The sequence below is a fragment of the Culex quinquefasciatus genome, chromosome 1 (assembly GCF_015732765.1).
Source record: "Culex quinquefasciatus strain JHB chromosome 1, VPISU_Cqui_1.0_pri_paternal, whole genome shotgun sequence".
NCBI classification, from domain to species: domain Eukaryota; kingdom Metazoa; phylum Arthropoda; class Insecta; order Diptera; family Culicidae; genus Culex; species Culex quinquefasciatus.
The window spans coordinates 62,553,823-62,698,001 of NC_051861.1; the positions used below are offsets into that span (position 1 = coordinate 62,553,823).

The window sequence follows — 144,179 nt, forward strand, 5'->3', positions numbered from 1 at the left end:
GGACGCGATTTCTTTATTAAATACAAATGTTCAATTAACTATGAAAATTGGTTATTGACATTTAATTTTCAAGAGAACACCGTTGAGGTACCAATTGAGGATAATTTAAATAACTCAATAGTAGTACCGCCCAGGTGCGAAATAATTAGAAGAATTCCACAACTTAGTGTCGATGAGGATTCTGTTGTGTTTTCTGAGGAAATCCAACGAGGATTATTCTGCGGAAACACAATAATACCCCTAACACAAGTTGTGTGAAATTAATAAATACAACGAATTCACCAATTTTACTGAAGAAATTTAAACCGAAAATTGAACCATTAAGGAATTTTGAATTATTGATCCTAAACAACCAAAACAGAGTTGAAGACATAATTGAAAAAATAAATTTTGATGAAATTCCAAACTATACACACGACCCTTTAAAACAATTAATCACAAAATTTTCAGATATTTTCTGCTTACCCGACGAAAAACTAACCACAAATAATTTCTATGAACAAAAAATTAACCTCACTGACCCTAGTCCAGTATATATCCCTAATTATAAAACTATACATTCACAAAAACCCGTAATTGAGGAACAAGTTAAAAAAATGATAAATGACAAAATTATTGAACCATCTGTATCGAATTATAATTCACCAATTTTATTGGTGCCCAAAAATCAAGTGATGGTTCTAAGAAATGGAGATTAGTCGTTGATTTCCGTCAGTTAAATAAAAAATATTGGCAGATAAATTTCCATTGCCGAGAATAGATACGATTTTAGACCAGCTAGGAAGAGCTAAATATTTTAGCACCCTAGACTTGACATCTGGATTTCACCAGATTCCTTTAGAGGAGGAATGTAGAAAATTTACTGCATTCTCCACGGATACTGGGCACTTCCAATTTTTAAGATTACCGTTTGGTTTGAACATTAGCCCAAATAGTTTTCAAAGGATGATGACCATTGCAATGGCAGGTCTCACTCCTGAAGTAGTTTTTGAAAGATTGCGACATTACAATTTGAAGCTTAATCCTTCAAAATGTAATTTTTTTTAAATCTGAAGTAACTTATCTGGGGCACAAAGTCACAGATAAAGGAATACTCCCAGATGATTCTAAATATGAATCACTGGTTAAATATCCAGTGCCGCAGAATGCTGACGAAGTTCGAAGATTCGTCGCATTTTGTAACTACTATAGAAAATTCGTTGAAAATTTTTCAACAATTGCTCACCCTTTAAACCAGTTATGTAAAAGAATTGCAAATTTGACTGGTCTGTTCAGTGTCAACTCGCCTTCGACACACTGAAACACAAACTACTTTCACCAAAAATTTTACAATACCCTGATTTTGCCAAAACTTTTATTCTCACAACGGATGCTTCTAACGTCGGTTGTGGAGCAATTTTATCCCAAATCACTAGTGAAGGCGATCGACCGATAGCCTACGCTAGCAGAACTTTTACACCTGGTGAGAAAAATAAGTCTGTTATTCTCAAAGAACTAACAGCAATCCACTGGGCAATTAACTACTTCAAACCATATCTTTACGGAAATAGGTTTGTAATCAGAACTGATCACAGACCACTTGTACATTTATACGGAATGAAAGACCCAACATCCAAATTGACACAAATGCGTTTGGATTTAGGAGAATTCAATTTCGATGTAATATATATAGCTGGTAAGGAAAACGTGGGTACGGACGCGCTCTCACGAATAGTTATAACAAGTGAACAACTACAAAATATGCAAATGCTCGTAGTAAACACGAGATCAATGCAGAAAACAAAAAGCATGCAAAGCACGCAGGTTGATACTAGTATCACCTATCAAGCGGCTTATACAGTTGAAAACAGAAACAAGAAAATTATGCGCTTTACGTGTTGCCAATAACACTTTACAGATCTATAAAAACAAAAAAATAATAATGAAAATCCCATTTCAGCCAGAAAATGAAAGTCCAACTTTAGAGATGACTCTTTCAAGGCTTGAAAAAGAATTAAAGAAAATGAGAATCGATCGAATATCTCTTTCAACGGAAGATGAAATTTTCAAAAAAGTAACAACTTCTACATTTAAAATTGTAGCTAATAAAACTTTGCAAAGTCTACAAATTTTAGTATACAAACCACCAATGTATGTAGATAACAAAAATAAAATTCAAGAAATCTTACGAAATTTCCACAATACACCGACAGGAGGACACGTAGGACAAACTAGAATGTACCTAAAGATCCGAGACCTGTACCGGTGGAAAGCAATGAAACGTTCTATTACACTTTTCGTTCAGGCCTGCGAACTGTGTAAAAGAAATAAAATTGTACAACATACAAAACAAAGAAGCTAATACTATAGCAAGAGCTATAGTAGATAACTTCATTTTAATTTATGGAAAATTTTTGGAAATCAGAACTGACCAAGGTACGGAATATAATAACGAAGTTCTTAGTCAGATTTGCAAACAATTGAAAATAAAACAAACTTTTGCAACTGCCTATCACCCACAAACCATTGGTGCTCTTGAAAGAAATCATAGGTGTTTAAACGAATACCTACGATGTTTCGTTAACGAGCATCAATCGGATTGGGATGATTGGTTGAAATATTATCAATTTAATTACAACACAACTCCACATACTATTCATGGGTACACACCTTATGAATTAGTGTTCGGTGTTAAAGCAAACTTACCACATAGCAATAATCAAAGAAATCTAGATCCAGTCTACAATTTAGAAGCATACCACAATGAGTTGAAATTTAGATTACAAAAGAGCCAAAATTTAACAAAGTCAATATTAGAACAGCAAAAACAAGAAAAAACTCAAATTTGTAACAAAATAATTAATCCTATCCACATACAAATAGGCGATCTGGTTTATCTAAAAAAGGAAAATAGGAGAAAACTAGATTCATTTTACCAAGGTCCATTTAGAATCACACAAATCAGAGATCCGAATTGCGAATTAGAAGAACCTATAAAAAAAGAAAACAATAGTGCACAAAAATAGAATAATCAAATAAACCACCGAGCCTAGCATCAACAATGCAGGTAAATTTTTCCCAGCAATAGACTGCGGAAGTGAAAATTCGGATACAAAACAACATACACATACACATACACAATGTAACAAAACACAATGTAGCAAAGCAAACACACAACAACAAAAATTCATAATTATATCAAATAAATTGTAAATGGCTACTGGAGAATGGCAAAGAATAATTTTACTTCATAAAACTATTCTTTTAAAGGGGGAAGGTTTAATAGTCTGAACACCACTGCATTCCCAACATACCCATTCACACTTATTTTCCATTTGTATTACCATGCCCGGACCTCGCACAACAAGACCAGGTTTTGTCTTTCAAAACACAAACCCTGCCTGGCTGTAGAGCCCACACACAGTTAGAACCACTTGGCGCAAGCATAATTACTGATGCTTGCGTATAGCCTTTTCGAACCATATTTCGGTTCATCGACAATTGGCCGGGACGCTGACTCCTGCTGAGCCAGCGCAAGGGTTCAACCCAGTACAAGCCAACTCCAGAAGTCTATACTGTAGCACGTAAGTGTCACCACTCAAATTACATGTGATGCAACAAATTTGACTAGTATAAATACCCGAGTTCAAATAAACAAACAGGAGTCTTTTCGGCTGGAACATCAAGGCGACTTGTCTACTTTATTTCGAGCTCCGAGCTGGTTACTGCTCCTCGCAGTCTACCACACCTTGGATAGCTCTTAATTCAAAGAAAGTCCCTGCAGGTTTCCCCGCGGTTCTTACGCCTCGTAGTACCGAACGTTTGAGATATAATAAAATAATTATATTGTTTCAAATATTAACTACTTATCAGTACAATAAAACGAATGTATAATTTTATAAATATGTACAATTTTATCAGAAATTTCTTTCAACCATCCAGACGAGAGCATTTAACATAAAAACTCTCTATGAACACTCTGCTATACTAGTTTTCACTTCAGACGATCTCTACCAAACATGCTTCAAATTACCTGTGCCTACGACGCGGTCGCTTAGTGTTTTTCGCAAGCAGTATTTATTATAATAATAGTTTTTTTTTTATTTCGGTATCCATTTGAGATAGAGCTTTGGTTTCTTCGAGAGAGTTGTTCATTTTGGTAGTTGAGCAACTTTGTCGAAAACAAAAAAATAAGAAGAGTTTTTTCTTGTTTTGCACAACTAAAATCAAACAAACTGTAATGACGTCTGAGAGAATAATACATACCATACCAATCAGCTTAGAACACCATACGCGGTGCCCGTGCTGTATCAAGAAGGCTGTTCCATGTTGCTCGGTTCTGGGCTGCAGCTCGCCAATCTCCTAGGTTGCAGATCTTTTTAAGGTCCGCCTCAATCTGATTCCCCCATCGTGCACGCTGTGCTCCTGCTCTTAGACCTAAGCCGCCATCCGGTCGCGCGCGGTCAAAAAGCATCCTGAGAGGATGGTCTTCGTCCGTCCTCGCGACATGGCCGGCCCACCTGAGCCTCCCGATTCTCGCCAGTGTGACGATGGTCGGTTCTCCCAGCAGCGCGTGCAGTTCGTGGTTCATGCGCCTTCGCCACTCGTTCTGAGCTGTACGTACTCCACCGTAGATCGTTCGCAGCACCTTCCGTTCGAAAACTCCAAGGGCTCATTCGTCCTCTTGCCGCAGCGTCCAGGTCTCATGGCCATAGAGGGCAACCGGTCTAATCAGTGTCTTGTACAGGGTCAGTTCGTGGCGCGTTGCACTCGATCAGATGTCAAGGTTTTCCGTAATCCAAAGTAGGCGCGATTCGCGGAGTGGATACGAGTCCGGATCTCTAAGCTGGTGTCGTTGTCGGCCGTTACCAGCGATCCCAAGTACACGAATTCGCTCACCTCCTCCAGCACATCGCCATCCACAGCTAAAGGGGTGAGTCTTGGGGGGTCAACGTCCTTTGAGCCCCTCCCTTTCATGCACTTTGTTTTCGTCGTATTCATGGCCAATCCAATTCTTCTTGCTTGCGTCTTTAAGGCGGTGTAAACCCTTTTCACCGTCTCTAGGTCTCTCGCTATAATGTCAATGTCGTCCGCATAAGCAAGAAGTTGGACTGTCCTGTTGCAAATCGTGCCTCTCGTGTCTATACCCGCTCTTCGCACAACTTCCTCAAGTCCGATGTTAAACAACGCATTGGATAAGCCGTCACCTTGTCGTAACCCTTGGTGCGATTGGAAGGGGTCCGCTAGCTCCCCTGCCACTCGCACGTGACACATCACACGATCCAAGGTAGCCTTGATCAGCCGAGTCAGTTTGTCCGGAAATCCGTACTCGTGCATGATCTGCCATAGCTGTTCGCGGTCGACTGTATCGTACGCTGCCTTGAAATCGATGAAGATGTGATTTGTGGGCACGTTGTACTCACGGCATTTCTCGAGGATCTGTTGGAGCGAAAAAATTTTGTCCGTGGTGGCCCGAGCGCCAGTAAACCCCGCTTGATAGGGGCCCACGAACCTCCGTGCGTACGGTGTCAGCAGACGGCAGAGGATCTGGGAGAGGATTTTATAGGCCGCGTTGATAAGCGTGATGCCGCGGTAGTTGCCGCAGTCCAGCTTATCGCCCTTTTTGTAGATGGGACACACGACACCATCCATCCATTCTTCTGGTAGTTTCTCCTCCCTCCAGATCTTAGAAATCACCAAGTGGATCGCCCTCGCCAAATGCTCTCCTCCATATTTAAAGAGCTCACCGGGTAACCGATCTTTACCGGCGGCCCTGTTGTTCTTCAGCTGCCTGATCTCCTTCTTCACCGTCTCCAGATCAGGTGCCGGTAGTGGGCGGTCCAAGTTGGGCTTCAAAGCCGTCTCCATGCGCTACATCGCCGGTGAGGTGCTCGTTGAAGAACTGCTGCTACCTGTTCAACACCTCGCCTGTGTCCATAAGAAGGTTTCCCTCGGCGTCCCGACAAGTGTTGGCTTGCGGCGCATAGCCTTTGCGGGACCGGTTAACCTTCTCGTAGAACTTTCGCGTCTCGTTCTGCCGGAACAGCTGCTCCATTTCGGCGCGATCGCGATCTTCCAGCTGGTGCTTCTTGAGCTTGAAGACCGTTCTCTGCTGTTTCAGCGCTTGTTTGTATCTGGCCACGTTCTCATCAGTTGCAGCTCTCAGCTTCACCGCATAAGCTGCTTTCTTCTCGTCAAGTAGCCGCTGGCACTCCTCGTCGAACCAGCGCTGCTTTCCAACTCGGACCGTACTACCTAGCGCGGCTTCAGCGGCACTGCCGATGGCCGAGCAAATTCTGCTCCATCCATCGTTGAGCGAGGCAGCGCCGAGTTCCTCCTCCGTTGGCAGGCTCGCTTCCAGCTGCTGCACGTAGTGCTGAGCCGCAGCCGTGTCCTGCAGCCGCTCGGTGTTGAACGGCGGTGGGAGCCGGCTCCGTCGTCGGTGGTACGTCGTCGACAGTTTTGAGTGTATGCTTGCACCCACCAGGTAGTAGTCCGAGTGGATGTCCGCACCGCGGTACGTGCGGATGTTCCGTATGTCCGAGAAGAATCGGCCGTCGATGAGGACGTGGTCGATTTGTGTTTTTGTTCGTTGGTTAGGCGATGTCCAGGTGACTTTGTGGATGTCTTTCCGGGGGAAGAATGTGCTCCGTACCACCATACCGCGGGAGGCTGCGAAGTTGATGCACCGCTGGCCGTTGTCGTTGGTGACGGTGTGCAGGCTGTTCGGCTCGATCACCGGCTTGTACATCTCCCCCCTTCCTATGCGGGCGTTCATATCTCTTCATATCTGACGATCTTGACGAACCTCTGCGGGCAGCTGTCGAACTTCTGCTTCAGCTTCGCGTAGAACGCTTCCTTCTCGGCATCGGATGATTCTTCGTGTGGGCAATGTACGTTGAAGATGTGGTAGTTAAAGAAACGGCCTTTAATCCTCAACCTACACATCCGGTCGTCGATCGGCTCCCAATCTATCACACGACTCCGCATCTTGCTAGTTTTCGACTCCGCCGCTCTGGTACATGGTGAGCTCCAAAGCATCATCCTCCCACATCTTCGCTCCTTCCAGCACATCTCCTGCAGTGCTACAACATCGAAGTTGCGGGGTTCGAGCTCGTTCAACAGAGCGTACTCATACCCATCGAAACGTAGCGATCTGCAGTTCCATGTTCCGAGTTTCCAATCGGTGTCCTTTTCGTGCTTAGGTCTATGCCGTTTGTTCCGGATCCTTATTCCTTCTTGATTGTTCGTTATGATGTGATTTTCGGTATGCAGCCGGATTGGGGCTGCGATACCTAGTCTCGGGGTGGGGCTGCCACCTTGAAGCTACCGAGACTCAGCTCCGGTTTTCTCTCGACACCGTAACGGGGGCCATTCTCACGAGGCCTAACGGTATAGCTACACCCTCCAAAGAGGATGGAGCCCCCTTCCCTGTCAGCATACTACCATAGTTCCCACCGGGGTTGGTTACCCGATCAATGGTTACTAGTATCCCGACTAGCGCCGCGGGGAGGCCAGGATATCGGAGTTACTGGACAAGAGGCTATTGGACCACTTGGTGGGTCTATTTTATTCCTGCGGTACTCGAAGTACCTATGGTACGCCATGTCCAGTCATTCGCCAACCAAATGAGAGAATAATATAGAACCTTTGGTACCAGCAACTTTCTAGAACATGTCAACTTTCTAAAACTTATCGTTTTTGAGATATATGCAATTAACGGTACACATCAACCATAACTTTTGCACCCAGATTTCTGTTACAGACATTTTAGTATCTTCAAAAATACGGAAACTATGGATATACTTTTTTATTCATTCCCTAAATTACTGTCTTCATAGTTATTTACAACAAAGTTTGAATATTTTTGCAATCAGATTCTTGCAGGATTGGGTTCGTAAGTTTGACAATTTTGGAATAAGAAGACAACAACTTCCTTGGTTGCTGTGCACCCTTAAATATTATTTTTCCCCATACAGAGCTGGCTCTGTTCGCTGCATACAGAGCTAAACTCTGTTCTACCATACAGAGCAGGTAACGAGTTTTTATTGAGCCTGTAGAGCTCGATGCGTCTCTGGAAACGGTTGAAATTCACGACGCGGGTCACCAATGTGGGGGACGTGGTGTCGGAGACCGATTAAAGACGCGATTTGGTGTTTAATTAAGTTCTTTTATTATACAACGATTCCGCACGTTGCAAATGTCGCGAATGTCTTACTCTCTCTTGCCGTCTCCTTTTCTCTCTTCTTGACATTTGTTGTAGGGTGGAGTCATAGGGTGGTTCTGGGTAGAGCTGGGACCTCGGATATCCGGATAATTTACATTCTTTCTATAAAAAATCAGATATCATCTTTTTAATCAAACCAAATGAAAAGAGATGAAGGGAAATCTTATAAGAACTCAAAATTATTTGGATAAAAATATTTTAGGAACCCAATACAGGTTTAAGGCTAGTACGCTGATCGGAAGAAAAGGGGTCAAGAAACAGCTTTACGAACAAAGGAGAGGGAGCGATTTCTTGGGGCTTTTCTTCACCCTCTCTGACTTGCTTGCTCTGCCGCTGCTGCCTATTTGATTTTTTTCTTGACCGGTTCCTTCCGAAGTGCGTATACCGCTTTAAGAATAAAAATGTAACGGATCGGATGGTTTTTCGGATAATAGTATTCGACCATAAATCATAAGGATCGAAGCAATCTGTGCCCGTGGTCGGACGCGTTTTTGATTGCTGTCACTTTTTAATCTTTTTAATTGTCTTCGAAATTGAAAAGTTTCGCAAAATCCGGAGATCTCCTATTTCCGTTTCAAGACATTTGTAGTTAAAGTGGTGGAAGTGACAAGCAGAATGTTTTGTGAATTATTTACGTCTTCCATGACTCGGAAGAGTTGCTCTACCGGAAGGGATGTCAGTAGCAACAAGAAAGATAGGAGCTTGTTAACCTCACGAAGTGGCCACCATCTTAAGCGTTCCTGTAGTTCCAAGTCTTTCAAGAATTGTCGAAGCAGATGTGGGTGGCGTTCATCATCCAGCCACTTTAAAGTTGTGGGTCGCTTGCAGTCAATCGTGCGGTACCAGGACTGCTGCCGGAGGTTCTGCTGATCAAGGCAGGAATTCAAGATTTGTGAAGTTTCAAGTGTCATGTTGCGAGGCGATCGGAATTGAGCTGTTTCCAAGATTCTTCGTATTTGGTGAGAGCTTTCCATTTTTTTTTTTTTCAATTGACACTTTCATTCACTCTAACATCCACACACTTCAGTAAAGACAAACCACGCCAATACGCGGTAGGGTGTTCCTTTGGTCGTTCGCTGTGAGTTGTGGATTGCCTGCTTCTCTAATGAAGGTTCGACTAGGGGGGCATGCTTATTAATTTCTCGTCGCTCCATACCCTCAGTGACGTGATGGAAGCAAGGGCGTCTATACAAAATGTCCCTACACCCGCTACAAATTTCCGGTGCTTGGGGAGGGAAAAGGGGTTTCTTTTTATTCGTTGCGCCGGTATTTGTAGCACTAAAATTCGTGCAAAAAAACTTATGCACGTGGGTGTACAGATTACGGAGTAAAAGATGATCGAATTGTTCACCTAGCGCTCACATGTGTTTCGGGACCAAGTTGCCTGCGGGTATGGGGATCATACATACATACAATAGTATTCGACCATAAATCATGTGATACTAAATTATTTTTTTTTGAATACCTGTAAAATTATTTTGTTTCGTCTTAATGTCACCCCACAGCCGTGAAACAAAGCTGGCATGTATGCGTTAGCCCTTTTTTCATAGAATTATCAAAGCTGCAAGTTATCCGGATATCCGATGTCCCGGCTCTAGTCCTGGGAGCAACCCCCATACAGGTAATGTGCTTTGATGGTTATTTTCAGTTATTAATTTTAAAATAAAAAAAAGTCTCGTCAAAATGCTTTATTTACTTCAATGACAAATATTGTTATGATCTTATTTCTAAAGTAGTAACGCGATTTTAAAATAATATATTAAGAAAGAAGAATCAAAGTTTGTTTTAAAAGAAAACATTACGATTATAATTATTCAGAACGCTTTTACCCATGTGTTGTATCATCTTCCACGAAATCTCTGGCTATCTCACGAGTAACACAATCGACATGGCTTACTTTATTACGGAAGCGTACACCATAGAATTTGTGCGCATTTTCGAGTAGTTCTGGTCTGAACGTGGTTGTGATAAATTGTGCCTTATCGCTCAATTCGTGAATCATGTCTGCAACTGCTTTTCTATGTTGTGCATCTAATGCTTGATCAATCTCATCAAACAAATAAAATGGTGCTGGGTCACATTTTTGAATAGCGAATATAAGAGCCAATGCAACCAAAGATTTTTGCCCTCCGGAAAGCTGATTCATTTCTCGCATCTCTGCATCGACACCGGTGAACGATACGCGGATTCCAATACCAGTGAATTCATCTGAAGTTTCTACTTCTTTTTCCATGTCGTTGCCTTCGACGTCCTTATGCGTCCGTAAAATCAAATGACCCGCACCATGAGGAACCAGCTTTTTGAAGACTTCAGTAAAATTAGCAGCGACTTGTCGAAAAGTGAATTGAATTGCTTCAACCTTACGCATCTCCAAGTTTTGCATAAGCTCGCGAATTTTTTCTCCTCCAATATCGAGTTCTTCTTTTCGCTTATACAGTTTTTCTTTTTGCTCGGAGAAGCTGAGAAACTGATCCAAGGCTTTTTTGTTAACGTGATTATATTTTTTCAGGTGATGGTTGGCCTTTTCGAGCTCTTTGAATAACTGAAAAACATAAAATATACATTAGGGTGGTCCAAATCCGGGCTTTTTTGGGGCTACCCCCTGAATTCAAAGATTGACCCATCACTATGCTAAATTCAAAATTTGAGCTCATTCTAACCACGGTAACCCTCCCTCCCTCGCTTAAAGTTTGTATGGGAAAAATCGTCGAAATGTAGGGATAAAGGCAACTGTTTTACTTTTTTACCTGTGGAAGGCGCCATAGTTATCCGATTCTTACCATTCCTCAAATGTAGAACCTTCTTTAAATTTAGAACAACTTTCCCGAAGACACCATATTTTTAAGATTTTTTTCCCGCGAAGTTATTAGCGCCCAAAACTGACCATTTTTGCGCAGCCAGCTGTAAGGGGCTACCTAAAAACGATGTTTAATTCCAATTCGTACACGGTTCAAACTCTCTCACGAGCTTGCTCGCCTGCCTGCCTGCCTGCCTGCCTGTTTACCTACGAGCGCGCTGTTTCTCTGCTTGGACTTTTGTCGTCGTCGTCGTTTTTGTTTGCTATCCGCTGCGCTGCGTTCCTGTGTGTGTGTGGTCCGCTGCGCTGCGTTCCTGGCATGATTATTATAATTTTCAAGATATATTTCGATATTTATTTTGAGATATATAATTATATGTAATAACAATAGATATCATATTATCAGAGCGTGTGTAAGATAATACAAATTTCGATAAATTAGTTCCTCCATGAATTGTCATCTGTTATTGTTGAGACAGGCGGGAAGGTGCTACTTCGTAAGCAGGGCGAAATAAAATTTTTTATTTCCCACATGCAACAAAACTGTAATTTATTAAATGAATGAAAAACAATCAGAACGTTCACAATTTAAGGCTAGTATGCAGATCGGAAGGAAAGGGGTCAAGAAACAGCTTTACGAACAGCAGAACAAAGGAGAGGGAGCGATTTCTTGGGGCTTTTCTTCACCCTCTCTGACTTGCTTGCTCTGCCGCTGATTTTTTTCTTGACCGGTTCCTTCCGAAGTGCGTATACCGCTTTAACAATAAAAACTCACAATTATGGTGTCTTTCGCAGCTGACCTGTCCAGCTGCGCCCGTGCTCCCGCTTGCTCAGATTGTTTTGATTCTTCTAATCGTTTGCCAAGCGACAGCACGGGCACCAGTCAAACAAAACAAACACTAGCACTGACGTAGAACGAGGGGATTGCTTCGGCCGTATTTGGGACGTGCTCCGTCGCAACAGTTATTATTGAGTAATTTTTTAAATAGGGATATTGTAATTTCGCAATTTTCAGTGTAAGAACGGGCCTTGACTGATCTTATGCACCAGGTTCCCGACGAACACGCACTGCCCTTACACCTACATCTCACCCTTGCTCTGAGTCAGTACGAGCAGCACGTTAGAACACGCTTTGAGTGTTCGTGCCAGGCATGCACACCTTCTTTTCCGGTTACGCATTTTAACTCGGCCGGGGGTGGTACATTACGTAGGGTTTTATGTAAGTATAAGCGCCTAACCATTTATAGTGTGCCTATCAACTTTTATTAAAGCAAATACTGTTTTATTTTTTAGTTTGAATTCAAAAACTAATTGTTATTTACTGTGTACTGTTTTCTCCTGAAATCTTCCCTAATGTTGAATCGTGTTAATCTGTTACTATTTCTTCTGTCGCGGTGTTTTGTTACAATGTTTTGGACCTAAGCATGTTATTCAAATGTTTACCAAAAGTACAATAATTTTATGTGTGTGATCATTCAATATATTAAGTAAGGACTCGAACCATACTTGTTTGAAGAAAAGGGCGTAGATTTAAACAATAGACAATAAAAGAAAGCAAACTACATAAAGTTCGATACTGAAAGAACAATTGTAGTTTGAAGAAAAGAAGAGTAGAGGATTACATTTTAATAAATAAATAAGAAAATGGGTAAAGGAAAGATCAATGATAAACAGAAGTTAAAATCGTTCGCATATTAAGGGAAACTGTTTTTGTTAGGGAAAACACGTTTCAGAAATTATTGGGAAATAAGAGCAGAAGAGTAGAAAGATGAGTGAAGCAAAATTAAAGTACAGTACTTGTTCGGTAACTGAGCTTGTTTGACTGGACTACTTGGGCTGTAGCCCACTTAAAAAGCAGACAAACGTAAAATAACCAAACAAACCAGAATGATGAGGGGCCAGTGGATGCAAAAGCAAGTTCTGCAAATAAGAAATCATATTTAAGTTTTAATGAAATGTTAAGTCAAAATTAAAGGTGAGCTCTGAAAGAAATTTAAGCAACCATCATTTTACATTTGTAGAGAAAATGTTATGCATTGGTCCCTAGGGGGGTGACACTTCGGTTCTGCCTGAGCTGAAACCTCGAGCTCGGAGCCAGCACCGAGCTGGAACCGTGTCTGAAACTTTGATTAAAAAGTAGCCGATTTTGGAAATCAATTAAGCGTGCATCGCACAACAGCTGTCACTGTCAGCCAAAACAAAATCAAAACAATCCCAACAATCCCAACCCGTTTTTTTTTTCTGCGATGCCGCGTTTTTATTTTTCGGACAACCCGGATGCCAAGCGGTCCCCGTCGGATTCCAGCTGCTGACCACGATCTGCCCTAAGCACTCACTAGAGCAGTGCTCAATCAACATCAGCAACTGGTGTTTCCTGTGCTGCAAGGGCGGAAGTTTCATCTGCTCAGAAACCTGCCTGACGACGTTCCACCTCGAGTGCCGCCGGTTTAACCCGCCGGAGAGTCGTTACATCTGCGAAGAGTTCGATTCCGGCAGAATGCCGCTGTACGACGAGATCGTCTGGGCCAAATATTCCGTGTTCATGTTCTGGCCCGTGATTGCGATTCCTCCGCCAGCGGTTTTGGATGTGGACGAGTAAACGAACATTTACTTGCGCTCGGCATGCACGACTTTGGCTGGATCAACTGGAGGCGAATCTACCTCTATCACGAAGGCGACTTGGACAGCGTGACGACCTGAAGCGGTCGAGCATCATGGAGCGGTACAACGAGGCACGGCAGATTTTCGAACGGCTGCAGGCAGAAAAAGCTCACGCCCAGGAATCTGCCCCGGACGATTTGAGCTGCCGTGAGTGAACATCGTCGGACACGGACCCGTGCGGGCTGGAATCGAATTGCATCAACCGAGCGCTGCTCGAGGAGTGCAATCCAAAGACTTATCCAGCTGGCGAAAGTTGCAAGATCCAGTGCTTCGAACGAAAGCAGTACCCGGTACTGGCGGCCAAACGGATCTGATCGCGCAGGAGGACATCCGCCCTGGTACGTCGGAGAGGTGATCAACAACGAAGAGTTGGCGCGGCGGATAAAGCAAAAGCAGGACCAAAAGGTCGAAAATTACTACTTCCTGACGATGAACACGGAGTTGACAACCGACTCGGGGCCCAAAGGCAACGTGGCCCGGTTCATATACCACTCGTGCGAGCCCAACTGCGAGACGCTGCTGTGGAAGGTCGGCGGAAGCCAATACGTGGGGCTGTTTGCCCTCAAGGACCTCAAGGCGGTAAGTTCTCAAAATCCCGGTAAAAACACTTCCTACAACTAACTCTTATTACTCTTTTTCACGCCAGAGCCTTCAACAACAACTTTGAGACATTCGGCGACCAGAAGATCTGCTAGTGTGGTGCGGGCAAGTGTTCCGAGCTGATCGTCAGCCAAGGGACGGAGAACTGGAGTGAGTAGGCCACAACGGTCTTGCGCGCGACTCCTCCGCCACCCACGCCTGCGGCAAAGTACCTTGCGGATCCATCCCGCCCAACCTCAAAGACCCTCCCAGCTGCGGTTTCAGATCAGGAGAAAGATATTATGAGAAATTGCATTAACGGATCCAGAATTAATTCACACCTTAGAAGCAAGAGTTTTGATTATCGGTTCAAAGCACAGGAATCACTCACTCATCGGCGAGCGAATCTTTGCCGACTGGAGCGCGCAACACGACTTGCTCAATCGCTCCACCCAGCGACACAAACACTTCGTGAATTTCTTTCATTTCTTTTAACACATAATCTTCCAAATTTCCCATTTGCTCGAGCTTGGGAGTTCAAGTGAGCTGTACGTTTTGGTTTTTTAATTGCGAATATTTTTTGTTGTATAATTCATGTTCCATGTTCTTTTACAATAATAAAATATGATAAGGGGGTGAGTGGGGTGGTTGGTCTAAGATGACACGATTTCGCAATGGTGCTGACTCGGAGATGTCAACAAAACGTTCCGCCTGCCCGTTGCTTTGGGGGTGGAACGGTGCTGTTTTGAGGTGCATGATCCCGTTGGACTCGCAGAACTGCTCGAAGATGTCGCTGGTTAGCTGCGGGTCGTTATCGGTCACCATCACTTCCGGGTTTCCGAATCGAGCAAAAATTTGGCAGAGGATCGAAATGGTGGCAGCTGTGGTGGTGTGCTTGGTCGGAATGGTCTTCGGCCACTTGGAGAAAGAATCGACCACAAGCAGGAAGAAGGTGTCGTTGATGGGACCAGAAATGTACCCTCTGCCACGAATTTTCGGGGGTTGGCCACGACTGGAGCTTCGTTTTGGTGTCAGTTTTCGCCAACGGAGCGCATTCCTGGCAGGCGCGTACAAGTGCGGAGATTTGGTCATCGATGTTGGGCCAGTGAACGAGAGTGCGTGCTAATGACCTCATCTGATCGATGCCGCGGATCTTCTTCGGGATTACAATCCGGTCCCTGTACATCAGCACTATCTGGGCCAAGAACAGCGAGTCACGACGCGCGAAGAACTGCTGGACATCCGGTGTTCCGGAGAGTGATTTCGCGTCGCTGGGCCAACCTTTGTCCACAAACTACACGACTTTTTGTAGTGCCCGGTCCAGGCTGGTCTCGGCAGCTATCTGCATTTCTCGAGCATAACCGTAAACCCGCTCCAGGGCACGGTACAGATTCTCCTTGTGCTCCTCGGTGGTGCGACCACCGACCAGGATGTCGTCGAGAAACGGAGCTGTATCACGGAACTCCACCCAGCATGGTACCCATGATCTGCTGAAACGCGCCGGGGGGCGCTCTTGACACCGGGAGAGACCCGGTTGTAGCGGTAGAGTCCCAGGTCCTAGGACATCTGGCTTGAGAACGAGGCGCACGTTTTGGGGCACAGGCCCAGGCTATCGTTGAACACTTCGAGGAACTTGGCCTTCAGCTCGACCACTTGCTGATTCGGTGTTTGAGTTCCGACCAGCTTGCAGAACGACGAAAAGGGTACGTCCCAGAGCCCGAACTCGTCCATCAAGTCGGAGCCTAGAACGTTGAGGGAAAGGTCAGCGCTACAAACATAGCAATTGCTCTCCTTGTGCGTTCCGCCGATGGTGTAGGTTGCTCTGAACATCGCCTCGATGCCCAGTTTGTCCCCGGAAGCTGTCTGCACATTGCAGTCCGGTGGAGACGTTGGAGGTGACCCGACATTGACCCAGTTCTGTCTGGAGATGATGGTGATGCCTGAGCCCGAGTCCAGCTGCAGGTCCAATGGAACTCCGTAGATCGCCGTCTCCGCTCCCTTCCCGGCGTCGACCCAGTCACACCGGCGGCTTCCTCCCGTGAGCGGATGCTGGCATTCTGGCGGGGATCGAAGACTGCAAAAAGAACCAATTTAGAAGAACATCTACAACTTAACTATTGAAACAAACTTACGAGCATCTGTTGCGAAGCATTCCGAACATTCCGGGCATCCCTCTATTAAACCCGTTCCAGTGTCACCGGAATAAACAAACTCAAACCTGGGAACCTTCCTGTTGCCGCATGGTAGAAACACACGCGTCGTACATCTGTTTTTCGACGCATTTTCCGCACTTTTCTCCCGATTTCCTCACCCCCCCCCCCCATTTCCTCGTCCACCAGCACCGGAAATAGCTCGGCCGGGACATGCGCCACCAAAAGATATCTGAGCGTCCGGTCGTGGCAGCGATTGGCACCGGTCCCAAGTAAAAAACTGGGCAATCCTTCGGTTTGGTAAAAAAAACAAAAAAACCTAAACATTTTATGCACCGAGTGTGACAGATCTAGACGTCAAACCTTACACACGCTCAAAAAAAGTTATTCCAATTTTGCCTCAAAATCAAAGAGGTCTCGAAGTTCTGGCACCGCGCCAGCACCGCGCCGAAAACATTAAGTGGCACACTCTTGATCGGTCCCCTCGTCATTTTTCGTTCAGCCCAGTTTCGCGAGCAACATTCGGTAACTGTGCTACATTCTCAGCCAAGTTACCGAACAAGTACTGTTGTTGGAAATGTGCAGAAGAAATACCCCGTGCTGCGATGTTCTAGGTACATCCACAACAGTTCGTTCAAATGACTTCCCTTTCCCACATTGCCGCTTTGTTATTGTTGTCCATGCACTGCAAAGAAAGGGATGTTTTTTTTTTTTTTGGGAGGGTGGTCCAGCCAGCCGCGTTGAAACCTCTAAACTGGGCCCTCGTCCTGTCACGTCCGTCAGTAGTCTTGTCGTACATTACAACTAGAATCAGATCTGCCAATGAATTAGTACACTTCGACCAAATAAACACTGACGCTGTATGGATCTGACTCTAGAATAAATGCACAGTTGTGTGTTATTCATGCGTCCAACTTATTCAATTATTCATTTAAATCCAAATATTCATTTGCTAACTACTTTGTAGTTATGCGGAGTGCCAGCGAGTGACGGACGAGAAGAACGAGGCCAGGAAACGTATGCTGGTTAAGGGTACGCGCCGAAACTGTGAGCTGCGAAGAGCTGAGAAACGAACCCACCGCCGAAAAGAACGGAAGTACGCGAGAGAGTACTTGCCGAAGCTCAAGCACAGTACAACGCGAACGATAAGCGGAGGTTTTATGCAACTGTCAACGGTGTAAGAAAGAAAGCGACGCCTTCCCCTTTCAACAGCTGTTGAACGGTGAGATGCGAGAGGGAGTCGTCGAGGACAGGATGAACGTTGAGGATGATGGAATAGCTGTGGACCCGCCTACGTTGGAGGACGTGGAAAAAGCCGTAAAGGAGCTCAAGAACGCGAAATCCGCGGGAAAGGACAGACTTCCGGCCGAACTTTTCAAGCACGGGAGCGCGCGGATGATCGAGATTCTGCACCAAATCGTCCAGCGAATTTGGTGCGAAGAACAGCTTCCGACCGACTGGTTAGACGGGCTCATCACCCCAATCTACAAGAAAGGGCAAAGACTCGATTGTGCCAACTATCGAGGCATCACAATCCTCAATTCAGCGTACAAAGTACTATCCCGAATCCTGTGGAGCAAGCTGAGACCGTTGACCGAGACCTTTATCGGCGAATACCAGTGCGGTTTTCGAGCGGGTCGGTCAACGATGGACCAGATGTTCACTCTGCGACAAATCCTCGACAAGTTCCGGGAGTACAACCTGCAAACACACCATTTGTTCATCGACTTCAAAGCGGCGTACGATTCAGTCAGAAGAAATGAACTTTGGAAAATTATGCTAGAACACGAAGCTAATAAGATTGATTCGTGCAACGCTCGACGGAGCAAAATCAAGCGTGCGAATAGCTAACGAGACATCTGAAGCTTTCGTTACGTTGGATGGATTGAAGCAGGGCGATGCTCTCTCGAACTTACTGTTCATCATAGCGTTGGAAGGTGCTGCTCGAAGGGCAGGCGTGCATAGAAACGGATCACTCATCACTAAATCGCACATACTGCTTGGATACGCTGACGACATCGACATCATTGGTATCGACCGTCGTTCAGTGGAGGAGGCGTTCGTCCCTTTCAAGCGGGAAGCTGCGAAGATCGGACTGACCATCAACACTGCTAAGACCAAGTATCTGTTTGCTGGCAGAGCGCGTGGCAGTGCAGGTGAAGGTGTTTCGGAGATGGAGAAACATAACGCGCGTGAAAGAAGACGGACAAGCTCCGAGACCAGCATGGCCGACGGGAACCCGGCGAACGGGCAAAATGGAGAGCAACAACCGGGGGCGCAACCAGCTCCACAAGCCAACCCAGTTTTCGTGCAGATGATGGGCATGTTCCAGAACATGATGTTGCAGATGCAGCAGCAATCGGCAGCTATGCTACGCCAACAGCAGGACTTTATGCGAACGATTGAAACTAGCAGACAAGTACCAGTTCAGCCTGAGAAAATCATCGATCTGCTAGCGAGTAACATCAAGGAGTTTCGGTACGACGCTGAGAGCTGTCTGACGTTTGCTGCATGGTACTCCCGTTACGAAGACCTGTTCGAACAGGATGCCGCCCGTCTGGAAGACGATGCCAAGGTTCGATTGCTGTTGAGGAAGTTGGGGATGGCCGAACACGAACGTTACTCCAGCTTCATCCTTCCGGCGAAGCCCAAGGCAATGACGTTTGAAGATATCGTGAACACGCTGAAGGGTTTGTTTGGTGCGCAGAACGTCAAGCAACCCACTGAAGATCATGTGACGTATGCTTGCCGTGTAAACAAGCTCTGCGTCGAGTTTGAACTTGCCAAGCTGACAGAAGACCAGTTCAAATGTCTCGTGTACTTTTGCGGTCTAAAATCTGAGAACGATGCTGAAATCCGTACACGATTGCTGTCAAAGATTGAGGAGCAGGACGTCACTCTGCAGCAGTTGTCGGACGAGTGTCAGCGCCTCCTCAACTTGAAGCACGACAACGCCATGATAGAGTCGCAGCCGTCGTTGGTAAACAAAGTTCAGCAGCAGTGGGAGGACCGCGGCCGTGGAATCGGCAAGGCTCAGCAGCAGTGGGCGAACCGCGGACGTGGACACGACAAGCAGCAGCAGCAATTGGATCGTGGGCGCGACAAGAAACAGGACCGATCTTCTTCTCCATCACCTGTTCGAAGCACGAAGGGTCGAAACAGGTGGGCTTGTTGGCTGTGTGGTGGATTGCACAAGGCACGAAACTGTGAGTATCAAGATTACCGATGTGCTGATTGCAACAAGATCGGTCACTGTGAAGGGTATTGTCGCAGTTCAGAGTCGTTTTATCACGGGAGGGAGAAGAAGACAGAAGCAGTTTCTAGTAACGTGGTAACAACAAGCCGAGCGTGGCAAAAAGGTCGGAAATTTGTGTCGGTTGGATTGGATGGTACGCCGGTTCAACTGCAGCTCGATACCGCATCCGACATCACTGTCATCAACAAGCAACTCTGGAAGAAGATCGGACGGCCAAAACTGTCAGCGCCATCTGTAAGAGTAACTACGGCGACTGGATCGTCGTTGACGCTGGTGGGTGAGTTTTTCTGTGACGTCACGATTGCTGGCTCGACCCAGTACGAGGTGATACGTGTCACGGAGAAACCGGTGCAGCTGCTCGGATTGGACTTGCTAGACAGTTTCGATCTCGGTTCGGTTTCGGCAGACAGTTTTTGCTGCAACGCACTGTGGTCAACGGAACGGGAAGCGAAATGGAAAGTGGAAGAAACGGATTCTGTTCCTCGTGGTGAACAACAGCGAACTCGTAAGAAACACCTGGACTTCGTCTGTGATGATCTCGTTTATGCCCTTGTACGTTCGAGACGATCGTCAAAATGGATGTCTGGATTTGTGTTGGAGAACTACAAAGATGGAACTTATAATGTGTGGCTGAGAGACGGACGATTGCTACGCTGCCACACGAACCAAATGAGGGGTAGCCCGGTGGCCAAGCAGGTGCCGCCGTTATCCAGTGGCAGGTGTTAGTTTCTTCATTCGTCGTGCAGGTCTCCTCGCTGCTCTTCCTGGTCCGGAGAGCCCGAGTCGAGTCCCGATGCAACCTCTCAAATTACGGGGGGGAGATGTTGTGGACAGCACCACTGAGGGAGTGTCCACAGAAAGCCGGGTCTATTCGTGCGCTCCATACGTCGCTAGGCTCTCACATCTCAGCATAGCTGTCATCGTGAGATGCAGGAGGTGCGCATAATTGATATGTCAGCTGTCTTTGTTCATTTGTAGTAATTGTCAGAAGTGTTTCTCCCGCGATGTGATACGCACACGCGGCCTTTTTAACTCGTGCAATAAATGTTACTTTAGTTGTACCAGGCGTATTTTATTCGATATTCCGATTGTCCTAAGTCCGAGGACCGGTGTCACCTCGCCCTACGTCCGGATACAAAAGTACACTTGTGCCGTGCGACAACGATGTGACGCATATGACACACAGCAGTAAATAATAGATATTTGGGTTAAAATCAATTTATTACGCTTAACAAAATTTTGTTGGAAGGGAGGAGGAGGGGGAGTGAAAGAGAGAGGGGAGGGGTTGTGTCCTTAAAGCAGGGTTGCGAATGAGCGAGCGCTCACGGAAAGCGTGCTCGCTCCAGCTGGAGCGTAAGTTTTTATCAGGTAGCTCATGCTCGCTCACGCTCACCGGAGCGTTTTGCGCTCACGTGAGCTGGTGAGCCAAAGTAGGTAGTTGTTTTTCCCTGTTGAAGCATCTGCCTGTTTGAAACCAAGTTTCTAGAACTATCTCAGCACAGGCAGCAAAAACAAGCAAGAAATTGACCACTACAAACAAAAGTATGCAATGAAATGGATTTAGTCGGCGAACCGAAATATACGTTCTATTTTAAATTCAGAATTAGCCAAGGGGCAGAATGATTCACTTTTGAGTGACTCATTCTTAATGTAACAATTCATTGACGTGAAGAGATCCACTGATATGTACAAAAAATTGAATTAATTGACAAATTTTGTTTATTTTAAGTTTTTAGAATCAGGAGTTTTGACTCGAGGCGGTTTTAGAAACACTAAAAAAAAGCAAAAAAAAAAATGTTTTATTGGACCTTTAAAAAACCCAACAGTAAGCTTTATAAATGTTTTAATCATCCCTCATATTCCAAACATTTTAGAGAATGTCCAAATTAAAAAAAAAAAACATTTATTGAATCTATTTTCTAGAATGAGAAAGAGAAACATTAGCTTTATAAGAATTATCAGCCGTTTAAAAGCACTGAACGATAGAATGGTAGTCAACAAACTGTTTAGGTACATAAAACAGTTTATTTTTATATTTTAATCAACCAAGCACATAACATTGAATCGAACATACCCCAGCATAAATCTTCTTGAATTATTTCATTGTTTTGTAAGTTTTTCTAAGGTTTTCAGTCCTTTTTGTTTACGCGCTCATACCATTCCCCAGCAATTGTCTCTGCTTACCTTAACTATTATTGAGGTAAGGCCGATTTATTCGAAAAATTTTATATTTTCAACTCTGACTGTATGTCTTCAATATGATTTGACCCTTGCGAATCCAATTTATTATTTAAAACATAGTTAATGCAAATACGTTATTCCAGTTCCATCCATTCCATTCCAAATATATATAAAAAAATGTTCCTAGGTGATGTTTCCACTGACATGCTGCGCTTCAAGCAAAACATATAACTAGGATTGAAAAACAAAAACTTTCTCAAAAACGAAAAACGATTCGATTCGCGATACTTCCAAAGTGAGCGCTCCGTGAGCGAAAAATGAGCTCGAGCGCGAGCGTGGGGCAAACGCGAGCTGAAAAAATCAGAGCAAACGTGAGCGCGGGCAAACGTGAGCTAGCTCGCGCAGCGCTCCTCACGAATGAGCGAAAAATGAGCGCTCACGAGCGCGTGAGCGCGTGAGTATCGCAACACTGCCTTAAAGTGGGGATGTATTAGCTTATCCATAATTTAATAATATAAACTTGCAATACAACAATACGCAATTCTGTTGTACTTGCAAATGTATGAAAAGACTATTTATTATAAACAATCAACTATTGAAAAACATGAAAAGTCATAATAATCGACGTATACCATTTCAATACCATACAATTACCCAAATTTGTATGAAAAAACGTTTAAAAAGCAAAAAAATAATTTGGCCGCCTGTTTGTATGGGGATGGCCCATAGTGGCTTGTAGGCAGGCAGGTAGGCGAGCAAGCTCGTGAGAGAGTTTGAACCAGAGAGAGCACGTGCGTGTACGAATTGAAATTAAACATCGTTGTTAGGTAGCCCCTTACAGCTGGCCGCGCAAAAATGGTCAGTTTTGGGCGCTAATAACTTCGCGGGAAAAAATCCTATAAATATGGTGTCTTCGGGAAAGTTGTTCTAAATTTAATGAAGGTTCTAAATTTGAGAAATGGTAAAAATCGGATAACTATGGCGCCTTCCACAGGTAAAAAAGTTAAATAGTTGCTTTTCTCCATAAATTTTGACGATTTTTCCCATACAAACTTAAAGCGATTGGAGGAGGGGTTCCCGTGGTCAGAATGAGCTCAAATTTGGAATTTAGCCTAGTGATGGGTCAATCTTTGATTTCAGGGGTAGCCCAAAAAGCCCGGATTTGGACCACCCTAATATACATGTTGATATAAAATGTAATCTGAAAATTTATTAAAAAGATTATCTAATTAAAATCCTAAAATGGCTGCTTTAAATACCAATCAAAGCGGTTTTTAATGTTTTTCTATAAGCATCATTACCTGTTTCAACGACATTCTTTGATAAGCAGGATCCACCTGGGAAGCGCCCCGAGACTTGCAATTTTGTCCGTACATTCTTCAATCTTTTGATGCAGCAAATTTTCCTTCGCTGCCCACTTTTCCATGCGCTTTGAGTCTTCCTCCATTTTCTCTTGCGATTCCTTCTCCTTCATCATCCAGGTTTCAAGCTCTTTTTGGAAATTTTTTTGTTGCTTTACGGCACCCACCACCCTAAACAATTATTGAACAATAAATAGTTTAATATGCTTCATATTTCAATATATATATACTGTGAGTCAAATATTTGTCCGTACCCCCCCCGTACGGAAAATGTTTGTGATATAAAAGTACATAAAATACGATCAAAGTACCATGTTTTATACATCAATCGACGCAGCAGAATGTCCTCTTTAACCCTTTTGAGCCTGACCTAAATATCAAAATTATCAAAACTAGCCTATAATTTTCGTATGGTCATAACATTTTCCCATCATTGACTAAAGAAATATTTTTTTGAAAATTCAGGCCTGAATGGGTTAAGGCACTGTCATTGGATTAGCAAAAAACATTTTCTTAAAAAATACAAAAATAGTTTACTCAAAAAAGTCAAAAAGAGGTCAAATAATTGTCCGTACCCCTAATAAAAGTACAAAATCTGATCGATTTGAGTGAATTCATTTATGAAATGTTGTTTCTGTGTCAAATACTATTACCCCTAGCCAGTTTGTGACAACTTTGAACTTCTGATAACTTTGTTAAGTTTGTTTAGATTAAAAATTTGGTTGAAATTTAGTTTTTTCATGTAAAACTTATCAAATCATTAGTTTATAAGCAACTATTTTTATAAAATTGCTATTTTATGTTGTAAGAGTCTCTATTGAATAAGTTTCAACAATATTTGTTCCAAATATACATTGTTTTCATCTTTTTATCAACATTTTTCGACCAAAAATACTGTTTCGGAACAATACCGTTAAACAATCCGGATTGTCCCGGAACCGGTTTAGCCCCTCGTTGGGAAATTTTGTGGTGGTCAGATAGAGGACAAAAAACCCACCTCTTGCATTTTGAAGCATCCAATTTAGTCCACTACAGCCCGATTACGAGTCCCTAGAATGAAATTTGAAATTTTCAAATTCCCCAAGCAAAACATTCTGACCCAGGCGGGTACAGAAATTCTCAGCACGGGCGACATCGCCGGCTCACCTGAGCCTCCCGATCTTCGCCTGGGTGGCGATGGTCGGTTATTCAAGAAACGCGTGCAGTTCGTGGTTCATGCGTCTTCGCCACACTCCGTCAGACACCTGCACTCCACCGTAGATCGTTCGTAGCACCTTCCGTTCGAAAACTTCAAGAGCACGTTCGTCCTCCTGCCCATCGTCCAGGTCTCGTGGCCATAGAGGACTACCGGTCTAATCAGTGTTTTGTACATCGTCAGCTTAGTGCGCGTTGCACTCGATCCGATAGTCCAGCACGATTCCCAGCATACGAGTCCGGATCTTTGCTGGCTGTCGGCGGTTACCAGCGATACGAACTCCTCCTCCAACTCATCACCATCCACAGTTAGAGGGGTGAGACTTGGGGGAGCGACGTCCTTCGAGCCCCTTCCTCTCATGTACTTTGTCTTCGTCGTATTAATGCCAAGCCCTGCATGCCTTGTTTGTACCTTCAGTCGGGTGTAGATATCTTTCACCGTCTCCAAGTTTCTTGCCACAATGTCGATGTCATCGGCAAAAGCAAGCAACTGGTAGGACTTGTTCATAATCGTGCCACTCGTGTCAATGCCCGCTCTTCGAATGATGCCCTCAAGGACAATGTTGAACAGCGCACAGGATAAGCCATCACCTTACCGCAGCCCTCAGCGTGATCCAAAGGGTTCCGCTAAATCCCCCGAAACACGCACGTGACACACCACATCATCCAAGGTAGCCTTGATCAGCCGAGTCAGTTTTTCCGGAAATCCGCTCTCGTGCATGATCTGCCATAGCTGCTCGCGGTCGACTGTATCATAGGCCGCCTTGAAGTCGATGACGATGTGATGTGTGGGCACGTTGTACTCACGACATTTCTCGAGGATCTGTCGGAGACAAAATATTTGGTCCGTGGCGGCGCACGCGCCTGTGAAGCCCGCTTGGTAGGGCTCCACGAACCTCCTTGCATGGGGTGACAGCTGGCGGCAGAGGATCTGGGAGAGGATTTTGTAGGCCGCGTTGATAAGCGTAATGCCGCGGTAGTTGCCGCAGTCCAGCTTATCACCCTTTTTGTAGATGGGGCACACGACATCATCCATCCATTCCTCCGGTAGCTTCTCCTCCTCCCAGATCTTGGAGATCACGCAGTGAAGCGCCCTCGCCAGTTTCTCTCCTCCATATTTGAAGAGCTCACCGGGTAACCGATCCTTGTCGGCAGCTCTGTTGTTCTTCAGTTTCCTGATCTCCCTCTTCACCGTCTCTAGATCAGGCACTGGGAACTGTTCATCAGCTGCGGGCGCTCCAAGGTTGACTCCTACGCCGTCTCCGTCCGCTTCATCGCCGTTGAGGTGCTCGTTGAAGTACTGCTTCCACCTGTCCAACACCTCGCTCTTGCTTACGATCAGGTTTCCCTCGTTTTCCCTGCACACGTCGGCTCGCGGCACGAAGCCTTTGCGGGACCGGTTCACCTTCTCGTACAACTCCCGCGTTTCGTTAGCTCGGAATAGCTGCTCCATTTCCGCGCAATCTTGGTCTTCTTGCTGGCGCTTCTTAAGCTTGAAGACCGCGACCTGCCGATTCCGAGCCTGCCGGTATCGTTCCACGTTCCCTCTCGTCGCTTCCTGTCATAAGCTGCTTTCTTCTCAGCGGTAATCCGTTGGCACTCGTCGTCGTACCAATCATTCCGACTGACTCGGATGGCACTACCCAGTGTGGCCCAGTGTGGCAGTGTGGCAAGTGTTTAAAAACAGGAAAATGTATGTTTTCTAAGTCTCACCCAAACAACCCACCAATTTCTAATGTCGATATCTCAGCAACTAATGGTCCGATTCACAATGTTAAACATGAAACATTCGTGAAATTTTCCGATTTTTTCGAAAAATATTTTCAAATATTTAAACCAAGACTAACATTTTAAAAGGTCGTAATATTGAATGTTTGACCCTTTTGAGATGTTAGTCTTGATTTATTTTTTTAAATATTGTTTTCAAAAAGATCGGAAAATTTCACGAATGTTTCATGTTTTAACATTGTAAATTGGACCATCACCAAAAAACTTTTTACTGTGTATCTTTTTTTTTTAGTGTAGTCCTTATCCATACCTACAACATTGCCGAAGACACCAAATCGATCAAAAAATTCCTCAAAAGATACAGATTTTTAAATTTTCATGCATCATTTTTATATGGACAGCTGCCAGATGAAGTGAGATCGGCAAAAGGTAAACATTGGCAGTGAAAGAAGATGCAGTTCGGTCGTCTCGTCGCTGCACTAGTTCGGTCGGTTCGTGGAGGAGAAAAAGTGCCAGTTTGTCGCGAAACTTCAACCGTGCAGTTCGATACCGCCGTGTGGGAACATTTCGGTCCGTGTGTGGTGTTTGGCTGAAGAAATCCACGAGAAACAGTGTTTTAAGGTGCGATCCGCACCATCCGTGGATTGTGAAGCGACCAGGTTGAAGAACGGTGCATTTGGTGCATCGCGCAGTCGATGCACCAGGGGAAGTCCGTAGCAGAGTTTGAAGAGGACCGTCAGAAGCTATAGTGGTTGGGCAAACGTACAGAAGGAAGCTGGTCATGAAGAAGTCCGTGTGTTGTCATCCATCCCGGGAATTCCCGGGATTTTTCCAAAACCGGGAATTTCCGAATCCCGGGATTTTTTTTATAATTTGTTCTGGGAATTATCGAAAAAAAAACAAATTTTGGTCTGGAAATTCTGATTTGGTTGTGGAAATATATGAACAGTTGAATACCTCAGAATCGATAATAATATATATCGAAAATCGTCCCGCCTGTGTGGATCAATCGCGCACTGGACTGACAATTCAGAGGTTGGCGGTTCGAATTCCGCGGAGGGCGCTCTAAAATTATTTGTGTTAATATGGGTATTCGGCGCCGTCGCTCCGTGCCATACTTTCATACACTTAGGAGCCCAGGGCGGCCAAGCCCTTGTAGATAAAAAGGAAGACACTAGTGGTTGGTACTAGCAATGGTGACCGACAGCTATAAAGTCAACTTCGTTTTTTTTCGATAATAATTTTATAGCATTATAATTTGTATTCGGCATATATCAGCATTAATTTAGTTTATTAGGGCAAAGTGTTTTAATTTTAGTTTACCGATCTGCAAAATGGCGCTTTAAATATTTCATATTTGATTTTGAATTGAATTTATATTTTTAATAGATTGATATATCTACTTATATTTATGATTTAAAAGTTGAAAAAATCAAATAATGTTTTGAATTACTTTGGTTAAAACAGGAACAGAACAAAACAATTTCACAGAACACCGATTTTTAAATTTATTGTTCTAAAATCTCCTTACCTATTTAGACTGTTTTTTCCTAGTTGGCGGTAGCAACTTAAAAATAATTTGTAAAATATTTTTTTAGCAAATGTTTTTTTTTGTGAAACTTAAACATTTTAGCACTTGTATCAATAAGTAAAATTTTAAAATTAATTTTAAATTTTAACGGTGAATTTATTTAACACATGGATGTTTGCAAAATATTCATTCGAAAGGCGTTTATTCGGGATTGCAAAATATGTTGTAAGCAACTTGTTATAAAACTTGATTTTTCCAGCACTTGTCGTATTTCTAGATAACTTTTTCAAAACAACAAATGAGCCAAGAGTTTCCTATGTACATAGGACCTTTTGAAAAAGTAATCGAGATTTATCCGATGTATGTACGACTCGTGCTGAAAAAAATTTTTTTTTTTGCCACTTGTTGCATACATTTTTATTATGTAAAACATGAAATTCAAAACATATCTTAAATTTTACATAGGTTGGTGTCATTTAATTTGTTGTCGCCTCTTGTTTTTTAAAGATATTTTCAAAGAAATTTTTCAAGCTTTTCTGGTCATGTCAAATAAAAAAAAGAAATATATGCGTAAAAGTTTATTTAATTTGAATCACATTGTAGTTCATTTAAAATCCAAAGCACAACAAAGAACAAAAAAACTTATTTTAATTTCATATAGGCTTTTAAAAAACTGTCGTCCTTGTATAGATTGAAGTTTTGTTTTATTTTGTTTGGAGGGAAAAGCCCGTTTGAGTGGATCGCCTACCGATGGGTCCTTCTTAAATAGGCACAAAACCTCTTTTTTATTGTCAACAGATTTTCAGTCCAAATGACAAAAAGACTTTTTTCATAATTACTTAAACTAACTTATTGGGCTAACGAAAATTACATACAATATAAATAAATAAATAAGCTACATGTGTAAACCTAAACTAGAGGGTTAAGGGGTGGGGGATTTTCTTCTCGGAGAAACGTCAAGAATTTAAGTTTTTGAACAGGACGAGTAGCACCGATTGAAGACTCTGCACATGCTGGAGAATGGTTCATTGAATGCGTAATTGGTGCGAGCAAAGGGTAGGGTCAGAAAAGCAAACGAGCGAAGTGTTCGCCGGCGAATGTTGATGTTGAGTTGTCCGACCAAGTAAGGACAATCAATGTTGGATCTCAACAGATCAGAAACAAACACGGTTTTCGCTAAATCTCTCCTGACAGACAAAAAATCATTATGAAGATAATCACATCGACTGGCAATGATACAATGAATATCTCGGAAGTACTTAGTCATTCTGAAGATCATACCGAGCAGTTTGGATGCCTTAGGGCATCTCCACCGCAGAGATCTAATTGCGTGGCAAACCTATCGGTTGGATCCCCAGTTTTAGCTTTGCTCCGTAGCTAATACAGGTTTCCGCACCGCTGGGAGCTAATTTGGCTACTGAATCATGCCCACCGCGGGGATCTAATTTATTCATTTTCCAATTTTAGCCGTTTTGTTGATCAAAATCAATGAAACTATGTTCTAGTATGATAGAACATGCTTCCAATTGCATTATATGTCCTAATTGTTTGCTTACATCAATAAAATATCATTTTCAAATTTTTAAAAGAGTTCATCCGATTTGCTCCCGACATGTTTGCACCTCAACTTTCGCACCGCGGGTAGCAAAGCTAAAGCTAAATTAGCCTTCGAGTTCATTCAGCGAAGAAATAATTCATCGGGGATCCGTCGAGTAGCCAAGATAGGTGCTCGAGAAGTCCCCGAGCTGCCGGTGGCTAAGTTTTTCAGCGATTTTTAGAATTATTTGTCTTTGTTTGGTTGAAGTTGCATTTTTTTTTTGATTATCAAATTTGAATGAATATTGAAGAAATCAGTAATTTGGTTCAAAACGACTTTATTAAATTGAAAAATTGTTTTATTTATCATCATTTAGTATTTTTCTAATCTAATCTAATCAGACCCTAGCGCAGCCAATCTTTCGAAGGGATCCTGGAGAGTGCCTTAGGTTGGATGACGCCTAGCACTCTTCTTGTCATTTATTAACATTTGTAGTGCGCCATTGCATTAGACTGCATTGAAACATCATAAGCGTTAAAGCGGCCAGGCCTACTGCGTAAAGCCTTATCGCAGAGATGACTCGTAATTGGGTTGAGTTTGAGCACTGAGTGTTCGAACAACAACACAATTCTGAATCGACAGGAGGAAGAAGCGTAGGAACACACCACCATACGCTCCGTGATTTGGTTGTATTCGTTGGGAGCACGATGCAAAGAAGGTTTGGTACTCCGGGACCCTCTGGGATGGGACATTGTATTTCCACGAATGCCCTGGACACTATTTGCCGTGGTTATAGCGCCACAACTCGCTATAAACAGAAGTTGTCTTTATAGCTGTCGGCCACTATTTCTAGTACCATCCAGCAACCTCTGGATTGTGAGTCCAGTGCGCTGTCCAATTGATCCACACGGATCGAAATGAAGTAAACCAGAGTGAAAATAAACTTGACAGTTATCATACAAATATCTATTATCTGACTGAAAAACTCAAAAGTAAAAAATCGGAAATTTGGAAATTCTAAATAAATAGTATGGTGAATTGAATAATTATTTGAATGTTAAAGTATTTATTTTATTCAGAAATTACAAGTCGAATATATAAATTTACGAAAAACCCGAAATTCTAACATTCAAAAACACTATTTTTATCAAAAATTGAATTCAAAATCAGAAATTTGAAAATTTAAGAATTTGTGAATTTGTGAATGTGCGAATTAGTGAATTAGTGAATTAGTGAATTAGTGAATTAGTGAATTTAAGAATTTAAGAATTTAAGAATTTAAGAATTTAAGAATTTAAGAATTTAAGAATTTAAGAATTTAAGAATTTAAGAATTTAAGAATTCAAGAATTTAAGAATTTAAGAATTTAAGAATTTAAGAATTTAAGAATTAAGAATTTAAGAATTTAAGAATTTAAGAATTTAAGAATTTAAGAATTTAAGAATTTAAGAATTTAAGAATTTAAGAATTTAAGAATTTAAGAATTTAAGAATTTAAGAATTTAAGAATTTAAGAATTTAAGAATTTAAGAATTTAAGAATTTAAGAATTTAAGAATTTAAGAATTTAAGAATTTAAGAATTTAAGAATTTAAGAATTTAAGAATTTAAGAATTTAAGAATTTAAGAATTTAAGAATTTAAGAATTTAAGAATTTAAGAATTTAAGAATTTAAGAATTTAAGAATTTAAGAATTTAAGAATTTAAGAATTTAAGAATTTAAGAATTTAAGAATTTAAGAATTTAAGAATTTAAGAATTTAAAATTTAAGAATTTAAGAATTTAAGAATTTAAGAATTTAAGAATTTAAGAATTTAAGAATTTAAGAATTTAAGAATTTAAGAATTTAAGAATTTAAGAATTTAAATTTAAGAATTTAAGAATTTAAGAATTTAAGAAGAATTTAAGAATTTAAGAATTTAAGAATTTAAGAATTTAAGAATTTAAGAATTTAAATTTAAGAATTTAAGAATTTAAGAATTTAAGAATTTAAGAATTTAAGAATTTAAGAATTTTAAGAATTTAAGAATTTAAGAATTTAAGAATTTAAGAATTTAAGAATTTAAGAATTTAAGAATTTAAGAATTTAAGAATTTAAGAATTTAAGAATTTAAGAATTTAAGAATTTAAGAATTTAAGAATTTAAGAATTTAAGAATTTAAGAATTTAAGAATTTAAGAATTTAAGAATTTAAGAATTTAAGAATTTAAGAATTTAAGAATTTAAGAATTTAAGAATTTAAGAATTTAAGAATTTAAGAATTTAAGAATTTAAGAATTTAAGAATTTAAGAATTAAGAATTTAAGAATTTAAGAATTTAAGAATTTAAGAATTTAAGAATTTAAGAATTTAAGAATTTAAGAATTTAAGAATTTAAGAATTTAAATTTAAGAATTTAAGAATTTAAGAATTTAAGAATTTAAGAATTTAAGAATTTAAAATTTAAGAATTTAAGAATTTAAGAATTTAAGAATTTAAGAATTTAAGAATTTAAGAATTTAAGAATTAAGAATTTAAGAATTTAAGAATTTAAGAATTTAAGAATTTAAGAATTTAAGAATTTAAGAATTTAAGAATTTAAGAATTTAAGAATTTAAGAATTTAAGAATTAAGAATTTAAGAATTAAGAATTTAAGAATTTAAGAATTTAAGAATTTAAGAATTTAAGAATTTAAGAATTTAAGAATTTAAGAATTTAAGAATTTAAGAATTTAAGAATTTAAGAATTTAAGAATTTAAGAATTTAAGAATTTAAGAATTTAAGAATTTAAGAATTTAAGAATTTAAAATTTAAGAATTAAAATTTAAGAATTTAAGAATTTAAGAATTTAAGAATTTAAGAATTTAAGAATTTAAGAATTTAAATTTAAGAATTTAAGAATTTAAGAATTTAAGAATTTAAGAATTTAAGAATTTAAGAATTTAAGAATTTAAGAATTTAAGAATTTAAGAATTTAAGAATTTAAGAATTTAAGAATTTAAGAATTTAAGAATTTAAGAATTTAAGAATTTAAGAATTTAAGAATTTAAGAATTTAAGAATTTAAGAATTTAAGAATTAAGAATTTAAGAATTTTAAGAATTAAAATTTAAGAATTTAAGAATTTAAGAATTTAAGAATTTAAGAATTTAAGAATTTAAGAATTTAAGAATTTAAGAATTTAAAATTTAAGAATTTAAGAATTTAAGAATTTAAGAATTTAAGAATTTAAGAATTTAAGAATTTAAGAATTTAAGAATTTAAGAATTTAAGAATTTAAGAATTTAAGAATTTAAGAATTTAAGAATTTAAGAATTAAAATTTAAGAATTTAAGAATTTAAGAATTTAAGAATTTAAGAATTTAAGAATTTAAGAATTTAAGAATTTAAGAATTTAAGAATTTAAGAATTTAAGAATTTAAGAATTTAAAATTTAAGAATTTAAGAATTTAAGAATTTAAGAATTTAAGAATTTAAGAATTTAAGAATTTAAGAATTTAAGAATTTAAATTTAAGAATTTAAGAATTTAAGAATTTAAGAATTTAAGAATTAAGAATTTAAGAATTTAAGAATTTAAGAATTTAAGAATTTAAGAATTTAAAATTTAAGAATTTAAGAATTTAAGAATTTAAGAATTTAAGAATTTAAGAATTTAAGAATTTAAGAAAATTTAAGAATTAAGAATTTAAGAATTTAAGAATTTAAGAATTTAAGAATTAAGAATTTAAGAATTTAAGAATTTAAGAATTTAAGAATTTAAGAATTTAAGAATTTAAGAATTTAAGAATTTAAGAATTTAAGAATTTAAGAATTAAGAATTTAAGAATTTAAGAATTAAGAATTTAAGAATTTTTAAGAATTTAAGAATTTAAGAATTTAGAATTTAAGAATTTAAGAATTTAAGAATTAAGAATTTAAGAATTTAAGAATTTAAGAATTTAAGAATTTAAGAATTTAAGAATTTAAGAATTTAAGAATTTAAGAATTTAAGAATTTAAGAATTTAAGAATTTAAGAATTTAAGAATTTAAGAATTTAAGAATTTAAGAATTTAAGAATTTAAGAATTTAAGAATTTAAGAATTAAGAATTAAGAATTAAAGAATTAAGAATTTAAGAATTTAAGAATTTAAGAATTTAAGAATTAGAATTTAAGAATTTAAGAATTTAAGAATTTAAGAATTTAAGAATTTAAGAATTTAAGAATTGAATTTAAGAATTTAAGAATTTAAGAATTTAAGAATTTAAGAATTTAAGAATTTAAGAATTTAAGAATTTAAGAATTTAAGAATTTAAGAATTTAAGAATTTAAGAATTTAAGAATTAAGAATTTAAGAATTTAAGAATTTAAAATTTAAGAATTTAAGAATTTAAGAATTTAAATTTAAGAATTTAAGAATTTAAGAATTTAAATTTAAAATTTAAGAATTTAAAATTTAAGAATTTAAATTTAAGAATTTAAGAATTTAAGAATTTAAGAATTTAAGAATTTAAATTTAAGAATTTAAATTTAAGAATTTAAGAATTTAAGAATTTAAGAATTTAAGAATTTAAGAATTTAAGAATTTAAATTTAAGAATTTAAATTTAAGAATTTAAGAATTTAAGAATTTAAAATTTAAATTTAAATTTAAGAATTTAAGAATTTAAGAATTTAAATTTAAATTTAGAATTTAAATTTAAGAATTTAAGAATTTAAATTTAAGAATTTAAATTTAAATTTAAATTTAAGAATTTAAATTTAAGAATTTAAGAATTTAAGAATTTAAATTTAGAATTTAAGAATTTAAATTAAATTTAAATTTAAATTTAAAATTTAAGAATTTAAGAATTTAAAATTTAAATTTAAGAATTTAAAATTTAAATTTAAGAATTTAAGAATTTAAATTTAAATTTAAGAATTTAAAATTTAAGAATTTAAATTTAAATTTAAGAATTTAAGAATTTAAATTTAAATTTTAAATTTAAAATTTAAAATTTAAATTTAAATTTAAGAATTTAAGAATTTAAGAATTTAAGAATTTAAGAATTTAAGAATTTAAATTTAAGAATTTAAAATTTAAATTTAAGAATTTAAGAATTTAAAATTTAAATTTAAGAATTTAAGAATTTAAGAATTTAAATTTAAAATTTAAGAATTTAAGAATTTAATTAAATTTAAAATTTAAGAATTTAAAATTTAAGAATTTAAGAATTTAAAATTTAAATTTAGAATTTAAAATTTAAGAATTTAAATTTAAGAATTTAAGAATTTAAGAATTTAAGAATTTAAATTTAAATTTAAGAATTTAAGAATTTAAGAATTTAAATTTAAATTTAAATTTAAGAATTTAAGAATTTAAGAATTTAAATTTAAGAATTTAAGAATTTAAATTTAAGAATTTAAGAATTTAAATTTAAGAATTTAAGAATTTAAGAATTTAAGAATTTAAATTTAAGAATTTAAGAATTTAAATTTAAAATTTAAATTTAAGAATTTAAATTTAAATTTAAGAATTTAAAATTTAAGAATTTAAGAATTTAAATTTAAATTTAAAATTTAAGAATTTAAAATTTAAAATTTAAATTTAAAATTTAAATTTAAATTTAAGAATTTAAGAATTTAAATTTAAATTTAAGAATTTAAGAATTTAAATTTAAGAATTTAAGAATTTAAATTTAAATTTAAATTTAAATTAAAATTTAAAGAATTTAAGAATTTAAATTTAAATTTAAGAATTTAAAATTTAAGAATTTAAATTTAAGAATTTAAGAATTTAAGAATTTAAGAATTAAGAATTTAAGAATTTAGAATTTAAAATTTAAGAATTTAAATTTAAATTTAAATTTAGAATTTAAGAATTTAAAGAATTTAAAATTTAATTTAAATTTAATTTAAATTTAAGAATTTAAATTTAAGAATTTAAGAATTTAAGAATTTAAGAATTTAAGAATATAAGAATTTAAGAATTTAAGAATTTAAGATTTTAAGAATTTAAGAATTTAAGAATTTAAGAATTTGAGAATTTGAGAATTTAAGAATTCAAGAAATTTAGATCAAAATAGCTAGGATTGCTTGTTTTCAAATCCGTATTGGCTTATTTAAAATGTTATGCTTGAATTTTGCTTTTTACTCATTACAAATGACTTGTGTCTTGCATGTCCGGCAGTAGATCGACAATGCGTTGATCAAAATAAAACAAACACAGCCTTAATCTGATCTAATAAACTTAACTGCATCACCCCAGATTACCAAAAGTCATTTTTCATGCGTAAACTTGCAGCACGGGAGGGCAAATATCTTCAAACTCGAATAATTGAAATCGAAAAATCAATCATCACTACTAATGTAAACATTTACTAACGTGAGCAGGATAAACTCTTTGTTTACAAACTCACATTGGCCCAATTACATTGTTTTGCTTGAAAAAACCATCCGTCAGACGATTTGGATCCCGGAGCTAACCTTAGTTTTGTTTAGATTCGGATGAACACGGATGAACTCGAACCTAAATTAGCTCTCGGACAAGTACCGCGGTGGGCTTGACGCGGGTGCCAAATTAGCTTTGCAACGCAATTTGGTCCCTGCGGTGGAGATGCCCTTAGAAGTCATGTAAGCCACATGATCCTTAAATGAAAGTTTTGCGTCAAGCATGACACCCAAATCTTTGACACAACGATCACGTTTTAACGAGTTTTCAAATAGTGTGTAGTCGAAGCAGACCGGCGACCTCTTCCGTGAAAACGTGATAACTGAACATTTAGTGGGGTTTAACACCATTTGGTTCAGCTGACACCAATCGGAGAAAACATTGATTTGCTGTTGAAGGAAGCGACAGTCTGAGGGTTTCTTGATGAAAATCAACAGTTAGAAATCGTCAGCATAAGAAAGTTTCGAGCACCGAAGTTGATACTTGACATCGTTGATATAGAGCAGGAATATAAATGGACCTAAGTGGCTACCCTGAGGTACCGAATGTCACAAGGAATGGTGATGAAAGGCAATCCGCGATTTTTACCTGTATCGATCTTCCGGTTAGGTAGGAGTAAACCCAGTCAAGAAAAGTCCCGTGTAAGCCAATACGACGAAGTTTTGCGATTGCGATTCGATGATCGATCTTGTCGAAAGCTGCAGAGAGGTCGGTGTAGACCGCATCGACCTGGTACCCACTTTGGATTGCTCGTTGTATTGTGGAAACATAAGACACAAGGTTTGTTTTAGTTGACCGTTTGGGGAGAAATCCGTGCTGAAGTGTAGATTATCAGCAATTTATATGATTGAGCTAATTCTATGATTTTATGCTTGAAAACATAACAAAAATAATGAAAACTTAGATTTTATTACTTTTTTCAAAATTTCCCGGGATCCCGAGAATTCCCGAATTTGAAAGTTTCAAGCTCTCTATGATTTGTTTACATTTTTTAGAGCTTAAACTCGACACTGATGTCCTTGCTTAAAAAAAATATTTAAAATACTGGTAATAAAATGACAAATTTCCATAAAGAGCATTTAGAGCTAAAAACCAAGCTTCCCTGCACCGTGCGGTACACGCGGTTCATTTGTACCTCGGGTTTGCTTTGCGCCTGCTTTGTTCGGTTTACACCCGTACCCGACTCACACGAACCGAGGGTATTTTGGTTCATCGTACCAGCGCACCACGACACTCTCGGTTCGCCGCGTCGGTTTTGTGTCTGGCACTCACCCATGGCATGAACCCGGTACATGAGCCAAGGTGCTTCACTCGTTACGAGCCGAGGTACGTGCCGTGATACGCGCTGGCGGTACAAAACGGGTTCAATACCACGACACGTACCACGGCACGCTGGGTTCATGCCATGGGTGAGGGCCAGACACAAAACCGATGGGGCGAGCCGAGAGTGTCGTGGTGCGCTGGTACGATGTACCAAGATACCAATACAAAAATGGGTTCAGGCACGTACCGAAGCTAGAAAACCAAACCCGCGGTGTGCGTTGGCACTGGCGCATGGGAAGCTTGCTAAAAACTATCCACTAATTCCCTTTGCTTGAAAAAAAAAATAGAATACAGGTAATAAAATGGCAAATTTCCATAGAGAGCATTTAGAGCTAAAAACTATTCACTGACTTCCTTTGCTTGAAAAATAAAAAAATATATTTAGAGTACAGGTAATAAAATGGCAAATCTAAAATTTAGAGCATAAACTCTTCACTGATTTCCTTGCTTAAAAAATATTTAAAATACAGGTAGGGGAACTATACCCTTTCTCAGCCTATTTCTATTATCGGCCTATCAGCACTTTGATCATGAATTACAGCTTTCATAAAGTGTTTTTGACTGTTTCAAAGTTATAAATAGCTCAAACAAAAGTGAGCAAGCAACTCTCAATTGTTGATACATCTGAAAATGTTGATTTCATAGCGAAAACGGCAAAAGTGATGAGAATTGGTCGAACGGCTTAGAGTGATTAAAATGGGCATATTTCCCCTAATAAAATGGCAAATTTCCACAGAGAGCATTTAGAGCTAAAAACTCTCGACTGATTTCCTTGCTTGAGAAAAAAAAGTTTTTGCTTTTTAATTTCAATTTCTTATTTTATTTTAAAAAAAATGTAAACTAGTCATAGAGAGCATTTAGAGCTTGAAAAATAAGGAAAAATATAGATTTTTTTCTGTTGAAATAAATAAAATGGCAAAGTTACCAGAAAAAAATCTTTATCAGGTTTAAAAAATGTTACCTGATTTTCATTTTACAAAATTAAAATAATTGTTAGAAGCTTTAGTTTATTTTAACTTGTATATTTGAAATTGTTTTTAACTTAATTTGTTGTGCGAAACTTGTAATTTTGTTGAACATTTGTTTTGTCAAATAAAAGTAAATCTTTCCTTGTTCCTGAGGGAAAACCCGTGAAGAGTATCGGGGCCGGCATTTACAAAGTGGATTCAGTGACAGTTCATTAATCAACTTAAGGCTTGAGGTCAGGCCAGCGGGACGATTTTTTCGCTTTTTTTGTTTACCTTAGTGTCACTCTCCGAGCGAGCGGCGAATGCGACGAAAACTCTCTCGTTGCTGTGCCGTGCTGCCAGCATGTGTGTTTTGCACTATAGTCAAGACACGAATTCAAAAAAGGTTCTTATTTTTGGTATCAAGAAGCAAATTATACTAATTTGGGATCGCTGAACTCAAAAATACTCCAAAGTACACAGGAATGCGTAATCCAAGATGGCGTCCAATATGGCGGTAGTAGAATATTGGAAATTTTCATACAGAAATTTAGCAAGCAATCAGCATCTCAAATTTGACTAATTTGGGGTCGCTAAACTAGAATATGACCTCAAAAATACTCCAAAGTACACAGGGAATGTGTAATCCAAGATGGCGTCCAATATGGCGGTAGTAGAATATTGGAAATTTTCATATAGTTGCCCAAAAAACACGCCGTGTATATTGGTATATTTATATTTATATATTTTTATGTTTTTATATTTATATATTTTTAATATTTTAATGTTTTAATATTTTAATATTTTAATATTTTAATATTTTAATGTTTTAATATTTTAATATTTTAATATTTTAATATTTTAATATTTTAATATTTTAATATTTTAATATTTTAATATTTTAATATTATAATATTTTAAAATTTAAATATTTTAATATTTTAATATTTTAATATTTTAATATTTTAATATTTTAATATTTTAATGTTTTAATGTTTTAATATTTTAATATTTTAATATTTTAATATTTTAATGTTTTAATATTTTAATATTTTAATATTTTAATATTTTAATATTTTAATATTTTAATATTTTAATATTTTAATATTCTAATATTTTAATATATTAATACATTTTTATATTTTTATATTTTTATATTTTTATATTTTTATATTTTTATATTTTTATATTTTTATATTTTTATATTTTTATATTTTTATATTTTTATATTTTTATATTTTTATATTTTTATATTTTTATATTTTTATATTTTTATATTTTTATATTTTTATATTTTATATTTTATATTTTTATATTTTATATTTTATATTTTTATATTTTTATATTTTTATATTTTTATATTTTTATATTTTTATATTTTTATATTTTATATTTTTATATTTTATATTTTTATATTTTATATTTTTATATTTTTATATTTTATTTTATATTTTATATTTTTATATTTTTATATTTTATATTTTTATATTTTTATATTTTATATTTTTATATTTTATATTTTTATATTTTATATTTTTATATTTTTATATTTTATATTTTTATATTTTTATATTTTATATTTTATATTTTATATTTTTATATTTTTATATTTTATATTTTTATATTTTTATATTTTTATATTTTATATTTTATATTTTTATATTTTTATATTTTTATATTTTTATATTTTTATATTTTTATATTTTATATTTTTATATTTTTATATTTTATATTTTTATATTTTATATTTTATATTTTATATTTTATATTTTTATATTTTTATATTTTTATATTTTTATATTTTTATATTTTTATATTTTATATTTTTATATTTTTATATTTTTATATTTTATATTTTTATATTTTTATATTTTTATATTTTTATATTTTATATTTTTATATTTTTATATTTTTATATTTTATATTTTTATATTTTATATTTTTATATTTTTATATTTTTATATTTTATATTTTTATATTTTTATATTTTTATATTTTTATATTTTTATATTTTTATATTTTTATATTTTTATATTTTATATTTTTATATTTTATATTTTTATATTTTTATATTTTATATTTTTATATTTTATATTTTTATATTTTATATATTTTATATTTTTATATTTTATATTTTTATATTTTTATATTTTTATATTTTTATATTTTTATATTTTATATTTTTATATTTTTATATTTTTATATTTTATATTTTTATATTTTATATTTTTATATTTTTATATTTTATATTTTTATATTTTATATTTTATATTTTTATATTTTTATATTTTTATATTTTTATATTTTTATATTTTTATATTTTATATTTTTATATTTTTATATTTTTATATTTTTATATTTTTATATTTTTATATTTTATATTTTTATATTTTATATTTTTATATTTTATATTTTTATATTTTATATTTTTATATTTTTATATTTTTATATTTTTATATTTTTATATTTTATATTTTTATATTTTTATATTTTTATATTTTTATATTTTTATATTTTATATTTTTATATTTTTATATTTTATATTTTTATATTTTATATTTTTATATTTTTATATTTTTATATTTTTATATTTTATATTTTTATATTTTATATTTTATATTTTTATATTTTTATATTTTTATATTTTTATATTTTATATTTTTATATTTTTATATTTTTATATTTTTATATTTTTATATTTTATATTTTTATATTTTTATATTTTTATATTTTTATATTTTTATATTTTTATATTTTATATTTTTATATTTTTATATTTTTATATTTTATATTTTTATATTTTTATATTTTTATATTTTTATATTTTTATATTTTTATATTTTTATATTTTTATATTTTATATTTTTATATTTTTATATTTTTATATTTTTATATTTTTATATTTTTATATTTTATATTTTTATATTTTTATATTTTTATATTTTTATATTTTTATATTTTTATATTTTTATATTTTTATATTTTTATATTTTTATATTTTTATATTTTATATTTTTATATTTTATATTTTTATATTTTTATATTTTTATATTTTTATATTTTTATATTTTATATTTTTATATTTTTATATTTTATATTTTTATATTTTTATATTTTTATATTTTTATATTTTATATTTTTATATTTTTATATTTTTATATTTTTATATTTTTATATTTTATATTTTTATATTTTTATATTTTTATATTTTTATATTTTTATATTTTATATTTTTATATTTTTATATTTTTATATTTTTATATTTTTATATTTTTATATTTTTATATTTTTATATTTTTATTTTTATATTTTATATTTTTATATTTTTATATTTTATATTTTTATATTTTTATATTTTATATTTTTATATTTTTATATTTTTATATTTTTATATTTTTATATTTTTATATTTTTATATTTTATATTTTTATATTTTATATTTTTATATTTTTATATTTTTATATTTTTATATTTTTATATTTTTATATTTTTATATTTTATATTTTTATATTTTTATATTTTATATTTTTATATTTTTATATTTTATATTTTTTATATTTTATATTTTATATTTTTATATTTTTATATTTTTATATTTTATATTTTTATATTTTTATATTTTTATATTTTTATATTTTATATTTTTATATTTTTATATTTTTATATTTTTATATTTTTATATTTTTATATTTTATATTTTATATTTTTATATTTTTATATTTTTATATTTTTATATTTTTATATTTTTATATTTTTATATTTTTATATTTTATATTTTTATATTTTATATTTTTATATTTTTATATTTTATATTTTATATTTTATATTTTTATATTTTTATATTTTATATTTTTATATTTTATATTTTTATATTTTTATATTTTTATATTTTTATATTTTTATATTTTTATATTTTTATATTTTTATATTTTTATATTTTTATATTTTTATATTTTTATATTTTATATTTTTATATTTTTATATTTTTATATTTTATATTTTTATAGTTTTATAGTTTTATATTTTTATATTTTTATATTTTTATATTTTATATTTTATATTTTTATATTTTTATATTTTTATATTTTTATATTTTTATATTTTTATATTTTTATATTTTTATATTTTATATTTTTATATTTTTATATTTTTATATTTTTATATTTTTATATTTTTATATTTTTATATTTTTATATTTTTATATTTTTATATTTTTATATTTTTATATTTTTATATTTTTATATTTTTATATTTTTATATTTTTATATTTTTATATTTTATATTTTTATATTTTTATATTTTTATATTTTATATTTTTATATTTTTATATTTTTATATTTTTATATTTTTATATTTTTATAGTTTTATATTTTTATATTTTTATATTTTTATATTTTATATTTTTATATTTTTATATTTTTATATTTTTATATTTTTATATTTTATATTTTTATATTTTATATTTTTATATTTTTATATTTTTATATTTTTATATTTTTATATTTTTATATTTTTATATTTTATATTTTTATATTTTTATATTTTTATAATTTTATATTTTATATTTTTATATTTTTATATTTTATATTTTTATATTTTTATATTTTTATATTTTTATATTTTTATATTTTTATATTTTTATATTTTTATATTTTATATTTTTATATTTTTATATTTTTATATTTTTATATTTTTATATTTTTATATTTTTATATTTTTATATTTTTATATTTTTATATTTTTATATTTTTATATTTTTATATTTTTATATTTTTATATTTTTATATTTTTAATTTTTTTATATTTTTGTTGCGGACGATAAGGCCGTCCCACTGCAAGCGCCGCGTACGACTGCACGAGCGCCGCGACGATCGGGGAAAGAACTGCGCGCTGACAGGTCGGACGTACGTCCGTGACAGGTTCGGCAAAGCTAGGCCGTGAGCAGGCAAAAATTGAACAGATTTGTGACGGAGTAGAAGGGAATTTGAGTTGTTCGTTTTAATTACTAAATTTAGGCTTGAAGTCGGTTGAATTTTCATTTCGAGTCGTGAGTATGATGCGATGGCCTGATTCTAAAAGAAATCCTAAATGTATTCCTTCAGCAGGTGAAAAAGTCAGGTGAAGAGCATTGACCAAGAAGTAGCTGTCGATTTTGAGGTTATCTAACGTGAGTTAGCACATGCAAATTATTAAACATACTAGCTAGTTAAAACCTAATACTAAATTGGAACATGCAAACTAAACTTAAAAACTATTATCACAGGCTTCGCGTGCTGGTACATGCAGGGTGTCGAATCAGTTGCTAAAACTTGAGAAGCAGACCAATGTAAGTGAATTATTATAAAACTTTTCGCATTTGATTAATAAAAATTATGCAGCTTTTAGCGTGCTATTACACCAACATCTCACCGGTGTCGTGCTCAAAAGAGCTGCACATTCTCTCGCAACATAATCTAAAAGATTGACGTCGATATGGCCCATGTACCGACCGCAGAGTGGGGATTTCACTGCCAGGCCTGCTTCTGGCCGGACACCACGGACATGGTGAGCTGTGCCCACTGCCTAACCTGGTGGCACACTTGCTGCGCTGGCGTCGACGAGACAGTTCCTGTCGAGGAGCGGTCGTTCACCTGTCCTCGCTGCCAAAACCCTTCGTTTACCGTTCCCAAAGGGAAGAAGCCGTCCTCTAAGGCCAGCTCTGGAACCTCATCCACCTCCGACGCACGGGCGCGGAGGGCTCGCCTACGTCTGGAGAAACTCGAGGCCCAAAAGCTCCTCATGGAAAAGCATCTGGAGCAGGCACGTCGAGAGCAGCAGATTCGGCATGAGCAGGAGAAGTTGCAGCAGGAGGCGGAAATCGATCGCGCCAAGCTGGAGATCGAACAAACCATCCTGGAGGAAACCTTCCGGCACGGGAGGAAGAGCTGGACGATGAGGTCGCGGATGATCGTAGCGTCGGGTCGGAGCAAAGCAGCAAAAGCAAAGTGGAACAGTGGCAAAAGCAGCAACAGTTTGCTGCTCGAACGTCAACGCTGACCGAGCAAGGAGCGAACAATAACACTGCTGGTCAATACGACGAATCAGCCGGACAAGACGTCCTGGGACGGGCTCTCCAAGGCATTTCGCTGGATCAGTCAACTCTCGAAGTGGGATTGGGTGGAATGATCGACAGAACGTCGAGCACTTTGGGAACCATTTACGAGGTAGACCCGTATGATAACCCCGGGTACACCAACTGGCAACAAGCTGGCTCAAGCCACGGTGGCGCTTTGGCAGGTTCTGCTCACCTGACTAACTCAACGCCCTTTCCGTTTTCCAATTCCCTGTTGTACCAAAAGACCCTGACGGTCCGTCAAAGTCAATCTGGAATGGTCTACGGGAGTGTCAGCAGCTACCAAGTAAACAACGCGAGCGGTTTAAAGGCAAATGGGAACAATGGAACGACGACAGGATCGCCAGGAGTGAACCCGACGCCCAGGCCGGAATCGCTGCCTCCGTATCCACCGCCGCCTGTTCCTCCGGCACCAAGGCCGCAGCCGCCAGGACCAACGCCACGCCCACCTGGGCCGTTCCCGCGTCCGCAAGGCCCATTCCCGCGTCCGCAAGGCCCGTTCCCGCGTCTGCAAGGTCCGTTTCCGCCGGGTTTCCAACCACGACCGCCGTTCCCGTTTCCACGTCTGCCAGTGCCAAGAATTCGCCCTCCTGGGCCAACACCAGCACCCGAACCAGCACCGGTGCCGCCAAACCCACAGAGGGATCCGGAGCCAGTGCCGCCAAATCCGCAGAGGAATCCGGAGCCCGCGCCGCCAGACAACGCGCCGCCAGACAACGCGCCAGAATACCAACCTGAACAGGAGCAACCACCAATTCCGCCAGTATTGGGGCCAACGCCGCAACAGCTGGCCGCAAGGCATGTGATGCCGAGAGGGTTGCCCAAGTTTAGCGGTAATCCCGAGGATTGGCCACTTTTCGTCAGCTGCTACAACAACTCGACCCAGACGTGCGGCTACTCCGATGCAGAGAACTTAGCGCGGCTGCAGGACTGTCTAGAAGGACACGCGCGGGAGATGGTGGTAGGTCGCCTTCGACTTCCGGCATCCGTTCCACATGTCCTCGCCACACTCGAGACTCTGTACGGCCGCCCGGAACTATTGATCCAGACGCTGTTGCAGAAACTTCGGTCGACTCCTGGACCGAAACCGAACCGACTAGAAACTCTTATCGCGTTCGGAATGGTGGTGCAGAGCTTGAGCGATCACTTGGAGGATACGGGACAGGATGCTCATCTGAACAATCCCACGCTGCTGTTCGAGATGGTGGAAAAGTTGCCGGACAACATGAAGCTGGACTGGTCACTTTACAAAACCGCTTTGCGGTCGTAAACGTGCTCACTTTCGCTCAATACATGAACACCCTGGTCCGGGCCGCGACGGATGTCACGCCGTACAATGTACCGAAACCTTCGGAACACCGTGATAGGCAGGAGAAAGGCGGTAAGGAGAAACACTTCTGCGGAGCACATGCCGCGGAAAAGTGTTCCTCGCCGAAAACTCCAGCGAAGAAAGTCGAGGTCAAGCAAAACAACTCCGGGGGCCCAGCCTGCCTAGTCTGCAAAGACCCGAAGCATCGGGTTAAGGATTGTCCGGAGTTCGCCAAGAAGAGTGTCGACGATCGCTGGAAAGTCATCGAACAGCACGAACTCTGTCGCTGCTGTCTCGGTGCTCACGGCCGGCGGCCCTGCAAGCTGAGCAAGCGATGTGAGGATAATGGATGCCAGCTGAAACACCACCCTCTTCTGCACTCAAAGCCGGAAAGAAAGGATGCCAAGCAGAACAAGGAAGAAGAACTGGCTTCCGGGTCCAAGGTGGCCACCAATCACCATTTCTCGGGAAAGACCACACTGTTCCGAGTCCTGCCGGTGACGCTGCACGCCAACAATCGCTCAGTTCAAGTGTACGCCTTCTTGGACGACGGGTCTGAGAGTACGCTGATTGAAGAGGAAGTAGTGAGGCAGCTGGGAGTCGAAGGCGAACATCTTCCGCTGTGTCTACAATGGACGGCGAATATGAAGAGGACGGAAGCAGAGTCACAGCGGGTCACTTTGCAGATTTCTGGTGGAAGAGGTGGTGCGAAGCACACGATTTCCGATGTGCGAACGGTCAGCAAGCTGGATCTACCGAGGCAGAGCTTACGGTATTCGACGCTGGTAGACGCCCACCCGTACCTGAAAGGACTTCCGGTGGACGACTACGACCGGGCTACGCCGTGCATTTTGATCGGCAACGACAACGTGCACGTCACGGCGACTTTACGAATCCGAGAAGGGAAACCGGGTGAGCCGGTCGCTGCGAAGACTCGTTTGGGCTGGACGATCTACGGAACGAATCCGGACCGACCAGAAAAGCTTGTCCGCACCTTCAACATCTGCGAATGCCACAGTGAAGACCCCCTACACGATCTCGTGGCACGTTTCTTTTCCATCGAGAGCCTGGGAATCACTGCAGTGCCGTGTCCGGAGTCAGAGGAAGTGCAGCGCGCGAACCGAATCCTGCAAGAGACCACAACACGAGTTGGACAGCGTTTCGAGACGGGTCTCCTCTGGAAGTTCGACCACTTCGAGTTTCCTGACAGCTACGGGATGGCCGTACGGAGACTGCAGTGCCTCGAGCGGCGCATTCGAAGCGACCCGGTGATCGGCGAGAGCGTGCTGCGTCAAATGAACGAGTACCAAGAAAAGGGGTACATCCACAAGGCCACGGAAGACGAGCTTAAGGAAGCTGACCCGCGGCGCGTGTGGTATCTCCCTCTCGGAGTCGCGCTCAACCCAAAGAAGCCATCGAAGGTGCGTATCTTTTGCGACGCCGCTGCCAAGGTTGACGGGATATCGTTAAACACCATGCTCCTGAAGGGTCCGGATCTTCTTTGGCCTTTTTGGCTTCCGGGAGCGGCAGATCGCCCTGTGTGCCGATATCAAGGAGATGTTCCACCAGGTGCAGATCCGGAAGGAAGATCGCCACGCGCAGCGACTGCTTTGGCGCGAGAACCCCTCGCTGGAACCGGACATCTTTGAAGTGTCCGATACGACTAATTAAACACGCGTTTAGTACTAGGTTAAAACTTTATTAAATCTAGGTATAAGTTTACAATGGACGTCTTGACTCGACGACGGACGACGACAGAAGAGAGCGACTCTTCTCTTGGGTTGTACAACCGAGCTCGTTGCTATAATCTAGCACTACAATTACGACTACCTACTTGACATCACACTTCTGCAGGTTGGTACTATTTTATAGTACCGAGGGATACTACAACTCTCCCACACATAACCGTTGACGACTACCGATTCTTGAAACTTTTGACTGACTGTCGACGACAACATGGCGAATCACATTTTCAATTGAGGTTATGTTTTTTTGATTGCGTTAGCTAATTTTTTTCCTGACTGGGGACTACAATTTTACCAAGACTTTACTCTGCAGACTTGACTGACGACTGACAACTGAAAATTCAACAAAATTGACTCGACTTTGACTTTAGTTTGAGCTTCCTGACTCGGTAGCTTCGGCACACGCGTTGAGACGAAGAACCTCGACATTTTCCGACAACTCGGCTACGCGTTGATCCTCGCTGGCATCTTGGCTGGACTGATCAGACTTACCGTCAAACTCACAATGTGTCGAAATGTGACCTTTTTTCCCACACGTGTAGCAGGTCCAGACACGCGCAGGACACGTGGATGGATCATGGCGCCGACCACAACAAAAGCATGGCCCAAATGGACGCTTTAGATGTGACTTTTGTTCATACTGACCTTGACCTCTCCCTCCGACAATGCATCGTTGCGCACTTACCTTCTGCATGGCCGCAAACCTAACCTCAGACTGATACATCACTTTGGTGCAATTTTTTGGTTATGTTTCACTACCACGTTTTAATCACTAGACTCAATTTTTCACAACTGTTTACGCACTACGAATTCACTTCTGATTTACTTACTTCAATGGTTTTACCCTCGTCGCCAGGTTGAAGTGTCCGATACGACTAATTAAACACGCGTTTAGTACTAGGTTAAAACTTTATTAAATCTAGGTATAAGTTTACAATGGACGTCTTGACTCGACGACGGACGACGACAGAAGAGAGCGACTCTTCTCTTGGGTTGTACAACCGAGCTCGTTGCTATAATCTAGCACTACAATTACGACTACCTACTTGACATCACACTTCTGCAGGTTGGTACTATTTTATAGTACCGAGGGATACTACAATCTTCTTGATGGATGTAGCCACATTTGGTTCGACGTGCTCGCCCTGTTCCGCACAGTTCGTCAAGAACCTAAACGCCGCAGAGCACGCCGAGCAGTTCCCAGCCGCCGCCGAAGCCATCCTGCGTAAACACTATGTGGACGACTATCTCGACAGCGCGGACAACGAGGAGGAAGCGGTGAAATTAGCTCTGGAGGTCAAACACGTCCACCGGGTTCCACCTGCGGAACTGGTTGTCCAACTCCGAAGCGGTTCTCGCACGGGTCGGGGATAACGATTCGGCCTCGGAGAAGAATCTTCAGCTGGACAAGGGAAGCACAACGGAGCGCGTGCTCGGCCTGTATTGGAAGCAACATCAGGATGTGTTTACGTTCTCCTCCGCTCTGGACATGCACGGTGGGCACCCGACGAAGCGACAATCGTTGAGTACGGTTATGAGCACGTTCGATCCGCTGGGATTCTTGGCTCACTTCACCGTGCGCGGTAAGATCTTGATCCAAGCCCTGTGGAGAGCGAAAACGCAATGGGACCAACGGATTCCAGACAAGATGTGCGTGCGTTGGACGCAGTGGACCGACCAGTTTAAGTTTCTGGAACAGATCCGAATTCCGCGCTGCTACTTTCCACGGCGCTCGGTCAAGGACATCAAGACGCTGCAGTTGCACATTTTCGTGGACGCAAGCGAGGATGCCTTCTCCTGCGTGGCGTACTTCCGAGCGGAGTTCGAGGACGGTATCGAGGTGGCGCTGGTCGGTGGGAAATCCAAAGTGGCACCCCTCAAGGCCCTCTCCATACCCAGATTGGAGTTGATGGCCGCGGTGATTGGCGTACGGCTGATGAACACGATTATCTTCGGACACTCCCTACGGATCGACAAGACCATCTTCTGGTGCGACTCCAAGACTGTGCTCGCATGGATCAACTCGGATCATCGCAACTATCGCCAGTTCGTGGCATGCCGGGTCGGTGAAATCATGTCCAAGACTATGCCGCATCAGTGGCGCTGGATTCCCTCGAAGGAGAATGTGGCGGACGACGCCACGAAATGGGGGAAAAGCTTCTGTCTTTCTCCCGACAGTAGATGGTTCAAAGGCCCATGGTTTCTCTACCACCCAGAAGACCAATGGCCGGTGGACATCACGCCAAGCCTGCAAGAACCGACCGAGGAGCTGCGAGCCTGCCTAGTGCACCGGGAAGCCGTTGCCACGCACAACGTCGAATGGGATCGCTTCTCGCAGTGGGTTCGTCTCTTGCGCACGCTCGCTCGTGTGCATCGGTTTGCTGAGAACCTACGACGCAAGCTGAAGAAGGAGCAGCTACTGAGCGGACCATTGCGACAGGAAGAATTAGCGGCAGCGGAGAACACGATCTGGCGTTGGGTGCAAAGCGATGCGTTTCCAGACGAGGTCGCAACACTCGCCGCAGCACGTGCTGATCCGGAAAAGCGGTTCAATCTAGAATCTACGAGCAAAATTCGAAAGTTATCGCCATTTATGGATGACGCCGGCGTGGTGCGCATGGAGAGCAGAATTGTTGCAGCCGATTTTGTGCCGTTCGACACTCGGTACCCCATCATCATGCCAAAGGACCACACGGCGACGAAGTTGCTGATCGACTGGTACCACCGGAAGTATCTGCACGGAAACTGCGAAACGGTGGTAAACGAGCTGAGACAACGATTTCACGTGCCAAATTTGCGGACGGCTGCCCGCAAAGCGAAGAACGACTGCCTGCTATGCCAGTTGAAAGCGAAGGTTCCGGTTGTCCCGCGGATGGCTCCACTACCTGCTGCCAGGCTGAAGGCGTTCGAGCGCCCTTTTTCGTACGTGGGAGTCGATTACTTCGGACCTGTTGCTGTGCGGGTGAACCGCACCACCGCTAAGAGATGGGTGGCGCTGTTTACATGTCTGACTACGCGGGCCGTGCACCTGGAGATAAGGCCGTCCCACTGCAAGCGCCGCGTACGACTGCACGAGCGCCGCGACGATCGGGGAAAGAACCGCGCGCTGTGGAATGGAATATATTTTTATATTTTTATATTTTTATATTTTTATATTTTTATATTTTTATATTTTTATATTTTTATATTTTTATATTTTAATATTTTTATATTTTAATATTTTAATATTTTAATATTTTTATATTTTTATATTTTTATATTTTTATATTTTTATATTTTTATATTTTTATATTTTTATATTTTTATATTTTTATATTTTTATATTTTTATATTTTTATAGTTTTATATTTTTATATTTTTATATTTTTATATTTTTATATTTTTATATTTTATATTTTTATATTTTTATATTTTTATATTTTTATATTTTTATATTTTTATATTTTTATATTTTTATATTTTTATATTTTTATATTTTTATATTTTTATATTTTTATATTTTTATATTTTTATATTTTTATATTTTTATATTTTTATATTTTTATAGTTTTATATTTTTATATTTTTATATTTTTATATTTTTATATTTTTATATTTTTATATTTTTATATTTTTATATTTTTATATTTTTATATTTTTATATTTTTATATTTTTATATTTTTATATTTTTATATTTTTATATTTTTATATTTTTTATATTTTTATATTTTTATATTTTTATATTTTTATATTTTTATATTTTTATATTTTTATATTTTTATATTTTTATATTTTTATATTTTTATATTTTTATATTTTTATATTTTTATATTTTTATATTTTTATATTGTTATATTTTTATATTTTTATATTTTTATATTTTTATATTTTTATATTTTTATATTTTTATATTTTTATATTTTTATATTTTAATATTTTAATATTTTAATATTTTAATATTTTAATATTTTAATATTTTAATATTTTAATATTTTAATATTTTAATATTTTAATATTTTAATATTTTAATATTTTAATATTTTAATATTTTAATATTTTAATATTTTAATATTTTAATATTTTTATATTTTTATATTTCTATATTTTTATGTTTTCATATTTTCATATTTTTATATTTTTGTATTTTTTTTTTGTATTTTTGTATTTTTGTATTTCTGTATTTTTGTATTTTTGTATTTTTGTATTTTTGTATTTTTGTATTTTTGTATTTTTGTATTTTTGTATATTCACCTTGAGGCTATCCAACGGTCAAAAACCACCGACCCCTGCCATGTTTCGATGGTAGATCCATGGGCCGTAACTCCCGGGACTCTACAGAAGACCCAGAACATCACCACGTATCGGTTGACAAGTCCCTGAACCTCCCTGAAGATATACGGATATGATCTGAGGTCAAAAACTACCCACCTCTGCCTTGTTACGACGGTAGATCCATTGGCCGTAACTCCCGGTACTCTACAGAAGACCCAGAACATCACCTCGTATCGGTAGACTAGTCCGTGAACCTCCCTGAAGATATCCGGATATGATCTGAGGTCAAAAACCACCGAGCTCTGCCTTGTTACGACGGTAGATCCATGGGCCGTAACTCTCGGGACTCTACAGAAGACCCAGAACATCACCACGTATCGGTTGACAAGTCCCTGAACCTCCCTGAGGCTATCCGGATATGACGTGAGGTCAGGAACCAACCACCTCTACCTTGTTACGACGGTAGACCCATGGGCCGTAACTCCCGGGACTCTACACAAGACCCAGAACATCACCACGTATCGGTAGACAAGTCCGTGAACCTCCCTGAAAATATACGGATATGATCTGAGGTCAAAAACTACCCACCTCTGCCTTGTTACGACGGTATATCCATTGTAACAAGGCAGTAACTCCCGGTACTCTACAGAAGACCCAGAACATCACCTCGTATCGGTAGACAAGTCCGTGAACCTCCCTGAAGATATCCGGATATGATCTGGGGTCAGGAACCACCGACCTCTGCCTTGTTATGACGGTAGATCCATGGGCCGTAACTCCCGGGACTCTACAGAAGACCCAGAACATCACTACGTATCGGTAGACATGTCCCTGAACCTCCCTGAAGATATCCGAATATGATCTGAGGTCAAAAACCACCGACCTCCGCCTTGTTACGACGGTAGATCCATGGGCCGTAACTCTCGGGACTCTACAGAAGACCCAGAACATCACCACGTATCGGTTGACAAGTCCCTGAACCTCCCTGAAGATATCCGGATATGATCTGGGGTCAAAAACCACCGACCTCTGCCTTGTTATGACGGTAGATCCATGGGCCGTAACTCCCGGGACTCTACAGAAGACCCAGAACATCACTACGTATCGGTAGACATGTCCCTGAACCTCCCTGAAGATATCCGGTTATGATCTGAGGACAACAACCACCGACCTCTGCCTTGTTACGACGGTAGATCCATGAGCCGTAACTCTCGGGACTCTACAGAAGACCCAGAACATCACCACGTATCGGTTGACAAGTCCCTGAACCTCCCTGAGGCTATCCGGATATGACGTGAGGTCAGGAACCAACCACCTCTACCTTGTTACGACGGTAGACCCATGGGCCGTAAGTTCCGGATGTTCTTGGAGAACTTCAAACATCTCTACAGGAACAATAGAGTAACTTTGGATGACCTAAAACATCACTACATACCAAATTCCCCGAGACACCCTGAAGCTACGCAAGCATGACCTCTAAGTCGAAAATCGTCTACCTCATACTAGTAGATGTCCGAAGATTTGATGATAATTTCTTTTTCGACAAGCAACATACCATGATCACAAAACCCTTAGTCGACATACAAGAAATCGACATAACTGACCACCGACATGCTATTTTGTCGACTTTCCCCAAAAAATAGTTTCACCAAATATTATGTTCGAAATCAAAAATATTGTACCATAAACTTTTACGAAGAAATACAAAAATTATTCTGGCATCACTGTAACCGGACCCAACAGCAGAAAAGCGGGAGAGAGCGTGAGAATGCAAAAAAACACGTGGAAATATTTGCTTTCAATTTTTTTTTTCGGAAATAGCCAAATATGCAAATATTTGTTGTCCCGCCCGTGTGGATCAATCGGACCGCGCACTGGACTCACAATCCAGAAGTCGCAGGTTCGAATCCCGCGGCGGGCTCTCTAAAATTCTTTGTGTAAATATGGGTATTCGGCGCCGTCGCTCCGTGCCATACTTTCATACACTTAGGAGCCCAGGGCGGCGAAGTCCTTGTAGATAAAAGGAAGACACTAGTGGTTGGTACTAGCAATGGTGGCCGACAGCTATAAAGTCAACTTCGTTTTTCGCAAATATTTGTTAGGCAAACTATGACTTTCTATACACCAAATTGTAGGGAATTGTCTCGACTACAATCTAATAAAATAACATGCCTAAGTTTTTGTTTTATAAGTTCAAAATATTCATGCGAATTCACCATAATACCAAAATTTGCCACTAAATAGCCAATATTTTACGTAAAACTCAATGAATCTTGTTCAAATTTTACCCAGAGATACTTTGGGATGTTGTCAACATATGTTAAAGACGGTTTTTTGAAAAACATCTTAGAATTCGAGAAATAAATATTCTCCCAAAAAAATGGATTTGCTGCCCGATAGCCTTAATGTTAACATGTTAAGGTTAATGTTAACATTCCATAGGTTGTCTTCCTAATGTGTCTTTGATAAGGTCCAGTTTGTGACCTGGGATGGGATAAACAAAGAGAAAAAAACCTATTGTCAAACTAAACCACTTTCAACATGGCCGCTTCTGTCAACCTAAACCAGTCCTTTCTTATGAGGAGAAAATAAAAAGTATTGTAATTTGAGTTGAAAAAAAAATTAAAAAAAAATTTAAATCAATTTCACAAATAATTGTAAATTGCATTATAGGTTGATTAAAATATTTTCAATTGAAAGGCATTTATTTATGTCGTACACCGAATGTTGACTTATCAGCATTTTCATTTAAAAAACAATACATTTCATGAACTGACTATTCTTTTGCCCATTTAAAACTATTGTTATTTTTTTTGCGCATTACTTAGAAATGTCATCTAGATTGAAAAATATTAAACCTGTGCTTCCCATGAAATTAAAATGTGGCGTGAAGAAACAACATCGTAGAACTGGATTTAAAAAGCAAACAAAAAAAATGGCCACAGTTTAGCCTATTTGATTTTTTCGCACTTTTTTATTTCAACACATTGCCACAATTTGAAAAACAAACTTTTTTGCTCTTTGAAGTGAATGAATTGGTACAAATTTGAATTTTTTTCCAGCCATTTCTTTCGATTCTGACACCTTAGGGCGTGCGACCTATGGAATGTTAACTTTCTTTAAAGTTGAGTAAAAATTGCCGTTGAATTCGACGTGCTCCTCTTCGGGGAACTGGGAAAGATTTATTTACTTTCTTTGCGTAACAGGACAACGACAGGAGCAGATCTAAGAAAAATCTCCTCCCATTTAATGACTTGCAGCCTTTTTAGGATTTTTTTTAGATTGAAGTAAGAAAACGCATTTAAATCGTATTGCATTTATCACATCCAAATAAAAATTAAAAATCATTCATATAAAAAAACACATTGAAAATTGAAGAAGTGAACATTTTTTGACTCATCTTTGATTTGCCAACCATTTCAAGTAATTTGTATCTGGCAGCTCCTTATGAACGGATCCACCGTAAAACTATGGAAAATAAACTCAGGATTCTCCACCAACGTCCAGCCGCAAATTTTAACAGCCAAATTCAAAAAAAATCTGCGAGGAAAAACTAAACAACATTTCAACCAAAGAAAAAGTCATTCGCATGCTTGAGCACTGAGTTGAAAAACATCATCAAGAAAATTTTAATTGTCAAGCTATCTGAATCACAGATTGCTTGATATTTGTTATCGAACACAAATTTTATTGCAAAAAACAGAAGAAGAATACGAACGTAAACACTCAAAAAGAAGACTCTATCCAGCCGTCCCGTCCCAGTTTGTAACGATACACTACCTTCCCTTTACTAAGCAATCGAAACTAGAAGGGAAAAGATCACCAGTTGTGATGGTCCGAGCCGGGATTTGAACCCCGATCTACCGCTTACTAGGCGGAAGCGATACCACTGGGCTACGTGGCTCGGTGTTTTGTCAAGACAAACATAAAAATAGCTGTAAAATAATTATATTGTTTCTAATAATTATTACTTACCGGTACAATAATTTTATTTGAAATTTCTACCAACCATCCAGACGAGAGCATTTAACATAAAAACTCTTTATGAACAATCTGCTATACTAGTTTTCACTTCAGACGATCTCTACCAAACATGCTTCATATTACCTGTGCCTACGACGCGGTCGCTTTGTGTTTGTCGCAAGCAGTACCTATTTATTATAAAAATAGTTTTTTAATATTATTAATATTCTTTGACCTCTATCTTAACCTATACCCTAACTGGCTCAATCGGCCTTGCCATCACGGAGCCGTGCGTCTATTTAATGATCCGAGATCTATTGTTCTTCGTATTCATGGATGTTGATGATCTCCTGGGGGTCTTGTTGGAAGAGTCTTCCTTCCTTCCTTCACGCGTTGCGGTGTGATTGGTTGGTCATCTTCCCGTCCATTCCCCACTCACCCACCGCTAGTTGTTGTAGTGGGGGGAGCGGCATGTGTGTGCGTGTGTGGTAATTAATTACCGTGTGTGTAAGTTGCCACCGAAAAATCGGTGGCGAGGTGACTGGGCGGGATTCGATCCCTGATCGTCTGCTTGAAAGGCAGATCGCTTAACCATGCGGCTAAGTACCAGGACATTTTTTTTTTATTTCGGTATAGCTTTGGTTTCTTCGAGAGAGTTGTTCATTTTTGGCAGTTGAGCAACTTTGTCGAAAACAAAATTATTCTATACATTGTATCTTAGAAAATAAATAGTTTTTTCTTGTTTTGCACAACTAAAATCAATCAAATTGAAATGACGTCTGACAGAATAATATAGAGCCTTTTGGTACCAGCAAATTTCTAGAACATGTGAACTTTCTAAAACTTATCGTTTTTGAGATATATGCAATTCAATATTATTTTCCCCATACAGAGCTGGCTCTGTTCGCTGCATACAGAGCTTAGCCATAGACTAATAAAAGACTACTCAGTGGGCTCTGAACCATGACTCAACCTTTTTATGACCCCTCGGCACGGCCGGTTCACTGTCAAACATGAAAGATCGAAATGTCAACAACTGACAGCTCTGACTTTGACATGACATTTCGCGCAATGTTATTGTTTATGTTTTTGTTTTGATTTAGACGGAACTAGGATCCGGATGAGGACGATGGGCCATGTTCCGGATGAGGAAGGGATCTCGAGCGAAATCCCGAGAGTGGTCGGTTCTAGACAAGAAGCGGCTCTCGATCGAGATCATTGTGGGATGTTATTCGTCTTCTTCCCAAAAACGATCCACGTGATCACCGTCGGGTTTGCCAAGCAAAACCAGCGCGGGCCACCTCCGGTTAATACCGCTGTCCGGCTTCAGCTGAAGAAAACCGTCCTCCTCCAATCCGGAATTGTCACACTGAAAGGCAAGAATGTGCACCTACTTCAAAAACCTCAAATCAGCCAAGTTCTTTGCCCTGAACCGTCAACTTGGCATTCCGAACCCCAGCGATAACGTCGTCAAACAAAAATTTGTCCCCGAACCAGTTTCACCGACAATCCGTACGACCGCCCAGTGCACCTCCTTCTCCGTCACCTATATAGGCGAACTGTACGCGGAGGTCAGCACAGTTTGTTCCACTTAGAAGGGAGCCCCCAAAAAGGAAGCCCACTTCGTCCCGGAACTGAGACCCACCGAAGTCGCTAAGTTCAAGAATCCTCATGGGTCATGGGGAAAAATTCCTTCTTTTACTTTGGTAAATACAAAGAAAACAAAAACGACGATAATTTTTATCATGCACTTGAAAGTTTATTTTCAATGGTTGGTTACAACGGTTACAACTTTTTCAACATGATCGAAATTCACTTTTATTTGTTCACATAGTTCTTGACAAATTCCTCGCCCTTCCGGATGTTTTTCTTCAGCTCCGATATGTCCTTCTTCAGCAGCTCCTGTCCGTAGGCGTTCACCTTGGGCAGACCAAGGTTCTTCTCGAGAACGTTCTTGCCCAGCAGCAGCAGCGTGGAGAAGTAAGTGACGAGCGGACAAACGCGCACTCAATCACGTTCTTTTTGCCGTTCATGGCATGGGCCATAGCAAGGGCAAAACGGGCTTCAGCGTAGGCCGTCGTGAGAGTGTCCGCACCGGCACCGGTCTTGGTCTTGAAGACCTCCTGAATGCGTACCGCCAGGGTGGCAATCTTGTCCTGGGGAAGCTCACTGGGATAATGGTCTGGCCGGAGTGGCCTCCGATGACCGGAATGTTGACCGGAAATGTTGACCCGCCGAAGTCGACATCCTCACCGATGAACGTGTTGGGACGGACAATGTACAGCATGGAAATGCCAAACGCGCACTTCGGTTCCAAAAATCCGGCCTTTGGTAGAGTGTCGCAGGCAATCGTTACCATCGAGTTGTCTAGATTCGAGATGATCAAATCATCCGGCGGCAAGGTCGCGGACGATCGAGGTGTTCATATTGAACAGATTTCGCTTACGAGGAATGATGACAAACAGCAATCATCTGGAAAAGAGAACACCAATGATAAACTGATAAAATAAGCATTTATTTTAAAAGCTAAACATTACCTTAAAAACCAAACACCAGTCAATTTCGCTCGTTGCGCCAAACAAAAATCCCTGCACAGCTGATTGACTTATTTGCAGCCTGCCTTGATCGCTAAGCAAAACAAAAACAAACAAGATGCGCGCGTAAATCAGCACAAAACGAAATCGAAAAAACCAGCGCTGCCAGGTCGTTCTGTCATACGAGGGGCGAACCGATGTGTGGTTCAACGTGGTACTCGCGGTTCACAGCTTATGAGTCATACTTTTTGAAAAAAATTGTTCGGAGTGTTTAGTCTTTAATTAGTCTATGGCTTAGCTCTGTTCTACCATACAGAGCAGGTAAAGAGTTTTTATTGAGCCTATAGAGCTCGATGCGTCTCTGGTTATTGGGCGCAGCGAGCGTCATCAGAGATTTGGTTCGGTGTTGAGCATCGGACACAACCAACATCGAGTACGCCGCAGGCCAGTGGGCCTCCCGTACGGCTGACAGACGACGTCGGCCTCCTTGTACCTGTCGTAAGCTTCCTGTTTAGAATCTCCTCCGGGGAAGGAGATGGATTCGTGATCCAGTAGACTTGTCCACCATGGACAAAATTCCGTTTGGATCACCTTCGAGGTGGTAATGCTGTCGTTTTGGTTCCTCGTTCAGTGGAATGTCCTGTCTGTTTTGGTCCACCATCCGGTGGAATCCCGTTTGACCCACTGTTCGACGAAATTTCCGTTTGGTCCACATCTGTGTAAATCCTGTTTGGTCCACATCTGTGTAAATCCTGTTTGGTCCACCAGCCGATGGAAATCCTGCCATTCCTGCATTGTTGCAGGACGGTTTTTTCCTGGGCGTTTACAGGAGAAACTGCTTAGCGGTTGCTCAACTGGAGCAACAACCATCACGGTCATGTGGAGATGTTCTGATGAGCCTCTGTCCACCCGGACAAGGTTACCGGCCTCGTTCTTTAGCATCAGAACATCCGTCGAACGCAAATTGGAATTCACGAACCCCCACCAAGTAGTCGTATTGGAAACCAGAAGAGGCCGCGCCAACGAAGCGAGCTGGGCGACGGCGTACCCAACATCGAGCCGCGCCAACGCATGTCGGGCGGCATCCAGTCAGTGAGCGAACGGTTCGCTCTTACCAACACTAACGGCAATCGTGGTCACAGCAGAAAAGCACCAGGGGTGGCGCGTTTGTGATCGGACGGGCCAGAACTGCCCCCCACCACCGCACAAAGTTAAGTACTCTTGAATTAACAATTTTGAACAGTAACATAGCGGTCTCCCTTGAAACAGGTGGCTGTCGACGCTCGATATGGCCATCTGTTGGTCACCAAAACCAAGAAGACATCGCCAACGGTCGCAGTCCCAGTCTGCGGAGTCCTGACTTTCTATGAAGAAGAAAGAGAAGAATCTAGTCGAAGAACACAAAAAGAACCGCGGATTATGACAACCGGTTTCCGGTCGTGGATGTCCAGGGTTGTTTCTAGGGGTCCAACAGTATGTTAATGCACAAATTGACGATTTTGTGGCCATTTGTTGGGTTTTTTTCCTTAAAAATATTTATTTGGCTTCTTGTTTACACATTTTTGGGCCAGGTTTAATCTTCGAATCTTTTTTTTCGTTTCCTGAAACTTTCCTGCAGAATGCTGGACAGTGCTTGATTTTTTTGTCATTTGAAGTAGATTTTCTTGATCGTTGGTCAGGTTGTCGATGCTGATGTGTCGTGTGGCTGTGTTTTCAATTCTCTCCAAAAAAGAAAGATCGGGAATGATGTCGTTGGTAAACTGCAGTTTTGCGGGCTCTGATGTCTTCACGGTGTTATCTTCATCTTCTTCGTCTGATATGGTGTTGTTGTTGTGTTTAGTAACGTTGCATTTTTGTCCCGCGTGTATTTTTTGCGAACAATAGCGACACGTTTTTATTTGGTCTTTATGAACAATGTACGCCGACATACCCTCAATCTGGACGAATGAGGGTATCGGCTGTTTAATTTTCATTCGCGCGACTCTAACCCCGTTTGGGATACCGGGGAAGAAGTCGTGCCATACCTCGTTGTGGATTGAAGTTATTTCCCCGTATTGCTTAAGGTGTTCTTCGATGATGTTATTTGGCATTCGAGGTGGCAGATCGTGGACTTTGACCTCGATGGCGCCATCCTCCACGTAGATGGGAATCAGTAACCGCTTCTTCGCATGCACGATGAAGTGCTTGGAATTGTGGTCCCTGGCGATAGCAAATGCTTGATCCGGCGTTGTTGTCTCGATGATGACCTGGTTCCTCGACACGTTCACCTGCAGGTTACGTACCGACGACAGGTCCAGCTTAATCTGCTGCTGCAGGAAGTTTTGGATTGTCCCCAATTCAGGTACCACTGGCATGACATTGAGCATGAGCATGAGCATGAGCATGAGCATGGTTGACTGCCAATGAGCTGCTACTCCGTTATTGACGGATCAGCTGAAGTTACACAATGAACCAACAGATGATTAGTGGGAGCTAATCATCCTCACTGTATAACCCCTGAAGATCTCTGCTTCAAGTCAATACCGGCGCCCCCCCAAGGAGATGCAGTTCAACAAAGGTAGGAATGTTAGTCCGATAGTTGAAGTTGCAGACTCATCAGACACAGAGTTTGTCGTTCTATACCTGTTGACACCGCATGAGACCGTTGAATCCACAGCATCTCCTTCAAGCATCACGGGAAGTGGGGGAATTGTGTTAGTAGGGGAAGGAAAGGGAAGGTCAGGATTCATCTTGGTAGATGATATGACCAGAAAGTGAAATATAATCGTTGCCTTCCGAGATACGACGCTATAAGAAGGACTTTTCACATCTTACCGCCGGCGTGCCATCCGAGCAACGATGCTATGGGAAGGACTTTCAAAATTAAATGTTATTGTATTTATCGATTTATTCGGCGACGTGCAATTTTAAATAGATCAGGGAAACATAATCGTTGCCTTCCGAGCTACGACGCTATGAGAAGGACTTATCAATTCCTCAATCGCGATTTTTCACTTCTACCGCCGTCGTGCCATCCGAGCAACGATGCTATGGGAAGGGCTTCCAAAACTAAATGAAAGTGAATATACACACGACGACGTGAATCCCTTTTTCAATGAAATCCAGAAATCTCCACCACTTTCTCGCGGATTCTCGCGCGCGACGTCACACACCGATCCCCCCGACGAACACCACACGACTAATGGCCCAAATTCCAAGGCCTTGACGCGAACTTCTTTTCAATGATTCCAGAATCTTCCACCACTTTCTCGCGGATTCTCACGCGCGACGTCACACACCGATCCCCCCGACGAACACCACACGACTGATGGCCCAACTTCCAAGACCTCGACGCGAACTTCTTTTCAATGATTCCAGAATCTTCCACCACTTTTTCGCGCGCGACGTCACACACCGATCCCCCCGACGAACACCACACGACTGATGGCCCAACTTCCAAGGCCTCGACGCGAACTTCTTTTCAATGATTCCAGAATCTTCCACCACTTTCTCGCGGATTCTCGCGCACGACGCCACACACCGATCCCCCCGACGAACACCACACGACTCTCAGGTACCACTGGCATGACATTGAAGTAAAAAACCAGGGAATTCTGGCGAAATGTTTTCATTTCGATTGTAGTTAAGGCGTGCACTTGAAAACGAACGACCTTGGGCCGAAACCGTCTCACAAAAGAATGCGAATAAGACACGAGCGCAAAATGCGACCGCTCTGGCTGAGTGTAGAATAGTGACTGCATTTGTTGGGTTATTAGCCGTGCTGTGATACTGGATTTAGTTATCAACTTTTTATCAGGTTAAAGCGGTATACGCACATCGGAAGGAAACGGTGAATGAAAATTCTAATGGCCAGCAGCGGTAGCGAAAGCAAGCTAGCCTTAAATATAAGCTCTAAAAAATAATGAATTCGCTATATCATTACATTAATGAAATAAACCTGAAATTGATAAAATACAAACATCGTTCTCAATAAAACCAGGCATCAGACACCAGACAAAATATACAAACGTCCTTTCAAAAAGACTTTTTCAATTAATTCGCAATTCGCAATTTTCAGTGTAAGAACGGGCCTTGACCGATCTTATGCACTAGGTTCCCGACGAACACGCACTGCCCTTACACCTACATCTCACCCTTGCTCTGAGTCAGTACGAGCAGCACGCTAGAACACGCTTTGAGTGTTCGTGCCAGGCATGCACACCTTCTTTTCCGGTTACGCATTTTAACTCGGCCGGGGGTGGTACATTACGTAGGGTTTGATGTAAGTATAAGCGCCTAACCATTCATAGTGTGCCTATCAATTTTCATTAAAGCAAGTACTGTTCTATTTTTTAGTTTGAATTCAAAAACTAATTGTTATTTACTGTGTACTGTTTTCTCCTGAAATCTTCCTAATGTTGAATCGTGTTAATCTGTTGCTATTTCTTCTGTCGCGGTGTTTTGTTACAATGTTTTTGACCTAAGCATGTTATTCAAAAGTTTAACAAAAGTACAATAGTAATATTTGTGTTAATATATTGAGTAAGGACTCAAACCTCACTTGCTTAAGAAAAAGGTGAAGTTTCAAAACAATGGACAGTGAAGGAAATATACTTTGTAAAGAATCAATAGTTAAAGAAAGAAAGATAGTAATTTATGAAGTAGATAAAGAAATTAACAATAGTTAATAAATAGAGGTAACAAACAAGCTTAGATTGTATTGAGAGCAATTTACAGGGAAGATGAGAAATTATTCAAATAGATAAATAAAGAAAAGGCACATGATGAACAAAATTGACATCGCTGTCAAATTAAGGGAAAGCAGACAGTTTGTTACAGCAGCATCAATTGGTAAAATAGAGTGGAAAAGGTTTGAGAAATAAGAGAATCAAATAAGTAAATCAAATGGAGGATAGTAAACAGAAGCCGTTTTAGAAAATCAGTGAAACAAAATAAACAGAAGATAGCTGTTAGCTGAAATGGAAAGAAGAGAAACCCCGTTCTGCGATGCTCAGGTACATCCACAGCAGTTGACTCAACATACTGCGAATCAAAACAATACCGTCTACAATCACAAATTACTTCCTTTCCCACATTGACGCGCCCCTTTCTTTTAGCCGCCTCTACTCTGACCCTCGCTGGTCAAAGGTTTACGAGTCGTTTCCACAGGCCACCAGCTAGGTCATCATGAAAACCAAGCCAACGTGGAGGTAAGAAAATAGGACACTTGCAAGGAACCAGAGCTATACTGTCTTGATCAAGAATGATCTAACAGGACTACGGACGTAGTCAGTGACGCTCCTTCCAGGATGTTCCTCGCCTGAACGTCAACTGAAGAGGTATTATCAGTATCATTCGCCCTTGGCCTGCAAAAAAGACTTTTTCAATTAAGTAATAAAACATATCAAATTTATAACATCTAATAATAAAATGCTTTATTCAACCCAACTTGCAAATTTTATGTGTAGCCATACAAATTTGCAGTTACTTTCCAACAAGAAAGAGAAGAGAGATCTTGCAGAAAAGTACGGGAACGGTTTTGTTGCAACTTTAGCCTCTCTTATTGCAGAAGTTCTGCCTGAGAGATAAAATTACTTTTGTTGCAGAAAAGTACGAGAACGCTCTGCTGCCGACTCTGTGCAGAATTGCGGAATTCTGCAGTACGTGAATAGACCTATTGCAAACAACAAACAACAACTTACTTCTTATCCATTTCATCCAAATCACCGAGAACTTTCTTGATTCTTTTTTCGGTAGACGTGAGTTCGTTGCGGCAATTATTTAGCTGTCGCTTCCGATCTTCAACAGATATTTCCTGTAACGCCTGCACTAATTCATCTTTACGGCGGAAAAGGTTGTTCGTGAGTAAGTTTTCTAATTTATTCTTGGTCACCTCCAAGCTCATACGAGATGTAAATGCCTCCTTGTTTTCCTGATTTAATCTTCGGATTTCATCATTCAACTGGTCAACCTCGTGCTGATCTTGAACAGAGAGCTGTGACATGAGCTCCTGATGAAGTTCATTTTCTAGTCCATCCTTTGTGCTATTCATAGCCTCAAGATTGGCTTTACATTGGGCCAACGAGCGTTCTTTCGGGTTTCGGAATCGTTCAATCCTCGTTAGTTCGTCTTTCATCAAACGAATATCGGCCTGAATTTTCTCAAACGCATCCTTTGACTTTCCCTGTTTAGTTTCCGTTTTTTGCATTTCAGAAACAACACCGTTGATGTTAACTTCGATTTGTTTTAACTCCGCCTTGAAACCAGTCAATTCTTTTTCCAACTCTTCAATCAGCTGTAAATACTCCGACCGTTTCTTCTGCATTTCCAACCTCGAACGCGATGTGTTGAAATATCCTTAAAGTAAATACAAAACCATCAGTTGTCAGTTGGAAAATTTGGTTCATCATTCCAATACCTCCAGTCAGACTTCCCTTTGATGAGACCTGGTCGCCTTCCAATGTAACACAATCCAATCCTGTGCTCTTCGCAAGCTCAGTGGCTCGCTCGAGATTCCGGCAGATTAGAGTTTTGCCAAATATGTATCGCAAGGCTTTGTCGTACTGTTCTTCATACTTCAACTTTGAAATCATTGGAATTGAATCAGGATCCTCCGGATAGTCATGAATGCGAACTTGCAGGCGATTCAAGGGCATAAAAGTCACCTCGCCAGGAAGTTTTTGTTTGTTCATCTCCTTCAGAATTTGCGTTCCAACTCTGTCCGATTCAACAATGTGATGAAACAGCCTGTTTCCGGCCGTCACTTCAACAGCGGTGTAGATCGATTTGTCGCAGTTAAAGTTCTCAATTACCGGGCCATAGTACGAGCGAGCTATTTCGGCAAACTGTCCGCCACGCTGTAGGAAGCTCTCGAGAACTTTTCTCACAGAATCACGACCATTAAGGATGGGTTTGCCTGCCATCGATCTTAAAGCCTGATCAGCTTTAGCAAGTTCCTCCTTATTACTGGACAAGCTTTGAGTTACTTGAGTTTCCCTTTTCCAAACTTCATTACGAATAGTTTGGAAGTGATCTTTCTTTTTCTTCAGCTCATAGTAGTTTTTGTTGTGCTCATCAATCTGCACCCGCAACTGCTCGAACGTTTCCGTATGCTCCTCTATTTTTCTTTCCAACTCCTTTTGCTTTGAGGCATCACGTTTTAAATCTTCCTGCAGCTTACTTTGATGCGTAATTTTGTCCTTAATTTGCTTGTTTAGCGATTTTAGCTCTCCTTGAATCCATTTATCTCGTTCCTCTTTCGATGAAAATTGTGAGCCACGTCCTTGCTTAGCATACAGTTCCTTTCGCTTTTGTTCCTTCAGGTTCAATTCTCTTGAACATTCTTCCTCCTTTCTACGCATAGCTTCGTAACGTGGTCGCACAGTTTCGAGCTCTTTTTCCTTCTCCGATATTGTTATCTTCAAACGCTCCAACTCTTGTTCAGCTCGTTCTTTCGACTTATTATCGCCTTGCACTTCATCGGAGAGATCGGAAATCGTCAGATCCAGTTTTGTCTTTTCCCTCAACAGCTGTTGATGCTCTGTTGTCAACACACTTTTCTCATCCTTTGCCGTATTAACATCTTTTCTAGCGTCCTTGAGGGACTTTTGAATGTTTTTGATTTTCTCTTGGGCTTTCTGAATCTCTTGTGCAAATTGCTTTTGCTTGTCACCGGAGTTTTTGCGCTGGGACTCCAGGTCATCGAGAAGCTTCTTGTTTTCCTTCAACTCGGTTTCATGAATAATATACTCCAACGTTCGACGAGCTTTGTCCCATTTTTGGTACTCCTTCAATTCCTCTTTCTCCTCTTCGAGCGTTTTCAAGCGGTCCTCAATGGTCTTCAGAAATTCGGTGATTTTCTCTACTTTCCCGTCAGTTTCCTTCAGAATGTTCATCGACTCTTCTTTTCGCTCGTCATATACTCTTGTTCCAGCTACTTCACGCAACAATTTCAACCGATGCGAATCAGGCGCCGTAGCCATTTGGTTTATTTTTCCTTGTTTTACAATGTAGTACGGATTCGAATTGGAAAATCCCGCCGACTCTAGAAGGTTGACAACCTCAGAACGGGGCACAACTTTTTTGTTGAGAAAGTATTGATCTTTTTTGGCACCGATAACGCGACGCAAAAAGATTTCTTCTTTATCGATCTGAAATTTGAAAAAATAAAAGTTATAAAAAAATACCACGAAATGCATTGCTTCGACATACCGGAACACGATTATCTGAATTATCAAAAATGATCTCCACGTATGCAGACATTGCCCGAGCCCCCGTGCCTTCGTGTAAAAGGGCCTGCCTTTGCTCCGGCCGAAGATGGGTAAACTCATCGCTGAGGACAAACTGGATAGCTGTAAATTGAAAATAACAACTAAATAAACACAAGCTCTTTTAGCGTTTCTTACTAAAGGGTTATGCTATGCAGATTGGAAGAAACGCAAAACATCATATAAAAACCCGATTTAATATCACCAGAGGTGAAATAGAGCCTTTCTTACAAAATGATGAAACTCCGACAATACATACCACCCAGTGTGAATTTGACCTAAAGCTTCGAATCGTTTAAGGCTAAACCTCGCATGCCATTTTTTTTAAATTTCAGAGGTCCATTATGAGTCGCAAGATAATAATATTTAATTAAGAAAAACATATTGGATTGACATTCCTTCTAGTTTCCTTCTACAACACTTTGGTGAGGATGTTGTATCCAATCAGCGTTAGCCCTCCCCAAAATGTTTACCCTCCCTATAAAAATGACATCGGCCGAATCTCCCACATGCGGGGAGAAAACGCCATTTATATATCGAACCCCAAGCAACAAAAATCTTACCAGACAAGCACCGAAAATTATGATCAACTTCAAGATTTCACTCAAACTTCATCCAGAAGGTTTTAGATAACTTTGTAAATTGTTATGACCTTTTAAATTTTCTTTTAACGTTTCAAGTCATTTATTGTCCGTTTCTCTCAAAGGTATACGCCGCGCGGCATTTCAGAATGTGCCGCAGACACTGTTGCCAGCGATTTTCTGCACTTTTGGTGCAATAAAAAACATACCCGGCAACAATGCCATGCAATTCGAAGAAAAAGATTAACAGAAGCAAAACACGCAGTATGAGATTTGACAGCGCGCATTTGCCGAAAGTGCGGCGCGTCGTTTCGAGGCTGGTATGCCGCGTGACTTTTTCGAGAATACGCGCAATATTATTTTTCCTTCTTTGTTTCCTGAAAATCTGAAAGCCGTAATCGTATTATTTGGGCACCTACCTCACCTCCATACTCGGAGTAATCCTTCTAAATTTTATTAATTTTTTTTACACATGCTTGAAAAGTGGTCGTCTTAATGCTTATTCTTAAATATGAATGATTTATACATCTTTCTAATAATTCACCATCATCTGTATATTTGTTTAACAATTTTTCTTGACTCATATAAATTTTACTGAAAACTTAAAGTTTTTTTAGCCCAATAAGATGCCTCTTTACCAGGGTTGTTATAATATCAAAATATCAGCTCTCAGCAACTACAATTATCGCGCCTGAATACTCATGCCTCAAATAAAACTGCTTTTCGCTCCTTATTGAAACTCTCAGTGCCGAACATAGCCGAACACGTTTTCGTGTTTACACACTCGCGATTGACATTTTCCTTTTCTCTCTCATTCCCGCTTGCACGATTATCCAACCTTCACAGCGTTTAACCATAAAAGCCGGCACAAAACCAATTTCTGCAAGCGCAGTGTTATGGGACGTCATGCGTGGTCGGCTTCTAATAGCCATCTCGCGTTCTCTCATTGCAGTTTTTGGAGAGAATGAGAGACTCAATGGTGAGAGCGCATAGTCGAGGAAAAGGGGAGGAGTGATAGAGTGAGAATGATATCGCTGGAAATTACGAGACACAAGAAGAGATCTCTCAAGCTATAGTGACAGCCGCTATACTCTCGGATTTTTTTTGTGCAGAGATAATTGTCAGCTTTTCTATCACTCATTTGCAACACTGCCCTTTACCCCTTTGGCATTACGACTGAGTAAACTCCAGATTTATTGTCGCTCTGGCACTAAACCGAATCGAGCGATTTCCACTCTCGCCGCACTTTTTCTCTCCGCCTTCTTCTGTCAAGCTCAATTTGGTATTACTCGATCAAGGTCCATTATGAGTCGCAAGATAATAATATTTAATTAAGAAAAACATATTGGATTGACATTATTATAAAAAAATAAAAGGTGCATAAAATAAAAAACACATTTTTAAGAGCGGATACAGACATCGCTCAAGTATTTCAGAAAAAGAGCTCTCAAAAATCAGGCTTTGAGTTCCGGGTTTTGGGGCCAAAATTCAATCGAAAGAGCGCATCTAAACTTTCAATTTAGTAATAGGATTTTTTCTGGGACAATTCCTCGCCGTGCCTGATTTTTTTTAAAGATTTCTGAAATAAGCGTTTTTCCAAAAGCAAACCTAAAACCTTTCTTTTGTAAAAAAGGCAAAAAGTCAAACGCTCTCAAATTAAAGTGCGGAATCCAATCGACGTAAAATGTGTTTAGAAGTTTGATCGAGTCGTGAACACTCAATTAGAAAGATAAATTCGAGTGCAATTATACATAAATCATTGGGAAGAATTATTCTGAATAATCCCTCACCTTTCCTGAGAAATTTACTCTGTATATGAAGAAAAACACAGCACAGCTCTAACTTTTGAACCAACCGTCTGATCAATACCAAAATTTACTCGAATACAATTCATACCAAACGCATTCGATCGAGAATGGGTTGGGACTTTGAATTTGATGTTCAGTAGGGTATTTGTCCCTATTTTAGGCCTAGTACGTATTTTGGGTCTACCAAACTTAATTCAACGAAATTGAGCTTTTCAGCAAATCTGGCAGGGATCTGCCACTTGAGAATGATACATGCAGTCATTATCTTCATTTTGGTGGGCAAGGACCATTCACTTTTTCCTCCTAAATTAGAAATAAAGCAAAAATATATCACTCTTCACATTTTCTTGGCAAATCGCTAGGTGCCCATTAGATCCAAAATATTCACGACTTTTGCTTACCACTTGTTGACACTCAGCATCACGGTTTTCATCGCTCAGCACATGAATGAGAGCTGTCCCCCGAATCTCCAACCACCGGCAATGTGTTTTTATTTGTGGGTTGCACAATCTCATTACAAAAACAATCACTAAACTGCCACCAAATCGCAATTCGCAAATTTCAGTGTAAGAACGGGCCTTGACCGATCTTATGCACTAGGTTCCCGACGAACACGGACTGCCCTTACACCTACATCTCACCCTTGCTCTGAGTCAGTACGAGCAACACGCTAGAACACGCTTTGAGTGTTCGTGCCAGGCATGCACACCTTCTTTTCCGGTTACGCATTTTAACTCGGCCGGGGGTGGTACATTACGTAGGGTTTGATGTAAGTATAAGTGCCTAACCATTTTTAGTGTGCCTATCGACTTTCATTAATGCAAAACTGTTTTATTTTTAGTTTGAATTCAAAAACTAGTTGTTATTTTACTGTGTATTGTTTTCTCCTGAAATCTTCCCTATTGTTAAGTCGTGTTTATCTGTTGCTATTTCTTTTGTCGCGGTGTTTTGTTACAATATTTTGGTCCTAAGCACTTTAGAAAAGTTTTTGAAAAGTACAATAGTAATATTTGTGTTAATCCTTTAATCATTCCATAAATTGAGTAAGGGCTCGAACCTCACTTGCTTAAGTAAAAGGTGAAGATTCAAAACAATGGACAGTAAAGAATCAATAGTAAAGAAAAGATAGTAATTTATGAAGTAGATAAAGAAATTAACAATAGTTAATAAATAGAGGTAACAAACAAGCTTAGATTGTATTGAGGGCAATTTACAGGGAAGATGAGAAATTATTCAAATGGATAAATAAAGAAAAGGCACATGATAAACAAAATTTACATCGCAGCCAAATTAAGGGAAAGCAGACAGTTTGTTACAGTAGCATCAATTGGTAAAATAGAGTGGAAAAGCTGTAATGGAGAATCTTCCGGCTGCTCTCTGAGCTCAAAGAAAAAGGAAAACAAGCACGAGATTTATGTTTCAGCATGTGTATTGAACCGTTTTGATCGTGTAAAGGTGTGTGTGTCCGCGTACAAAAACTTCCTCATCCTCTTCCCGTCACTTTCCCTTCGTTCTGCTTCCTTTTCCCGCGCTTCGCGCGCCTTTCCGGCTTATTGCACTTTTCCTTCTTTTTCCATCCTCCTTCTTTTTTCCTTCCCCGCTCCACTCTCTTCTCCTCCGCATGCTCTTGCACTGGTTCACCCTCTGATCGCCAAACGCCGAGTGGCGTGTCGCCTTTTGCCCGCGCCCGCGCGGAATTCTTCACTTCGGCCCGACCGGCCAACACTTTCCCTCACAAGTACCGCTTTTCTTCTTTTTCGCTTCCTCGCGGCATCTGGGCCAACCCACTCCGCCACCGCGGACCGCCTCCGGGTCGTGAATGTTGACGAGCGTCCAGGCCGCTCCGTCCTGGCGCGGACTCGTGCGTGCCCCGACTCGGTCGCTGGCGAAGCACTTCCCGATCGCAGCAGGCGTGGATGCCCTTTTCTGATGACGCCTCGTGGATCGGCCATTTTGTTGTTCTCCGTTCTGCGAGGCCTTTGCCCGGGTTTAGATCGCTGCAAATAAAAGGCCCTGGCGAGTTGCCACCGTCAGCCGCTGCTGCTTCGCAGTTTCCACCACCAAAACTCACCCTTCTGGGGCCTTTTTCCCGGCGGCGGCGTTGGCCGAGATCGATAACTAGTGCGGCACTTGGCGTAGGCGGCGAGCGACAAAACAGCACGTGCGTGCGAACAGTCCAGCGGGCGACGTCCAAAAAGACCGGTTTTTTGATGTGCTGCTGTGAGCAGCTCGTTTTGAGTGCGCCGACAGCTGTCACTTTGACTGGTGCGCCGTCAAAGCTTTTTCGTCGATCTGTGCTGGGTCGACGAACGAGGGGATTTTTAACAAGGGGGGTTGCTGGCGTGCAACTTTTGGTGCACGGAAAGGCTAATTATTACATTTTTGCGACAGAATAAACACAATCGCTACACAACCTTACCACAAGGGAAAGAATTTTCCGTGTGGTATGATAGTGCCACACGGAAAATTCTACGCCTACACTTCTCTTGAAGTGTGCTGGAGACTGCCTGACCCGTGACCTACGTCACATGACTAAAACTAAACATTATCCACAAAAGCTAAAGTGCGAGAGACCAAAAAAAACTCTCCAGATAGCATGCTCCGTACATCCAACATAAACTAAATCGATACACTGTAGACCTAATCTGCACAAAAGTGGTCAGGCGGTCGTCTTCTTTACGACCCAGAACGTCTCCAGCTTCACCCCCATCATGGCAACTCCTTGTGCGAGCTTGAAAATCACTTGCCTCCAACTGACATCAACTCTTCACTTTTACCGCGTTGCGTATTTTGTTTTTTTCTTGTTCACAGCCTACTCTCACTGCTTTCATAGCTTGTCCACAGTAGCGAAAAGAGCGCACACACCCTAAACAAAAGCTACCTACATCTCCTGATTGGGTTCGTTTTGTTGGGCGCCATTTGTAATGGAGAATCTTCCGGCTGCTCTCTGAGCTCAAAGAAAAAGGAAAACAAGCACGAGATTTATGTTTCAGCATGTGTATTGAACCGTTTTGATCGTGTTAAGGTGTGTGTGTCCGTGTACAAAAACTTCCTCATCCTCTTCCCGTCACTTTCCCTTCGTTCTTCTTCCTTTTCCCGCGCTTCGCGCGCCTTTACGGCTCATTGCACTTTTCCTTCTTTTTCCTTCCTCCTTCTTTTTTCCTTCCCCCGCTCCACTCTCTTCTCCTCCGCATGCCCTTGCACTGGTTCACCCTCTGATCGCCAAACGCCGAGTGGCGTGTCGCTTCAATTCAATTCAATTCAATTCAATTCAGTTTATTTTTCAGGTTTAGCTTTGAACATCAAGTTAGTTTAAGATCTTATAATAGTCTGAACACCATTCTGCATTCCCAACATACCCATTCACACTTATTTTCCATTTGTATTACCATGCCCGGACCTTGCACAACAAGACCAGGTTTTGTCTTTCAAAACACAAACCCTGCCTGGCTGTAGAGCCCACACACAGTTAGAACCACTTGGCGCAAGCATAATTGCTGATGCTTGCGTATAGCCTTTTCGAACCATATTTCGGTTCATCGACAATTGGCCGGGACGCTGACTCCTGCTGAGCCAGCGCAAGGGTTCAACCCAGTACAAGCCAACTCCAGAAGTCTATACTGTAGCACGTAAGTGTCACCACTCAAATTACATGTGATGCAACAAATTTGACTAGTATAAATACCCGAGTTCAAATAAACAAAAATGAGTCTTTTTGGCTGGAACATCAAGGCGACTTGTCTACTTTATTTCGAGCTCCGAGCTGGTTACTGCTCCTCGCAGTCTACCACACCTTGGATAGCTCTTAATGCAAAGAAAGTCCCTGCAGTTTTCCCCGCGGTTCTTACGCCTCGTAGTGCCGAACGTTTGAGATATAATATGGCGACCATGACAGGACGGCTTCGCGTCAAAGTTTTGACAGCACGCCGTAGTGACCCGAAATGCCACCACACTGGAAAATCTTTCGTGCCGCGTTAGTGCACCGAACAGTGACCGAGCTAAGTGACCAAGTTAGCACAGTTTGATTTGTGAAAGTGTAAAAAAAAATAACATTTTAAGTTAACGATGGGTACTGAACAAAGTACACCAAAGCCGCCCTTATTGCATGAGGAGACAATACGCATCATAAACGCGAATGTGCTGCAAACAGCTCACTTGGAAAAAAGTGCGAGCGCGACAACGGTGTTAGCATATGCAGCTGTAGCAGTAATTTTTATTACGCTCGCATATGTGCTATATCGTGCCATAATTAAGTTCGAACGGATGAGAACAGAGGACAGACTACGAAGAGTAGTATCGCTCTCAAGCATCGTAACGCAAAAGTGAAGTGGTGATTAAGAAAGAACAATAAGTTTCGAAAAAAAAAACTGCAAAAACAATGAAAAGTGTTATAGAAAGTGCGCGCAGAAAATGACGAAAAACAATCTAACAAACGATTTACGGAAACTTCAATCAACACTAAAATCAAAGAAACCAATACAGTTGGACAACAACCAACTAAAAAGTTGTTTAATAGCGGAAAAACTAGCAAAAAATGCTGCCAACGGTGAAATAATAATAAATAGTGAAGTACAAAAAATAGTGATGGTGAAGCCAACGCCTATAAAAAAAAAATGTGGATTTCCTGAAAAGTAGCAGAATTCTCCCAACCATTACCGGGCATGTACTCATGTCAACAACGAGAGGACTGATGACCCACCATCAGGCCATCCAGGACCAAACCGGTGGAATCATTTTGGCGATCATCTACTAAGACGCGATCGCAACGAGCAACGAGTTGGAATCGAATGAGGTCACCAACAACAAACAACCGTAAAGGGGAGCGCGCTTTTAGCGGACGCATATCCTTACGCGGTGTTTCTACACGGACTCAACATCGGTAATCATTTAGAAGGAGCGTCGGTTGTGGGAACGGACGGTTCCAGCACAACCCGAACCGCAGACCCGCAGCAACATCAGTATCGAGACAACAAGTAACAAGAAGTAACAATTGATGAAAATTTTTGAAGCAAATAGTTAGTAATATTTTTTTAAATGAAAAATGGCCGACGAATGCCATGGAAGAACTAGATTTAAACATAAAAACCTTGCATAAGATCTTAGAAACCCTTGAAAAAAATCCTTATAGGAATTTTCTAGCACACACACTACTACTCAAAAGGGAAGTAGCACAAAAAAGTTACTCGAACATAGAAAAATATCTTCTTATTATTCTTATTCTTTGCAATAAGAAGCAAATAAATGACTTCTGCATTGGATATGATAAAATGACTAGTATAAATACCCGAGTTCAAATAAACAAAAATGAGTCTTTTTGGCTGGAACATCAAGGCGACTTGTCTACTTTATTTCGAGCTCCGAGCTGGTTACTGCTCCTCGCAGTCTACCACACCTTGGATAGCTCTTAATGCAAAGAAAGTCCCTGCAGTTTTCCCCGCGGTTCTTACGCCTCGTAGTGCCGAACGTTTGAGATATAATAATCTAAATAGAGTTTTGGAGGATCCTTGCAGCTATGTCTAATAGTCAGGTATCTTTAGATGCTATTAATTTTATGTTACAAAGTAAGCTTTCAACAGGAAAACACATCAAACAAAAAACCTGTTTCTCTTGCTGATAGAAGGGGGATAGTTAGAGGAAAATTGGGGTTTCTTACAAACTAGATCACAGAGATTACGGCACAAGGTTGACGATCAAGTCATTTTCTGACATTGAGCATCTTGTCCAGAAATTGCGAAGTAGGCGGGAAGTCCACGAGTCCAGCTCTTCGACTCCTGAAGCGTCCTCCAGCTCGGCAGTTGGGAAGTTGAATGGGAGATCCAGCATCATTTTGAGCAGCTTGTTTTGTCGAACTTGGAGTTTCTTTCGCCGAGATTGAGCACAGCCGTGCCATGCTGGGAAGCCGTACGCAAGGGTTGGGCGGAATATCAATTTGTACATCGTCGTCGGCTGACGAGAGGGTACAGCATTCTGATGAGCTTGCTACATTTCTCCAGAGATGCTGCGACGTGCTTGTCAAACTTAAGTTTGGGGTCAAACTCTAGCCCAAGATATTTGACTTGTTCCGACCAGGGGATGGCGTGGCCCATCGACACGACCTGCGACTGTGGAAGAAACCGTTCACTTCGCCTCCGGGTAAAAAAGATGGCTTGCGTTTTTGCAGGATTGATCTTGATCTTCCAGCGCCGCTGGTAGTCTTCTAGCTTGTTCTGGTCCGATTGCAGCTTCTCGATGATGATTTCTGGATGCTTGTCGGCGGAGGCGAATCCCGTGTCATCCGCGAACAAATAGTACTCGACGCCGTTCACCATCACCACGTCCGACGTGAAGATGTTGTACAGGATCGGGCTGAGTACAGCACCTTGGGGGACCCCGAACGGAATCAGCTGGGGACGTGATAGTTCACCGTCGACGATCACTTGGAAGCTTCGGTTTTTCAAGAAGGAGTGCAAAGTTTGAGGATATATTGCAGAAATCCAGCTAGCTTCATTTTGTGCAGAATGGCGTCCTGCCAGACGGAATCGTACGCCTTCTCAACGTCCAAGAGTATCATGCCCACTGATTGGCCACGAGCGAAGGACTGCTGGATGCTTTGCGTAAGACGCACGAGTTGGTGATTTGTCGAGTGCCCTCGTTTGAAGCCAAACTGTTGTCGGGGAATGACAGTACGACTTTCAAGATGGCTCTCGATACGGGACAGAATAACACGCTCGAGAATTTTACTCATCGTTGGCAGAAGGCTGATTGGGCGATAGTTCGAAGGGAGCGTTACGTCCTTGCCCGCCTTTGGAATTCCTCTGACAATCGCATGCTTCCAGCTACTGAGCATGAGCATGAGCATGAGCATGAGCATGGTTGACTGCCAATGAGCTGCTACTCCGTTATTGACAGATCAGCTGAAGTTACACAATGAACCAACAGATGAGTAGTGGGAGCTAATCATCCTCACTGTATAACCCCTGAAGATCTCTGCTTTAAGTCAATACCGGCGCCCCCCCAAGGAGATGCAGTTCAACAAAGGTAGGAATGTTAGTCCGATAGTTGAAGTTGCAGACTCATCAGACACAGAGTTTGTCGCTCTATACCTGTTGACACCGCATGAGACCGTTGAATCCACAGCATCTCCTTCAAGCATCACGGGAAGTGGGGGAATTGTGTTAGTAGGGGAAGGAAAGGGAAGGTCAGGATTCATCTTGGTAGATGATATGACCAGAATGTGAACTGTGAACCATACAATCGCATGCTTCCAGCTACTCGGGAAATAGGAGAGCGCAAGACAAGCGTTGACGATTTTTGTAAGCACCACAATCCCTTTCCGTGGCAGGCGCTTTAATACGATGTTCCCCACCTTGTCCATACCAGGCGCTTTCTTTGGTTTGAGCGACTGGATTATCCGTTGTAGTTCTTTCGGGCGGACGACAGGCGCAGCCGTCGTGCTGTCCGTAGCGGTGATGTGAGCTACTGATTCTTCAACTTGGGCTATGACTGACGGTTCGCTGGGTAAGGTGTTACGGTGAGCGTTGGCGAAGCTATCCGCCAGCAAGTTTGCCTTTTCCGACGGAGCAGCAACAAGGGGAGTCGCCATTCTTCAACGGGGGGAGTGTATTTCACACTGTTGCGAAGAGCCTTGCTGATTCTCCACATGTCCTTTGCGCCGTTTTCCAGGTGCCGGATGCTGTTGCTGAAGTGCTGGTTCCTGGCTATAGTACATTCGTTGCGGATCCGCACGTTAAGTGCCTCGACGATGTCCGCGAGAAGCGGATCACGAGTGCGGAACCATTGCCGTCGTCGGGTATTCCTCAGCTGCACCAATCGTCGAGTGGACTCGGCAAACTCAGCCTCCTTGTACGATCGCACAGGAGCGGTCGGAACAGCAGTTGATTCAGCTTCGATAATAAACGAGGTGAACATCGCAATGCACCTGTCTATCGCTTCAGGGCTCTCCAGATTCGTGACCAGCGGGGAAGTCAAGTCTATTTTCTCATTCAGCACTCTTTGGAACACCTGCCAGTTTGCGCGAGAGTAGCAACGCGTAGCGTTGGGCGTTTGGTTGAAAGGTACACTGATGTTTACATCAAAGCGCACCGGTAGGTGATCCGACGACAAATCGTTGACAACGGTCAGCGAAGACATGTCCACGAAGTTGTTGAACAGGACAAGATCCAGCGTGGAAGGCCGACGACCTCCTTTGGGATGGTAGGAGTGGGTCAGAGTGGCGTGGATGAAGAAGTCGGATGAGCTCGCCCGGGAGGCGAGGATGTTTCCGGCTTTGTTTGCTCTGAGACAATTCCACTGGCGATGGCGAGCGTTCAGGTCCCCCGCTATAAAGAATGGAACAGTTCTCCTCACCAGTGTGTTGATGTCCCGCTTGAAAGTCGTCCACGTTGAGCCACGGTGAACTCCCGGAAAGTAGACCGCGATGATGTGGACCGGTTGGGCTGCGTTTAGTATCTCGATCCCGACTGTCTCGATAGCTGAAGTGTTGATGTCAAGAATCTTGAAGTGGATGTCTTTCCTGATGGCAATCAAAACACCACCGCCACGCTCGTCGTCCTGATTTTCTCGGTCAGCTCGGACGCATCGATAGTCAGGATGGAAGAAAGATTGTTTTGGTTTAAGCCACGTCTCCGACACGGTTGCTATGTCGATGTGGTGTCGGGAGAGAAAGTCAAAGAACTCGAGTTTCTTCGGCAGGACCGACCTGCCGTTCCAGTTAACAATTTTAAGTTGGTTGAGATTAGCCATGGTAAATATACTTGACCATCAGCTCTGCAAGAGCGTTGAACTGTTGCAGCTTTGAGCGACATCCACTCAAGCGGGCGAACATGTCCCGGGCGAGAGCCAGGAACTCGGAGATGGAGAAAAGACCTTCACCTTCAGCGTCGACATCTGGTGCAGGAGGCAAGCTTGTGGCAGACACTTGGGCATAGGTCCGATGGCCTGCTGGGAAATTGCTGGTTCTTGGACCGGACCTTTGTTGACCCAGGCTCGGAAAAGCTTCCCGAGACGTATGATTTGGTGCAGGTTGACGAACCGGTTTCTTCTTCCTCTTCTCCAACTCATCCAGAAACTTTTTCCTGGAAGGGCAGCCTTGGAAGTTGGCAGTATGACTGCCTCCACAGTTGGCACACTTCAGCTTGGACTTCGAGTTGTTCTGGTCGTTCAACTCCATCTTCCTTGGCAGGCTACACACGTCGGTGAGATGCTGGCCGCCGCATTTGACACATTCAGGCGAGAGGTAGCAGTGGGTTGACCCATGGCCGAAGCGCTGACATCGGTGGCACTGGGCCACCTCATTCGGCCTCCGGGAGTAGTACCTCCACGAAACAACCACGTTGAACAACGCCTTCGTTTTTCGCAGATCCTGCAGCTTCGTCGACCCGCGATCAAAATACAGCAAGTAGAGTGCATGTTGGTCAACAGCAGACTTAGACGATGACAGCACTTTTATGTCTCGTGGGAGTATGTTGACTCTGGCCAGTTCTTCCTTGACATCATCAACCTCTGCGAGTGGTAGCCCAGAGAGTACAAATTTGGACGGAGCTTTTCCAAAAGAGTCGTGGGTAAAAATCTTCACGTTCTTACTCTTCAGTACCGACACTGCTTTGTCGAACACCTCTTTCGACTTAGTCAAAAAACTGCACAGACGTCCGGGTATGCTTGAGTAGAAAAGCCTCGCTCCTTGGCAAACCGTTATCGTTCAGCAGCTTGAAGACATCGCCCACCGAGAGGTCCATCACATGGATTCGGGGGGAGTCTGACCTTGGGAACTTTCTTTGCTTGTTCCACTCCGTTTTGCCCGTCACCGTTGTCGTCGTCGTCGAGAATATCGAAATCATTCCGCAGGGGAATGAATGGTGGAATGCTGTTGTTGCTGGTGTTCATCGTGTCGTCGATCGGAACTCCTCCGCCACCGCCCGGTACGGCGGGCAGTCTTGTTGAGATCGGGTTCAGCGGTATGTCTTCGAGCAGACCTTCGTCGTACAGGCTCAGTTTTTGTGAGGTTAAGTTCACTCCTCCTCGGGTGGAATTCTTCTGGATGGATCCTACCGTAGTCCGGGTGGACGCATCCTGTGTGCCCTGGTTTAGCGTAACTTTAGGTTTCCCCAGGATGATGAATCGCGGAATTTAGCAGCGATCGCGTCGAGAATTCGCAAAAAAACAGCGCAGCGCGAGAATGCTTGTTTGTTGTCATCCAAGTAGGGATGCTCCTTAACCAGGGAAGGGTAATAAGTACCTGCACTTGAAGTAAGGTAACTACGATAAGCACCGAACTTTAAAATATTTGGGTGCGGTGCTGGTGCATATTTTTCAAACAAAGTAACTATCACCTGTCTTTTTTTTACCATAGAAAAAATATTGTTGTCAACATTGTCATTTAGAACTTGGTTTTGGTCAGTTCCTAGCAGATTCTGTACTTTTTGAGGAGCAATGGCATGTTACAATGTGGCCAAAATTAGACATCAGTGACCGATTTGTGAGTGTAGATCTTGAGAAGAAGACGGCTTCGAGTCCTATTTTTGAGCAGACTTTCGAAATGGTAAAAAATACTGTCTTCATGCGACCCGGAATAGGGTCAATTGGCGTGGAGGTACTGAATCCTTCAAAAATATGAGGCAGAAGCGTGTGAAAATGAACCGTGAATAATACAGGATGTTCTTGAAGCAGCTTTTTAGACCTAATGAAAAGCCACTTTGAACGCAGGACACAATCCTCTTGTGCCCCTCAATCTCTATGAGAAACTTTTCAAAAATGTCATCCGGCAATTCTCGCAAGGTCAAACCCGTGCTGAGGGAAATGCTTTGGCAATTCTTCCCGTTTCCAAAAAATGCCAAGAAGCAAGATGATTGACATTTAAACTTACACCTACAGCAATTATTTCCAAATCACATACAAATTTCATCAATCTAATGAATAAATGAAAAAAACCGTTGCAAAAATAAGCACCTTCAAACTGGGGTGCTTATTATAAGCACCTAAAATAATGGGTTCTGGTGACAACTAAAGCACTGCACCTTTGATATTTCGCAAAACATGGTGCCTATGTTCGTTCTCTGTCCTTAACCTTACTCTCTTCGGGAATGTTGTAAAGCACCTTCCAGAGCAACCAAATATGAATTCCAAATCCAAAAATGGGTCTCCCATACAAATTCCCATACAAAATTGGATCGCTTTGCGCAAAGTGAGTGGCGTGTCGCCTTTTGCCCGCGCCCGCGCGGAATTCTTCACTTCGGCCCGACCGGCCAACACTTTCCCTCACAAGTACCGCTTTTCTTCTTTTTCGCTTCCTCGCGGCATCTGGGCCAACCCACTCCGCCACCGCGGACCGCCTCCGGGTCGTGAATGTTGACGAGCGTCCAGGCCGCTCCGTCCTGGCGCGGACTCGTGCGTGCCCCGACTCGGTCGCTGGCGAAGCACTTCCCGATCGCAGCAGGCGTGGATGCCCTTTTCTGATGACGCCTCGTGGATCGGCCATTTTGTTGTTCTCCGTTCTGCGTGGCCTTTGCCCGGGTTTAGATCGCTGCAAATAAAAGGCAGCGTCTTCAGTCGCAAGTTGTCTTCTTTGCTGTTGGCCCACGTTTCGCCAACTATTTCTAGTACAAACCAGCAACCTTTGGATTGTGAGTTCACTGCACTGTCCGTCCACCGGAGACCACGGGAACAAGTCCATTTTGCCCCTTTTCCCCCTAAAAATCAATTTTCTTATACTATTTGATCTGTAAAGAAAAAGGCCGCAGATTTATTGACCTCAAAAATACTGATCTATACGTAAAAAGGCCTGATGAATCGAATGGTTATGACCCCATCCACCGGAGACCACGGGAACAGGTCCATTTTGCCCCTTTTCCCCTAAAAATCAATTTTCTTATGCTATTTGATCTGTACAGAAAAAGGCCGCAGGTTTTTTTTACCTAAAAAATAGCGTTCTATACGTAAAAAATCCTGATAAATCGAATGGTGATGACCCTATCCTATCTTAAATTCTCAAATTCATAAATTTTTAAATTCTTAAATTATTTAATTCTTCAATTCTCGATTAAATTTTCAAAAAGTCCTATCTGAATAGGAAACCCATGAGGGATAGGTTGTTTTGAAAATTTAATCTAGAATTCCGATCTTCAAAAAATCGAACTTGTCAAACTACGCCAATCCAGTTCTGAGCTAAACTCTTCAATGAAATCACCCAATTTTTAAATAACTATCCAACTCTCACAACTTATCTTCAAAATATTGATTTTTTTATTTTCAGGTTAATGCTGTACGCATCCGTGAATCTGTCGTATTCCGAAATTACGAAATTACCGAATAAAAATTTTTTTATAAATATTTTTTTATATATTTTATTTTCTACCCTTTATTCCCGCCATTTTGATCTCCTAGGCTTTTCAGGCATGAAATAAGTCTAAATCAAGTTCCGTCAAATTGGATTGTGTCCGCTTTGACCCCTTCCATTCCCTGCAAAAGCCTAATAATTAGACTTTTAAACCTATAAATAAGTCTTTTTAGGCCTATAAATTAGACTTTTAAAGCTATAAATAAGTCTTTTTAGGCCTAAAAATTACAGATTGTCTAGGGAAACAGATTGGCCAATGTTTCTGGACACCAAACGCCCTTTACGCCCAGCGAAACTGGCAGTGTTGCAAGCGCAAAACATACGTTGCCATTGCCTGTTTATTTCAATGTCCGTATATTTAACAGGTCCGGCTGAAAACGCCTCGGTATAGTATTAGTAAGCAAAAAAGTGTCAACATTCGCGATGCCTCAGGTGATGACGTCATACCGCTCTCGCTTCTACAGGATGGTATATAAAATTTATTGAAAATGTACTTTGAATTAACATTTATGATCCAATAAACTTTTTTTACGTTTCAACAGGTGAATTAATGATCATGTTTTGCATAAAATCAAATATTGCAACAGAAAAGAAAGAATTTCTGAATGTAAAGCTCTTAACCCTAGTCTTAACCACTTGTAGCTTAGAGCAGAATCGATTTATCACGCCATTCCATGGGGGTAGTACCGTCAACTGGGGCGAATCGGGACTGCAGTCTGAATAGGGACAGCGCTTATAAACGACAGCTACACCAGCAGGGCTTCCTGATGTTCCACCAGTTCCTCGGAGGCACAGAATCTGGAATCACCTCGCTGCTGATTGAGCTCATGTTGGTCTAGTACGGCAAGAAGTCTGAGCTGAAGTTTGCCATTCACCCAGCCCCCTAGATCGTTACGGGTAGAGACCTCGTCAGGGTGCAACGCATCTATAGCATGATGTGGTACCGACTGTTGTGGATAAGGTCACCACGGTCAGCACCGGAACGAACCATTAGCTGTTCCACCAGAGCAGTTGATTGCAGCCAAAGAGGATGCCTTCGACAACGACGTCGTGCTGGTCCGCCTCCGCAAGCTGGCCGGCTAGTGCACCGGTTCAGAATGCTTTCTGATCTCCAAATCATTCCATTCGGTGGCACCGAATCTGGATTAACCTCGCTGCCGATGGAGCGTCTGACCGTCGACAACGGCAAGAAGTTCATGCTGAAGTTTGCTATGACTCGGCCTCACAGGTCGCGACCGCCGTCGTTAAGCCGTACAACTGGACATCGACCCGACATATACCAATCTGAACCGGCTGATTGGCCAGATCATATCCTTGGTCACCGTTTATTTAAGCCTCGATTTGATCGAGTTCCAGACCAATTTGGTGCCGTACCCTAGAATCCACCGAGAGTGTCGCCAACGAACAACTCTCTGTCGTCTGGCCAACCAGATGGTCAAGTGCTATAAAGACTCTGATCAAAAATCATGGCTAAAACCACTATCCTAAATCGGCTATGTGTCCCGATTCGCCCTAGATTAAGTTTTAAGTAAATGGTGCTTTCAACATTCTAAATGAAAGGTTAGCGCATGAGTACACACTTCAAGCTGTGATTTTATTGATTTTGTTCCATTAGAAAACAATCAGGGCGTTCCAGACATTGTTATCCGAGCATTCGTTGGTGAAGGTTGTCTGAATCAACATGACTCGTCGCGTCCCGGCGCAAAACGCCGGCAATATTGCCCTACCTGCGGCTCAAGCAGGCAAAAAAGTGGGAATTTCCAAAAGGAAGGTTGAGGCCTCAACTGATGGCCAAAAACCGGGAATTTCCAAAAGGAAGGTGCTTTTGGAAGTGACATCGAACAGCAAAAAGACGAAAAAGAGCGACGGTACTGTACCGATGGATGAGGAGGAGGAGAACTCTTCATCGCACGAGGAGCAGCTTTTGAAGAACAACAAGTTTGCTGGACTGCCTGACGAGGACCAGGTAGCGGAAGCAAAGGAGAATGAAGTGAAACAGCGAAAGGAGAAACTGCCTCCTTTTTATGTGAGGCAATCAGCAGCAACGATCGACTTTCGAGCGGGGCTGGTTGAACTCATCAAGTCTGGGAAAGTCCAAGGCAACATTCGTCTGTGTCAGGACGGATTTAAGGTGCTGGTGCAATCCAGGCAGCACTATCAACTGGTCAAGGATTACTTGACCGAAAACGAGGCGGAGTACTTTACCCATGATGTCGTCATGGATAAGCCGTTCAAAATCGTCGTCAGAGGTCTGTACGACATGCCAGTGGAGGAATTAGCTGCCGAGCTAAAAGTTTTGAAACTGGATGTGTTGGCCGTGCACAAAATGAGCCGACGCAACAAAGACATCAAGTACCGTGACCAGCTCTACCTGCTGCATTTGGCTAAGGGATCGACGACGCTTCCTGAGCTGAAGGCAATCAGAGCGGTTTTCAACATTATCGTGTCGTGGGAGCGATACCGACCAGTGCATCGTGACGTCACACAATGCTTCAACTGCCTGGGCTTCGGGCACGGAGGTAAGAACTGCCACCTAAAGCGTCGTTGCGCCAAATGTGGTACCGATGCGCACATCACATCCCAGTGCATCCAAGATTCGCTGGTGAAGTGCCTCAACTGCAACGGTGAGCACTCGTCAACCGACCGAAAGTGCCCCAAGAGAGCTGAGTTCGTGAAAATTCGGCAGCAAGCATCGACGAAGAATCAGCCTCAGCGTCGTAGAACTCCTCCAGCCCTGGTGGAGCAAAATTTTCCACCTCTTCAACCGCGACGCCAGGTCCCGAACTTGGCACCGTTGCCGTTGGATCCCAGGAAGAGAGCTGAGATGAATCATCCACGGCCGGGTTCCAGCCAGGAGCCGAGACCGCCACCACCGGGCTTCAGCCAGGAGCCAAGACCAACCCAAGAACCAGCAGTTGAGGAAAATGGTAATGATCTTTACACCTCAACCGAACTCCTCAATATTTTCAAACAGATGTCCGCTGCACTGCGTGGATGCAAAACCAAGACCCAGCAGATTGAAGTGCTGACCTCGTTCGTCATCCAGTATGGATCGTAGGTCCCTCAAGCTGCTGAATTGGAACGCTTGCTCCATTAGGAGGAAGAACTTAGAGCTGGTGGATTTTCTTCGCGAGAAGGAGATCGACGTAGCTGCCATCACGGAAACTCATCTGAAGCCCGGTGAAAAAGTTTATCTGCAAAACTACAAGATCGCGACGCAGCTCGACAGGACCACCTCTGGAGGAGGAGGTGTGCTTGTCGCTGTTCATCGTGATCTCAAGCCACGCCGGCTGCCACACTTCAAGCTGGACATCATCGAGGCCGTTGGGTGGAAATTCCCACTTCGGTTGGCCCAGTACTCTTCATTGCTGCATACTGCCCACGTCAGGTGAATGCCAGAGATGGTTCAGCAGCAAAACTGAAGAGCGATATCCAGAAGCTGACACGGCGGAGCGCAAAGTACATCATCGCTGGTGACCTCAACGCGAAGCATGAAGTTTGGGGCAACAGCAGGAGGAATCGGAACGGAGTGATTCTGCACAACGATCTGCAAAACGGATACTACAACGTTGTGAGTCCGGATCGTCCAACGAGGGTGGCTCGGTCTGGGAATCACTCAATCATCGACTTCTTCATTACCAATATGGCTGAGAACGTGGCTCATCCTGAGGTGTTTGAAGAGTTGAGTTCTGATCACTATCCGGTGGTTGTGGAGGTTGGAGCTTCCGTTACTCCGCAGCGGCAACCAACCCGGAAAGATTACCACAACGTTGACTGGCAGCAGTTTCAGCAAGTGGTAGACAGCAACATCGACTATGATCAACACCCGGAAACTTCTGCCGATATTGATCGTTCGCTGGAGGTGATCCAGCAGGCTATCAACCAAGCAGAGGCTGCCAACGTTCGGGAGGTTCCTGTTAATTTTAAGGTAACTGATATTGACGTAGATACTAAACACTTGATTAGACTTAGGAATGTTTATAGGAGACAATATCAACGGACTGGGGACTATGACAAAAGATTTCAGTGAACAATTTGAACAAAATCATACAAGACCGACTTGACAATATCAGAAATCAAGAATTTTCAAAACATGTAAGCCAGCTTGGGAATTATTCAAAACCATTTTGGAAACTTTCAAAAGTTCTTAAAAACAAACCAAAGCCTATTCCTCCTCTTATTGTTGAGGATTCTCCTTTGATTACATCCGAGGAAAAGGCAAATGCACTTGGGCTTCATTTTGTTAGTTCACATAATCTTGGCGCTTCCATGACCAGCCGTAAAGAAACATCAGTTGCCAATAGTATTTCAACAATCAATGACTCTACCTTTGAATTTCCTGCAGATTCCCATGTTTCTGGTGAGGAAGTCAAAGTTGCAGTTAAACAAATGAAAAATATGAAAGCTCCAGGCTTTGATAACATTTTAATCTAGTGTTGAAAAAACAGAGTGATCAGTTCTTTCAACATCTAGCCAATATTTTCAATAAATGTTTGCAACTTGGTTACTTCCCCACCAATTGGAAGCTGGGCAAAGTCATACCAATTTTGAAGCCTCAAAAGATCCAACATCGCCAACAAGTTATCGTCCCATTAGTCTTTTGAGTAGTCTGTCCAAACTCTTTGAGAAGGTCATCTATTCAAGGCTTTTGGATTTTACCAACGATAATAATATAATTTTGAATGAGCAGTTTGGCTTCCGAAAGGGACATAATACTGCTCATCAGCTTACGAGAGTAACTAAAATCATCAAGCAGAACAAGCTTGAGTCTAAATCAACTGCTATGGCTTTGTTGGATGTTGAGAAGGCTTTTGACAATGTTTGGCATGATGGTTTGATACATAAACTGTATTTATACGGTTTTCCAATGTATCTTATCAAAATTATCCAGCACTATCTTTCGGAGAGATCGTTCAGGGTTTTTCTGAATGGGATTGCTTCTGGATTATTCAACATTGATGCTGGGGTTCCCCAAGGAAGTATTCTTGGCCCACTTCTGTACAATATTTTTACATCTGATTTGCCTACTCTTCCTGGTAATGGTGTGTTGTCACTTTTTGCTGATGACACTGCCGTTATTTATAAGGGTAAAATAACCAGATATTTAGTTGGCCGTCTTCAGAAGGGTCTTGACGTTCTTTCCGAATACTTTGGCGACTGGAAAATTCGCATAAATGCAGCCAAAACTCAAACCATCATTTTTCCACTTTCCAAATCGGCCAGATTTGTCCCAAAGGATGATGTTTTGATAAAATGAATGATGTTTCGATACCCTGGTCAAAGGAAGTTGTCTATTTAGGTCTCATACTTGACTCGAAACTATTGTTTCGGCAGCATGTAGATAAAATATTGAACAAGTGCAGCATTCTCATCAGGTGTTTGTATCCTTTAATTAACAGAAAATCAAAGCTATCTTTGAAAAATAAGCTAGCAGTTTACAAACAAATAATTTACCCCGTTATTGAGTATGCAGTACCTGTTTGGGAGTGTTGCGCTAGAACTCATAAATTGAAGCTCCAGCGTGTCCAAAACAAGGTACTCAAAATGGTTTTGAATGTTCCTGGCTGGACAAGATCAAGTGAGGTTCATGAATTAGCAGAAGTAAAAATGTTGGATCAGAAGATTCAAGAAAAATGTTTGAAATTCAGGGAAAAATGTGCTATATCTGAATACCCCTTGATTCAAGGATTGGTTTAGTTTATGGTAAGATTAAGTTAGTTTTAGGTTAGGTTATGTTTTTTAATTTTTTTCCTCATTGTACCTAGTGTTACAAAAATGATAAATCATATACTTTTAAAGTTAAGAAAATGAACAGTGTTTAAATCACGAAAAGCAAACTAAAGCTGAAGAGCCACAGCTGACCACTTATTATGTAAACCAAATGTAATTATTATAAGAAAGATTCAATAAAGTATATTTAATTCAAAAAAAAAAAAAAGGGCGTTCCAGACTACTAAACTACTGTGTTGACCAAGTTGGGGAATTTTCGCAGGCTTCATCGCTTCCGTTTGCTGGGAGTGAAAATTCCAAAAAGAGTTTATCCCGAATGCCGTGTTTTGATTGTGATTGCTGTTGCTGGAGAGGTGCATGGTTACAGTTTCGGCCTAACTGATGCAAGTCGTCCTCGTCAAGCCATAGAATGATCGGCAGCTGCAGATGGTGCGGAAGGGGATTGTAGCTACTGGGAAGCATAGTTGAAATGTGGCAGCGGTGTACCGAGCATAGAAGTGAAGACTTGGTGGGATTTAAGCTGCTTCTCCTGCTTATTGTTGGCCATAACCGGAGATCCCAGCAACGACGGTGGTTTGACGCACTGCTGATGATGCCGCTGCTGTTGGACATTCCCCAGCCGACCCGGAATTGACTGCTGCTGATGGAGTTGATGCTGACTGTGGTTCCCCTCACCGTGCTGTTGCTGCCGATGGCTTGATTGAATCGGCTGTCGGTCCCCAAAAGACGGCAGATCAAACGGCTTCAGGAGCTCAAAGGCGTCTGCCTCCAGCGTTTTCCGGCAGGCCAAATCGTCTCTACGTTCCTCTTCTTCGACCGGCGGGTTGCCATTCTGGTTCCGAGCTTGTCCGATCTGGCCTGTTCGCGAATTGTTAACACAGCTGGAATAAAATAAATTAGTACCTATCAAATTAAACTATAATATTCTCAATATTTACCATTATCGCAGAGATTCTTTCTGGAGCTCGTCGTTCAGATGGCCGGGAAGTTTTTCTAATGGTTTCAGGGCGTTGGCGCGGTACAGAATCGACTAAATCGGCGAAGAACTTGAAAAGTTATAAAAATCCCATTTCAAACCATACCAAAACAAACGGTATGACGTCACACATGCTCTGCTCTGACAGTGCACGGAGAGAAAAACAACATAAAATTAAATTTCGTAGCTAAATTAGACAAAACAAATTTCTATGCGTGCTAACACTAATACAGATATAGAAACATAGCCGTACCTTTAAAGGATGGATTACATTGTGTTTATTTCGCATTGGCCAGTCTGTTTCCCTAGACAGTCTGTACTAAAAATAAGTCTTAATCAAGTTCCGCCATCTTGAATTATGTCCGCTTTGACCCCTCCCATTCCCTGCAAAAGCCTAAAAATTAGTCTTTTAAACCTATGAATAAGTCTTTTTAGGCCTAAAAATAAGTCTTTATCAAGTTCCTCCATCTTGAATTATGTACGCTTTGACAACTCCCATTCCCTGCAAAAGCCTAAAAATTAGTCTTTTAAACCTATAAATAAGTCTTTTTAGGCCTAAAAATAAGTCTTAAGGCCAAAAAATTAGGCTTAGGCCAAAAAATAAGTCTTAATCAAGTTCCGCCAACTTGAATTATGTACGCTTTGACCCCTCCCATTCCCTGCAAAAGCCTAAAAATTAGTCTTTAATTAGTCTATGAATAAGTCTGTTCGGTCAAAGACGAACAGAGGAAGAAATGTGGACTGTATTTTGCGGCGGTGGAACTTTCAAGCACGGTCACATGGGCGAACAAACGGAGGACCACTTCGGAGGGTCGGATCGGGTTGGGATTGGAAGATACTGGGCGGATTTACTAGAATACTTAAATATATTTCTCCACGGTTTCTCGGTACAAAAGTAAGCGCGGTCGCGGGTGCTTCCTCGGAAGCCCGTTCTGGGATTCGCGTGGGTTCGCGTCGGTGGAACGTGTGCGAAACGCGTCGGCAGCTTCTTCCTCGGCTGGAGGTTGGCACAAGAATGGCAGCTGGAGTGAAAGTAGCGATCGTCGTTGAAAGCGCCGTTTTCCACCTGTCAGTTTGTTTTGGTTGGCGCGCCCTTCAGGGTTGCTCGGGTACACTCTAAACAGCTTCCGGTACGGAAAATACTCCCCTCCGTTGAACCTCTGGTTCAACAAATCTTGGTGATCAGGTTGGCGTTGACTCGGTGCAGCTTGGTTTCTCTCTTGTCGGACTGGTGGACACACCTCGAATATCAGCTTGCGTTTGCCAACGGAGCACTTCCGGTGCTCTGGCTCAGAATGTCTCGTCAACTTTCGCTCACCGATGTCTTGAGCTTCCGGTTTGCGAGGGAGTCCTTCTGGTGCGTGGTTGGAATTGAGCTCGTTGCGCCGGTTTCCGCTTCGCAGCATACTCACTGGGGTTCCCGTGTTCGGCTGGTTGGTCTGGATCCTATTCTCTTGAGTTGCAGTTGCAGTCGTTCCAGGGATTCTGCGTCGTAGTAAAAAGGACTTCGTTCTGTTCTTGACGTTGTCTTGGAGATTGGACCAGTAGCGACGGGTTTTCGTTGGAATTCCCTTTTGGCGGATTCGGCAAAGTGCGGCAATGTGCCGCCGGCCCCGCGATAAACCGGGCGCTTCGCACAGGTGCAGCAGAAAATCGAGCGCTTCGCTCGTTCGAAAAACTTTCTGCGGTGCTACTAGATGTTGCGATCCGGTGTGGTTACACTTGGACTTGGAACCTCGTTGATCAGCCTGGTTGCTTTTTCCCGTCGGTTGCACGGTTTTGGGACTTCGTGCATGTAGTTGCTTCTGAGGGGGCTTCTTTTTGTGGCCAAAGGCAATCTGCTGTAAGCGCTGTTGCAGGTTGGGGTGTATTGTGGAAGATGACTTGATGCGCGTGAAGGAACCGGGATCGGACAGGTCGCACTGCGGTGACTCGCTACAAACCGTACAGGCTTATTCGTTCCAGTTAGGCTGGTTTCGTTGGAATAGCTTGGTGTGATCGTGTAGCGGTTGGACGCTTTTCTTTTCCTTACTTGCGTTTTCCAACGGAACACTTTCGGTTGACTGACTCGGAATCGTTCTCCGCAAGCAAAAATGGGAGCATAGCGGTGGTGCTTGAAATTGTCCAAAGTGATCTGCTTCGTGGGGATTTGGGCTTCGTTTTAGACTCGACGGTGGTGGCTTTCAACTCAGAGCAGCAGAGATTGCCGTTTGTTCGGTTCTGTTTCAAACAGGTCCAGCGAACTGCGGCAATAGTGCTTCGTTTCGGCGGCAGGTCGGGTGGTTCATCCAGATGCGGTCGACGATTGAGCGTTTCGCTCGTTGGGATGCTCTTCTTCGGTGCTGCTCGATGCTGAAGCCGTTTGAGGGCGTGCTTGGAGTCACCTTTGCGTTCAGACCGGCCGCACTTCTTTGTCTCGGACTTTCGTTTCTGTAGAGGTTTCTCTTCGTGGTGTTGGAGTGTCGCGTTCACGCGATTGGGTTCCGGAGCTCCTGTGTTTCGCAAATCGCCGGAAGTCGAGCTGGTGGGTCGTTGTTCGTGTGGTGCGCCTCGGCAAAGTACTGCGTGTAACGGGTCCGGGAACTTTGGACAGCGTGCTTCTTCCGGTTTCCGTGGGCGTCGTTGATCGGCGGGTTGGGACCGTTGGGACAGTTTATCGTTGGACGTCATTTATTGGGCGCATTCGCAACGGTTGGCAGCGGCGGATTGAGCTCCGCATTGGTCAGAGGGTTACAGCGTCCCGCTGGATGATCATCAGTGAGCTGCCGTGCTCGACACTGAGGGAAATCGTCTTTTCATTCCGGAGATTAACCGCTGACAGCGGCTCGCGTTCTTTCGTTCGTGTGTCACCGTCCGTGAACGAACGTTGGGAGTCGAACAGGTCGGGTTTGGGAAAGCTTGGCAGCACTGTTGGCATCATCTCGGCTTCGGGTCGAGATCCGCTGTCCTCTGAGCAGCGGTCAGTGTTGACGAGCGTAGTCACCGTCGGCATTGCGAGTTCCCTTCTCTCGTCGGTTTCGACTTGTGGTTCGAGGCCGTTGTCGGTTGCGATCAGGCTGGCTTCGTGGTTCAGGACCCTGTTGGGAGTTTGCGCACCAGTCGTGTAGATGCCGTCGTCCGGGAGGACACGGCCGTTTCGGGATTCGTTGGGGTTTCTTTGTGCCGGTTGGAGAAGCACGCATTTGGCGTTGGTTTTGGTAACTTCGCTGGAGGTTGTGGATTGGCTTCTGTTTGCGGTTGAAGGTCACGCATGACCACTTCGGTGTCAAGACATCGCTCGCGGATGTTGGCTTGGATCGGCAGCTTGGGCCGTTTGTTGGCGGCATACAGCTTCGCAAAACTGTATCCGTTTCCAGGGTTTGGGACCTGGACCGGGGTTCGGGAGGTGAGCTTGGGCTGCTCGTCGGCGGGTGGTGGTTTCGCAAAACCACGTCCGCTTTCAGATTTCTGAGTCTGGATCGTTGGTTCAAGGTTGTGGCTTGTCCAGAGAGCTCCGGTTGGACGGACTCACAGGACATCATCGAGGTTGACCAGCGGCTGCACCCGTAGAAATTCGGTACTGACCTCCCCAGGGTGCTGCTGGTGTTCAACGCGGTAAGTTGCACTTGTTTTCGGAGCTGTGCTTCTCAGAGCAATGAGTTTTCCTCCAGCGGCACTCCGGCTTCGTTGAAGAGAAGATCAAAGTCGTTGTAATCTTCTTCTTGCTGGGCGAGATCGTTATCCGGAACGTTTCCGACGATGCAGCTGTGAGCGTTGCCGTATTCGTCGTACAACTCCCAAAGGTGCTGACGCAGCCTCGTTAGCTGCCTTAACTGCCTCTACTGCCCAAATTTTTTTTTCGAAAATATTTATTTTTCCCGTGTTTAGGAGGTCATTTTGAGAAACTTTTGTTCTACGAAAAACTTTACTTCTCTTGTTTTATGTTTTTCTTGTTTCATTTTTAGTATTATAATTTGCATTTATCTTGTTTAGTTTATGTTTGTTTTGGTTAGTATTTGGCCTACTCTACCACCTAATATAATTACATTTCGCCTATCTAATTTTTTCATGTTTTTACAGTCACTTTTTCAATTTTTTGCATGTTTTTCACATTTTTTGCTATAGAATCGCACCATCATCATTTAAATTGCAAAAAAATGCATAGAGGCATAGTCTGGGACACTACAAAAATTACTGCATACTTCTTTTTACTGAAAATATAGGAAATTTTAGTGAAAAACACAGCCAAAGTTGACCCCTAAAAAAGTGACATTTTTAAAAACATTGGCCAAGTCACATAAAACAAGTAAAACTTCCAACCCTGAAATTTTCTAAAATTTTAAGAGTTCTTCTTTCCAATGCTTTTTAAAGATCAAAAATCGGTTGGAAAATTGTTTTTTGGCGATTTTATAGATCGAAGCCCGCCTAAAAGCGGGGTTAGGTTGTAGAGGGTTAACGACGGGTTCTTTAGGCCGAGTATGATATCACGGAGCTTTTTGATCTTCTGCTTCGCGTGCGCTCGCTGTGGGAAGGCATCTTCCAGCTTCATCGAGGTGATCGATCTCCACATGGTGGTTGAAGAATCGCTTGGTTGTTCGGGGTGGATCGCTGCTTTTGCGTCGATGGCGGAATCTGGTTTCCGCGAGTGGATGTTTGTTTTTTGCACTGTTCGGTCACAGCCGGGATGTCTTCTTGTTATTATTTCTTACTGTCCTGCCGCAGCAGGAGGGTTCAATATCACTTTCGTGGCACAGGAGCTTCCGGCCGGATGTTCCAAATCACTTGTCACTTTACTTCCCCGGAAGCTCACTTCCGGAATCGTTCTTGATGGCACACTACACTTTCTGTCCGATTGCTCTAGTGGCGGCACACACTCGAAAGTCAATCCGGTTCGGATGGACCATATGTTCGGTCAAAGCCGAACAGAGGAAGAAATGTGGACTGTATTTTGCGGCGGTGGAACTTTCGAGCACGGTCACATGGGCGAACAAACGGAGGACCACTTCGGAGGGTCGGATCGGGTTGAGATTGGAAGATACTGGGCGGGTTTACTAGAATACTTAAATATATTTCTCCACGGTTTCTCGGTACAAAAGTAAGCGCGGTCGCGGGTGCTTCCTCGGAAGCCGGTTCTGGGATTCGCGTGGGTTCGCGTCGGTGGAACGTGTGCGAAACGCGTCGGCAGCTTCTTCCTCGGCTGGAGGTTGGCACAAGAATGGCAGCTGGAGTGAAAGTAGCGATCGTCGTTGCACGCGCCGTTTTCCACCTGTCAGTTTGTTTTGGTTGGCGCGCCCTTCAGGGTTGCTCGGGTACACTCTAAACAGCTTCCGGTATGGAACAAAGTCTTTTTAGGCCTAAAAATAAGTCTTAATCAAGTTCCGCCATCTTGGATTATGTCTGCTTTGACCCCTCCCATTCCCTGCAAGCCTAAAAATTAGTCTTTTAACCTATAAATAAGTCTTTTTAGGCCTAAAAATAAGTCTTAATCAAGTTCCGCCATCTTGGATTTTGTCCGCTCTGATCCCCTCGCATTCTCGAAAAAGAGACAATTTGACATTAAAGAATGTGTTCGAGCCTGAACCTTTCAGCTCGAAGAAAATTTTGCTTTGTTTTGACAGTACTGCGGTTGCTTCGATCTCAGTTGCAGCGATGTTGGCAACCATGCCTACGCCGTTGTAAACAACGAAGGGAACGCGCACAAAGAGCGCGCGAAACAACGTGCGTGGCAACAGCGCGCCGTTGACGACGGCGAAGGAGAGAAGAGAGCGGAAACCCGAACGACGACGAAGAGTGGAGAGTTTTTTGGCGCGCAACGGACGAGTTTGCGCGATCGTTCGGAGAAGCGGCAAGTTTGTCGCAAGCAGCCGAACCGGTCGGACGTAAAGTCACCTCGTCGCGATCGTCGGAAGAGACGCTAGTTTTTACCACTAAAATTAAGTTATGTTTAGTAAATAGATTAGTGAAGAGAAATTCTAGTGTTTTTGCTTGTTTGCGATACTTCTGACCCTCCCAGAACCGGTTCCCCAAGCCCGCCGGCAGTGAAGTGCAAATCTACAGTCCGCTCCGAACATGGTCCGAACGACCCGGATTAATTGAACCAGAAGTGCCGGGATTTTCGGGGACAGTGCTGGACAAAGCCGGGACCGTGGTGTTGGGGTAAGCGTGATTGCCTCTCACCCAGTCGGCCTGGGTTCGATCCCAGAAGGTCCCGGTGGCAAATTTTGAGACGAGATTTGTCTGATCACGCCTTCCGTCGGATGGGGAAGTAAATGTTGGTCCCGGTCTAACCTAGAGGTGTTAGGTCGTTAGCTCAGTCCAGATGTAGGAGTCGTCTCCCTGGGTCCTGCCTCGGTGGATTCGCTGGTAGGCAGTTGGACTCACAATCCAAAGGTCGTCAGTTAGAATCCCGGGGTGGATGGAAGCTAAGGTGTAAAAAGAGGTTTGCAATTGCCTCAACAATCAAGCCTTCGGACACCTAGTTTCGAGTAGGAATCTCGCAATCGAGAACGCCAAGGCAAAGCTGTAGAGCGAATAATTTGATTTGATTTGCTGGACAAAAGGCGGAGGGTCGATTCTATCGCGGCAAGTGGGCACAAGGCCCACTGAGTTGAAAAAAAACGCCGCGGGAAAAAGTGAACAAAGACGCCATTTTGGAAAAAAAGTGCCCAGCGCAAAAGTGCGACGCCATTTTGGAAACGTCCAGAATGCGTCCGAAGAAAGAGTGAAAAAGTGCTAAGCGACACCATCTTGGATGCGTCCAGAGTTTTCTGAAGCTGGAAGAGGTTCCGAAAAGAAGACTCGACCCCCAAGACCCCCAAGTACCGCGAACAGACTTGGCTGTTTTCCGTGCTTGGTTCGGACACTAGGTCCGATCGTTGGTGTCCCTCTTGTGCCGGAAACTGCCATAAAGTGCCTGCAATAATTCCGGAGCGGCGCTGAGCAAGGACGCGTCGACTCCAGAAGAAGAAGAAGAAGTTGCAGGCAGAGTCGGAAAAAGCTTTCGGGAATTGGTCCTGTAAGTGAACGCTGAAGAAGAGGAGCGAAAACCTTCTGCGAACTTGGTCCGGAAGTGAAGACGCTCGAAGTGAAGACTTTCGCGAAAGTGGTTCGGAAAACGCGAAGAACGTTCTGGAAAGAGGTTCCGGATGTTCGACGCAAAGTGAAGTGAAAGCGAACGGTTCCAGCAGCCGTTCCGAGCTCAGTGCTCCATCACTGTAGCATCGGTGGCCAAAGCGCTTCGCCCGAGGAAGTCACCGGAGAGGCTGGTGAACTCGGAGAAGGCGGCCACACCGAAGAAGAAGACGGGCGGCAAGTCCGGTCACTAAGTGCACTGAGTGATCCCCTGCGGAGCGAGCAGTGTAAAGGAGCTGGCGGAGATGGAGCGGTTCAACGACGTCGTCCACCAGCGTGAACTGGCTCAAGGTAAGCTCACCACTATTCTTGACAGCTTGGAAGATGCCACGACGCTCACGTGGGCAGCGTTTAAGACGTGTCAGAAGGAGGTAGAAGCCGCGTACGATGCGTACCACACGGCGTACGGGCAGATCCTTGGCATGGTTCCGTCAACATCACGGGACGAGCAAGATGCCCTCTACGACGCCTTCGACGACCTGCACAGGTCCTGACGGTCATCGAAGAGAAGCTGCTAGAAGTAGGTCAGCCCACACGACGAAGAATCGCGTACACGCCTGGTGTACTACAATGGGTGGACGAGACAACAAACCCAACAACAGCTAAGATCGTCGGATGCGCCAACGAGACGACCATCGACGAACCCCCGAAGCGTTCCGGGAAGCTGCTGGCAGAGCAGCTGGACACGGAAGATCGGGTACGACCGAGTTTACCATCCCGCATGGTGAACGTTCCAAGAACACCACCAAGATCAAGACCGCTGACGAGAAGGACTCGTCACACACCCACGAAGACACCCGGACAAACCACAACGGACAAACCGGGTCAGCAGCGAATGGTCTTGAACACCGGAAGCAAGCCAGCACAGACGTGCGACGTGTGCGGACTAGGCCAGCACAAGAGCTGAAAGTGTCCGCAGTTCCTGGAGAAGACAGTCCCCGAGCGGCTGTACAAGACAAAAGAGAAGCGCCTCTGCTTCAACTGCGGAAGCAAGTGAGGTGAGTGATCCAACGAATTTGAAGCAAGTTTACCTGCCGTTCCACGTGATGCTGCGAACATTCGAAGACGACGCTGGCTTTTCAAGCCGAGCGATTCCTGACCAAGGACACAATGTTCAAGGTCCCACGACGCAGCGCTCTGCTGCACTCAGCGTACTTGAGAAGACTACAAACGCATGTGGAGGAGTAACGGTGCGTACAAGGGCGGCCTCGGCGCCGCACAAGGCTGCTGCAGTTGCCACACAGCCGAGCTATGAGTGCTCGAAACATTCAGTAGCTGCAGCACCGGCAAGGAGAAGAGTGGCACTGGAGGACTCGGTCCACACGAGCGGTCGGTAAACGCCGACCCACTGATGCGAGCATCACCTGAAGGCACTGGAGATGGTCCAAGTGGAAGCAGAACAAGATGCCGGTTTTCGGCAATCGGCAAGCACCAACATCCCTGGAGTACATTCCACAAGTCGGCCAGGCGGATCCGACTTGCGGATCCCAAGAGCTCCCGGCGAAGAAGTGAAAGAAGACTTACCTGGCCAACGTACGGCCAAACGTGGAAGGCGAAAGAGTGACTTTTGGATCGCCTGAAGATCAACGGCAGTTCTTCGCGGGTGAAGGATGTTCGAGCCTGAACCTTTCAGCTCGAAGAAAATTTTGCTTTGTTTTGACAGCACTGCGGTTGCTTCGATCTCAGTCGCAGCGATGTTGGCAACCATGCCTAACGCGCACAAAGAGCGCGCGAAACGACGTGCGTGGCAACAGCGCGCCGTTGACGACGGCGAAGGAGAGAAAGAGAGCGGAAACCCGAACGACGACGAAAAGTGGAGAGTTTTTTGGCGCGCAACGGACGAGTTTGCGCGATCGTTCGGAGAAGCGGCAAGTTCATCGCAAGCAGCCGAACCGGTCGGACGTAGAGCTAAGTCGTCGCGATCGTCGGAAGGAAACATTATTTAACCTCTAAAATAAGTTATGTGTTAGTAAATAGAATAGTTTAGAGAAAGTTAAAGTGTTTTTCTGTTTGCTTGCGGTATTTCCGACCCTCCAAAACGGGTTCCCCAAGTCCGCCGGAAATTTGTGCCAAAAATACAGTCCGCTCCGAACAGAATGCCTAGTATTCTACATCAATCAAAGTTTATTGACAGCATTACTCTTACTTTTTTTTTTTTTTACTGTGAACAGACACGGACCACTGCGACACTTGCGTATCTATTGTAGTATGATCTGTTCTCAGGTTTTCTGTTTTGCTGCTATACACAGCCTGCCGAACGATCGTCTTCCGTAGCGCTATTGTTTGAGCGAGACAGTATTTGACAAATTATTCGAGCAGTTGCCCCCTCTCATTCCCCAGACCAATCCCCCAAATGCCATGCCACACGAGCACGAGAGACCGATCCGAGGACGTGGAGATGAGCGAGATTGAGGGGAAATCTCGTTGATTTTTGACCCATCTAGAGATCGTTACCGATCATATAGCCCAATCTTCAGCTCGAATTTTGCCTGAGAGCATGTGACCGAGTCGTAGCATTTGAAGCTCTTCTCTGCGTATTGTTACAGAGTTCTTCAACGCTCAGACTCAGTCGCCAACAGATCGTCCGAGAGATTGGATGGGATGGGTTTTGGAGAGGCTTGGGACTTGACAAAGTCAATTCCCGCAGCAGCCGATATCCCCTCTCGACCGCCACCTCCCCCCTTTTGCCTCGCCAGATGGGTTTCAAGCCATCGACCTTCCGCTTACAAAGCGAAACCCGTACCACTACACCACGGGAGCTCTTACTTAACAATTGCAACTAAATTTATCATCAAATAGATTTGGAAAGCATACAGATTTATTTTGAATGCTAATGCTAAGCAACAAATCAATTGTACTATCCTAAAGTCCCACCTAAATCCCACATTGTGATAGTGAAAAAGTCACAGAAGCAGCGGTGTATTGTGCAATTGTGATATTTTCACTATCGGAGAACTACCTAGTTCACGAAGACAGCTTATCGGTCAACGCTTAAGCCCTGGGGCTGCGACAAAGCGAGTTCTTGTAGCATGAAGTGGTGTACATAGTTCGTTTTCGTTTTACGGAGCAAGGTGGGGGACGCGGCCTCAAGTCAATCCAAGTCCGGTTTCTTGTGGAAAAAAGGGTAGTGGCCGAACTAGTATTGCATACAAAATGAACACCACCGGAAGATATAGTGGATCGGGAGGGGGAAGGTGAAAGAAAATGAGTGTAGGTGTGAGTAGTAAGAACTTGGATTGATTGATCGGTTACGTTTATCTAAATTTAAAACCTAATAAAGGAACTCTAAAGTAGTCAACCAAAAAACAAAACAAAAAAGGCCTGGAAGAAAATACAAAGAAACCCTATTATTCATTCTAACTCTAAATGGAATCAAAAAATCGCACTGGAAAACGAAAGATGAAAGAACTTGTTTATGGAATACAAATCTTGATGTTGAAACCTCTAAACGGGGTCCCCGTCCTGTAGAAGCATTTCGTGCCTTCCATTTCATGAGGGCACACAACTCATGTAATCATTTAAGTGAAAGGACACACTCCTGCTCACAAAACCCATGCGCCCTTTTGAAATATTAGGCTCCATTTGATCGTCAAAACTCCACTAGATCCTCGATTCGCAACAACGGTCGATACAACCATAAGCCGAGAACCGTTAGTTCAACAGATTAACGAATTTTGTCCGATATCATTTCATTATTGATTGATCGAGATGCTATGGCAACTTTGACAAATCAGAACAGTACTCAACATGAATGAAAATTAACGATTCTGGCTGTATTACTTGCCCCGCTAACTGTCTAATGTAATTCTGATTATTGTTATCTTTAATCTAATTTTTAAAATTACTAAATGTAAAATCTTCAAAGACCCAATTTTAATTTCAATTTGGAATTCGAATGCAAAACTATTTTTTTGAAAACAAAGTCCTAACCTAACTCCCACATTCGATAGGGGAAAAGTCACATATGTAGCGGTTTGTTGTACATTTGTGATATTTCCACTATCGGAGAACCTCTTAGTCTCGACGCCAGCTTAACTCACCAGCAGTCGCGTTAGTATTCATTGTACACACGTTGTAAGGACACCCAGAGTGCCCATAATACGCGACTTCCAGATGGTTAAGCCAAAAGACATCGATAAGCCGATAAGGCCGTTGCAAATATTTTTTTAAGTTTATGTCCCTCGGCTCTGACCAAAGTCGAGGGGGCAAAACAATAAAAAAAAACTATAAAAAATGAAATTACAAGCCTAGGTTTCAAACATTTGGATGAAAAAAGTGTTTTATAATTCATTTTACAGGCGTACTACTGCCCATGTTCGCATAAATGTCCCATATGCAAAAACAGCAAGCTGAGAAAAACGCATTTGAAGTTTGTCCCACACATAAGGCTACGTGTTAAGTTTTCACGAAAAAAATAGACAATAAATTGAATTGGTCGTCACATATTAATAATTTATTGAACAAACTCAACCAGATTATTGGAATTATCTATAAAATTAAACACAAATTAACTGCTAATGTACTTTTGATAATTTATCATTCACTATTTAATTCTCACTTATCTTACATAACTTCAGTTTGGGGAAACTCCTGTAATATTTTGATCAACAAACTTCAAATAGCCCAAAATAAAATCTTAAGAATAATTTATAAAAAAACCACTGCGAAGTCACTCTGCCGACTTGTACAACATTAACAAAAACATCATACCTGTCAGAGCTATTTACGTAATTCAAACATGTTGCTTCATTTATTTATGTTTACATCAACAAACTCACAGTAATACAAAATTCAAATTATCTAACCATCAACACTTTACCGGAAGCCATAATTCATTAGACCGACCCAATATTTCAACATTAGCCGGCGAAAGATGCATATCTTTCAAAGGTGCTCAATTATATAATTATTTTTGGAATAAATTTGGTGATTGTCATAGCGTATCAATGAGCATGAGCATGAGCATGAGAGATCACCCATGGTTGTCCTTCTCCGTTGCTGAACAGAACCGTAATATCCTTTCAGCACTACTGATCATAGGCTTCGACTATCAAGTGGTATTTCCCTTATCAACAGCATGTATGAATGCGCTGAAAAGATAAAAAACTATGATTGCCAAAACAAGATCAGTTGCGAATAGGTAACAGTCATTGGCCACCAACGGCGCCCGCCATGTCAGTTTGTAGATCTCGGTTTTAAGGGACGGGAATGTTAGTTAGCGCAGGTTGCTACTAGGGCAGCTGATTTACTCTGTGCTTACACCCCACGAGCGCCAGGAACCTGAAAACTTGTTAGTAGGATAGGGTGTTTGGTCAGGATTCATCATAGAAGATGATGATGTGTCCCAAAATCATAGTGTTTGTTGAAAGGTAATATATTTTATTCTCAAGGCAAACAATCGGATGCTGCGGATGAGACATTTCCCGTTTAACTGTTGTTAATTTTTTAATGAAATGGTTTAATCTTAGACAGCCGGCTGTGGAAAGATAAAACCAAATAATATTTATTTATTTATAAAATGAGGTGTTAAACGCAATGCTGCAATGATAGCGTAGTCTGATTTTTAATTATTTAATCATTTAGTTCATGAATTTGTTACGGAATAGACGCGACGAACTCAACCATCAAGTGTCTTCCGATCTTCTTTCTGTTAGTATTGATTTTCGTTGCCTCTCGAGCTACGATGCTATGGAGAGGGCTTAACACACAAACAACCGACGTCGAGCCCTCCGAGCTACGGAGCTATGGGAAGGTCTTTTCAACACAAGGGATTGAAGCACACAATAACTCACCGATTAATATGAATAATTTTCAAGATCGATCTTGTTTTATAACTACAGCGCAACACACTCCTGATTTTCACGATCCCGAATAACGTCATGATTCGAAATCCGGACACTTAGTGCCATATCATTTTTGTTATAGCTGTCAAAAAATCATGTAATAAGTTGGAAATGTAGAAATATCATAAGGATGTAGTATAAACAGTCAGTTTCAAGAAAATGCATGCAAAATATGTCTTTTCTAACAATTTTTCATCAGAATTTTAAAATGACTTGTTGTGCTTCGAATTCCGGACACTGATAAAAGCTGATTTGAAATCCGGACACTTTTGCTTCGAATTCCGGACACTCGATTTTACTTATTAATCGCACAAATTGGGACTGAAATGTTAGTGAATGACATTCTTTAGGTCTCAAATAAGCTGTTAACATCAAAACAATCGATAGTTTATGTAAAAATTCACTAGAATTCAAGGAAATCGAAACCATAAATTTCTGCTTTGCCTTCCCGGTGCTTCGAACGCCTGAAATATTTCAAGTGAAATGTTTCGCATTTTTAAACTTATAATTTTATTGTATTTAATTGTTTTGGCATTAACTACAACGTTCAAACAAACTTTAAATGAAAGTTGATGTTGGAATTCATCAAATAACACAGTTTTGACATTCATAATGCGAACTTATATCCAAATAATTGATATAACAAGAAGGAGTGTCCGGGTTTCGAAGCGTCCGGGAATTCGAATCATGACGTTACAGCACAAAATGAACACCGCAAAAATCCATCTCACAATCCTGATTTGTTTTTTTCTTATTTTTTCATTTTTTTTTTGTTGCTTTTTTCACTTTGCACACAAACACAACCATAATTGAATAATTTCCCCCAACCAACGCGTCCCTTCACTCAGCATTCATTCAGGCACAATCCTGATTTTTTTCTTCACTTTGCACATAAACAACCATCCGCTTGCATTGGTGGAACATAATCGGAACACAAACAGCCACACAAAAGAGACGAAAATTATCACGAAAAAAACAGGACTGCGCGTCCTCAGAAGCACTGTACTTATGATGCCATTGTTCAATTATAATGACCAATCACCCCATGCACACAAACAGCCACACAAAAGAGACGAAAATTATCACGAAAAAACAGGACTGCGCGTCCTCAGAATCACTGCACTTATGATGCCATTGTTCAATTATAATGACCAATCACCCCATGCACACAAACAGCCACACAAAAGAGACGAAAATTATCACGAAAAAACAGGACTGCGCGTCCTCAGAAGCACTGCACTTATCCTTAAATTTTTGAATTATTGAATTCTAGATTAAATTTTCAAAACAACCTATCCCTCATGGGTTTCCTATGCAGATAGGGCCTTTTGAAAATTTAATCGAAATTTTTTGAATGTTTGAATCATACACTAGAGCAGACATACAAAAATCTCCGAAACACGCATTCAAAACTTTGCCCCCGGCTTGCTGGTACTTGTCGGGTACACTCAAACCCCGTTGGTTTGACACCAACTGTTGTCAAACGAACGGGGTCACTTTTTAGTTTGACACCCGTCTTACACGGAGTTCACACACACTACTAAACGTTTGTTTTGATAGTGTACGTGAGCGCCGTGTAAAAAGTGACAGTTCGTCACTTTTTAGTTTGACTTTGACCAACCAACGGGGTACAAACTAAAAAAGTGTCAAACGAAAAAGTGACCAACTACCGGGGGTTGAGTGTATCAGAAAATGAGTACCCGACAGGTACCGACACATATTTTTCTTCTACAGATGAAATTGAGATCAAATTAGATACCTGCTTTGCTATGCGCGGTGGGAGACTCGGGGGCAAACTCGAGAGCAAATTTGGTGGGAACCAAATCGGGTGGAAAATTGTTTAACTTTCGACATTTTCGAAAAATGAAACTCTTTGAAATTTTCAATAGAATTAAAAAGTTTAATAAACTTTTAGCATTTCTAGGCATGAATCAATACATAATTATTGATTTTGAAGGTAAACGAGAGCAAAAAATGATAAAAACCCATTTTTGCCCCCGCGGTGGGCTTGTTTCGGTGGCAAATTTGCTACCCTAGCGGTGGGGATGACGGAGTTTTTTCAAGGTGGCAAATTTGATCTCCTTAAATGTAGTCTTTTTCTAAGTTTTGCACTAAGTTCTAAAAAAAGCCTAAAATTTAGGCTTAACTCTGACGTCCATGACATAACTTCAAAAAAGACTAAAATATAGTCTTTTAAGACTAATGCTGCCTTTCCGTATACGTGCGTGTGTATTGAGTATATGTACACGAAAATGGTTGAGGTTAAATTTTGTACCGGCCAGCATTACAATTCTTGACTTTTTTTTATTAGGTCCTATAAACATATGAAAGACAATAGCTTATAGGACCTTTTTAAAAAAAGCTCTGGAATTGGTGAGCAATGGTGCGTGACAGCGGGCTTAGATAACTCTATTGGGATGGAATCTCCAACGATATGACCATATGACAAAATATGCCATCAGCAACACAATTCACGCGTTTTTTTATTCAGAAATGTAACGTTTAAATAGCGGAAAATTTGAAAATCAAAAGCCCAAAAAATGATTAAATCATTTTTTGTTACGGGCTACCATTTCACAGCAAGTGCTTTTGTTGTGGGCTCTAATTTGACAACCGTCGACTGTTGTCAGTTTGCTTCGTTCGGGTTTGCCAATTCTTCATGTAAACTAATGTCAACAACAAAAACAATGATTTTTATATCCCGCCATTTGGCATGTATGGTTTTAAAACCCGTCAAACAAATCGCAGCAAACTGGCGGTTGCTGAGGAAAATCGGAAAAGTCCTTGTCAAAAAACTCAGTTTTCTGAAGAAACGGTGTTGTTTTTTCGGGGTCCTGTTTGAAATTTGGGAATGAAGACGAATAAACGTGACCAAGTTGTTTAAGGAATCCCGATCCCGACATTTCATCATTTTTATGAGATATAACTTCTAAAAGGAGTTTTATCGTTCCGGATGTTAATCGGATAATGGAAGATGAAGTAATCCATCTAATCGCTTTCGGCCTTTGCCTCGGATCGTGGAGTGAAAAAATCGTGGAAAAAATGCAAAATGTTCGTCACCATTTTTGAAGTGAAGCTGAAGCAGAAGACTAATTATGAATTGTTTGTTATTTAAGCCTAATTTGATTTTTTTTTTGTTGAGAAAAACAAATAAGTTGTTGAAGAGATTGGTGTGATTCCTGGAGAGTTTGTTATATTTCGAAATTGTTTCGAATTTTATTAGACTATTTTAATTTAAAAATTTCGTAGGTGATTTGAACAAAATTAAGGGTACACCTAGAAAATAAAGACAAAATACTTCCTAAGGTTGTCTTAAGCACTACATTTTTGCCTTTCTTACTAAAGAAAGGTATAGTGTTTGCTTTTGGCTCCGACGCCAAATCAAGCTTCGTTCCCAAATCATTTCTCGAGAAATATTCATTCGAAAAATCTGCAAAAAATCATGGACGATCGATTTTCGACGCCCGATCGATTGACAATGACAGAATTCGTCTACCTCCAATATCCGAATTTTGGCGCTTAATTTACTGTAGAGCACGCGTGACGTCCGTGTGTGGTAAAAAGTGCTCAATTTTGTGGTAGGGGTTTCTCAGAGCCCACATTATGGATTTAAGCTCTCTTGGGCGCATTTGAAAGGGGATGTGCTGAACCTGAACCAGTTCCATACCAAATTTGAATTTATCCATTTTTATGGGGACTCGGAGTGTGTTTTCACCAAATCAGGCGGTTTTCAAATGAAAATTCGGTCGAAAATTGAAGTATTGAAATCGTTTATTTGTCCAAAAATTGCATTTTCCAGCCCTACATCCTCCCAAATTTTCATCCATGTCGGTAATGTGGTTTTGATTTACAGCTTGTGGACTAATTCACTGTGAGGGAAAACCCTAAAAAGGTAAAAGCCAATTTTCACCAAATGCCAAAACTATTCCTTTGGCATTTTATCTATTTTTTTTTTCTCCACATCATAATCTAGACCATACTCGATGTTCTGAAAAAAATTTGACCTCATTTGGATTTACCGTTCAGATTTTAGAAAATTTCCATTTTTGCCTTTCTTACTAAAGAAAGGTATAGTGTTTGCTTTTGGCTCCGACGCCAAATCAAGCTTCGTTCCCAAATCATTTCTCGAGAAATATTCATTCGAAAAATCTGCAAAAAATCATGGACGATCGATTTTCGACGCCCGATCGATTGACAATGACAGAATTCGTCTACCTCCAATATCCGAATTTTGGCGCTTAATTTACTGTAGAGCACGCGTGACGTCCGTGTGTGGTAAAAAAGTGCTCAATTTTGTGGTAGGGGGTTTCTCAGAGCCCACATTATGGATTTAAGCTCTCTTGGGCGCATTTGAAAGGGGATGTGCTGAACCTGAACCAGTTCCATACCAAATTTGAATTTATCCATTTTTATGGGGACTCGGAGTGTGTTTTCACCAAATCAGGCGGTTTTCAAATGAAAATTCGGTCGAAAATTGAAGTATTGAAATCGTTTATTTGTCCAAAAAATTGCATTTTTCCAGCCCTACATCCTCCCAAATTTTCATCCATGTCGGTAATGTGGTTTTGATTTACAGCTTGTGGACTAATTCACTGTGAGGGGAAAACCCTAAAAAGGTAAAAGCCAATTTTCACCAAATGCCAAAACTATTCCTTTGGCATTTTATCTTTTTTCTCCACATCATAATCTAGACCATACTCGATGTTCTGAAACAAATTTGACCTCATTTGGATTTACCGTTCAGATTTTAGAAAATTTCCATTTTTGCCTTTCTTACTAAAGAAAGGTATAGTGTTTGCTTTTGGCTCCGACGCCAAATCAAGCTTCGTTCCCAAATCATTTCTCGAGAAATATTCATTCGAAAAATCTGCAAAAATCATGGACGATCGATTTTCGACGCCTCGTCGACAAGTTGACAAGTTGAGCTTCACATGCAGACGCGAGCAATGCTGGCGCGTGATGCTGGCGCGTATAGAGTTTTGATACTAGATTACCCCTTATAGTGCAAGTTGCTTTATCAATTGCTCGTTCATCACACATCGCCTATCATTATTTTCTATGCTAAGCTTCAGTTAACGCAAACTAGACGCAAGCAGCTATCTGTTCTGAAGCCTCATGCTCATTCTTTTGCCTTTCTTTTTTGTTTTGCTCATTCTCTGATCGAACTCTGAGCGAACGAATTTCTGGGAAGCGTTCAAGCTTCCCATGTGCCAGTGACAACGCACATCGCGGGTTTGGTTTTCTAGCTTCGGTACTAGCCTTTTTGTGTAGGGGAAAGTGGGGCAAGTGTAACAAGCTAAGGAAATGTATTTTATAATCCAATAAAACCTTTGAAAATCAGTTGGATTTTTGTATAATCATCTTATTCCAGGACTTGACTAAGACTTTGATAGAACAAGTTTTTAAAAATCCTGTTTTTTAATGTAAAAAACTGATTTTAAAATTTTTGATTTTCCGTACGTTCTACTCAACTAGTGGGGCAAGACGAACACCCCGTTGGGGCAAGAGGAACAATGCATGAAACAACATGTTAATTTGCTAACTATTGAACTGTTATTACTTAGATACATCTGATTAGAATGTTTTTGAAACGTTTCATTCATTTTTAGATTAAATGATAATAGTTTACTAAAAAATTGATCGTTTTACAAAAAAAAATATTACTTAGATGATAAATTGTGAATTTTCATAATATCGCTATATTTTGAATGGACAATTTTGTTTAACAATTGTTTATCAGTTTTTATGCACTTTTATGTATTTATTTCCCAATAAAAAATGCTGTTGCAGCAATTCGTATTTTTTTCCATACTAAAAATCCATATGGTACACTTGCCCCACCTGAACAAGATTTTTTGAAAGCTCTCAACAAAAATAACCAAGAGTTAAATCATACTTTATAATAGGTGCAAGTCCTTGGTAGGGACACTACTAATCTAGGAAAAATAGCATTTTGATAAAATGAGCCTTAAAATAAACCCTAAGCCTTATTTTGTACTTTCCAAATATTATAAGAAAACAAAGATTTTGAAAAAATCTTCATTAAATTTTATGCCCCGAGGCGTTTACGTCGTTTTGGCGGTTATGGTTTAGTAGAATCAGCTAATTGCATTGCTAGCAACAATTCCTCATACTGGAAATAATCAAAATTGCAAAAATTACGGCCGAACGAACGATTGTTCCTCTTGCCCCATATGGTCGTCTTGCCCCACCTTCCCCTATTAGTATTTTTGTTCATCGTACCAGCGCACCACGGTGGTTTATTCGGTACGTTTGCGTTTGTCGTAGTGAAGTCCCACCGAGCGCTCAGTCGTTGTATGCTTCCCAATCCCAAAAACGCCTAAATGCTTGCTTATTGAAAGCTCTCAATTTTGCCTAACGCCTAAATGACAGTTTAGTGAATTACAGTAGGCCTTTCAAAGCTTTCAAGAACATTTATGCGGCTTTACCGTTACATCGTTGTTTACAACACGGCAAATTCACGGGTGTTGAAACACTTTCTGCCAGTTATTTTGTAACCACTTTAACGCATTGGAGCAAGACGGAATGATTTTGTTTTCTCGTTAATTTTTAATATTTTGAAAAGTGCAAAAAAACACTCAGAGAATACGAACAATTTAGCGATATGCAGAAAACATTACGAACATCGCAAATTGTGAGCTAATTCTCTGTCTCAAAAACAATGTGTTCTGATTTAAAAAATCGAAAATGCTTGTGTGCGAGCACAGTTTACAACCGGCCATGGCAAATGGGGCAAAAACCAGCGCTTTTCAGTTATATGAAAAAATATGGTTGAGTTTCGAATTGTATTATGAATGGACCATTCTTTATATTGCTATTTCTTTGAAAAAAAAATAAAAAAAATCAACTGCCGTTAACTTCCTTTTGTAAGAAAGGCTCTATCTCACCCCAGGTGGGATTAAATCGGGTTTTAAAAGTTTTGCGTCGTTCAGTTTTTGCTTAGGTCAAGAGTCAAGACAGAAAGAAAAAGAGCAATTTCCCTTTCTTCTGCATTGTTCTCGTTTGCAGTGGCCATTAGGAAGCCATTAGGAAAAAGAGTGTCTTTTCTGGCCTGTCGTCTTGCTTTTTTTCAGGAATCCACAAACCAAACCAGAATTTCCGTAATGTTTTCTTATGAAACGGAGTGTAAAAGAATGGCCGAGGATTTCACAAACAAAAATAAAATTCGTTCAGGAACTTTTCCCAATTCACGTGTTTAAAATTAGGAACAACTAAATGAAGATTAATGCACTTTCTTCGGAATTGTGGAATCTAGGGAATTGGAATTCCTCAATAAACTTGGCAATGATTAATAGGAAGCCAAAAACACCACCGTTTCATAAGAAAACAGAATTTGTTTGACAAGAAATTTTCCGATTTTTCCTCAACAACCCCCAGTTTGCTGCGATTTGTTTGGCGGGTTTTAAAAATCATACATGCCAAACGGCGGGATATAAAAGTCATTGTTTTTGTTTTTGACATTAGTTTACATAAAGAATAGGCTCCCATCACTCACTCACCGTAGAAAAAGTTACTTTTGCCAGATCCATTCCGGCCTACTACCACATTATGACGCTTGTCGAACTCTTCTACAACTGTTTGCTCGCGGTAGCTCTTGAAACCCTGAATGATAACCTGTAAATAGGTGCAATTAAGTAAGATCCACAAGAAAGGATGTAACTCGTAAACAATTACAATAACTTACTTGTTTAATATGCATTTTACACTAAAATTAAAATTCAAATCCAAGCACCATCTGTGACGCTCTTTAGTAATGCAAAACACACGTTAACTGGAGCTGGTGAAAAAACAAACAGCACAACGATGAATACACACGGAGGATCGGCATTACACGAAATCGAGTTCGATTACACGAAATTCAGTTCAGGTACGATTACATACTTTCGTGTAACAGGGGTCGAACTGGATTTCGTGTAAAATCGAAATTGAAATGTTTCACCGGGTGGATATTGCCTGTTGCCTATATTTGGGCGTTTTCAGATTTTCTTTGGATTATTATGAAGAGCAATTTAATTTCAATTGAATTATTAGATTGAACAATGCGTTTATTTATTTCAAAATTTGCAATAAATTAATGAAAAAAGACTATAATAAAGTCTGTTCAACCCGGGGGGATGGCAACCCTATTCCGACCAAAGCAAACTGACAACAGTCGACATTAGCACGGTTGTCAAATGAGAGCCCACAACAAAAGCACTAGCTGTCAAATGGTAGCCCATAACAAATCATTGTTTGGGTTTTTTATTTTCAAATTTCCCGCAATTCAATCGATAAATACCTGAAAAAAAACACGTGAATTGTGTTGCTGATGGCAAATTCTATCATATCCTTGGAGATTCCATCCCAATATTGGCTGAAAATTCATATCGAAAAAAGTGATTTTTCTGTTTACCTTTTTTGCTTTTTTTCTTTTGGTCGATCAAACCAGGGGGTAGCGAAGAAGCCGCCATCTTGGAAGTTCAGATAACAAACACTCAGAATCAGTATTATTCATATTACTTTGGTAACACGAAGTGTGTTATCCTGGTTAAACTCAAAAGTCCCATGCAAATGTGTAAAACCAAACTGAAAAATGTGTAATGCCGATTCACAGTGTACGGGCGCACTGTTTGATCGACCAAAAGAAAAAAAGCAAAAAGGTAAACAGAAAAATCACTTTTTTCGATATGAATTTTCAGCCAATATTGGGATGGAATCTCCAAGGATATGATAGAATTTGCCATCAGCAACACAATTCACGTGTTTTTTCAGGTATTTATCGATTGAATTGCGGGAAATTTGAAAATAAAAAACCCAAACAATGATTTGTTATGGGCTACCATTTGACAGCTAGTGCTTTTGTTGTGGGCTCTCATTTGACAACCGTGCTAATGTCGACTGTTGTCAGTTTGCTTTGGTCGGAATAGGGTTGCCATCCCCCCGGATCAAACAGTGCGCCCGTACACTGTGAATCGGCATTACACATTTTTCAGTTTGGTTTTACACATTTGCATGGGACTTTTGAGTTTAACCAGGATAACACACTTCGTGTTACCAAAGTAATATGAATAATACTGATTCTGAGTGTTTGTTATCTGAACTTCCAAGATGGCGGCTTCTTCGCTACCCCCTGGTTCAACCTGCTGTCGTTGTACATGCTCTTCGGCAGCGGACTGTTTAATGGTATAGTTGTCGTTGTAGATACCCACGGTGAAACCGACCACCTTCGGAACGTCGCGAATGTCAGTCTTCACTTCATGTCCAGCAGCTCGTCCAGGTTCCCGCCGCGGTTCGTGAAACTTGTGGAACGCGCGATTTTTCTTCAGTCCGTAGGCATCGGCAGAATAGTCAAGGTTGTACATTTTGTGACTTTGGTCACGGACCGCAGGCGGATTTCGGTCACGCTCTTCACGTAATGGTTGCGAACAGTCACTGAATGCGCCCGCTCTGCCACTGGCGATCTCCACAATCGACCGAGCGACGTCCGGTTGCCCTTCTGAAATCCTGGCCACGGCTAGTTGCATTGAAGCTGGGTTACTCCGACTCCTGCTCCAGAATCGTGTTTTGTGTCCTAATTCTGCAAAGAAATACAATTAATTGATTCGCTAAATATTGTGAAGGCAGACAAAAATCAAAATACGAGCGCAACCTGTCAAAGCCTGTTGCGCCACGGGCTGATGTACACGCTTACGACAAACCATTCAATTATTATATGGCGCAACAGATTTTTTGCGGAACAGAAGAGATGCGCACTTCGGTTTGGTGGTATGCGGATAATATTGGATAAAGACCTAAGATGATAAATACGAACTCACCTGCTAGCGAACGAATTTCAAGAGTGATTCATTGCGTTTGTGATCTGTTGCTTTTGCTGCTGCTGACTATTCCTTGGCTTCGTTTCATTGAAGTTGTGCATCCTGTTACGTTCGATCCGGGGCGCGTTTGGAAGCATCATTCTCCGGAACCGGAGTTGAGCATGATCGTCCAGGAGTCGACCAGGTGGTGTGAGGGTTGCGGGTGCGCAGGAGATTGTGGCAGCACTTTAGCACCATTCATAAAGAGGAGAGACGCTACTGGATATTTGTTGAGCTGGAGTGACCGCGACCACCACCGGTTACCGGGGCCTGTTCCTGGGCCTTCGGGAGATGGATCGGTGGATGAATTCCACCAGAGTGCTCTCCAGACTCAAGGCCACCTCCTATGACAGGGCACTTCTGTTAACATCACTTGTTGATTATTCGCTCGGTACACGATACATGGTTCCGGGAAGGTTGCGCTATGAATAAAATGAAGATGAGAGGTTGATGGTTGAGAATGTTTGATGGGTACTTACCAAGCTGCACGACTTCCAGATCAGCTGCGGCTTTCGGAGCCAAGTCTGAAGCGCGAACGGGACGAGCAAGTTCCGTAATGCTTCTTCGTCGTATTCGTCACTTTCAAGTTTGTCTCCTCTCTCTGGTTCTCGGTTTTGGTAACTGCTCTTGGAGCGGCGGCCTTCGCCCAAATCTGTTCGTCCCGGAAGTCCTCACCGGTTTGGATCGTAAGTTTAGTTTATGGTTCTGGTCAGCCAGTGTGAGGACGCCACCTCACAGCGTACTTGCTGCGACCGACCGGCGAGAGGGACGATCGCGTTGGGAATCAAGAAACGCTGCTCGACGGGTGGACTTGCTGCTGGTTCAGACCGGTGAAATATACGCTTCGTGCTTGCTCCGGCTTTTGCTGGAGTAGAGGGGCACGGGACGACTTGCTTGTGATTTCGCGGACGTACTCCGACGACGAAAATCGGCGAGACGTTTTGTGCTTGCGGGTAGTGAGCGATTTCTTCCCCGAGGGTCCAGCCGACGCGCACCTGACTCGTGCCGGACTCAAACTGATCCTTATGCTGGACGATCTGCACCTCAAACTAGTGCATCTTCAGCAGGCGAGCTTGGTTGGCCTTGCTGCCTCCACCGTCGTCGGAATTGTCATCTTCGCGTAGTGAAATGTGGTGGAGCTGCAACCGGACCCAGCGTGCCTCACTTACCGGTCGTGACCGTTTCCCACTTTCCCACTTGGATGGGATGTTCTTAGCTTCTTCTCCGAGCTCTGCATCGGAACGCAGTCAATGTCCTCCGTGGTGACTAGCGGCATCCCGTCGATGTCCTCCTCGTCGCTGTAGATCTTGCTTGAGCGCTGGCGTAGATCTGGACCGGGTTGTCTGGAGAAAAAAATAATGAATTGTATTAGTTGTATGACTTCAAAAAATTATTGCCAGAAGTTAGAATTCCGCTTCCAACAGACCGAGGGACCTAGAATTTAACTGGAATCGGCCACAAAAGCGTCCACCGGCTCGCTATTCTTCATTATCCGGTTTGGGGGAGTCGGAATCTTTCCTTTCCAAATCTTAGCCAACGATTTCGAAAAAAAATCATTGCCGGAAGATACGATTCCGCTTCCCCCAGACCGGGGAATCAAGAATTCAACCGGAATCAGCCACAACAGTGTCCGCCGGCCCACAATTCTTCGTTATCCGGTTTGGGAGAATCGGTATCTTTCCTTTTCCGATCTTAGCCAACGATTTCGGAAAATCATTGCCAGAAGGTTCAATTTCGCTTCCGGAATCTTGCCTTTTCCGATCTTCGCCAACGATTTCGAAAAATCGTTTCCGGACGGTACAATTCCGCTTCCCCCAGACCGGGGAACAAAAGATTCAACCGGAATCGGCCACAAAAGTGTCCGCCGGCCCACAATTCTTCGTTATCCGGTTTGGGGGAACCAGAATCTTGCCTTTTCCGATCTTCGCCAACGATTTCGAAAAATCGTATCCGGACGGTACAATTCCGCTTCCTCCAGACCGGGGAACCAAAGATTCAACCGGAATCGGCCACAAAAGTGTCCGCCGGCCCACAATTCTTCGTTATCCGGTTTGGGGGAACCGGAATTTTGCCTTTTCCGATCTTCGCCAACGATTTCGAAAAATCGTTTCCGGACGGTACAAATCCGCTACCCCCAGATCGGGGAACCAAGGATTCAACCGGAATCGGCCACAACAGTGTCCGCCGGCTCGCTATTCTTCGTTATCCGGTTTGGGGGAACCGGAATTTTGCCTTTTCCGATCTTCGCCAACGATTTCGAAAAATCGTTTCCGGACGGTACAATTCCGCTTCCCCCAGACCGGGGAACAAAAGATTCAACCGGAATCGGCCAGAAAAGTGTCCGCCGGCCCACAATTCTTCGTTATCCGGTTTGGGGGAACCAGAATCTTGCCTTTTCCGATCTTCGCCAACGATTTCGAAAAATCGTATCCGGACGGTACAATTTCGCTTCCTCCAGACCGGGGAACCAAAGATTCAACCGGAATCGGCCACAAAAGTGTCCGCCGGCCCACAATTCTTCGTTATCCGGTTTGGGGGAACCGGAATTTTGCCTTTTCCGATCTTCGCCAACGATTTCGAAAAATCGTTTCCGGACGGTACAAATCCGCTACCCCCAGATCGGGGAACCAAGGATTCAACCGGAATCGGCCACAACAGTGTCCGCCGGCTCGCTATTCTTCGTTATCCGGTTTGGGGGAACCGGAATTTTGCCTTTTCCGATCTTCGCCAACGATTTCGAAAAATCGTTTCCGGACGGTACAATTCCGCTTCCCCAGACCGGGAACCAAGGATTCAACCGGAATCGGCCACAACAGTGTCCGCCAGCCCACAATTCTTCGTTATCCGGTTTGGGGGAACCGGAATCTTGCCTTTTCCGATCTTCGCCAACGATTTCGAAAAATCGTTTCCGGGCGGTACAAATCCGCTACCCCCAGACCGGGGAACCAAGGATTCAACCGGAATCGGCCACAACAGTGTCCACCGGCACGCTACGAAGAACGTTATCCGATTTACGAAAGCGGAATATTGCCTTTTTCGGCAACTGTGCGCAATTCAAAGCCAAACTTACCTCAGCACCTACTCTTGCCACCAATTCCAAAATTGCACAAGTCCCGATTTGACAGCGGACAAAAATCTCGAAATTATTCTAAGTCCAAAAGTTACACCTTTTTCAGTTCGGACCCTGAACTGGCAAAGGTGTAACTTTTACACTTTTGCAGTTCGCACTTTACACTTTTTCAGTTCAAGGGTTGAAACTAGTCGGTGGTGTAAAATCGAACTGCAAAAAGTGTAATGCTGATTCTCCGTGCACACGGAGGATAGGCATTACACGAAATCGAGTTCGATTACACGAAATTCAGTTCAAGTACGATTACATACTTTCGTGGGGTCGGGGGTACACGGAGGATAGGCATTACACGAAATCGAGTTCGATTACACGAAATTCAGTTCAAGTACGATTACATACTTTCGTGTAACAGGGGTCGAACTGGATTTCGTGTAAAATTGAAATTGAAACGTTTCACCCGTTTCACTGGTTGGAAAATTGCATACATGCGGGCGTATTTTCATTTTGTTTCGGATTTTTATTTATTGATTATTAAATTGCAATAAAAACTGGCGCATCAAGTATTTTTTATTATATTCTAAATTGTTTACAATTATTATTTTTTTATTTCACAATAGAGAAATTGACATTTTTGCTGAAATTCAAGTTCACACACTCCGCTCTCAGGTCATGGCGTAATTTTTGTTGCAGGAGTGGCCATGGCCTCTTGGCAATGCCCATCCCGATCCACAGGTGTTGACGGAAACTTAGCGCCACCGGCAACAACTCTTCCCGTCCAAATTTCTCCGGATTTTCAATCCGGATCGATCGCTTTGTGGTGCACTAAGTCGATGATGTTGATGAGACTTAGAACGGCTTTCGGGTTGACCTTCAGTAGAAAATCCGGCGGGTCGCGAAGTCGGACCTTCTTTTCCCGGATCGGGAACAACGGATTTTCCGAGTTGATTGTTGATAGCTGTCACTACAGGTTTGGGGAGAAAGAGGAAGCCATCGGTTGTTCCTGATGAGGTCCCGGAGTTGGCTGTTTATTTTGGGAAGGTTGGTTGATGTTTCCCGGCTGGGATAAGAGCGCCACCGCCGCCTAGACGTACCCGAACCGAGAGTTCCCGATCCTGGAAGCGCCTGGGAGCTGATGAATCCCTTGGGACGGGATTCGACTTCAAACACTTCGTCCTCCTTCGAGAAGGATACGGATATGGCCAGCTCAACGTCCGAGTTTATGCGGTCAAAGCTGCGCCGTCGCGAGGAGACCGACTGGTCGTAACCTGCCGTGACCACCTTGGCCGGGATCTTCTTTACCGGAACGACGTTCTGGATTTGGGAGGGAGTTTGCGGGTGGGTTGTTGCTGAAAAAGTTTAAACGTTAGTGAGGCAGCCTGACTTCTTCAGTATCCCGGCGGGCACTTCGTCACTTTGCTCTCTCTCTGGTTGCTCTTCTCGCCCAGCCGCGAAAAGATTGAACCGCCGCCGCCGCCGAAACTGTCACTCTTCTTCCCAAGCGCCTCGATATCCTTGAGCGTGACCTTCGAGGCCATCTTCTTCGGCAGTTCCCTTCCGTTTCCGGCGTCGTCAATGTCGTCTTTCAATTCTCCATCCTCCTTCTCCCCGTCATTGGAGTTGTGCTCGAGCCGTTCGTAGACGGCACTCCGCCTGCCTAAGCTACCGACCGTCGACACGAGCGATGCCTTATTGTCCGAACACTCGTTGATGATGCGCACAATGTTCGTGGTAGATTCGCCGCCATCCGGAGGTTTGATTTTGTGCTCTAAATAGTGTTTCTGCGATTTGCTCGGCAGAGACACCGCCAAGCTGGGGCCTGAAAAGGTCAACAAGGGTTAAAGGCAAATTCTTCAGCGCTCCTGAAGAGAAAGGATCTTACGGGACACCGCCGATTTGGGTGGGTTGCTCAAGCGTGGCGGAAACCGCCGCTACCGGGACCAGATAGGCCAAGTGTTCCGGCAGCACTGACCCTCGACGACTGCCGACTGCGAGGACAGCACCCGGTCGCGGGCACACTGGTTGCACACCGTCTTCGAGTGGCACAGGATGGCAATGATTTCCCATCGTCGTGATGCCCATCTAACGCAGGTACTCCTTGTTCAAATCCATCAGCATGTCCATCTGGAACCGGTTCTCAACAAAACATGCGCGTACTCGGCGGCCGCCTGCGACGGGACGCCGGCATTGGTGAAGAACTTCACCCATGACGCTGGAAGAGAACAAAATAAAAACGGTCCCCGATAAAGAGCAATCAAAAATTAGCTCCACTTTTAAAGTGGCTACACAACAAAACCCCCAAATACTTACAGGCGCTTGCCGTGGGCATCTTTCAAGCCGGACCGAGTTCCGTGGCGCGCTGGGTTCACTTTAGCGTCGGTTTAGCTTCACCTGGAAACAAGTTTAAAAGTTGGGTTAGTTTTCAGTCTGAAAATCCTCCAGTCTGAAAACCATGAATTCCACTTCCTCCGACCTAAGAACCATGGATTAACCCGAACCCGGCCACAAAAATATTCACTGGTCCGTAATTCTTGGTTATCCGGTCTGGGGAACCGGAATTTTCCTTTTCTGACCGCATCCGACAGATTTGTGTTAACTCCTGCCGGATAGTAGAATTTACTTCCCAGACCGAAGAACCAATAATTCAACCGAATCCGGCCACAAAAATTCACTGGCCCGTAATTCTTGGTTTTCCGGTCTGGGGGACCCGGAATCTTACTTTTTCTGAGCGCATCCGACAGATTTGTGTCAACTCCTGCCGGAAGATAGAATTTCGCTTCCCCCAGACCGAAGAACCAAGAATTCAACTGAATGCGGCCACAAAAACATTCACTGGCCCGTAATTCTTGGTTATCCGGTCTGGGGGAACCGGAATCTTGCACTTTCTTGCCGCAACCGACAGATCTGTTTATGTTCCTGCCGGAAGATAGAATTTCGCTTCCCCCAGACCGAAGAACCAAGAATTCAAACGAATCCGGCCACAAAAACATTCACTGACCCGTAATTCTTGGTTTTCCGGTCAGGGTGAACGGAATGGTGCCTTTTCCGGCAACTGTTCCCTAATTGGCGCAAAACTTACCATTTCAACTCCTCTGACCACCAGAATTCAAATTGCACTAAGTCCCGATTTGACAGCGAGCGAAACGTTTCCGCAGAATCTTCAAAATTTCTAAGTCCAAAAGTTACACTTTTTCAGTTCGGACCCCTGAACTGGTAAACGTGTAACTTTTACACTTTTGCAGTTCGCATTTTACACCTTTTTCAGTTCGAGGGTTGAAACTAGTCGGTGGTGTAAAATCGAACTGCAAAAGTGTAATGCTGATTCTCCGTGTAGCGAAGAAGCCGCCATCTTGGAAGTTCAGATAACAAACACTCAGAATCAGTATTATTCATATTACTTTGGTAACACGAAGTGTGTTATCCTGGTTAAACTCAAAAGTCCCATGCAAATGTGTAAAACCAAACTGAAAAATGTGTAATGCCGATTCACAGTGTACGGGCGCACTGTTTGATCGACCAAAAGAAAAAAAGCAAAAAGGTAAACAGAAAAATCACTTTTTTCGATATGAATTTTCAGCCAATATTGGGATGGAATCTCCAAGGATATGATAGAATTTGCCATCAGCAACACAATTCACGTGTTTTTTCAGGTATTTATCGATTGAATTGCGGGAAATTTGAAAATAAAAAACCCAAACAATGATTTGTTATGGGCTACCATTTGACAGCTAGTGCTTTTGTTGTGGGCTCTCATTTGACAACCGTGCTAATGTCGACTGTTGTCAGTTTGCTTTGGTCGGAATAGGGTTGCCATCCCCCCGGGTCGGACTGAAAATCGTGTAAAATCGGAATTGAAACGTTTCACCAGGACGAAAAGTTTCACAGGGTGAGAAATTGCCTATTAGGATGTAACAAAACCACACTTTTTTGTGGGCATTTCAGGGGATGATCCCCTAGGTGTACTGAGTCAGAATCCCAAATATGAGCTCGATTGGTTGCGACAGGACCTGGCGCTCCGGCTTCAAAGTTTAAATGGGATTTAACCCGTAAAATCGGTGCGTTTTGGTTTTTGCCCTTTTTGAGTCCTTCAACGATTTTTGGATTTTTCAAAAACCTCATGAGCTTATAGTTTGTGTTCCAGGGTACAACTTTGCCGAAGACTGCGAAGAGATTTGACCGCTCAGAAAAATGGTACAGAATTTACAAAATCTTTTCTCTTGTTTTTCTGATAACGTAAAACATGTTCTGGCAACACTCGTTTTTGATGCGCGCTGGCAAACTATGCAACGCATGCTACGGTGCGTCGCGATGCGTCGGCATGTATTTGTCCAGCGTCGTGTTGTTGTTTTTGTTGTTGTGATTGTTGAGAACGAAAGTTCTTATGGAACTGCAAGAAGCTCTCCGGTTGACTCTCAGGGTTCAGTTGGAACCGATTCTAAACCTTGCTCGAGTGCAACCTAGCGCGGCTGTCTTGAAAGCGCTTTATTACGCACGGATGTTGTGTGCATTTTGAATATTCCGTATTCCGGAAGATATTTCGAGAGACACGCATTTTAGTGAGAGTTTTCACTCGCTTTGTAATCAATCAAAGAGTTATGGCAATTTTGCAATAAAATCGGTCATAAACAAATTAATGTATTGCATTGACAACATTAGTAAACACTATTTTCATACAGCAGACTTCTCTGGCTAGATATTTTGCGAATTCATTAGACACCGATTGCACTATGTTTGAGCATAGGTTCGCTAACATGTCCCCCAGCACCACAATTGGTCGCGACGAAAAAGATCCACACGGAGACAGGACCAGGTGGGCTTAGAACTAAATCCTGCGATTCACTGCCAAATAAAATACCGGAATCTACGACAGATTAAAAGAGCAGCACCGGTGATCAAATCCTCCGGAACCATCGAAAACATAAGCACAACATCCAAATAAAGCATTTTCTTTCCATGTGTCAAACTTTGACCGTTGTACGCTGGATGTTTTCTCGCTGCTATAGTTACGACGCCTGGCTCTGGATGCGCGTGTTCAAAGAAAGTGTTGCCAATACTAATCAAACAAATTAATGGCAAAAAGTTTTTTTATTTTCAAATCATTGTACAAGCAGTACTAATTATCAAATCTCATCACAGTCTTCGGCAAAGTTGTGCCCTGAAACTTAAACTATAAGCTCATGAGGTTTTTGAAAATCCAAAAATCGTTGAAGGCCTCAAAAATGGCAAAAACCAAAACGCACCGATTTTACGGGTTAAATCCCATTTAAACTTTAAAGCCGGAGCGCCAGGTCCTGTCGCAGCCAATCGTGCTCATATTTGGGATTCTGACTCAGTACACCTAGGGGATCATCCCCTGAAATGCCCGCAAAAAAGTGTGTTTTTGTTACATCCTATTGCCTATATCTGGGCGTATTTGTTTATCGTTTTTTGTTGTTCAGAAAAACAATAAATTTACTCATAAAAATAGTTCGTAAGAAAGCTTTATTTCAAAGATTTAGTACAAATTACAATTATACATAATAATTATGATATATCTAAATGGAATTCCATATTTCGAGAGAAAAACTTAAAACAAAAACTGGTCTTCCACGTTCGGTCGGAACACTTGGCAATCGGATACAATTCCGATGGAAACTCAGTGCAAAGTCATCATACGTCATTGCTGGTGTGGGTAGTCGCCATCGACCATGTTCTCATCGATGGTCGGCACTTCTCGGACATAATCGACGTCAGAACCTACCGTGGCGCGGACATCGACTCGGACCACTACCTGGTGGTGGCAAAGCTGCGCCAACGCCTGTCTGAGGTCAACAAGATCCAGTACCGTCGCCCGCAGTGGTATAACCTGGAGCGACTCAAGGACCATGAGGTCGCTACCCAGTACGCGCGGGAACTCGAAGCTGCGTTGCCTGACGAGGGTGAGCTCGCTGAAGCCCCTCTGGAGGCCTGCTGGAGCCATATGGAAGCAGCCATCAACGCAGCGGCATCGAGCGCCATCGGGTACGTGGACCGAGTTCGACGGAACGGCTGGTTCGACGAGGAATGTCAGGCGATTTGGGACGAGAAGAAAGCAGCGCAGGACAAGTGGCTGCTGCACAACACCCGTGGGAACAAGGAGTCGTACAAACAGTTGCGAAGACAGCAAACCCATCTCTTCCGGGATAAGAAGCGCCGCTTGGAAGAGTTGGAGTGCCAGGACATGGAAAAGCTGTATCGCTCCAACGAAACGCGTAAGTTCTACAAGAAACTCAGTCAATCCCGGACTGGCTTCATGCCACGAGCCAAAATGTGCCGGGATAAGGACGGGGGAATCTTGACGGACGAGCGTGAGGTGATCGAAAGGTAGAAGCAGCTTTTCGAAGACCACCTGAACGGCCCAGAGGCGGAGTACCAGGGCGACGGGGGAAACGACGTCAGCGGTATGGTGGACGGTGAGGACGAGCCAGCACCCACGATGAGGGAAGTTAAGAATGTCATCAAGAAGCTGAAGAACAACAAAGCAGCGGGTAAGGATGGTATCGGTGCTGAACTCATCAAGATGGGCCCGGACAAGCTGGCGGCCTGTCTACACCGGCTGATAGTCAAGGTCTGGGACACAGAACAGCTACCGGAGGAGTGGAAAGAGGGAGTAATATGCCCGATCTACAAGAAGGGGGACAAGTTGGAATGTGAGAACTATCGAGCCATCACCATTCTCAACGCGGCCTACAAAGTGCTGTCTCAGATCATTTTCTGTCGTCTGTCGGAGCGAGCAAAGGATTTCGTTGGGACGTACCAAGCCGGTTTTGTGGAGGGGAAATCGACGACGGACCAAATCTTTTTGCTACGCCAAATCTTCCAAAATGTCGCGAGTACCAGATCCCGACGCACCACCTGTTCATCGATTTCAAAGCCGCGTACGACTCGGTCGATCGCGAAGAGCTATGGAAGATCATGTACGAGAACGGCTTTCCCGGGAAGCTGATCAGACTGGTGAAATCGACGATGGACGGGGCACGGTGCAGCGTGAAGATTTCGGGAGCGATGTCCGACCCGATCGAATCGCGCAAGGGACTGCGACAAGGCTACGGTATCTCCGGCCTCTGTTTCAACATTGGGCTTGAAGGTGTTATGAGGCGGGCGGGCTTCAACATGCGGGGCACGATTATCAACCGATCCAGCCAGTTCATCTGCTATGCCGACGACATGGACATTGTCGGCAGAACGTTCGAGGAGGTGGCCAGGTGGTACACCGAATTGAAGCGGGAAGCGGATAAGGTTGGATTGAAGGTGAATGTTGCGAAGACGAAGTATCTGCTGGCAGGAGGAACCGAGTCCCTTAGGACTCGCATAGGACCGAGCGTGACGATCGACGGCGACGAATTCAAGGTTGTGGAGGAGTTTGTGTACCTCGGATCGTTGGTTACGTCGGACAACAACTGCAACAGAGAAATTCGGAGGCGCATCATCACCGGTAGTCGTGCCTACTACGGACTCCACAAGACCTTACGGTCTGGTCACCTTTCCCGGCGTACAAAGTGTACCATGTACGAAACGCTGATAAGACCCGTCGTCCTCTACGGGCACGAGACGTGGACGATGCTCGAGGAGGACCTGCAAGCGGTTGAAGTTTTCGAGCGACGAGTGCTTAGGACGATCTTTGGCGGCGTGCGTGAGAACACTGTATGGAGGAGAAGGATGAACCACGAGCTGGCGCAACTCTACGGCAAGCCAAGTATTCGGAAGGTCGCCAAGGCTGGCCGAATCCCGTGGGCCGGACACGTCGCAAGAATGCCGGACGCGCTGGATGCGCGCCAACCGAACCAGACTATCAATCCGGTGAAGTTGGTGTTTAATTCGGAGCCGGCTGGAACGCGGCGGAGGGGGACGCAACGTGCACGGTGGTTGAACCAAGTGGAGGAAGATCTGGAAAAGTGGGAGTTCCGCAGCGGAATTGGAGAGTAGCAGCCCAGGACCGAGTCCAGTGGCAGCGCATCTGGAGACAGCTCATGACCCGGAGGTTGTACGAGCAGTAAAAGTAAAAGTAAGTAAAGTAGCCATCGTGGTCATACCTCGGACCTACTTGATGTTGTTTGGTCCGCAGACGGGCCCGAGTTTTGCTGGAAGACTTGCATTGGTTCAGTGTAGGTCGAAATGTCTTCCCGGGCCCACTCAGGGTTGCCTGCACAGCATGTTCCAGATTGCTGTCAGATTGTTCAACGGGAACACCTCGCAGAAGCCGCAGTGTAACGCGACAAGCTGTTGTCCGATGCCCTCCTACAGGTAGAAATTGACCGTTAAGTTGCATTACTCCTTGACATTGTTGATTGTGACGTCGACTGGAAGATGGAAAATGATTCGAAATTAAAACTTGAGGTTGATTAATTGAAGGGGGTCTTACTGTTGGCCCCGTTCGGGATCAAATCCACCGACTGGTAACCGTAGAAGTTTGAGCTCCGTAGATAAGTGAAGGTAAGAACGAGGTCTTCTAGCGCCATGCTGCCCGTCTTGGTGTTGAAACTGAGCTCGCTGATCTGCAACAGCTTCTCCAAGCTGAGATCGTCGTTCTGATCAATGTGTTGTTTCTGTTTGATCAGTTCCTCAAGCTGAAGCGGATGGGCTCGATTTCGTGGAAGTTCTCATGCAACAGGATGCCTTCGTACCAGCAGACGTCGTCTTCCAATTTGCTGTGAGCTGGGGTAGACGCACCACCTTCTTCGCCACTGCTAAAGTCCTCGTGGAAACACTTTCTGCACCATAGTGTACGTCGACTGCCATATCTTGCGCATGTTGACATGAACTAGAGAATGACCGAAGGCGTCTTGCGAAGTGGCTACTGGGCTGTAAATAAAAACAAGTGATTGATTGAAATCTGAATTAGTTTGATGGAAACATACCTTGCTGACATGACGAAATAAGTCCGGGTGGCTCGAACGAGGGACGTAGCAGCGCAGATCGTCGGTTGCCCAGATTTCCCGTACCTCAATCAGTACGGCAGGACTATTGGGGCCTGGGCGACGGAGGATGTAGTTATTTGGCCGGCTCGAACGGGGGACGTAGCAGCGCAGATTCCCAGCACCTTAAAAAAACAAACAAAAATTACAATTGTGGTGATGTGCTGATTCTCATGCCTATTCATAAACGTGCAAGCCCACTGGGCCGTCTCGCTCTCGGCACTCGACGTGCGTAAATAAACAATGTGCTTAAATCTACTCCGAGTTAGTATTCATTTCACGACGATAATCCAACTAGTACCAAACCACCTATCACATTTGGCGACGAAGGGATAGTTTTTCTTCAGTTTACAGGTAAGAGTTTATGGAAATCGACAAAATATTTGATGTTATGTTGAAAATCAAATTTCGGCTGATGCGATCACCGAAAGCCACGGGGCGGCCATCTTACTTTTTGTTTTCCTTTTTAACTGGAATTTTATTTCCAACTGGACTTTTGCATAAATCTAATAAGATTGTATTGTTCACATACTACTTCACAGTAGTAACCGGTGCTTTGCATGGTGGAGGCAGGAAGCCGTCAGGTTGGAAAAACCGAAATCAAGGCAGGAAGCCGTTAGGTTGGAGAAACCGTAACCGAGGCAGGAAGCCGTCAGGTTGGAAAACCGAAATCAAGACAGGAAGCCGCGAGGTTGGAAAACCGAACCGAGGAGAGTACGAATGGATTGAAATATACAACAGAAATTGAGGTGAGCAAATGTAAACACAGTGAAAAAGAATAAGAAATAATAGTTGTTGTTACTTATTTTAGTCCTTTGAACAAAATGGAAAAGTGGGATGATTCCAAATTCAAATTCAGATCGATTCCGAACAGTATTATCCGAGACCAGTGGGTGAAATATAAGCGTAATTTTCAGTACATCGCGGAGGCAAATGAAGAGAAAATTGCGACCCGGCTCAAGAATGTGTTCCTGGCAAAAGCTGGACCAGATGTCCAGGAAGTTTTCGCTTCGCTTCCGGGGGCTGATGTGTGGAGGAGGATAAAGCCAAGAATATTGACCCGTTCAAAGTGGCCATCGAGAAGCTTGATGAATACTTCTCGCCGAAGCAGCACGAGGCGTTTGAGCGGAACACTTTCTGGAACCTGAAACCTCAAGATGAGGAAACCATGGAGAAGTTTCTGTGGCGGACGCTAGAAGTAGCTAAGAAATGTAATTTCGGCACCACGTTGGAAGAAAGCCGTTCAATCGCTGTTATTGACAAAGTGATCCTGTACGCTCCGGTCGAACTAAAACAACAATTGCTGCAGAAGGAAAAGCTCACGCTGGACGATGTTACTCGAGTGGTCAGTTCGTACGAATCTGTGAAAAAACAGTCGATGCTGATGGAAGGCAAATCGGGATCAACTCCTGCATACAGCGAGCACGGAGGCGGTGGCGGTCAGAAGAGTGAACTTTTCAACGTCCAGAGCTCCTCAAGAGGACCACCCACCACCAGGGTTGATGAATAGACACATTCGAATTTTCTAAGTGTACTTTGATTTGGCTCTGCACATGAAAAATTGCTGAGCAGTGCTCGTGCTTATGTTAAGCACGCAGTGCTTATGATTTCGCGTGCTTATATTTAAATTACAGTTTTAAACACAGCCACATCATTTTTTAATCAATTAACTCGTTTAGAGTTGGTCCATGCTCAAACTGGTGTGATAAGTTGGCCTTATCAGTAAACGGTTCCCAAAACCCGAGTACTTCAAAAACATGAAACATATTTTCGGTTAAATTTGTAGAGCGCAGATTATAAAACTAACTATCGCTTTGCCATCGTTGGAATCAAGAGGCCAGTCACAGAGCATCCACCTTGCCACGGATTTGTCGGACTAGTCGACTAGTCTAGCGGTCGACCACCCTCAGGCCTTACCTTCAAAGTTGGGTCAGTCGCATAAGCTAGTGCTGGGGCCGCCTTTGAGCGATGGCGAATAGTCAAGACGCCTACCTGTTGGAACTAGCAAAGCCAGCTGAACAACCATAGACCCGGAACCGGCATGAAGTCCAGAAACGAAACCATCCACGGAAATCAGCGATGGAAACTGCATCCGGCAACTTAAGGCAGGATTTTCGCAGCCAACAATAGGCCTCTGAACCGGCAAATAACACTCCCGGCTAGACTGTAATGTCGATTTGTTTCGCCATCGAATTTTCCATAAATAAATTCGTTTCATTTTCAATCTAAAACATTAAAGAGCATTTTAATGTTATCCCACAGTTAAAAATATTATTTTACAAACCTCTTATTTATTAAGTTTTAAAAAAGTCCACTTGAAAATAAGCACACGTGCAGTTATGTGCTTGTCAAGTGACGTGCTTACCAGAAAAGTAAGCACGAGAAAAGAAAAAAGTGACGTGCATCACCATAGACACTGAAAAACATGCGTGCTTGGTGACGACTTGAAACCCGTCTCCTATGATTCAAGCACGTCTCCGTGCATATCAATCAACCCTGCCCACCACGGGTGAATGTTACCGGTGTGGCCATAAAGATCATTATGGAAATGATCCGAGGTGTCCGGCACGATCCGTTCAGTGCACCAGGTGCAAGAGGTATGGTCATTTCTCGAAACGCTGCAAAACTAAGTTCGGTCGGCGACCAACACATCCGCAATCACAGAACGTGGTTCCCGCCAAGCGGCCGGGCGGTTCTATGAATCACTGGGATAACAAAAAGCCGAAGTACAATCCGAGACAGGTAGAAGACAACGCGAGTGACCCTGACGAAAATAAAAGCTTCGTCTACAACATCAGCGATGGAGATGAGTTTATTTGGGTTAAAGTTGGAGGCGTTCTTATGCAGATGCTCATCGATTCCGGAAGTGCTAAGAATATTCTGGATGATCGAGCCTGGGAGCACCTGCGAGTACAAGGAGCGGTGACAACAAACTTCCGAACCGATTGTGAGCATGAGCATGAGCATGAGCATGGTTGACTGCCAATGAGCTGCTACTCCGTTATTGACAGATCAGCTGAAGTTAAACAATGAATCAAAATGATCAGTGGGAGCCAACCATCCGTTCACTGTTTAACCCTGAAGACCCCGACTTTATTAGTCAATACCGGCGCCCTCCCAAGAAGCCTGCAGTTCAACAAAAGGGAGGAATGTTAGTCCGATAGTTGAAGTTGCAGACTCATCAAGCACATAGTTTTTCGCTATATACTTGTTGATACCGCTTGAGACCGTTGAATCCACAGCATCTCCTTCAAGCATCACGTGATTATTTTTTTTGGGTTAGTAGGATAAGGTATTGGCTTTTCGATGCCTCCCGAGCTACGATGCTATGGGGAGGACTTTCATAACAAACCTGTCGGCGAGCCTTCCGAGCAACGATGCTATGGGAAGGTCTTTCTAATTAGCACACCAAAACACTCGCGCACAGGTATTTAAATACTGAATAAATGTAATTTTTCATCACGATTACCCAGACGACATTGATGATAAAGGAAGGACTTTTCTACAGTCATTTACAGTAATACTTAAACTTATTTTAATGCAACAATTCACACGACGTCGTGCCTCCCGATCAACGATGATGTAGGAAGGACTTGAGCAAGCCAATCAGGATGAAACACGAAATAAAATTTTTTTTTCACACACAATGCCACATAATTGACCGCGCGTCACCACCCAACTAATTGAACTGATTTTCTTCTGCTTGTGGGCAAGCCAACCAGGATGAAACACGAAATAAAATTCTTTTCTTTTCACACACAATGCCACATAATTGACCGCGCGTCACCACCCAACTAATTGAACTGATTTTCTTCTGCTTGTGGGCAAGCCAACTAGGATGAAACACGAAATAAAATTCTTTTCTTTTCAAACACAATGCCACATAATTGACCGCGCGTCACCACCCAACTAATTGAACTGATTTTCTTCTGCTTGTGGGCAAGCCAACCAGGATGAAACACGAAATAAAATTCTTTTCTTTTCACACACAATGCCACATAATTGACCGCGCGTCACCACCCAACTAATTGAACTGATTTTCTTCTGCTTGTGGGCAAGCCAACTAGGATGGAACACGAAATAAAATTCTTTTCTTTTCAAACACAATGCCACATAATTGACCGCGCGTCACCACCCAACTAATTGAACTGATTTTCTTCTGCTTGTGGGCAAGCCAACCAGGATGAAACACGAAATAAAATTCTTTTCTTTTCACACACAATGCCACATAATTGACCGCGCGTCACCACCCAACTAATTGAACTGATTTTCTTCTGCTTGTGGGCAAGCCAACTAGGATGAAACACGAAATAAAATTCTTTTCTTTTCAAACACAATGCCACATAATTGACCGCGCGTCACCACCCAACTAATTGAACTGATTTTCTTCTGCTTGTGGGCAAGCCAACCAGGATGAAACACGAAATAAAATTCTTTTCTTTTCACACACAATGCCACATAATTGACCGCGCGTCACCACCCAACTAATTGAACTGATTTTCTTCTGCTTGTGGGCAAGCCAACTAGGATGAAACACGAAATAAAATTCTTTTCTTTTCACACAATGCCACATAATTGACCGCGCGTCACCACCCAACTAATTGAACTGATTTTCTTCTGCTTGTGGGCAAGCCAACTAGGATGAAACACGAAATAAAATTCTTTTCTTTTCACACACAATGCCACATAATTGACCGCGCGTCACCACCCAACTAATTGAACTGATTTTCTTCTGCTTGTGGGCAAGCCAACTAGGATGAAACACGAAATAAAATTCTTTTCACACACAATGCCACATAATTGACCGCGCGTCACCACCCAACTAATTGAACTGATTTTCTTCTGCTTGTGGGCAAGCCAACTAGGATGAAACACGAAATAAAATTCTTTTCTTTTCACACACAATGCCACATAATTGACCGCGCGTCACCACCCAACTAATTGAACTGATTTTCTTCTGCTTGTGGGCAAGCCAACCAGGATGAAACACGAAATAAAATTCTTTTCTTTTCACACACAATGCCACATAATTGACCGCGCGTCACCACCCAACTAATTGAACTGATTTTCTTCTGCTTGTGGGCAAGCCAACTAGGATGAAACACGAAATAAAATTCTTTTCTTTTCAAACACAATGCCACATAATTGACCGCGCGTCACCACCCAACTAATTGAACTGATTTTCTTCTGCTTGTGGGCAAGCCAACTAGGATGGAACACGAAATAAAATTCTTTTCTTTTCAAACACAATGCCACATAATTGACCGCGCGTCACCACCCAACTAATTGAACTGATTTTCTTCTGCTTGTGGGCAAGCCAACTAGGATGGAACACGAAATAAAATTCTTTTCTTTTCAAACACAATGCCACATAATTGACCGCGCGTCACCACCCAACTAATTGAACTGATTTTCTTCTGCTTGTGGGCAAGCCAACTAGGATGGAACACGAAATAAAATTCTTTTCTTTTCAAACACAATGCCACATAATTGACCGCGCGTCACCACCCAACTAATTGAACTGATTTTCTTCTGCTTGTGGGCAAGCCAACCAGGATGAAACACGAAATAAAATTCTTTTCTTTTCACACACAATGCCACATAATTGACCGCGCGTCACCACCCAACTAATTGAACTGATTTTCTTCTGCTTGTGGGCAAGCCAACTAGGATGAAACACGAAATAAAATTCTTTTCTTTTCACACACAATGCCACATAATTGACCGCGCGTCACCACCCAACTAATTGAACTGATTTTCTTCTGCTTGTGGGCAAGCCAACTAGGATGAAACACGAAATAAAATTCTTTTCTTTTCACACACAATGCCACATAATTGACCGCGCGTCACCACCCAACTAATTGAACTGATTTTCTTCTGCTTGTGGGCAAGCCAACTAGGATGAAACACGAAATAAAATTCTTTTCTTTTCACACACAATGCCACATAATTGACCGCGCGTCACCACCCAACTAATTGAACTGATTTTCTTCTGCTTGTGGGCAAGCCAACCAGGATGGAACACGAAATAAAATTCTTTTCTTTTCACACACAATGCCACATAATTGACCGCGCGTCACCACCCAACTAATTGAACTGATTTTCTTCTGCTTGTGGGCAAGCCAACTAGGATGAAACACGAAATAAAATTATTTTCTTTTCACACACAATGCCACATAATTGACCGCGCGTCACCACCCAACTAATTGAACTGATTTTCTTCTGCTTGTGGGCAAGCCAACTAGGATGGAACACGAAATAAAATTCTTTTCTTTTCACACACAATGCCACATAATTGACCGCGCGTCACCACCCAACTAATTGAACTGATTTTCTTCTGCTTGTGGGCAAGCCAACTAGGATGAAACACGAAATAAAATTCTTTTCTTTTCACACACAATGCCACATAATTGACCGCGCGTCACCACCCAACTAATTGAACTGATTTTCTTCTGCTTGTGGGCAAGCCAACTAGGATGAAACACGAAATAAAATTCTTTTCTTTTCACACACAATGCCACATAATTGACCGCGCGTCACCACCCAACTAATTGAACTGATTTTCTTCTGCTTGTGGGCAAGCCAACTAGGATGAAACACGAAATAAAATTCTTTTCTTTTCACACACAATGCCACATAATTGACCGCGCGTCACCACCCAACTAATTGAACTGATTTTCTTCTGCTTGTGGGCAAGCCAACCAGGATGAAACACGAAATAAAATTCTTTTCTTTTCACACACAATGCCACATAATTGACCGCGCGTCACCACCCAACTAATTGCACAAACTTCCGAACCGATTGTGATCAGATTTTCCGAGCGTACGGACGAGAATCAGCTCCTCTGAAGATCGTTTGCGTTTTCGAAGCGGATATTGCAATAGATGGAGCAGCCGACCGGATTGAAGGAAGCGATACATTCTATGTGGTGGAACGCAACCGTTGTTGGGCAGAACGACGGCGAAGAAACTGGGAGTTTTGAAGATCGGCTTGAGTAGTGTGAACGCTGGTGAAGTTCAGAACGCAGACCGTTTCCCAAGATCAAGGACATAAAGCTGATTGTCCCGGTTGATGAAAGTGTCACGCCGGTGGTTCAGAACGTCCGACGATCTCGTCTGACGCGCAGTCCTGTTTTTTCGCGATAATTTTCGTCTCTTTTGTGTCGCTGTTTGTGTGCATGGGGTGATTGGTCATAATAATTGAATAATGCCTTCATAAGTGCAGTGCTTCTGGGGACGCGCAGTCCGGTTTTTTCGCGATAATTTTCGTCTCTTTTGTGTCGCTGTTTGTGTGCATGGGGTGATTGGTCATAATAATTGAATATTGCCTTCATAAGTGCAGTGCTTCTGGGGACGCACAGTCCGGTTTTTTCTTGATAATTTTCGTCTCTTTTGTGTCGCTGTTTGTGTGCATGGGGTGATTGGTCATAATAATTGAATAATGCCTTCATAAGTGCAGTGCTTCTGGGGACGCGCAGTCCTGAGTATCGTGCAAGCAGTGGTGATGGGAAGGTGGATTTTTGTGGTGTTCTCTTTGTGTTATGTTCGTGTTCATGTTCGAGTCATGCATGCAGTGGGGGGTCATTGTGGTAATTGATATTTATTGCGCGTCATTATCGTGCAAGCAGTGGTGATGGGAAGGTGGATTTTTGTGGTGTTCACTTTGTGCTATGTTCGTGTTCATATTCGAGTCATGCATGCAGTGGGGGGTCATTGTGGTAATTGATATTTATTGCGCGTCAGTATCGTGCAAGCAGTGGTGATGGGAAGGTGGATTTTTGTGGTGTTCTCTTTGTGCTATGTTCGTGTTCATGTTCGAGTCATGCATGCAGTGGGGGGTCATTGTGGTAATTGATTTTTTTTTTATTTATATTTATTCAGATTTTCTCTTCCATGTACATTCATTCAGTTAAAATAATATTGAGTGTCCAATCACAATCGATGACTTTTCACCTCAATTTTAAATACTAGCAACTTTCATTTATTCATGAAATATTGTAGCTTTTGCTATTCAGTGATTTCAAAAGTAGGAGGTCCTCGAGGGGGACGTCACTTCCGCGCTAACCGAGCGATAAAGCTTTCTTTTCAAACCTTTGCAGCGTTCACTTTCACCTTTCCGCTTTAACTTGCTTTAACGCGCGTTAACTGCGATAACTTGCTTTTTGGCTTACCTTTTCTTTTCTGGATGGCCCACCTCTTACCCATACACATCTTTTGTAGTATGGAAGGATTATGAGCAGATATCTTTCGATAATTTTGGAGACAATCCTATCATCTTACTCAACTTCCGTGTATGCCCATCCTTGTCTCTCTTTTTCCATCCTCAACACTTATCAGGTTGCTTTAAACATTGGGTACTGGTAAATTAATTCCACACGCATGTCGCGGCCCAACAACGTATTTTTCATTCATTCACTGAGACGTGCACCGATTAAGAGAGCAAACAAACAAACCAATAATCCAAACATACAAACAATTAAACCATACACTCTCTGTCACAGCCACCCTCAGTCAATGTTCTGCAGTCACTTACAACAGTGGTCTTTGCCTTACAAAAGATTTACAAAACTTTTTAAAATCACGTAGATTGTCCGAGTTTCTTGTTGCTTTAGGTAACATATTAAACAAACGATATCCTTTGTAAAAAAGTGAATTCTGCGTAGACGTCATTTTGAAGTTGAGCAACCTAATTTCTCTCGCCTGTCTAGTAAAATGTTGATGAACATCACTTCCATAAACTATTGTATCCGTCAAGTATTGTGGAGCCATTCCTTTTGTCAGTCTAGTTTCTTGCGTTCTCGCATCACACTGCTCGATTTTTTTGACAGCGAGAACTGTCAATAGCAAATGACAGTTCTCGTTGTCAAAAAAGTCGAGCAGATTGTTTTGCTCAATTTTTCTCCGTCTCCGGAAAGATGGTGGTCAGAAAAAAACAATGGCGCCCGGAGTGGAAGAAGCAAGATTCTCGCCGCATTGTGCTGGTCAAGAGGGACACCAGCGGCCCGGCTTCAGCGAGTGCAACTTCCCGACGGAACATTAATCAAAACTGACGTGTTTTGTTTCGCACGATGGGGCAGGTGTTGGGTTCTAAGAGCCTGCCTACGGTGATGTACGACGATGAACCTGCTGAGGGCAAAACCTGCAGCCCACCGGTCGAACGAAACGATTCACAAGGTGCCCAAAAATCAGATCGGATGTCCTGTCAAAGCTTCCTGGAGCGAACCAGATAGATGCGATTGGCAGTCAACTGTTGCTGTACGAACCACACGTGTCCTCGTACCACATTCCCAAGAATCGCAAGATCTTTCCAAGAAACGCTACTTGAAGAAGGATTTGTACGCGGACTTGATTAATCCGTCGCTGCTGTCTAACCTTCTCTTGGAATTGTGAAGCTTGGGTCAACATCGTCCAAGCGGCTGTTCTTTAATCAGCCGGCAAAAACAGTTCCACGCACCCCGCTCCTTCCGAATCATGTTCCGGCTGTCTAGGAGGATCATCAGGCTGTGCATCGGTCTTTGGTCCTCATTACCAATGCTTTACTCTCGATTAATCCGGTTTGATACGCGAAGCTGATAGGTGTAGGACAATCACCGCATCGGGTCAGTTTAAGGCATCGAGTTTAAAATGAAGTTTCAATGAATACACACATCTGTTACAGTAAGCATGTAACGATTGTTAATTTTAGTGCGGTAAAGTTGTAACATGAATAAATCTTCCACTGAAGTCCAAGCAAAAAAAAAAAAAACTCCGTAATTTTATTCAAATCCTCGTACAACATCCTAGCAGGGTTGAGGCATAGACTAATTAAAGACTAAACACTCCGAACTAAATTTTCCAAAAAGTATGACTCATAAGCTGTGAACCGCGGGTACTACGTTGAACCGCATCGGCTCGCCCCTTGTATGACAACTCAACCTGGCAGCGCTGGCTTTTTCGAATCCGTTTTGTGGTGATTTACGCGCGCATCTTGTTTGTTTTTGTTTTGTTTGGCAATCAAGGCAGCAGGCAGCAAATAAATCTGTTCAACAGATCGCCCACGACCTCACCGCCGGATGATTGGAATCATCTCAAATCCGGTCAACTCGGTGTTCCCGATTGCCTGCGACACTCTACTGAAGGTCGGAGTTTTGGACACTAGGTGCATGTTTGGCATATCCACGCTGGAAATTATCCGTGCCAACACGTTAATCGGTGAGGGTGTTGACTTCGACGGGTCAACATTCCGGTCATCGGAGGTCACTCCGGCGAGACCATCATCCCAGTGCATTCCAGAACTTCCCAAGAACAAGATTGCCGCCTTGACGGAACGCATTCAAGTGGTCCTCAAATCCAGGGCCGGTGCCGGAGCCCAATCTGCTCTCACCCTGGCCCAAAGAACAGTCTCGAGAAGAACCTTGGTCTGTCAAGGTGAACGACTACGAACAGGAGCTGCTGAAGAAGGCCATTCCGAAGCTGATGAAAAACATCCAGAAGGTCGAGGAGTTAGACATGAACAAAATAGGTTTAGTTGAAAATATTTGTAACAAATTTATTGAAAATAAATATTCAAGTGCATGATAAAAAGTATCTGCGACGTTATTGCTGGAATTCAGAATGCCAAGTTCAGGGCAAAGAATTTGGCCGTGTGGAGGTTTTTGAAGTTTGTGCAGTACGTCGATGGCGTCTGCAAGGGCTTTCTTGCCTTTCAGGGTGACGATTTCGAGTTGGAAGAGGCCGGTTTTTCCCCGGCGATATCAAACGGAGGCGGCCCGCTTGGCAAACCCGACGGTGTTTACGTGGTCGTTTTCGGAGAGGGTGATGATTAACAGTCAGAAATGATCTCGATCGGAACTTGCTTTTGCTCTCGATTGTGAGGCCCTTGTGTCCGTTTGAACCCCGGAATGGTCTTCAAGCGTAGGCGCTTCCACCTTTCAGCAGACACGCGGAATGTGAATCTCACTTGGGATCCCCTCCGGACGATGGTTCATCCTAGCAATCACCGTCCTCATCCGGAACTTGTTCTGTTTTAATCAAAACAAAAACACAAACAATAAACGTCCGCGAAATGTCATGTAAAAGTCAGAGCTGCCAGTTGATGACATTTCGATCTGTCATTTTTTGACAGTGAACCAGCCGTGTCGAGGGGTCATAAAAAGGTAGAGTCATGGTTCAGATCCTACTGTGTAGTCTTTTATTAGTCTATGGTTGAGGGATTTCTTCTTATGGGTTCATTTAGACCAGTGGCTCGGGAACGTCCAGCTTGCAGTTACCACCCTTCTGCTACTACACATCTAGTTGAGTGCGTCCAGCTTCGGATCATAGACTAATTAAAGACTAAACACTCCGAACAAAATTTTCAAAAAAGTATGACTCATAAGCTGTGAACCGCGGGTACCACGGTGAACCGCATCGGCTAGCCCCTCGTATGACAGATCGACCTGGCAGCGCTGACTTTTTCGATTTCGTTTTGTGCTGATTTACGCGCGCATCTTGTTTATTTTTGTTTTGCTTTGCAATCAAGGTAGCAGCCTGCGAAGAAGTCAATCAGCTGTGCAGCAATATTTGTTTGGTGAAAGAGCGGGATTTACTAGTGATCATTCCGGCGACACTATCATCCCAGTGCATCCCAGAGCTTCCCCAGGATAAGATTGCCGCCCTGACGGAACACATTCAGGAGGCCGATGCCGGTTCGGCCACGTTCTCGATGGCCTACGCCAGGCCCGTTTTGCCCTCGCCCTGGACCGTGCCATGAATGACGAAAAGAACGTGATCGAGTGTGCGTACGTACGCTCGGATATTTTCGAGGACATTTACTTCTCCATGCCGCTGCTGCTGGGTAACACAATCTCGAGAAGAAAATTGGTCAGCCCAAGGAGAACGCCTACGAGAAGGAGCTGCTGAAAAAGGCCATTCTGGAGCTGAAGAAAACCATCCAGAAGGACGAGGAGTTGTCAAGAAGAACTATGTGAATTATTGTAATAACTTTCATAAATAAACCCTCAAGTACATGATACAAAGTATCCGCGTTTTTGTTTCGGCGGGTTTTGGTTCCGGGCCCTCTTTTGTGAGAGTCCTTCTACACATGGAACAAACTGTGCTGAACTCCGCTGGTAACTTCAAAGATGCGCATGCCCTGTCCCTGCTTGCTGACAATCTGAGCGGAAGGTTGATCGTATTCCTCGTTGCCAGTTCCAGTTTTTGCACCCGCGTACAGCTCGCCCATATCGGTGCCAGGGGAGGTCGTACTCTTTGTCGGTAAAACTGGTTCGGGGACAAATTTTCATTTGATGACGTTATCGCTGGGATTGGGAATGCCAAGTTGGCAGTTAAGGGAAAAGCTAGGGGCAAAGATCTTGGCCGTGTTGAGGTTTTTAAAGTAGGTGTAGTACGTCGAGGTCTAGATAGCGTCTCCAAGAACTTTCTAGCCTCTCAGGGCGAAGATTCCGGGTTGGAGGAAGTCGGTTTTGCCCAGCGGTATTAACCGGAGGCGGCCCGCTTGGCAAACCCGACGGTGTTCACGTGATCGTTTTCTGGGAGGATGACGACTGAAAGTCCGAAATCGATCGGGAGCTGCTTGTTGCAAAATCCCGGAATGACCTTCTAGCGAGGCGCGTCCATCTTTCAGCAGACACGCGGAATGTGAATCGCTAGAAATTCGACCACCCTCGAGATTCCCCCCGGACGATGGTTCACTCTAGTAATCATCGTCCTCATCCGGAACTTGTTCCGTTTGAATCAAAACAAAAACATAAACAATAACATTGCGCGAAATGTCATGTCAAAGTCAGAGCTGCCAGTTGATGACATTTCGATCCGTCATTTTTGACAGTGAACCGGTCGTGCCGATGGGTCATAAAAAGGTTGAGTCATGGTTCAGAGTCCACTGTGTAGTCTTTTATTAGTCTATGTTCGGATTGTTGTGAAAGTGGCCAACCTCGGCCAGCTGGTGCAACATCCAGGCGTCTCTAACATGGTCCAGCCGAAACTCAAGGCGTTTGCTGTAAGTCTGCAAAAGAATCAGAATTAAACCACCTCAACTTCCAGCAAGTAGATCCAAACTAACTTACGTAGGCACTTAGCTGCTCGTACAGGTCGTGAAACAGGTGTAGACTTTGCCGTCGCATCGGCGTACACGTGGTTGGTGATGTCGGGGATAAGTCCAAATTAACGCATAACCGGAGACCATGTATCCGGTGAAGGTTAACTGCGCCAAAGATTACCACCTTGTTGTCCAAGCTCTGGCGAGCCACTTCCCATTCGGGAAAGGGTGCATTGAGTGCATCGTTGAATCGGCGAAGAAGTCCACCGAAATGTCCCATTTCAAGACGCGCAAGCTTTTGTTGTCGGAGGTTGTCACGATGCGTCGGTTTTGGTTGACGAAGGTGGATTTTGACCGCGCTTAGATGGCGGTCGTACTCCTGAACAATGTAGTCACTTCGGGTGTCCCACTGTAAGAGAAGGAAATTTAAGGTTTCTTATCCAATTATGTTCAGTAGAAAATACTCACGCTTGTTGTAACCCGGGTCGAACGGAATCTTCTGCGAGCTAAATCGTGACACGACGTCGCGTAGGTAGCGATCATACCCGACCGACACGAACTAATCGCCGCAATTTTTAAAGCTCACTTTCCGCACGGCCTGCCGGTGGCCCGAGTGGTTTCGCCACGCTGCTCGTTTTAAATCTCCCAAATCTTGATCCGGGCTGCCGGACAGCAGAAGAAGGGCCAACCGGGGAAACCGCCAGATGCCGGAAATGCCTTGGCTGTGAACGATCCAGGTGTGGATGTGATGCGGCAGGAAACACCGATTGGGGGCATCACTGTTGACCCCGACGTCGTGCGGCGGATGCAGAAACGATAGGCCGTGATTATCTGCCAAGTCTTCCACGCACTTCTCCTCTATCGCCGTATCCTCATTCACGCGGTTCCGGCACTGCTTCTTGGCCATCATCTCCTCGATCTCAGCTCGCTTGGTCTTATTCGGACTCGACACTAGTCATTCATCCTGGTACTTGCCCAGTAAACGCCTTCTTCCCGTGCGAGTCGTACGCACCACCTGCCCCATGGGGACCACAAACAGAGCGGCACAATGCACTAACGATTACGCCTCCGAGTTTGCTGAAACCGACGTTCGCACAGGAATACACTTTTCGGAACGTAAGCAAAAATAACTAAACCTCACATATTACTTTGTTTATTTTCTTCGCGAAAACTGCAGGAAAATAATCAAAACAAAGAAAGAGTTGCCAAACCCGATCAAAAACTACTCGATTTTGGACGGCAAGGTTGCAAGCTCAATCGTTCGGTTCAAAAGTCGAGCAGACGCTGATTCGCTTTAGCTCGCTTTAACGCGCGTTAACTTGCGATAACATTTTTTTTTGGTGGCGTTAGCGGAAAACTCGGCACGATGAGTAGCGTTAATGATTTTCGAGCTCGTTTTTGTGCGTTTTAGTGAATTATCGCGGAGTGACGTCCCCCTCGGAGGTCCTACATGTACAAAAGGGAAAAGGGATACCTTAAAACTAACTTATAAACTATATAAAGAGCGGATCAATGCAGCTGAAGACTGCAATGATTTTTGTCGAAATGCATCAATTATCTTATTGGACATAACATCCAAAGTGTCAACTTCGGCTAATTGATGAAGTTCACTGGTGCTGAACCAGGAGGAAGTTTCAGAATCATTTTCAGAATTTTGTTCTGAATCCTCTGAAGTTTTTTCTTCCTGGTTAAACAACAGCTTGTCCAGATCGGCACAGCATAAAGCATGGCAGGCCTGAAAATTTGTTTATAAATTAACAGTTTATTCTTGAGACAAAGTCTAGAATTCCTGTTTATAAGTGGATACAAACATTTAATATATTTGTTACATTTAACCTGGATACTTTCAATGTGATCCTTGTAAGTAAGGTTTTTGTCAAAAGCAAGTCCAAGATATTTCACTTGATCCTCCCACTTTAAATTTACATCATTCATCTTTATAATGTAATGACTTTTTGGTTTAAGATAATCAGTAGGGTGGTCCAAATCCGGACTTTTTTGGGGCTACCCCTGAAATCAAAGATTGACCCATCACTAGGCTAAATTCCAAATTTGAGCTCATTCTGAGCACGGGAACCCCTCCCTCCAATCGCTTAAAGTTTGTATGGGAAAAATCGTCAAAATGTATGGAGAAAAGCAACTGTTTTACTTTTTTACCTGTGGAAGGCGCCATGATAATCCAATTCATACCATTTCTCAAATGTAGAACCTTCATTAAATTTAGAACAACTTTCCCGAAGACACCATATTTTTAGGATTTTTTCTCCCTAAGTTATTAGCGTCCAAAACTGACCATTTTGCACGGCTAGCTGTAAGGGCTACCTAACAACGATGTTTATTTCAATTCGTACACGCACGTGCTCTCTCTCAGTTTCAAACTCTTCAAGCTTGCTCGCCTGCCTGCCTGCCTGCCTGTTTACCAACAAGCGCGCGCTGTTTCTCTGCTTGGACTTTTGTCGTCTTCGTCGTTTTCGTTTGCTATCCGCTGCGCTGCGTTCTTGACATGTTTATTATAATTTTCAACTAAAATAGCAGGATTCTTTTGAGATATATTTAGCATATAAATTCTTAAATTATGACAAAAATAAAAAACTGCGCTGAAAAAAATAGTTTAAAGAAAGCTTAGGCTCGATTAAAAAATTACAGCAAATGTCATGAGAACAGCACCCAAAACTGGCAGCGCTAGTCCGAGAGAATGGTGGTCTCGAGTCGAGAGAATAGTGGTACCATTCACGGACGCAGAGAACACAGCTCGAGATGGGCGATAGAACTATTCTCTCGAGGTTCATTTGCAAAAAAAAGTTCATCCGTCAAACAAAAAACCAAAAGTGTCGACAACGGGAATCGAACCAGAGACCTTTGACAAACCAATCCAATGACTTAGCTGCCTCGGCCACCACAGCTTCGTGACCATGGAGAAGTCAGAAGTCGATGTATGACACTTGTTGGAGATTTATTGATTCAACTAACGAATGAACTCTTTTGTTATGATGGTGTGAGTTGGTACCATTATTCTATCGATTTTGGCACTGAGCCCTCAATAAATTTTGAGAGAACGATTATCTCGATTCTGAATTTTGGGTGAGGGTTTGTTTGTTTTTCCAAGCATTACACGCAGTTTTTCGTATATGCTAAAGAAACATGATAATGATTCAATTATTTAAAAAAAAAAACTCTTCAGGTAATATAAATGTTGTTCCTTTAGGTAGTTTGCTTTAACAAAAATATACTTAGTACAAATCAAGGCAATTTTACAATTATTGCTGCAAATTTTCATTCATACTCTCTAAAATTATTTTTTGATTCTTTCGGGAAATTTCTTTCTGTGTTCCTAGACACCCTGCAACAAATATTGCAACTGTTTATCATTTTTTGTCAGTTTACCTGTAAATTTTTCGATTCAGGAAACATCTCTTTCTGCACAATCGTTAACTACCTTCAGATCTTGCAGTTGCGGCCTTCCTTTAAGCTACTCATTTGGATTCAGTTTAAAAAAAATCTAAAGAAAATTCCTTCCTTTTTATCTAAAAAAACTGCATGGTATTTCTTGTAACAAAAGCAGATAAATTAAAATCCAAAACTTTTGCAATTAGGTTTGAATCAGAACAGATGACGATTCATGGATGAACTAATTCATCAAATTTGTACTTTTTCTCACGCTCTTATAATATGATATCTTTTGTTGATCGCATATTACATTTAATTTTATATCTCAAAAACAAACCTGGTATTTTAGTTCAACATTATAATAAACATGTCAAGAACGCAGCGCAGCGGATAGCAAACGAAAACGACGACGACGACAAAAGTCCAAGCAGAGAAACAGCGCGCGCTTGTTGGTAAACAGGCAGGCAGGCGAGCAAGCTCGTGAGAGAGTTTGAACCTGAGAGAGAGCACGTGCGTGTACGAATTGGAAATAAACATCGTTGTTAGGTAGCCCCTTACAGCTGGCCGCGCAAAAAGGGTCAGTTTTGGGCGCTAATAACTTAGCGGGAAAAAATCCTAAAAACATGGTGTCTTCGGGAAAGTTGTTCTAAATTTAATGAAGGTTCTACATTTGAGAAATGGTAAGAATCGGATAATTATGGCGCCTTCCACAGGTAAACAAGTAAAACAGTTGCTTTTCTCCATACATTTTGATGATTTTCCCATAAAAACTTTAAGCGATTGGAGGAGGGGTTCCCGTGCTCAGAATGAGCACAAATTTGGAATTTAGCCTAGTTATAGGTCAATCTTTGATTTCAGGGGGTAGCCCCAAAAAAGTCCGGATTTGGACCACCCTAATAATCAGCCCTTGGTTTGTGAGGGAAAATAATAAGTTGAGTTTTTGCAGCATTTGGAGTAATTTTCTATTCTTTCAAATAAGAATTGAAAATATCCAAGCTTTTTTGTAATCTTCTTGTGATGACACGAAGGCTTCTACCTTTGGCGGAGATGCTTGTATGAGCATGAGCATGAGCATGAGCATGGTTGACTGCCAATGAGCTGCTACTCCGTTATTGACGGATCAGCTGAAGTTACACAATGAACCAACAGATGATTAGTGGGAGCTAATCATCCTCACTGTATAACCCCTGAAGATCTCTGCTTCAAGTCAATACCGGCGCCCCCCCAAGGAGATGCAGTTCAACAAAGGTAGGAATGTTAGTTCGATAGTTGAAGTTGCAGACTCATCAGACACAGAGTTTGTCGCTCTATACCTGTTGACACCGCATGAGACCGTTGAATCCACAGCATCTCCTTCAAGCATCACGGGAAGTGGGGGAATTGTGTTAGTAGGGGAAGGAAAGGGAAGGTCAGGATTCATCTTGGTAGATGATATGACCAGAAAGTGAAACATAATCGTTGCTTTCCGAGCTACGACGCTATAAGAAGGACTTTTCACATCTTACCGCCGGCGTGCCATCCGAGCAACGATGCTATGGGAAGGACTTTCAAAATTAAATGTTATTGTGTTTATCGATTTATTCGGTGACGTGCAATTTTAAATAGATCAGGGAAACATAATCGTTGTCTTCTGAGCTACGACGCTATGAGAAGGACTTATCAATTCCTCAATCGCGATTTTTCACATCTACCGCCGTCGTGCCATCCGAGCAACGATGCTATGGGAAGGACTTTCAAAATTAAATGTTATTGTATTTATCGATTTATTCGGCGACGTGCAATTTTAAATAGATCAGGGAAACATAATCGTTGCCTTCCGAGCTACGACGCTATGAGAAGGACTTATCAATTCCTCAATCGCGATTTTTCACTTCTACCGCCGGCGTGCCATCCGAGCAACGATGCTATGGGAAGGACTTTCAAAATTAAATGTTATTGTATTCATCGATTTATTCGGCGACGTGCAATTTTAAATAGACCAGGGAAACATAATCGTTGCCTTCCGAGCTACGACGCTATGGGAAGGACTTATCAATTCCTCAATCGCGATTTTTCACTTCTACCGCCGTCGTGCCATCCGAGCAACGATGCTATGGGAAGGGCTTCCAAAACTAAATGAAAGTGAATATACACACGACGACGTGAATCCCTTTTTCAATGAAATCCAGAAATCTCCACCACTTTCTCGCGGATTCTCGCGCGCGACGTCACACACCGATCCCCCCGACGAACACCACACGACTGATGGCCCAACTTCCAAGGCCTCGACGCGAACTTCTTTTCAATGATTCCAGAATCTTCCACCACTTTCTCGCGGATTCTCGCGCGCGACGTCACACACTGATCCCCCCGACGAACACCACACGACTAATGGCCCAACTTCCAAGGCCTCGACGCGAACTTCTTTTCAATGAAATCCAGAAATCTCCACCACTTTCTCGCGGATTCTCGCGCGCAACGTCCCCCCGACGAACACCACACGACTGATGGCCCAACTTCCAAGGCCTCGACGCGAACTTCTTTTCAATGATTCCAGAATCTTCCACCACTTTCTCGCGGATTCTCGCGCGCGACGTCATACACCGATCCCCCCGACGAACACCACACGACTGATGGCCCAACTTCTAAGGCCTCGACGCGAACTTCTTTTCAATGGTTCCAGAATCTTCCACCACTTTCTCGCGGATTCTCGCGCGCGACGTCACTCACCGATCCCCCCGACGAACACCACACGACTGATGGCCCAACTTCCAAGGCCTCGACGCGAACTTCTTTTCAATGGTTCCAGAATCTTCCACCACTTTCTCGCGGATTCTCGCGCGCGACGTCACTCACCGATCCCCCCGACGAACACCACACGACTGATGGCCCAACTTCCAAGGCCTCGACGCGAACTTCTTTTTAATGAAATCCAGAAATCTCCACCACTTTCTCGCGGATTCTCGCGCGCGACGTCACACACCGATCCCCCCGACGAACACCACACGACTGATGGCCCAACTTCTAAGGCCTCGACGCGAACTTCTTTTCAATGGTTCCAGAATCTTCCACCACTTTCTCGCGGATTCTCGCGCGCGACGTCACTCACCGATCCCCCCGACGAACACCACACGACTGATGGCCCAACTTCCAAGGCCTCGACGCGAACTTCTTTTCAATGATTCCAGAATCTTCCACCACTTTCTCGCGGATTCTCGCGCGCGACGTCACTCACCGATCCCCCCGACGAACACCACACGACTGATGGCCCAACTTCCAAGGCCTCGACGCGAACTTCTTTTCAATGGTTCCAGAATCTTCCACCACTTTCTCGCGGATTCTCGCGCGCGACGTCACTCACCGATCCCCCCGACGAACACCACACGACTGATGGCCCAACTTCCAAGGCCTCGACGCGAACTTCTTTTCAATGATTCCAGAATCTTCCACCACTTTCTCGCGGATTCTCGCGCGCGACGTCACTCACCGATCCCCCCGACGAACACCACACGACTGATGGCCCAACTTCCAAGGCCTCGACGCGAACTTCTTTTCAATGAAATCCAGAAATCTCCACCACTTTCTCGCGGATTCTCGCGCGCAACGTCACACACCGATCCCCCCGACGAACACCACACGACTGATGGCCCAACTTCTAAGGCCTCGACGCGAACTTCTTTTCAATGGTTCCAGAATCTTCCACCACTTTCTCGCGGATTCTCGCGCGCGACGTCATACACCGATCCCCCCGACGAACACCACACGACTGATGGCCCAACTTCCAAGGCCTCGACGCGAACTTCTTTTCAATGAAATCCAGAAATCTCCACCACTTTCTCGCGGATTCTCGCGCGCAACGTCACACACCGATCCCCCCGACGAACACCACACGACTCTTGGCGGAGATGCTTGTATCATCAGCAAAAAGTGATTTCTGACATCCTGGGGGCAAATCAGGCAAGTCAGAAGTAAAAATATTGTATAAAATTGGACCCAAAATGCTTCCTTGAGGGACGCCAGCACGTTGAGGTAGTTGACATACCTGCAGAGTACGATCCGTCAAATAATTTTGAATAATTTTCACGATGTAAATCGGAAAATTAAACCTTTTCAATTTTGCAATCAAACCTTTATGCCAAACACTGTCAAATGCTTTTTCTATGTCTAGAAGAGCAGCGCCAGTAGAATAGCCCTCAGATTTGTTGCTTCGAATTAAATTTGAAACTCTCAACAACTGATGAGTATTGTCCGTTTCTCTCGAAAGTACACGCCGGGCGGCATTTCAGAATGTGCCGCAGACACTGTTGCCAGCGATTTTCTGCACTTTTGGTGCAATAAAAAACATTCCCGGCAACAATGCCATACAATTCGAAGAAGAAGATCAACATAAACAAAACGCACAGTATGGGATTTGACAGCGCGCATTTGCCGAAAGTGCGGCGCGTCGTTTCGAGGCTGGTATGCCGCGTGTCTTTTTCGGGAATACGCGCAATAGTTGAATGCCCAAGGCGAAATCCAAACTGCTCATCAGCGAAAATTGAATTTTCATTAATGTGCGTCATCATTCTATTAAGAATTATTCTTTCGAATAATTTACTAATAGATGAAAGCAAACTAATGGGCCGATAGTTTGAGGCTTCAGCAGGATTTTTATCCGGTTTCAAAATCGGAATTACTTTGGCATTTTTCCAACTACTGGGAAAATATGCCAAATCAAAACATTTGTTGAAAATTTTGACCAAGCTACTTAAAGTTGCTTCTGGTAATTTTTAATTAAAATGTAAAAATGCCATCCTCACCAGCTTTCATATTTTTAAATTTTTTGATAATAGATTTTATTTCATTCAGATCCGTATTAAAAACTTCATCTGATGAAAATTCTTGTTCAACAATATTCTGAAATTCTATTGAAATTTGATCTTCAATAGGACTCAGAACATTTAAGTTGAAATTATGAGCGCTCTCAAACTGCTGAGCAAGTTTTTGAGCTTTCTCCCCATTAGTTAATAGAATATTATCACCATCTTTTAAAGAAGGGATTGGTTTTTGAGGTTTCTTAAGAACCTTTGAAAGTTTCAAAAGGTTTGGAATAAGGTTTAATTTGTTCGACATCTCTTGCGAACTTTTCATTTCGCAGGAGAGTGAATCTGTGGTCAATAACCTTTTGCAAATCTTTTGAATTCGCTTCAGTGCAGGATCACGAGAACGTTGATACTGTCTTCGGCGAACATTTTTCAGACGAATCAGAAGCTGAAGATCGTCATCAATAATGGGAGAATCAAATTTGACTTGGACTTTAGGAATAGCAATATTCCTAGCATCCAAAATTGCATTAGTTAAAGATTCCAAGCTGAATCAATATCAGCTTTGGTTTCTAAAACAAAATCATGATTTAAATTGTTCTCAATATGATGCTGATACCTGTCCCAATTAGCTTTGTGATAATTAAACACAGAACTATTGGGTCTGGTAACTACTTCATGAGAAAGTGAAAAAGTTACTGGAAGGTGATCAGAATCAAAATCAGCATGAGTCACTAAAGGACCACAATACTGACTTTGATTT

At 42.0% G+C, this 144,179-nt stretch overlaps 3 protein-coding genes, 2 long non-coding RNA genes and 1 pseudogene across 5 annotated transcripts; 1 reads left to right on the forward strand and 5 right to left on the reverse strand.

The window, feature by feature from the left end:
* Positions 1–9,879: 9,879 nt before the first annotated feature.
* Positions 9,880–108,241, reverse strand: LOC6053918 (structural maintenance of chromosomes protein 3). The gene is given in 8 exon segments (XM_038266877.1): positions 9,880–10,748; positions 23,132–23,169; positions 23,172–23,362; positions 63,433–64,087; positions 64,149–65,880; positions 65,942–66,081; positions 107,897–108,011; positions 108,082–108,241. Coding segments are annotated over 8 exon segments (3,603 nt in total). The 5' UTR covers positions 108,097–108,241; the 3' UTR covers positions 9,880–10,031.
* LOC6053920 (uncharacterized protein K02A2.6) lies at positions 15,669–16,544 on the reverse strand. Its single transcript, XM_001869887.2, has 2 exons — positions 16,376–16,544; positions 15,669–16,317 (listed from the first exon to the last, which is right to left on the reverse strand). The coding sequence occupies exons 1-2, from the start codon at positions 16,411–16,413 to the stop codon at positions 15,801–15,803; spliced, it is 555 nt and encodes a 184-aa protein (XP_001869922.1). The 5' UTR covers positions 16,414–16,544; the 3' UTR covers positions 15,669–15,800.
* On the reverse strand, positions 57,071–60,176 carry LOC6052492. The gene is made up of 2 exons (XM_038266878.1): positions 57,755–60,176; positions 57,071–57,689 (listed from the first exon to the last, which is right to left on the reverse strand). Exon 1 carries the CDS (start codon positions 60,139–60,141, stop codon positions 59,278–59,280), a length of 864 nt encoding a protein of 287 aa, XP_038122806.1. The 5' UTR covers positions 60,142–60,176; the 3' UTR covers positions 57,071–57,689; positions 57,755–59,277.
* Positions 108,242–115,453: 7,212 nt separating the features above from the next.
* On the reverse strand, positions 115,454–116,450 carry LOC119765904. Its single transcript, XR_005276922.1, has 3 exons — positions 116,377–116,450; positions 115,608–115,688; positions 115,454–115,509 (listed from the first exon to the last, which is right to left on the reverse strand). It is a non-coding gene; the product is annotated as an uncharacterized LOC119765904 (long non-coding RNA).
* A 4,818-nt stretch (positions 116,451–121,268) lies between these two features.
* LOC119765243 lies at positions 121,269–123,013 on the reverse strand. The gene is made up of 3 exons (XR_005276590.1): positions 122,174–123,013; positions 121,678–122,117; positions 121,269–121,615 (listed from the first exon to the last, which is right to left on the reverse strand). It is a non-coding gene; the product is annotated as an uncharacterized LOC119765243 (long non-coding RNA).
* A 9,017-nt stretch (positions 123,014–132,030) lies between these two features.
* On the forward strand, positions 132,031–134,227 carry LOC6052495 (annotated as a pseudogene).
* Positions 134,228–144,179: the final 9,952 nt, after the last annotated feature.

What these genes read in the sequence shown, in the direction of transcription:
- LOC6052492 (XM_038266878.1), bottom strand. Translation starts at nt 60,141, where the DNA reads ATGCTCATGCTCATGCTCATGCTCATGCTCAATGTCATGCCAGTGGTA.
- LOC6053920 (XM_001869887.2), bottom strand. Translation starts at nt 16,413, where the DNA reads ATGCCCGGAATGTTCGGAATGCTTCGCAACAGATGCTC. An exon ending in ATGCTTCGCAACAGATGCTC is followed by an intron (nt 16,318 to 16,375) that starts GTAAGTTTGTTT and finishes TTCTTTTTGCAG; the next exon opens with TCTTCGATCCCCGCCAGAAT.